Source organism: Mugil cephalus, chromosome 3 (assembly GCF_022458985.1).
Source record: "Mugil cephalus isolate CIBA_MC_2020 chromosome 3, CIBA_Mcephalus_1.1, whole genome shotgun sequence".
Classification (NCBI taxonomy): Eukaryota; Metazoa; Chordata; class Actinopteri; order Mugiliformes; family Mugilidae; genus Mugil; species Mugil cephalus.
The window spans coordinates 4,183,359-4,327,537 of NC_061772.1; the positions used below are offsets into that span (position 1 = coordinate 4,183,359).

Genomic DNA, 144,179 nt, shown 5'->3' on the forward strand with positions numbered 1-144,179 from the left:
TTTACAAAAAACAATAGCTTGTAGATAATTATGAAATGTCCGGTAAATAATCTGAACATTGATTTTATTGCTAATTATTATTATTATTAAAAAAAAGTAATTTTTATGATGAATATACAGTTTGTGTATTTTTTTTTGGATGCCTTAAAACTCACCACAGAGGGTTTGTAAGACAAAATAAAGTTTGCGCAGCTCCTCTTGGACACCACCCTTTTTGTTAAGAATGTTGGTTTCCTCTGAGTTTGAAAATAGCCCGCATTTAATGTTCGTCCATGTCCTAAACCACATACCAAACCCTGTAAAGGCCTCACCTCCCATCATAGCCTGTCTAAAGCAAACTGAGTTCAACCAGAAATGGTTCCCGGCATCCACAGCTTCCACCAAAAATCAGCCCGGATTTGAATGTTTGCTACCCACCACTGAGCCAGACAGAAAACTAGGGTCACACACACATGCACTCAGATGAGGAGTGTGTATTTCTATGTAAACTAGAGTGGGCCACAGAGGCTCTATTCATCCTCTGCAGCACACAGTATGTACCCTGTGGGCGCACACACACACACACACACACACACATGCTCGCAGAGCCTTGTAAAAGACTACAACCAGTGTGTGACGCAAAGTAGGTGTGAGGTCAGGCCCAGCTAACTGCGGTGTGTTTTCCTCTCTGGAGCGGGCTCACAGGAAAGGGGCAGTAATTTTGGGGAGCCATGCCTTTCTGAGACACACTGTTGTGTTCTCCAGGCAGGAGGGGAGGCAAAAAGTGGGAGGAGGAGGAGGAGGAAGGCAGAGGAGGAGAAGAGGTACAGGCGCATTACCCCAGATGAATCACAGCAAGAAAGCCATGCTCTGAATGATACGTCGGCTTCTGACCGGATGTTCTGTCTGAACATCTGCCTTTCTGTCTGGAGTGAAACCCTTTTTGACTGCCTGTTTGCACCTTCGGTAGAAGCAGTGGACGCCTCCTGAGACAACATGATCGACTACGGTGAGTAGGAACTTCCACTGCCAGTGCTGAAGTGCTTTTAGCGGTATAAGTCCTAAAGTAAATATCAGAACCATGTGTCTCTGAGAATGGAATCCAAAGTCACGTGCTTGCAGGAGAATATATGACAGGAGAGCAAGAGAAGGAGACTCTGAGTATTGTGTAACTATCAAAATTAGTTGCAGAGCAGGGAAGTCAGATGCTGCACTTGTTGTTGTGGGGGCTGTGGAATAACCTAATAAAGTGTGTGTGGATTCATGGACCAGTGTAGACACACAGATAGGAAAACAAATTACATAACATTGTGTATGTCCATTCCAAGGCGACTTTTAGAGCACAGGCCGGTGGGGCCAGTTTCCTTCTCCTTTCTACTCTCTTCACCGCCACACAAAATCTGACATACAAACATATGGCCATACACAGCACGCAGTTGTCATTCGACACTAATACAGCAGAGGCCAGACTAGCACCTCAGCACCTCCCCTGAGAAAGTGACATCATTTGCCGAACAAGAATTAGATCAGCTGTGTTCTTTTCAGACCCATATTTGGCACCTTGGAAAAGTGGTAGATTATTCATTTGCAGCTGAAGTTTTCCCTTCAGATGACTCTCTTGGCTGTACTCTGTAGGTCCTGCTCTGTCTCACGGACTGGAAAAATCCCCAGTGAAAACTCCAAACAGCACACACGTTGTTCCCCTGGACACCCCACCCACTTTCTCTCAATCAGGTTCTGTTAGAAGGGAGCCCCTGTGCTACTGGCAAAAAGAATACACATACACATACGCAGATACACACTGCTCAAAAAAATCAAAGGAACACTTGAAAACACATCAAATCTCAGAGGGAAAACCACTGATGCTGGATATCTATACTGATAATGTGTTAAGAACGAAAGAAGGCCATCTTTTTTGATGAAAATGGTCAACCTTTGAAAATGAAAGTGAATAAAAAATGCAGAAGGCTAGCCCATTCAGCTGAGATGTCATTGCAGCAACTCAGTACTCAGGAGTTTGTATGGACCCCACATGTGTGTGTCCATGCCTGACAACGTCCAGAGCATACTCCTAATGAAATGATGGATGGTGTCCTAGGGTATCTCCTACGATCTGAGGTGCAAACTGGTGGTGTCGGATGAACCGAAACATAATGTCCCAGAGGTGTTCCATTGGATTCAGGTCAGGCGAGCGTGTTGGCCAGCCAGTGGTATCAATTGCTTCATCCTCCAGGAACTGCTCAATACTCTCATCACATGAGCCCGGCCATTGTCGTGCACCAGGAGAAAGCCAGTGTAGGGTCTGACAGTAGGTCCAAGGATTTCATCCAGTTACCTAATGACAGTCAGGATTCCTCCATGGATATGTATCCCCAGACCATCACCAAACCAGTCATGCTGAATGATATTACAGGCATCATAATGTTCTCTGGCTTCTCAAGACCCTTTCATGTCTGTCACATGTGCTCAGGGTGAACCTGCTTTCATCTGTGAACACCACTGGTTGGCCAGTGGTGTATCTAGTGTTCTATGGCAAATGCTGATAAAGCTCCACAGTGCCGGGCAGTGAGCACAGAGCCCACTAGAGGACATCAGGCCACCCTTGTGAAGTATGTGTTTCTGAGTATGTGGTCACAGACATTCACACCAGTGGCCTGCTGGAGGTCATTTTGTAGTCTGGCAGTTCTCATCCTGCACAAAGGGACAAATACAAGTCCTGCCGATGAGCTGAGGACATTCTACAGCCATGTCCAACCCTCTCAGATTAACTGTCTCCTGGAATCGTCTCCATGCTCTCGAGACTGTGCTTGGAGACACAGCAAACCTTCTGGCACTGACCCTAGCCAAATACAAAACTAGTGAAAAACATTCAAGAAATATGAGTAGGGAAACATGTCAGTGGTCGTCTCATTGTCGCCTCTATAGTTCACCTGTTTTTTGATTAAGACCAAAGCAACTGACACTGATTAGTGACCTCCTCTACTACTTAACTGACCAGATCAATATCCCACTTGATGCCATAACTGATTACAATGTGTCCCTTTAAGTTTTGATAGTGGTTGAAGTGTTGATAGACAAAGGCTACAAAACAGTTGTGACTCATCAGTGAATGGACATGGGTCTTCTGAGGGTGTCCTGTGGTGTCTGGTAACAGAATGTTGTTAGTGGGGGTCTTTGGGTCCTATGGATTGAGGGGATGCCTCTGTGGATCATCCCACAGATACTTGATCAGTTTGGGATCTAGTGAATTTGGAGGCCAGGTCAACACCTTGTGCTGTTCTTCATGTTTTTTGAGTTGTTCCTAAACTGTTTTTCTGCGTGTGTCTGTGTCAGGCTGCATCCTGCTGGGGATGACTGTTGCCATCAAGGAGTGTCATTGCTATGGGGTGGGGGTGTCTGGTCTGGTCTAGGTGGGTGCTACATGTCTAAGTAACATCCATGTGAATGCCAGGTCCTAACAGAACATTGTATTGTCACAAGATGGTAACTGTTATTCATTTCTTCTGTCAGTGGTAATAATGGTATACCTGATTGGTGTATGTCATCATTAAGTATGAAGAACGCACTATGAATAAAGTACCTTAAGGTGGAAGGGGGTGGTGGGCAGTCCAACTCCAGAGTTGCTGTGGGTGACTAAAGTTAATCTAAATGCTATTCTAGAGTTCACTGGACTTCACTAGTTGGTTTAGCATCTGCTTTTCAACACTAAACTACTGATTTCCAGCTGGATAGAAGCCTGTGAAGAGAGAATAACAGAGAGAGGGACAGATGAAGTATGTGAGGCTCACAAGACTGTAGCAGAGAGATCCATGTCTGTGCTTCCTGTCTATCTGGGCTACACAACAGCAGACTAATGTTCGATAATTGCTAACACACTTCCAGGGTCAGAGCCTCTGATACACCAGAAACGAAAGCTTTTTCTTCTACACGCATTCAGCCGAGCCTGGTTGTTATTAAGTTATTTATTTTTTAGCATTCCATTATTGTGTACTTAATTAATGTTACATATTGTTATGATACAATCCATTTTTACATGTAATTAAAAAAACGATCATTTAAGTGTTTTGGTGAGATTCCAGCTCCCTACACGTCTTAAACAGCATTTTTAGTTTGTAGAGGTCTGTTATATTCCACCTGCACGCTGTAGTATTCACAGCACAGAGAGGCATTTGTCAGTATATGGGCCTCCGCCACATCAGCCAGCTGCACAGAGTACTCAGATATTTACAACTCCTTCACCAAGATCAGGCCAAAGATATCGAGCCACAGCTTAAAGAGTTCTATACAGAGTGCTTTCCACTATTAACTTCATGAGATTTTAACATGAAGCACCTTCATTGCAAACTTCTAGACCAGGGATTGTCACACTTCTTTGTATAGTGTGTGTGGCTGACTGGGATCATTGCTGGGTTTATTCAACATGACTACAAGATGGGATATCACACAAATTAGGCTTTTATCTCGGCTTTAAACATCCCTACTTTTTGCAGTAACAGGAACACACCACTTGAGGTCTGTATTGACTTCAGAGGGAAATCTGAGCTAGGCCTTCATTAACTTTAGCAGTTGTAAGACTAAAAAGGGACTGATGGTATGTCACTTTTCTTGTTACATTGGTAGATTGCAAGTGCTGTAATGCAATTGCATTTTGATACTTATGACACTGTTGCTCTTGTTCCACTACCATGTCCACTCGTCCTCAAGGACTTGTGTCAGGACTGGAATAGTTCATTGCCGTCTGTGCAGCGTTCCACTGACCGCTAGTTTTATAATGAGTACTTAGAGCTTCATATCATGCCTTCTGGAATATATATGGTGGCCATGTTTCAAGTGTAGTCAACTTGATGCATGTAGGTCACATGTGAATCAGTAGCATAAGTTGCATAATACTATTATTTCTTCACAATATTATTACACAATATTACTATGATATAATAAGTCAGTAAGATTGCATTTGAAGAGAAAAATATTTTGTAACATCTGTTCTTTCTATGGTCAGATGACAGTGGACTTAATCTGGCATAAAGACTGAAAACAGCTACAACCACTAAGCATAGAGTAAAATTATGACCACCTACTGTGCAGTTCTCCCTTGTGCCCCCAAAACAGTTGTGACTCATCAGAGAATGGACATGGGTCTTCTGAGGGTGTCCTGTGGTGTCTGAAAACAGAATGTTGTTAGTGGGGGTCTTTGGGTCCTGTGGGTTGAGGGGAGGGGCCTCTGTGGATCATCCCACAGATACTTGATCAGTTTGGGATCTAGTGAATTTGGAGGCCAGGTCAACACCTTGTGCTTCATGTTCATGTTTTTTTTAGTTGTTCCTAAACTGTTTTTGTGTGTGTCTGTGTCAGGCTGCTGCCATCAAGGAGTGTCATTGCTATGGGGTGGGGGTGTCTGGTCTGGTCTAGGTGGGTGCTGCTTGTCTAAGTAACATCCACATGAATGCCAGGTCCAAATGTTTCCGAGCAGAACATTGTATTGATGGTCAGTGTTACTTCACCTGTGGTTTTAATGTTTTGGCTGTTCTGTGTAGTTTGTCATGTGAAAAATAAATGGATAAGAGATTTTAAACAGTGTAATTTTTTTGACATTTGGACAAGAAAGCATTGACAGGAATATTCAGTGTCTCAGTGTGGATCCAAAGTGTCTCAGTGTGTGGTTATATAAAGTGTCTTGTATGTCTGTGTGCAACAGTCAGTGCAATCAGTCGAGCCATTAACCATTAGACCACTAACAGTTAGTGTTGTGTATTCTGATGGCTGTGGGGATGAATGACCTCCTGAAGCGCTCTGTCCTGCAGCTCAGTGACAGGAGCCGTTGGCTCTGGCTGCTTTCCTGTCCAGCCAGGGTGGGGTGAAGGGGGTGGCTGTCACAGTCCAGGATGCCCTGTACCTTCGTACTTGGACGCCCCCCCAAGTACTTCTGGATGTGGCAAGACCCGGAGTGGTACTGGAAGTCAGATGTATACAGGGGGAAGAGGAACGGAGATGGTCCTCTAGAAATTCTCTCTAGAAATTCTGGACAACTGTCCACCCTTGAATGCAAAACTCCTATCTTAACATGAATCTTATCCTAAAAGCTGGAATTAGAGAAAAACTTACTGTCACCTGGATCCAAAGCTGTCACAACGGTTGAGCTAACTGCGCTAATTCAGTCAACGTGAAGCAATCCCAGCCTTTGGGTGCATCAGCATCATATTAGTCAGGCTCTGAGAGGGTGCTAGGAGAAAGTGCCAATATAATGATGTCAGACCAAAGACATTCTTGGTTTCGGTTAAAGAGCCCCAGCACATTGTTTACTAAGTGTTCAAGGCGTGTGAGAGGCCATCTACACTAGCATGTATAATGTATTTGAGGGTCATCCTGTAGTGCTCTCTGGAGTGTGAAGTGTGCGCAGACCATCATTCACCCCAGCCCATTAATGGGACCAGTAGGCCATGGCTAACATCATTATCTGTTCCCACACAGCACAGATGTACATGGAAAAAAAGACTGATTTCTGCTACTCTATGTTGTCGTTTTTGTATTTCTCTCAACAACAGTGTGATTAGGCTGCTGTCATGGGGACGACTGAGGAGAACTTTTCTTTTTTTTTTCAAAGCCGGCAAAGAAAAGCGCTTTTATTTCTGTTTAGCCTCCACCATTGCCTCAGCAGTTTCTCAGAACACTTACACACGGATGCGGTCTGACTGTCCTAACTGAATTTTCTAATTGCCCTCCAGAGCGTCCCACTCCATTAGGCTTCAGGCTGGAGGGGAGGAGTGTGTTGGTTCCTGAGCACCCGGAACACACACATACACACTCACTGGCAGCCATGCCTCAGAGATACTCTCACCAGAGGAGGAAAGCTTGCACAGCGGCTGCTAGGAGGATGGAGAGGAGAAGCAGGGACCAGAGGAAAAGCAACAACCACAACCCAACCAGCAGCTACAACCACCGCTCCAAGAAGCTGGCCATGCTCTCCAGGTACGAGTGTCGGTCAGAGGCTTACAGGCAGGGCTATGCAGGAGGCGCACAACACTTAAAAGTTAGGTTAGTTACATTTATGCAGGATAATGTAAGTATTGTCACAACCAGAGATACTGAAAGTACGTTTGAGGAAGTATTATTTCACTTGTGATATGCATGTACTTCCACATCCATGCATTACTCTAGTTTTATGTGCTGCTGTTCTAGTCATTTAATAAATGGATTTCACTTTCTGACTTTCCCTGACTGTCCAGGTCCCTGATCCTGTGTCACTCCAAGACTAATGATGACCTCCCAGAGGAGAAACATGCAGGCGAATTCTCAGACGGGTGCAGGACATGGGGTTCAAGCTGGACGTCAAACAGGATTTCTGGGGATCACACGGGGTGCAAGGATGCACAGAACGGACAATGGAAGATGACCCAACAGTCATCCACAGAGAAGAAAGGAGTCTCAGAGGCTGAAAACCAGCATCAAGCTGCCACACTCAGGGAAAACAAGAGGAGCTTAAGGAGGTCCTTCAGCATCAAGGTACAGCTGCGGTTTGTTCTAAAAAAATAAAAAAATATTGTAATATGAAACAGGGACCTCTTAATTACGAGGTGTTTAGACTCAAATACTGTAACTTTAATTCTAAATTTAGAAGTAAGAGGAACGATGCGTCATCCAGGAATTTATGTCTTCAAGATATGCGTGAGGTCTGACTAAGTGATTTGTTTCATCTGCCTCTGTGGATAAATATAGCAGCAGTGCTTCATGCAGTGTTTCCTAATAAAATTGCCTCTTAGTACTGAGTCACAAGGTGTTTGCGTTCAGCGTATGTCAAAGCCTTTGGCCATAGTCAGCTTCCTGAACCTGAGGTTTATATGCGGATGAATTCCTATATTCATATTACACTAACAGCAACATGTACAACACGTGTTTCAACACATGGACGTCTGCCTCCCGGTGAAGCGTGATTCGTTCTAGCCTTGTGACTGATTGAAACAATCAAACTCAATCAGACCAAATTCTTCTAGACAGATTCACTTAACCCAAAACTCACATAGGCTATTTTCATGCAGAAATGAGTGTTTCTTGTTTATATATCCCAAAATACGGTTTCCATACGCTGACACTGTGCTATGTTTGCTGTGGGGAATGTTGTCTTGTCTAAATGAAATGATAATCACATGCCCCGAGCCGCTGTGTTGGTAGATTGGCCAGCTTGAATGTCAGCCGTTCAGACAAAGACAGCATTTGTTACGATGTTCCATTTCTTCAGCTCAGCCTCAACACACATTCCACTAATGTCAAGTACGGATCGTCTGACAGCCACTTGTCACTCACCGCACATAAACGAGTGGATAGATAGATAGATAGATAGATAGATAGATAGATAGATAGATAGATAGATAGATAGATAGATAGATAGATACCATTGAAGCGTTAAATTGAATTATATGTCTGCATCTTGTGCTCTATAATATAATTTAGGCTAACCATAACCATGTTTACCTAATCACTACCTCAGATGAGCATGTTAGCACAAACCCAAAGTACAGTTGAGACTGATAGGAATGTTATTTATTTATCTATTTATATATTTGTAATTGACCTGATGATAGTGCTCCACAAAAATGAAATCTGATACAATCACTCTAATGAGGGAATCATTAATGAAAGGAATAAATATGTCGACAAATATGTCAACAGCCCATTGCACTGACAGACATATTTATTCCTTATATTAGTGTTGCATACTGTAGTTGTGGAGACATTTCTGCCTGGACCAGAGCAATAAAACACTGACATCCTTTCAGCCACGCAGCTCATGTATCACTGACAAGTAATTTGATGCGCTAAATCTGAAGCTACGGCAAAAAGCTGCTATTTCACTCGCAGTGATATCCATTATACCAGCAGTCGTAGTGAGGACTTTACAGATGACTATACTATTTTATGGACTCAAGCCCAGGCCGCTAAACAACCCTGACCAAAACTGAGCTCAAGAGTAATTTAATGGAGCAGGGGCTTTCCTCTGGGGCTAATTCATGCCACATTTGACATCAATCACTTTTAATCGCCTACCAGACAGCTAAAATGTCACACCTATACCCCCCTGGCTTTTGAATCGAGACTAAATCCTTTACTGTCAAAGGGGAGATTTATGAGTGATGTTGTAAATAAAGAGACATGAGCCCTGTTGTCTCAAAGGACTGATCGTAGCTACTGAATACTGGATCCTTTAATTCACATGATCACATGTGCCTTTGTTGTGATGTCTTTCTAAAAGTTCTGTTTCATATATTGTAGTATTTGACGTAAATAGAATCCCTTGAGCCCCATTTGAAGACACAGTCTTATATGATGTAATAACCTGATCACATAATGTTGTTTTAAAAGCCACTGAGGGGTACATGACTCTACCTCACAAACATATGACCTGGTTCATGCACCTATAAAAACATACTGTTGTTTTCCTAGTCCTTGGCTTAGTAATGCTCACTCAGTTTGTTTAATGTTCATAAAGTATGCTTTCTTCAGCGTCATACAGAGGTCCACTTATGCCTGTTGTTGTCTGCGTGTATGTCTCTGGTCGTGTATAGGAGAGCAGCATCTGGAGGATGTGTGTAGCCACAGGGCCCGCTGAGGAGGTGCGTGGTCCACAAATGGCTGATAACAGCGTGCAGACAGACGACAAAGACACTAATGTGGAGCCGGGGAGGAACGGAGGAGCCCTGCACAGGTAATAGCAGACACTCTTTATCTAATGTGATGTCCTTGAAAGAGTAAAAGGTGACAGCTAGAATGTGTTAAATACATAAAAAGACACTCATCTGTACTAAATGTGCAAAAGAAAATCATAGTGTCACTCATCTAATCCCTAATGAAAAATTGACTGTTTCATTCAAAATGAAGCGCTGGTGGACCCAGTGATCGCCTGGTATCTGTCACATGAGTGTTGTCATCATGTCAAGAGCTAAAGAGCTCTCTAAGACCTTCAGACGGGAAAATCATTGTATGGAATAATGAGAGGAATCATCCATCTATGTGGATGTGTAGATTTCAGATGAAATCCACTTTTGCACAGCCAGTCAGTCCAGAAAATACTCGCCAGGAAAAGGCTGCTGAGGCTTGAAGAACCCCGGAATCTCATTTCAGGAGCTGCAGCAACCTCTTGCAACTGTTTATGTGAAAGTGGATGTGTCTAAATTGTCTTTGCTCTGGCTCTGGAATGTTAATGTAGGAATAGACAGCCATTGTCACTGCTGACTCTGAGGACCCTTGAGCTTCAGAATTCAGTGCTGAAGATTCTTTTGTCTGTGTACTACTGAAGACCTCTGGTGTACATTTTAAATATTGTATTAGATTTATAAGTGACTTCCTGCTACTTTCAAGAGTGTAGTGTTTGCTGTGCACTTTAATGGTTTGGCTTCTGCCCCCTAGATCTGCTCTGGAGTCATTTTTATAGAGCAGTGATAATAATGTAGAGCAAATCTTTTGATCAAATTAGCCAGATAATCAATTGGTGTTGGTGGCGTCAAAATTGCGCTGTCACACTGAATCTCTTGTGATGACAACATTCATGAGTATTTTTTTATGAGCACAAAAATGCCTTTTAATATCTTATTTGGAAGGAAGATGGTATTAGGTCATGTGGCAGGAAAGCACCAAGAACAGTGACATGCTACTGGCCAAGACTGAGTATGAGTCCAAATAGTGTGGTATATACTAAACATGCACAACATTTATGGTAAATACACACAATAAAAAAAGCAATTTTGCCCATTTTGTTGGTGCCACACATTTCAATGCCACCGCTCCAGGGCAACACAGCACAGTAGATACAGCTGTTCAGCTTAGTACACATGATCTGAGTGTCCTCAACCAGATCAGCCTGCTCTGTCCTTTCTGTCTTAAGAGGGACTCAGTGTTGCTGATGATATGCATCTTTATTGAATACACAGTTTTCTTCTGTACTTTATTTTTTGATGTCTGGCTGAATTTCTTGAGGATTATTGCCATCTGCTGTCAGTCAATGGAACAACATATATATGGCAGCAAGAATGTGTCTTTGAGAGCAGACCCACTAACAGAAATACTGTTCCCTAGTCCAGTCCTGGGTCACGGTCTCTTCAGGATACCTTTAGTCTTCTAACTCAAAAGTACCTACAGTGAGTTTCGCAATCGACCAAAAGTGGAAGTGCGTAGTACACAGCTTTTAGTTTCAAAGGAAAAGAGACCTCACAGGTGCATTTGTGTCCTCTTTGTTTTCAGCTGCTTCTGTGCATTTTCTCTCCTCAGACACTACAGCTTCCCGAGCCCAGACAAGCTGGCACCCTTTAACGGACAGTTTCTGAAAAGCAGTACTTGGATGGGTGGGGAGAGAATAAAGAGCATTCACATTAAAGCCTTTACTGAGGTAACACTAACATCATATGCTCAGGCATTGTGTTTCTCTGTCCATTATTCTTTAAGAACAAAATACCATAATGTCTTGAGTCCAGTAAAGCAAAATGCTAGTATTTACTGTATGTCTACTTTCTTATCTATAAGTAGCTGGAACATATATTGATCAATAGTTTCCATGATTTCTGAACTTTGTTCACAAATGGTATTGATCTGCTAATGCGAGCACATCATTTCTACTATGGTGAATTTGTTACATATTGACTGACATATTCAGATTCATTATGTCATGATCAAGCCATGTGGACCCTATAAATAGTTAAATGCATGCATAGCTTTCAGTTCGCCAAGTTCTAATATATGTGAGCATTGCTAGACAGAGCATCCGGGCGCTGGCAGTAGAATAATAAAAAATGACAGTAACTATTCAAGTGTAGGCATGGCATTCTTATCGACATGCAGGCACATTTCCAGTCTCCCCACACACTCAGACGCCCAGCTCTGTGGGGCACAGTCAGAAAATGTCACCATTCGAAGAGATTTGCTTAACTTAACAAACGTAAATTTGGTTGTAATTCTTCAAAGACACTAAGTCTATAAATGGTAGCTAAGTCAGACTGGGACAGAAAGAGAATTTAACAAACTCTGACCTCACTGACAGTTTGATAAACTCTCTGGGTATTTAGAGAAATCCACAGAAATGTTAAGAAATTCAAGTCTTCTGTGAAATGCAAAATATTAAATTTTCAGTGTATTATTTCTGGAATAAATCGAGGTGATTTGTGAGTTACTCTTAATTCTCTTAAATAAGTTACTCCTAATTGAATCATTTTTAAAGGTGACCTATTTAAGGGAATGTTCATTAGGTTATAATTATATCTGATATCTGTAAACTGCTCATACTCTACAGTACATGCACCTTCTTCATGAGTTTGTCCTGACCACTGGGCAGTACAAAACAGTAACTAGTCCTCCACTATTCTAACAAGTTGCACTTTTGTGTTCCCTAACTAAAGTTAAAGATCATGTATCAGAGCAGCACATGCATGTCATTTTGGATCAGAGGTACGCTGAGCTCTGCATGGTGTGTTTCAATGCTCCTGAGAAGCCAGACTTTTCTTCTTTTAGATTTTAGGATTTTAGTTGCTAGGAGATCTTTCCTGCTGGGCCTGCCAAGTCTATTTAAGTCACTTCTGGAAGGTTGTGGAAAGCTGGACATCAAAACGAAGGGAAAAACTGAGAAAAAAAAAGTAGCAGTGGAAAAAATGTTTAACATGTGACGACAAGGCTTGGCCAACTTCTCTCGACACTGTGACTGTTTTATTTCCGATAATGGCTCTCTTCAGGAATTAAACGGCTCCTTTCATGTAGTTCTGACTGTCCTGTCATATTATAGAGGACATATAGACTGAATGATTCCAGTGGTTCCAGTCCCAGACACTCCTCTTCATTCCAGCACACTATACTTCAGTGGTTCCTTTACTGCATAGTTCCATAAATATAATTCAAATGTTCTGGTCAAATACATCTATGGTGTAGTCTAATACAGTCAAATATAACACATACTGTAATTTATTATTGTTATGGGCTTTAGGACACATGTGAGGACACTCACCAGCCACACAGTCTGACTGTGAGCCCACAGCATCCAGCTCTGGTTTCTCCTCCTGATCCTTTATTACCTGGATACACAGAGGAAGAACTTATGGCCAACAACAATCACCTCAAGGTAAACAATTATCACAACTGAACTCGTTCAGTTCTAGGTTAAAACTGTTAGGGTAGGTTTAGTTTCAAGCAAGTCCTTGTGGCAATCATTGTGCTTAGGGTAGCGTGTCTCTGTTTGTGTGTAGTTACCCATCCCAGAGGTGAATGAGGAAAGACGCTGGGAGATGGAGAAGGCTGAGGAGATCCCATCAGGGCCGATAGCCAACAACAGGACAAGGTCCAACTCAACAAGTGTGTAAACAATTTTCTTTCTACAGTAAAATTACCTGTCACCTCCCAAGTCTGTCATTTAACTCCCAAACTGGAAGACAACCACTACTCTGCTGTAGTTGACTTGTGGTGGATTCAGATTTGTGGGCATAGGTTGGAGGAAAGATTAAGAAGAATGAAGAAAAAGATTATAGCAGAATCTTAAATTGCATACCCAGCTGTGTTATCCCAGCGAATATGGGAGAGGCTGTGAAATAAACTGTTTGGTTCCACGAGACAAGGTGAAAATGTTTTACCCAGCTCTATTAGAATCACGCTCTAACTGAGCTGGCCTTATCACCTTGCTCATGGCATTTGGCATCCAAGTGCTAAGTAGCCATTCTGTGTCACATTTGGTGATGAGATAATATTTCACCACGTTTGAGTAAAAAGGGAAAGGTGTCAGAAGGAAGCTATTGATCTAATTTGCGGTAACCATTTTCCATTGCATTAGTACAAAGCTGCTGCTCTAGTCTGGTTTTATATGTTTTAGATGAATGTAGGGTAAAGTGGTCTTGTGTTTATGTAGCACTTTTCTGCCTATTGCTACTCACAGACACACATACAGTCACAATAACACATCTACCCAGTGCTTCACACAAACACACACATATTCACATGCTAGTACCAAGCTTAGGGAGCAACTTGGAGTTCAGTGTTCAGTGCTCAGGGACACTTCTGTGATCTTGGTCCATGTGCGTGGAGCAGGAAAAAGTTAACTCTCACATAGATTAGGAGCAATGAACGTTGATGTCAACAAAATGAATGTATTGTATGACAAAAACTGTGTTGAACCTCCATGATGAGAAACAAGTAGACTAACCAGAGGAGGAAGGGTATGATATAACGGACGTATAATGGGTGGTCATGAAGTCTAGACATAAGTGCATCATCAAAGACTTACTTGTTCAAGATAAACGAAGAAAATTATATATTTGCAAAATGAAATATCCCTTCATTTGTGGATAGAATCTCCATGGATTGTTATAACCCTTTTAAAATGAATCAGAAATGATGATCTTGTTATTAACAAATATTTTGACGAGTTATTAGTGCTTATTGGGTTTAGGGATGACAGTGTTGGGGTGATCTCAATATTAGAACGAACAGCCTTAATATTTTTTGTGTTAAGTATTTATTAGTTGACCCTTTGTCTCTGGGTTCGTTACATTTGATTTCACCCTGCACCTTTCTCTGTGGAGTTTTCCTGTTCTCCAAGTCCTCTAGCTTCCACAGTTTAACAACTCGATTGTAATACAATCATAGCTGTGCATATGGCTGTTTCTTTCCCTCTGTGGTATACTGGCAACCTGGGCAGCTGGAATGGAGCCCATACCTCTGAATGATGATTAATCACTGTCTCTGAATCTTTTACTCTCTACAAATATTGAAATAAATGAATTTCATCGTTCATCGTTATCATCGCTCTGATAATACTCTGCATAATCAGGTGTTCATCCTTATTGGATTGGGGATCTGGACACCATCATCATGAAGACCCCAGAGCTGTATACCAGTCATCCCCATGGGAACGGAGGCTTATATGGAAACAGGAAGTTTCTGTCCCAGCAGCTGGAGTTTGCTCACACTGCTACACAGGTATGTGATCCAGCTGACAGTACAAGCACAATACATTAAAGATCACATATGATGGCCACACGTGATCACTGCTGGGAGTATCATGTCACTTGGAAAGGCAGAGGAAAGGTAAAGGCAGCAAATGAAGTTTGAATCTGTTCATAAACTACAGAAACACAGAAATATATTATACTATATTACCAGCAACACACATGGTGACTGTGACTGGTGAATGTGAGCAGGACAGTGCAACCTACTTTTCACTGAAGCTGATTCTGCACTACCAACATAGGACAATAAGCAACCACTTCAAAACCCCAAGGATACAGTCAAGCCTGCTTTAATCTGTATGCAATGATCTATATTATTTAGAAAATGGCAAAAAGCCTTCTTTTTATTTAACTCTTCTCTGTCTATTGGTACTCAGCGTGTTTTATAAGTCTGTTGTCTCATCTAAGCGTTTATTCGCACAAGAACACACATATTTGCACGCCACCCGGGATCCAACAGCAAAACCTCAAACTACTGAACCTCACCCCCCCCCCCCCCAACTAGAGCACCTTAAATCAAATGATCAGGATACTGTTTTCTAACATTTCCCTTTTGCGTGTAATCTCGTTAATCAATTGCAGTACTGATGAAAAAGAACAGAAAAGACAGCAGCTGAAAGTCATCAGGGAAGATCAGTTTTTATCAGATCAGATTCTCATTGTGTGGTAAAACAAGGACAAACAATGAACCCTTTAAAGTTGAATGAGGCAGCTCATGATGGGACAATCTGCCAAAAGCACTGTTAAACAATAACATTTCTAGGTTTTCTGAAACTGCCTCCGTCTACGTCAGGCAACTGCATGATATAAATGATGTAATGGTAATGAGGTAAAGAAATGCTGATATAAATAGCAACACATGCTTACCACTTACTGGTATTAAAGAGAAGAATGAAACTGTGGCATAATTCTCTACATACTGCTCCTTCTCCAGCCAGTGCACCGACCTTCCCGCTCTGTCAGCTCTGCCCAGCTGGTCCACTCCTGCAGCAATTTGCAAGCCTTCATCATTTGTAATATTGTGCTGATGAAGGGTCATGGCAAGGTAGGAACCATACACCACCGCTACCAAAGCAGCCCAAGCCTCATTAGCACCATTAGCACAGTGTAATTTAAGGTTACCACAGGTCTTCTACCCCTACAGCTTTTCACTCACCACTGTTACAAGTGAACAGGAAGTCAAGTCCACTTCAAACTTGACTTGACTTGTCGGGCTACAAGCTTCAGATCTTTGCTTCACACAGACTGCACACAGAAGACATTTCCATCCCTCAAGATATTTGCATGTGTTTGTTTTGTATTACAATTATTGTACTGTAGTACAAAATGTTCCATACTTTATACGTTATATAAATCAGAATTACTTAGTCTTTCAAAATATTATGAATCAAAATTTCAGTTGTCAGCTTTTTTCTGCATATTTCAGTGGCATTCCTCTGTGATAAGATCAAATATTTGCATTGTTTTATAACCCATGATTGCATGACTATTATTGTTTAAATCTGTCCAATGGTTATCAATATTAATTCTCCCGTGTTCCCCAGGGCCTGGGCTTCAGTATAGTGGGTGGGAGGGACAGCTTGTATGGACCAATGGGAATCTATGTCAAGACCATTTTTCCAGCGGGAGCGGCAGCAGCTGATGGAAGACTGCAGGAAGGTGAGAACATATGACACGAACATACAAAGAACAGCAGGAAAACTTGTGACTGATATAATGTTCTATTCACTATCCACAATAAATACACATTTTTAAAAGAGAATCCCCTCTCTTCATGATGGCCACTTCTTCTGGCAGCAATGATAACAGTGCAGGTTGGCAAATATCCAGTCAATTTCCGTGTTATAGCTGGAAGTCGGGCCATCTTGAAACAATTTGGTGGCATCAAATTTAATTACCAAAGACTGTGTTCATTCACATTACTGCTCTATGATGTAACTAGGTCTTTCTCCCAGAAATAAAGAACAGGACCGAGTGAGGATAAGATGTCTTGAACTCATCAGGAATTATATTAACTTCTAAGTCACTCAGCTCCACCACATCCACACCATCCATCAAATGACCTGACGCCTCTACACACCTTTTGCTTTCACTTTCACCTTTTGCTGTAAAGATATATACTAAAGATATATATACTAAAGATATATACTGGTTATACTGGTAGAGAAAACTGAGTTTGTTTTTTCTACCAAATGTGTTCAGTGTGTTGACAGTGTATTCACAATGAATTTTTTAAAGCCATATACTTTATGGTCCTGTGCATGTGTTTAAAATACACACATACACACTTTCCATGAACTTCATCCATAATAGATAACTTGACACAGACTTTAAGACTTTCTGTTGTATGCATAGGTGATGAAATCCTGGAGCTGAATGGAGAGTCACTTCACGGTCTGACTCATGATGAAGCTCTGCACAAGTTCAAGGTGAGGACAGCTGCATTCAGTCAGACACTATAAATCAGATGTGATAACAAATGTGATAAAACATGTATTTCTCAAGTGTTTTTTGTGACTTAACATTGCGTGTTTGTGATTGTGATTGTTTCTTTATGGATTCATTGATTGTTTGAATTGCATACAGACTGAAGCACTGAATCACACTATTTTAAACAGAACTGCTTAACCCCATATGCTCATGTCCACAGCACAAACCCCATCCTACTACAGACCTGTAAATCAGTGTCCACATATTATCCAAAACCATCTCCTAGAAGTAACACGTCCACGCAGAAATCTAACCCCATAGACACATAATGCTGACCAGGAAAGCTTTTTTAGTTTTTAGCTGGTTGCAAAAATGTTTATATTAAAGAATTAATAAAATACAATCGATGGCAGTCTTTCTTACTGTATGGAGGGGAAAAAATCCACATGCTGAATCATAAACAAAAAAAAAACATTCCCAGATTAGCAAATACAGTAGGAACCTGAGGAATGGGTTTGTTATTTTACAGCATAGCGATAGGTAAGTGAATGTACCCGTGTGAGTGGACTATGGGGGTGATTTTATGATTATATGTGGTATTGTAGGATATTTATAAAATATGATGAATTACATTAACAGTAAAACAAGAACTCTGCATTTGAAAGCCCTGACTTTAGGTATTCAGCTAGTATCAACCTGCCTGTAACATGCTGAATTTAGTCAGTCGAAGCAGAAAAGCCCTTGTTGTGCAGCTGATAGACAAGCTGTGACAACACTTGACAGTTATTCAACGCATCTGTACTTTAAGGAATGTGAGTTATGAGTTAAGTGGCCATGTCGCAAATTAAAAGCAACAGCATGTGAGGTCATATGATGTTGAAGTTTAACTTGAAGCCTAGGTATCTGTGAGTTGGGTAGAGGTCATATTGTATTCTGTACTACAGAGTAGTACAGAACACCATTCAGTGGAAAAACGATGTACTTTTGTAATCAAAGAGGTTTTGTTTTCTGAGATTTACTGTATGTCAGAAAGGAATGTGCCTTTTTCAGAATGTATTGTGACGTGTTCCTCTTGACGGTCTCTGTATTACTGAGGTTAAATTGAGTTAACAGCTTTATCATGTCAGTATTACTTGTGCTTACATGGTGTATATGCCTAAATAAATCTGTGCTTACATACACAATTCAGAGAGAAAGAAAAAAATATGCTTTGTTAGGACCCATGGCTCATTTTTGCTCTGGAGTTTAGCTCTGGGTTTAGCCATTTGTTGGAAATGGAAGCAGGCCTAGAGTAAATACTCTAGGCCTGCTTCCATTTCCAACAAATGGCTAAACCCATTTAAAACTAATCCACTAAGTCCAAACAAAAATACCAGACTGAGCAGCTAATATTTCTACGGCTGATTTCCATTTCTATTTATTCATGTTTGTTATTTTTAATGTGCAGCAAATCAAAAAGGGCCTCCTGACTCTGGTGGTGAGGACCAGTCTGCGCGTTGGGGCCGTGTGTGGTCAGGCACAGGTCGCTCAGCTATGCAGGTCACGCTCCCTCAGCTCCACCGCCGGCATGGCCAGGATCAGTGCTGACATGGGAGACTACAACTACCTGAACATGTGCAGTAACGCGGAGAACATCCAGGGTCAGCCTGCTAAGCCCAGAGACCGCGTCATGATGGAGATCGTCCTGCAGAAAGGTCAGCCTCAGGACACGTACGCAAGCATTGTGTTGAAAAAATAGAATTTCAGTTGTTTGTGCTGTTGCAAGCCAATCACTGGGTGAAATGCTTTTGCATCAGTAGTTGAATGGTGTAACGTCTTTTAGTTATTCCCTCCCTGTCTGTTAAATGCCCACTCCGTGTGTAATGCGGGGTTTAATGCACAGTCTGTGGGCCAAGAGGAGCTTATTTTTATGAGGATTACAAACTCCTCACAACTAGTGAAACTGGCGCAGGCTCTACAAATTTGCAGAAATCAAGATATCATTTCAGGCTCCGCTAGTTTTATTTCCAGGAATAATTTATTTATTTATTTATAACCAATAAAGAAATATTTTTCAGTATCTGCTCTGAAATGGTACTGTAGCTGTTACCTGACTTTGGAGCTTTATTAAGGTTTAAATACTAAATGTCTCTTGAAATATAAAGGACAAGTCTAACCATAGTATAGCAACAAAATTCATTTTCATGTGTGATGTCCTAGAGCTTGGTGTTGGTCTGGGTATTGGACTGTGCTGTGTTCCATCTGCTGATGGGTGCCCTGGGATCTACATTCACACCCTCTCCCCTGGATCTGTAGCACACATGGACAGTAGACTCCGGTAAGGAGGCATGCAACTGCAGAATGACTATGGAATCGAGATACCCCAGATACTAAAAAGGAAAAAAAAACAAAGCCAAAACAAAGGCAATTTAACTTCTTATTAAGTCTTGGTTTAACTAATTATTGTATATTGATATTGTATCAGTGTGCTTCACAATAAAATACAACAATTAAGTAAGCCCTGGTCCTTACATGCATAAACTCCTGTACCAACCATTGACTTCATATTGCAGTTACAAATGTAATGATTAAGTATTTTGAGGCTATATGTTTTAGAGTTAATGAAATATATCGGATGGACTGGATGTTACCGTTGTGATGGATTCTTTGCCACCCTCCTGCCTTTAGGTGTGGGGATGAGATCATGGAGATCAATGACACTGTGGTTTACAACATGGCACTGAATGACGTCTACACAGTGCTGAGCCAGTGCACACCCGGTCCAGTCCACATCATCATCAGTCGACACCCCGACCCCAAAGTATGCAGTGCCTCTACTTTATTTATTCTGAACAGTTCAAACAGGACACTCACGTTCACAGGTAGATTTAAAGGCCTACGAGGCTAAACCTCTGCTGGCCCCCAGTTAATGCTGCTTTAAGGGTTCAGCTGTAGGCCTCTGTACTGTTAGCATGGACTGCCTCTGGCTTTCAACTTGGCATTGTGGCTTCTTCCCCTTTCCAAACAGCAACTGGTTGAACTAGACTAACATGTCTGTGCATAAATGGAAGCCTGGTTATGTGTGTATTGATTCTTCCCAGATACTAATGGAAGTTGCAGAAGGCCTTGACCTGATAATGAGATCAAAACAGATGAGTTTTGTGCTGTAATGTTGACAATCCCATTTCCACTCTTATGTTTGACAGGTGTCCGAGCAGCAGCTGAATGATGCTATCGCCGAGGCAGTGAAAAACACCAAGCTGAGAAAGGAGAAGAGTCAATGGAGCATTGATGGTAGAAACTTTATTCCATTAATTATTAATTTTACTTCCAACATGTTCCTGTCTAGGCTCATTATTAGCCTGTAATCATTGACTCTTTTTGCCCAGCTGCAATTAAATGTTCATGACCACACATTTCAAACACCCCAGTTCTAAAATGTATAAATCTGGCCAGTCCAGTTCAAGTGTGAACTCGATGGCATCATTCGTGCTATTTTCTTAAACTTCAGAAAACTGCAGAGACAGGCAAGTCTCAACATCTCATAATACGTGTATGAGATGCATAGTTTTAAATTTTTTTTTTTTAGCAGTATTTCTTCATTCCTTTTCCTCACCCAGGACTGCGTAGACTAGACGCATGCTCTCACAGCCGGCAGAGATGTGAACGTTGCCTGGAGAGGAGTTTCAGTCAGATGACAGTTCGTCAAGCACAGAAGAGCATGACGCGCTCCTGTAGCGACAACACCAGCAGCCACCATCACAACCGCTACCTAACAATCCACAGCCATCACAATGCACACCATAACCCCTCAGTCCGTGTCCACAGCCTTGACACGCCCAAGGTAAACAACATGGCAACATGTTGCATGGAGAGAGGAGTTGGGTCATTTCTAAATGTACAGTTCTGGGATCAGTGTTCAAAGAACTAGCTGCTGATGCTGTTCCTGCTACTATGATTTTCTTTCATGGATATTCAGTGTATTGATCACTGTATATGTGTTTGAAGTGTGTTTAAACAAATATTGTTGTGGTATTTTCTTCTGTCTCCTGTAGTGTATGGGAGAGCCGTGGTCTGACAACAGACTGTCAGTGCCTGTGTATCCTGATGAAGACTATAATGTCCCATACAACTCTCCTGCTGCTAACTTGTCCAGTCAGCAGGCCCTGAATCAGGCCCACAGGGGCAACAAGGTACCTTCCTTCCCTCTGTAATTGGCAGACTTTGTGAATGGAGGCATGGCAGACGTGTTCATACAGCAACAAAATGTAGTACAATTTTACTTTGTATTCACATGATATATGATATTCCAAATGTTCGCGCAAGCTTTAGGTAGTACAAAAGAGAATACACAGATCAGGCACAGCATTAAAACCATTGACAGGAGAAGTGACCATCTTGTGACAATTTTTGCTGGAAACCTTTGGACCTGTCATTCATGTGGATGTTACTTAGACATGTACCACCCACCTAGACCAGATCAGACCCCACCCCGCAGCAATGACACTCTTTGATGGCAGCAGTCTTCCTCAGCAGGATGCAGCCTGACACAGACACACACAAAATGGTTTAGGAACAACAACAACACACACACACACACACACACACACACACACACACACACACACACACACACACACACACACACACACACAAACAAACAAACAAAACATGAAGAACAGCACAGGGTGTTGACTTGGCCTCCAAATTCACTAGATCGCAAACTGATCAAGAATCTGTAGGATGATCCACAGAGGCCCCTCCCCTCAACCCATAGGACCCAAAGACCCCCACTACCAACATTCTGTTTCCAGACACCACAGGATACTCTCAGAAGACCCATGTCCATTCTCTGATGAGTCACAACTGTTTTGTAGGAACAAGGGAGACCTATACAATATTAGGAAGGGTCATAATGTTCTGTCTGATGTGTGTAAATCTCATTCTTAATTATAACCCTCAACCAGTCCCATGAGATGTGGACTTTATCATTTCCTAGCCTCTTGAGCTGTGGTTTCTGTAAACTGTAGTGATACCATCTCTGAGGAAGAATGTTCACAAGATGTTGGAATCAGTGCCTCAGGCAGAAAACTGCCACGCCATCTTTCTTCTTACTTTTAGTACCTGTAGTATAGCTGTATGTGTGTGTGTGCGTGTGTGTAGTCCACATGCAGACTGCGTGCTGGTCTTCGTCGGCAGTGCTGGCCTCAGGATGTGAACAGTGAGGAGGGTTATAATGGTGACTCCAGCGGCTCCAGCAGAGGATCTCCGGTTAGAGAAGGACTGGAGGCCTCACCACAAACCAGCTGCCAGGTACCCACACTCAAAACAATAAAAAACACAGTTCATATAAAGCAGCTGTTGCTTCAATTGTGTTGAGTAACATTAAGAAAAATGAATTTTCTGGCCCTTAACTGTTGACCTTCACTGTCATGAACCTTTGGTTATATACACATAGACTTGACGGTACACCATTGTAATTTAATAGAAACAAATCTTCTGTCTGCATTTCATGTTGATCACACACCCACTGCAATGCAGGCCAGAATGAAATACAGAGAAAACAGTGACCTGCTGACAAACGCATTTCTCCACAAAGCACAGAGTAGTTCACAGAGTAGTTCTAAAACGTATTACTGTAAATGTAAAAGGTGTGTCAAAAGTATGAATGAGGTTAAAAGCATCCAGTGATGGCTGTCTCAAAGCTAAAAGAGAGGGAGAGAAAAGAAAAGAACTAACTTACAGACGTCAATTTACTTACAACATTATGCTTCCTGTTTGTAACACGTGATGAAGAAAGTGGTTCCCAAATTAAATCAAGAGGAGTGACCCAAATTTAAACGGTCACATCAGTGTGGTTCTTACATGCCTGGGAATGCTACCACTTACCAGTTACATTTATATGATAACTCATATACAGATTAGCTTACCGGCTAAGCTATAAACATGACCACACCGGGACCCATCACATGTGTGTCAGATGCGACAAGCTGATCTAGCATTTCTTCACGTGTCCTACATTGACCTGTTCACTGTGAGAAATGTCAATAATACAACTCATTTGGTTTCTTGAGGAGGGACAAAGTGTCCATGTAAGGAATCTGAAAGTATGCATGAGGCAGAATAAATAGTCAACTCTGTCTGCTGCCTGTTTTCACTTCCACTCTTAAGTTCCTTCTCTGATACACTGCTAAAGCGGTGGCTGTGCTAATGTTATCTACTAACTTCACTGTCTTTTTCACTATGCCTATTCTGCTTGTACTAATCATGTCTCCTTCAGTGTACTAGTCATGCCTCTTCTGTAAAGACTCCCATGTAACATGGTCCACTCCCACTCCCTGCAGCTCTTCAGCAGCATATACAAGGCCTTGCAAAAACTCCTGAGGTTACTCTTAAGAAACGTATGTGATGCGAAGCGACTTTGGCTGTTTTGCTACCGAAAGCAATGTTGTTTTGTGCTTGGCTTTTCTATCTTTTAACAAAACAACTTCTTCCCAGGCATTGCAGTGAATGGGCCTTTTTAGTAATTATCATCATATAATGGGATTTTAAGTTGCAACTAATGGACTCTTTATGCTTTATTGGTCTATTATAATCATTCCAAACACATCATGCACGGTTTATCTATAAATCATGCAGTAAATGATTTATTGACATTAATAAAATCAACTGTTACATCGTACAAACCTTTAGCAAAGAAAGGCGTTCACGTGAAGCTGGACTGAAATGTGCAGACTGCTGCATGCATCAGTTGTGTAGCCACAATTCTCATGTAGTTTTGTACTTTTATGTAAAGGTCAAAAGTATGTGAGCACAATGGAAAATTTTAACAGTTACTTATTCTTATACTCTGTTTAACAATGACTGTGAATTTAACCTTTGGCAGTGCTCTGTTCTTAGCACACAACATAACTAATTGGTTGGAGTGTAATGTTCAGGTGTACACATACTTGAGGCCCTGTAGGGTAGATGACTGTGCTTCTCCTTGTGTGAAAACGGTCTTGATAAATGCATGAATAATTCAATAAGAATAATTACAGCACAAAAAGCATAATATAGTTGGTGGTGGTTTATGTTGCTTACCGCTGCATGTTTTTCCAACATACGTGTCTTTGTGTGTATTTTATGCATGCCTCAGGATAATGTGCACCCATACTGAGTATCACAAGCAGAATGAATGATGTGGCTGAATGTCTGAGCGGAAGCAGGGCACATTACTGCACCTCTCTGTGGTTACTGCTAGAGAAGTTGATGTGATACAATACTTCCTGTTTTGTTGCAGGAAGGAGTGCGAACAAGAGAACAGGCAGAAAGGAGCCAAGAAGATTCCTCTCAAACCGCTGCCGTGTGCACCAGCAACCGAATACACACAGGTAAGGGTGTTCTTACCTTACATTTAAGCACCTGACAGTAACTTCAGAATGAATTGATCATTCATGGTTCTAGCAGTGTGACAGCAAACTGGAGCATTTCTGCGGAAGCTAACTGTGACTCCATTTCCCGTTTGGGGCAGTGTGTTTTCTGTGTCAGAAATTCAGATGTAGTATGATGGCCTTTATCTGGGGAGGCAAAAATGCTGCTGATCACCAGCTGTAGATGCATCAAAGTTCCTCGAGGAATAGAACAAAGTGCAAAGTTACTTCATGATTTGATTTGCAGCGGAATGATGTGTTTGATTTAACTGTCCACACCTCATTTACCCACCATTCAAGTTTTTCTCTTGTGCAACCATTCACAAGGTTTAAATTGTATTCTTTATGCGGAATATCTCAACAGCAAATTAACGTAAAGTGCATTAAAGTTTTGCAGATACATAAAGAATATCTTTGTTATCCCTAATGTGCTTCAGTTTGTGTCCCTCACTTCACTGGGCCACCCCATGATGACATGTCTACCCTATTCACAGTGTGAATACACAGCAAAATCTATGAGTCTTTGACTCATCTCTTGTGCTCTCTCCTGTATTGTGTCTACAGGCGATTCATCAGCTCTGCTCTGCTCACAGCCAAAGAAAGGAGCTCTGAGGAGACAGGCTTGTATCGAACAACATCCCCAAGAACAACTTCAGGATCCTTGGGTTCGCCTTTCGAACAGCTCTCCCGAAAAGCAGCCCGAGATCCACCCCCATCACCACCAACACGCTACAGACAGCGCAGAGCCTGTCAACATCCACAGCATCTCTGCTACCATGAGTGACGAAAATAACACCCATGAGCTGAATGGGGCAGCCAGTGAATTGACTTCTGATCCTCCATCCAGCTCAGCTCCTGAAAACACTCCTGAATCTCTTTCAGAATCAAAGACGGGGCCCCCAGTGGCACCCAAACCTACCTGGTTTCGCCAGAGTCTGAGAAAAATCCGGGATGAGCAGGACCACAAGAAGCAAGCTAAAGCTTCAGAGCCGAGGTCTGCTGTGGGCTCCAGCAGAAGCTTTGGAGTCAGACCTGCTTCATCTTCATCCAACCAGTCAATCAGACAAAAAATTAGCTCGTTTGAGACATTTTCCAGTCCAGATGGTCCAGAGAAGGGGGTCAACAGGAGACCGGTGGCCCCTTCCACATCCCTTCCTCTGTTGGAGAAGGAGTGTAAAAGTTCCTCCCCTGCCTCACATAGAGATCATGAGAAGAGCAAAAATGAATTCCACAAAGAGATAGAATCAGAGCCACCTGCATCTAAAAGGGAAGCAAACATTCCATCTGCTATCACCTCAGACACCTCAGACGAAGCTTCAACCATCAAGACTCCTGTAGATGAACCTCCCTTCATCCAGTCCCCCTCTGATCTCCTACCTGCAGACACCAGCAGCACTGATCTGAACTCAGGGTTCAATGAGTCTCATTCAGCAGCCCATGATGATGATGATGAGACCGTCTTACCATCCAAGCAGGAGTCTGAGCATGAAAAAGAAGATCTCATTGGGTCCACAGAGTCTACGGTCCTTTCCCCTGCAACATCCATGAGGTGCGGTCAAGCAGAAGAGGAAAATACTTCAGACCAAAAAGACGAGGATGGAGAAGATGGCCACGAAAAGCTGCCGAGGACGACCCTCAGTGCTGCTCCACCCACAGAGACTGACCCCATGACAAGCCCAGAGGGGGAAGGTTTAGGGAAGATCATTGCCTTCAGTAACCAGGTAAACTGTCACAGATCTAAATAACTCTAAAGAGCCTTCAGAGCAAAAAGAAAAAAAAAAAAAAGAAAAAAAAGTTTTTCTGTCCTGGGGGTTTGTTTCAACCTGACTATTATTCTGACTGATACTTTAAACCGCTGGTTATCATTTCCTGAGAATCAGCATTTGCGTGTGCTGATAAGCTAAACTAAAAGCAACACATGTTTACCTTAAAATATTTGTTTCTTATAATGACTTGCCTGGATGCATTAAATGTTCTCAAATTGTATTTTTCTGTCTTCTGTGTACATCTATATTATTATTTTATCACACTTTATTTTACACCCGCTGATTTAATCTCATTCATTCTATTATGTCTTGTTTTTGTTTCAGGTTTCACAAGCTCTGATGCGATCTCTGCCCACCTCCTGCCATGATAACCCTCACTTTGAAGAAGATTCTAGTAACCCCAATGCAAGCTTGGACAGCACTGAAAAAGGATTTTCTGTGAGGTAAGACTGGTATTTAGATGTATGGGTGCACATTAAGCAATGTTTTGAAGTGATGGTGAGATGTCAAAAGCAGCACAGATACGCGCTTCTGACGTGCATAGTGCTCAGAAGTGTGAAACTAACATGACACCTCATCTGCAACATCATTCCTTTTTCTTTTAAACCCAGTTTGGCCACACTCAGAGACTGTACCATTGAGCGAGGAGAGGGGGGATCTCACGACGAGGCAGCATTCACTTCTGCTTCGGCTCACTCTGTCATCTCAGCCATCCCTTCACAGGAAATACAAGAGATGATCCAGGAAGTCAAAGATCTAGACGAAGAGACACTTAAGGTAAAGAAAGACATGATACAATTTGTGGTCACACCATGGATACAAGCTTGAAAGGTTGCAGCTGTTTTGATTTGACCAAGATTGTACTGAAAATTTGATTAAAAGGTTATAAGTCAAACACTTATGTACATAGAAAAATGAGAAAATGTCAGAAGTCAATTTGGCTCTGCACAAACCAGGCATGTAAAGCTGTCCTCACTATGCCCAGAATACATCTATTGTAATGTAGAGCTGTAGAAACTTCACCTGGTTGCTAAATTCTGGCTCAGGCTGAAACTAAAACAACCAAGTGTCTCTAAATTAACACAGTCACATGCAGTGGTCGAGACTTTTGGTAAAAGCAGTAGTTTGTTCCCAACCTGATGTGTGTACATATATAAAAATCAGTAATCAGACTGAGGTAATGAGCAAACAGATACACTTGATGGTGAAGAAATATCACCAGACTGTAACTTCCACCAAAATGTGGGATAACTTTTTGCTAATCTAAGGTGGACTGTTCATGTTTTGACTGCTGCAGTGCACAAGCATACGTTTGATACCTCCATCTAGGATATACACTGATCAGGCATAACATTATGACCTAATGTTGTGTAGGTCTCCCTTGTGCCCCCAAAACAGTTGTGAGTCATCAGAGAGTGGACATGGGTCTTCTGAGGGTGTCCTGTTGTGTCTGGAAACAGAATGTTGTTAGTGGGGGTCTTTGGGTCCTATGGGTTGAGGGGAGGGGCCTCTGTGGATCATCCCACAGACACTTGATCAATTCAAGATCTAGTGAATTTGGAAGCCAGGTCAACACTGTGTGCTGTTCTAAGCTTTTGTGATAGATTTGAATAATGTGGTTTGTCTTGTTTGTTTTGTTTTGTAATTTGTGTGTCTTGTGCCTGTGTGTACAATGATAATTAGAAGGTGTGTCCAAACGTTTGCCTGGTAGTGTATGTGTATGTGTATGTGTATGTGTATGTGTATGTGTATGTGTATGTGTATGTGTATGTGTGCATGACTTGAGGGAAATGAAACATTGAACTCTCAGTTCAACTCAAATGTCCAGCCCCCTGGAGGCCATCATGTGCTACACATTTGCCATGTATTGACCACTGAGATCCTTCTGTGGATACAGTGGATCTGATTATTCAATGTGTTCTACTGTATGTATAGGAGACCCCCCTCTCAACTCAGTTTAGTTAAACTCAAAACAATAGCAATAAAACTAAAGACTTTATATACAGTATTAACAATGAGGATGACACTGACACTTGGACAGACCATATATGGTCATTTGGTCATGTTCAAGGAAAGCACACCGACAGAATGAAACTGCAGTCTTCTTGGTAAATTAGTTCTCATTTCATCTGAGAAATATCTGAACGTTCAACAAACTTTCTGCCCAAAACTGCATTCATTGATAGTCTTCTAACAGAAGAGAAATCCAGGGTCCTGAGCATGGCTTTAGTCAACGGAACAGAGATTTACTGTATTTTCCTTTAATGCCACCATAAGGTTTGTGTTCTTGTTTTTGCTGGGTTGCCATGAAACTATGCACATTAACATTTCCCAAAATGTCCTTCGACCTAAATACCATCATTAGGTTAAGTGCATTTCACCTGGCAGTTTGGTTTATGAAAACATACCTGCAAGTTAAACGGTAAACAGTTTATGGTCATAACAACACAAGTCCATTAAGCTTTCTTTAACATTTTAGGATAAACCACAACCTGGGTGACTGAGAACCTTTGTAGACTTATGACAACACAATAAACACAGACAATGAAGATAATGAACATAAGGCTACTTAGCAGCCAGCGACATATTTAACCGTGCCATTGCATCAGTGTTAGCATGCTAATATTAGCATAGTACTCAACAACTACACCTCCACAGAGGAATAGCATGGCCATAGAGCCAGTCTTATTTTTCTTGCCCACTTATTATTATTCCAGTCAGTTTTTGTTGCCTCTGGGCTTGTTTGTGTCTAATCATACTTCTACTGTTGGCACTACTCTTTGGAAAAACACAGTTTGATCTTTGATGTTCTGTGCATGTGAATGTGCTCCCTCCATAGTAATAAACCAGTTAATGTAATGTACTTAGTCTGATTTATGGGATTGAAAAAAATGCCAATGTAATTGTGCCTTCTTTTTTCCACAGCAACTGGTGGACATCCATGTTGTGATTCTGCATAAAGAGGAGGGGGCTGGGCTAGGATTCACCATCGCTGGAGGGTGTGACCTGGAGAGCAAGGCTGTTACAGTAAGTTGCACTCACTACAGATTTATAGTGATCACTCTGACTGGTCTGCTTTGAGGAAGAAAGGGCAGACACACAGCATGCTTGGAGCTTTTCATGTGTGAAAGCTCATAAGGAACTTGCTGAACACACAGTCGAGACATGCAAAGTATTTAAAACCACTGAAAGAAAAAAACAAAACAGTTAAGAGCATGAAAGGACCTTTAAATTTATCACTATCACTATAACACTATCAAGTCAGCTGTGAGATAAGGAAATACAAAGCCAGTCTCACATTAAGGATGGCTACTCTGATTAGGCACATGCTGAACCATGGTGGAAAGTATTAGTCTATTCTTATATTATTTGCAGTGTTACATTTTTAAAGATCCCCCAGGTATTTTAAGAGGTACTGTATATCAAACTGTTCTGCACTGTATATTAATCAGAGTCTAAGGTGACTAGTGAAAAATGTTAAATCGACATCTACACCTCTTCCCTTATGAAAAATTGTCGGTCTGTGAATACTCTTAACTTCCCAAACTACTTGTGATGTCACATATCCTGCTTGCAGACTTGCAGGTCCACACCCAAAAACAAAAAAAGATTTTGGGTGTGTAAAATGTTCCACTTTAAGCTTAAAGGTAAAAACAATGTTCTAGTGTCGAACCTGTACATCATTCTCTGTAGAGAAGGTCAAAAGAAAAAAAAATGGCCAAGTGACTAGGAGGGGACTTTTGTACCTTCCCATGGTACTCTTAATTTTGTACCATAGTGACAAACATCCATTTTATTTGTTGGTCATATGGAATATGTCTTCTGTCTAGGTCCACAAAGTGTTTCCTAGTGGCTTGGCAGCTCAGGAGGGGACCATTCAGAAGGGGGATGAGGTGTTGTCTATAAACGGACAAACCCTGCGAGGCGTCACTCACATTGAAGCCACTGCTGCTCTGCGTCAGCTTCGCAGCCTCAAACTGGCTGTGGTAGTCATCTGCAAGAGAGCCGGGGAGGAGGCAAGCGAGGCAGGAGGCTGTGGGAGCGAGGAGCCCAACCCTGCAGGTGAGTCATAGAAAATAAGCTCTGTGTTTTATGTAGGTAGGTAGGTCTAAAGGTTTCACATTTAACAAGCTGAGACGAGGCCAACCGTGACTTTCGGGGTTTCATTGTTTTGGCACTGATCCAAGTAGGTTCTTTGGCGAACAGATTCCTTTAATTACAGGTAAGCATGTGCTTGTTAACAGACCCTAGATACTCGAGTTCAAGGTGGGCAATGTCCACAGATGTTCCAATTAAAAGTCCAACTCCCCAGCAGTCTGAGAAACTAAGTGAAACATCCAGTTGTTCTTGTTTCAGCGTCAAGAGTGCACCATCTATATTTACTGGTATTTCTGTCGTGTTGCAGTGGAGGAGCAGGGAGCTCCACTGAGTGTTCAGCTAGAGAAAGGTGCTGGAGGGGTCGGCTTTACTCTGGAGGGAGGGAAAGGATCGATCCATGGAGACAAACCTTTAGTCATCAACAGGCTCTTCGCAGGTATACCCATGATGATATGAGACGATTTACAGTTGAACTACTTCCAAATAACTCTTAAATAAAAATCTAAATGTGCTTCATTTGTTTCAGGTGGAGCAGCAGAGCAGAGTGGTCTACAGAGTGGAGATGAAGTGCTGCAGGTCCAGGGAGTCAGTGTACAGGACATGACTCGATTTGAGGCATGGAACATGATCAAGGCCTTACCTGAAGGACCGGTTACAGTGGTCATCAGGAGGAGGCAGGGGGGTGTGGAGTAATAGACGTAGCTGCTTGAAGCTGCCTAAGAACAAAAAGGCCTAAAAAAAAACAAAAAAAAAAAAAAAAAAAAACATGGCAACAGACAAAGCAACTCCATAGTGCTTAAGGCACACAAATGTTTGACTAAATCAGGTATCAGCCAATCACTGTGGTCCACCTTCAACATTGTGATTCAGAGAACACCTTTTTAATATATTTATATCCCATTTATGACCAGATGTAAATGTTTATTAAATGGTCAGTTCACCAAAATCCCTCACAGGACCTTTGCCTTACTGGCATCAAGTTTATATGTAGCTTTGTATCTAGGGATGATACTAGAAATAGTGAAATGTGACCTGTGTTATTGACATTGTATTCAAAACTGAATCAATCATGCTGTCAAAGGAATGAACAAATATCCACCAATCAGCCACAACATTAAAACCACAGTGAGTAACACTGACCATCTAGTGACAATTCAATGTTGTGCTGGGAAACAAGGGAGACCTACACAATATTAGAAAAGTGGTCATGATGTTATGCCTGACTGGTGTATAATTGCTGTCTTTAAATTACTAAACTTTTGCTTTCAAATTCAAGGATTAAACACAACACACTGGTGCTGAACAAGAAAAGGGGCTATAATCCATGAACACACATGTTTGAAATCCAGGTAGCTCATTTAAACCATTCTGTTATCAGCCACAAAACTACAAGTGCTACGAGCTAGCAGTGATTAGATTTGGGTATAGGAAATTACTGGCAAAATCTGGTACATGAGACACGAGTATTTAAGCTTTGCAAGTTAATTATAGATCATTCTAGGTGTGCCCGGTGTGATCCCATTTCAAGTTTCCTAGTCTGGTTTTGTTTGCAGTTTGACAACTGCCATGTTCATTTACATTGCGATACTCAATGATGCGTTTGATGTTTCTTTTGTGTTTTTCTTCTTCAACAACTCCACAGCACACGTGACACACATCGATATCTACTGAATATTTGAAAATACTTTGAAACCCTTTTCAAATGATGTTGACAGCATACAGTATGGCTCCATTAGTGGTTCAATGGTAAGACTATGCAACCATTTCTTTCTCCATGACACCCTCACAAAACACAGAAGACCATTGACACATCTGCAGTATCACTGGAAAGCTGTTGCTTCATTATCTCAGGAATGATACGATGAGTAAAAGTGTCTTACATGAAAGTTATAGTGCCTTGGAGCATACTCAAGTATCATTTCATGTGGCAGTGGTGATGTGGAATGAGCAGTCTTAATCCCTCTAGCCATGACAGAACGAAGCCACCAGTCAGAACATGTAAGCAGCTCCATACATCATGAATGACTGATTGTAGCTAATGCGAGGCAGGTGATGTGACATATTTTCTCCCCCCTTTGCTTCACAAATCAGTTGAAACGGGCAGCAGTAAAAAGCCATAAGAAAACAGCCCCGCAACAAATCTGTGCTGCTGTTAACTGAAATGTTCAATCAGTGTTATTTTTAATGTTCATGTACTGTATGTCTACTATGTAATGGTATGAAAAACAAAAATATGCAGTAACATATGATAGGAGAGTATTATATATAAATATATACATATATATCAGAGTAAAAGTCTATTTTTCTCAGCAGTGGTACTGTATGTATTTAGAAGCAAATGATGAATCACTGTTAGGCACTTTTGTTGACGTCCTCATTAATTTATCCATCAAACCTCAACTGCAGTGTGTCTGAATCTTGAGTGCTCAATGGGGCCTTTAAGCATGGAGCAAGAAAATTTGGTAGACTACTGCTCACCCAGTCTCTCCTGTGCCTCAATAAATGTATTTGCATGTTGAATATTCACACAAGCACACGAAAAAACAGCTGTCAAAGGGGTTCACACAATGCAAGAAAATTTTAATATTCTGTGCATTGCCATCGTTTTCCTTTAAAATAAAACTTGTGTGCATCCATTTTTTTATTGGACTCAAAATGTCCCACTGCGTACTCGGTTACGACACACATAAAATGTTCCAGAATGCCTTGCAACCCACAAATGCAGAAACATAAATTTACCAAACATGTTTATAGAGTCGGTTACATCTGCTGTAAGATCTTAATAAAATGCTCAGAGCAGAGTAAACCTGTGTGTGATGTTCCATTTCAGAGTTTGTTTTAAACAGAAAACCAGAGTCTGACAACAGGTTGTTCCTTTCAGTCGTTTTAATGCTGGTGAAATACAAAACTAATCGGATGCAGAACAGTACAAGAGAAACGGTTTCATGTCTTCTGACTCAACATGTAAAACTCAGTAACCGGAGTAGACTAGACACATTTGACAAATATCATTTTACATATATTCAGTGTCATTAAAATACAACAAGTTGCACGTGTACTCAGGATACCCTGCAACTGGTGGTAGGACCACTAGTTGCCATGACAATTTACATAAGGAAAGTTTAAATTGAATCTCAGTCACAGAACACAAACTTACTGTGGGTATTTGGTCTCAGTGGTGGTCAAAAAGCCTGTCGTAGGTACAATCTAATACTTGGAAGAGTTCAAGTAGGACTAGGTCTGCCATAGTTCACATGCTATTTGATCACAGTGTCATTCTGGATACTGTAGGACTGAAAGACTTGAACAAATACTCAAATACTGACGTGCATGCTGTTGCACTGCTCCACATGATTCAAAATTCTGAAGCAAGTTTAGTGGGACTCCTTGTGCTTTTACAAAATAAAACAAATAACATCAGATTATCAGCAATGTTTGTTCGAAAAAATAAAAAGTGGCTGACCTCTGACCTCTTTTTGTCAGAGGGAGTACACAGTTAAAATCAGGCTGGAGTGAACCAGGTCCTCTACTGGTGAACAAATACAGTGCTCACAACTTACAGGGAAACCAAACAGATTAAAAAAAACAACAACAATAACAACAACAGTGCTTATTGTAAGCCAGACAAGGACCTAATTGCCATATAGTATAAACTTATCATGTGATGTATGTCCATCATATCATTAGGTTCGACCTTTAGTCTTCGACTGTGTGCGTCATGTCACTCAGTTAACCTAAGACACCATTGCTTGTTGACAGGTTCGCCAACTCCACTCATCAAAACATTAATATCTGATCACCAGGATCAGTTCTTAACAGCAAGTGTAAATGCAAAAGACTACAATCAAATCATCCGTGTAATGTTGTCAGATACAGTTAATACCAGTTGATGACGGAGAAATTATGTCACAAGGGTAATTCAGCAGTGATTAAATGCCCTACAATGTGCTTTGCTGATTGTGTGATTTACTGTATCTATTTGTAGCAACGCTGGTTGCATTTAAATATTAAACACAGGAATACATCTTTAGATCCATGTGTAAGCGGAAGCATCACGAGCTAACATTTGAGCTTGGTGGAATGCGATTAAGAAGATTTGTCGTTTCAATTATTGGCTACATTGTGAGGTAAAAGGTGCTACAGGTACAGCAGCAGGACCTTTTCTAAAGGAACTTAAAACATGACAATGTATATGGCTTATCATACACGTGAAGGCTCTCCGTCTCCTTAAATATGCTTACACAGGGAGCGCTTAATAAAGTGCTGATATTGTTCAAGCAATATACAGTATTTCATCTGATTAATGCTGGGAGGAAATTCCACACATCCCACCCCACCCCGGATAAGGAAGGAATGAGGGGACCCCTATAAATCACCAGGAGTAAAATGAGTTCAGTACAGTACATTTGTGTGCCCACTTCTTTGCTGAATACCTGAAGAGGATTCTGGCAGTTGTGAAATAAGTTACATCAGTATATTCTCTAAATAATGTAAATATTGATATTCAGAGTTCAAGCAGTATTTTACAATAGCAACTTTTATACAGTTAAGTGTGGTAACTATATAAATATATGGTCCTAGAGTTTTCCTGTCCTAAGCTTTAGTTTGCATAAAGGAAGGTTTTTCTGTTAAGCCTGAAAATGAGTTTTTACATTTTTTTTTAAAAAAAAAAGCAGAAAAAAAACAAGAACACATGCCGTAAATAAAGCCACTGATTAGTGAAGGTGGACTTCTGTCCATTTCTTACTGCACTTCAAATAATGAGTATTAAGAATTAAAAATATACCAAGTACCACACCCCAATTTCCAAGTACACTTCCCATTACTAGTGCCCATACAGAACTACAATGTACTGCATATGTAAGACTACTACAATACTACTAGCAACACTAATACAATAGTTTAAAGTGGATCTTTGAGTATTTTTTTTAACATGTAATATTAAAAAATAAAATAAAAAAAATCTTTCGCCTAGTCCATATGGATGCTCTTATTGAAATCTGAACAAGTTGAACGTGGTAAGTGATACAATGAAGTAACAATTTGTTGGTAACTGTGTAATAATAAGAAACTATTAAGGTAGCGCATGTTTCAGTTGGAGAGAAGAACACAAATGACAGTGAACTATCTCTTTCTAGTGGCCACTTTATAGCCCTAGTTACTACAATTGTTGGAAGCCTTGAAAATATAGTGCATTTAGTAATATATTTAAACCCTAAATCATGTTACCATACATTTACTGTCACTTCAGGTCACCAATGGCTTTATCCACTTATTCTATCAGAAATATATGGGCTTATTTATTGTGGCGTTTATTTTTACTTCTTGTTACATGGGATGCATCTCTACATCAAATCCCTTTGATTGTAGGTGGACTGGAAAATTAGTCAGCTGTTGACCTCTTTCATGGGCAGAGGAGCCACTGTTCTTTCAGTGAATGTATACAGAGAAAAAGAAAGGGAAATGTACTAGAATCCAATGCTCGACTAAAAGGAAGACACATTTCTGCTCAGTAGAGCAGCACAATGTCCTTTGAACACATCCTATTCAAAAGGCATTCTTTTGGAAAGAAAAAAAAAGCTGCCTTCGTTTAAAAAGGCCACACGTGCCATCCCACCTGCTCTAGTGTTTCGGTGTAACTGGCAAAAGAGGCAGATATCCATTTCTTTTTTTTTTTTTAACATGTCAGCAGAAATGAGGAAAACTATGGCATTTCAATTACAACACAAACAAGTAAATATGAGGTATGAATCAGTTTAAACCAACAATCTGATACCAGCACAGGGTAAATCATTTTCATGCAACATGCATGTTACCTGTAAACACTTAAGTATGCAGTTAGAAGAAAAAATGTTATTTGCCACGTTAGTCTGGTAAAAAAAGAAACATATTCTATCATTTGATCACATGTATGAATTTTAGGTCTATTTCCATTCTTAAGTTTGAGGAAATAAATTGATCCCACATATGGTGACAGCACGGGAGTTGAAGTCAAACCCAAGTCCCTTTTTCCATTCTAGGACTTTTCAAATATTGCTATTGTGCAGTGAAGATTTATGCGATTCCTCCTGCAGAAACACAGGGCTTAAGGAATGCACATTAAACATAAAACATGATCCAGCTTTATGTGGATTTGATTTTTAGATTCAGAATCTCAGAGCAAAATGTTGTGAACATCTGGCCTGACTGCTCAGTGAGCATCAGGGCTTGAGGGAGATTTTCTTACTCTTTGTGTCAAAAATCTTTGAGGGATTTAACAGACTTGGCCAAGTTGCTGTAGAACTCAGTCATGCTGGATGGGAAGAATGAGTCCACCACAGAGCGAGGGAGGAAGCCACCCAGGTCTGTGTGGAAGAAACTGAACACCTGGGTTTTGTTGGGTTCTCTGTAATAATTGGGGAAAAAAAGAAAATATATGAAATGAAATCAGAACAGTCATCCTCGGATGCTGCTTGTTTAGTGTTTGTTTTGGTGCACTCACCCTGAAATGGGGACACAGATGCAACCACATGAATGGTTGAATCCTCTCACGTAGCCAGGCTGGGGAGGACAGCTCGGGTGACTCACATTGGTGGCTGTTTGACAAAAGACACAAGCATTCATATTTGTCTGGATTAAAATGCTCTTCTATGGAGCTGAGCTGTGCTTCTCAACCATGTGAGCTCACACACTAAACCAACGAAGTGGCGGTTTTTGTTCCAAGACGGGGGAGAAAACTTCATTGCATGGTGTTTTTGGTGAACGATGGATGCAAAGAAAATCCAAATTGATCTCATATCTGTCCATTGAATTAGAAGCTACAGCCACAAGTTAACCACCTTTTACTTATAAAACCAAACTGAATCAATAGAAAACCAAATGGTCTCTGGTTTTACTTGCAAGGAAGTGACAAAGAACAAAGATCTAACTCAAGTGTTTCATTTCATTTTCTTTACAATTCCACAAGAATGTCTGAGGGCAGAAAAGTAGATGACTAACTTCAAACACACATGGTTGAGATTACACTTCAATATTTCAGCTAGCTCAATCTTTCACTCAGGACTGAATCTCCAGTTTGAGCAACCATTTCCTTTACTTGCTCTAGCCAGCAAATGGATTGCTAAGAGGAAGGAAAGTCCAATGAGGCAAGAAACCCAAGCAGACACACACTACATCGAGCCAACTGTTGATTCAGTTTATCTAAACCTATGAGAAACTATTACAGAAGAATAGATTCTTCCAGAAAAAAAGTCCTTCATCAATATTATTGATACAGTTATGAAGTGTTTAAAATAACACTCAGCTCCCAGTTTGAAAGTTTGAAGTTCAGTTCCCACTCTACAGAGAATTTGTAGAATATACTACGCTACTGTGACATAAGTATAAAATATGGGTATTACTATATTCAGTCAACAGACCGCAAAATCTGATTCCATGGTTAATAATTAACAACCATTCTGGGAACCATAGAACTGGGTGAACTTATATAAACATAACACATCACTCAATGCTTTCTTGATCAAGTGACAATGCTAGTATAAATGCTAGCTAATAAAACTGCTGGTAAATAACAGTTGTCATAAACCAGACCAGTCTTGAAAGTATCCTACGATAACAGGTCAGGAGACTGCCTATAAATCCAGAGGATACAAGGATTACGTCATCCTTGATAACGCTTTCACTAAACACTGAACACTTCAGTTCTGTGCCAGTTCCAGTTAAACCCAGAAAAGAACACCATGGTAACTTACAGCACGTGTGTACCAGCAGACTTCTCATTTGCTCAAAAGTACAGAGGACCAAAACTGATTGTTGAAGAAAGTAAAACTTCTACAAGGTGTCTAAACTGAACCTGAGGGTTCTGCTCTTCTGACATTTTTAGACATATGTGACTGAAGGCAAAGAAAAAGGAAAAGGGAAAGAAGATATTTTATTGTGCAGTAATAAACCACACAAATGAGAAAGTGAAAATGTGTCATTAATATGTGCCATTTGATCTATTTAGTCTGTAGACCAGTCCAGGCCTGTAGTGCATCATCATCATAATACAATCTCAAACACTCTTGTACCTAGAGCAGAGCTAGAAAACCTTTCCAAGTCACAAAGAATCTTAGAAAGAGAATGAAAAGAGACAAACACCAGAAGTAGACGAAACAAGAATCAGTCATTACGCACCATTTGATGAAATGGTGCCATCTTCGTATTGCTTAACTAAAATAACATCTACAAAGTCTCGTGGGGCTATGATACCCATAGCTGCCGAGGGCGTGACTGTTCGGCAGATAGAGGTGTCCTGTACAAGAGTGGGAGACAAGGGTATGGAATCAAAGAGTGAGCTGGACAAATAAAGTGCAAAAATGGCATCATATGTTTACATTTAAAGCTGCACCAGGAAAAGTCATTGTAAAAAAACGTATTCTGTTGTCCTAACCGATCAATTCAGTGTTTTAAAAATGGTAACTGACAAAAAAAGCCAACAAGACAAGAGACAATTCTTTTATAGTTTGTTTTCTGTAAATGGAATTTTGGCTCTCTGGTCTACCCAGTATCCTTGGGTATAAAAATAAAATCCAACAAATATATGCTGTAACATATGTAGTGTTCTGTGATAACAATCCATCTCTCTCAAAATCATCACCCAGAGAATGAACCCCCCCAGAGGTAGCACTGAGGGACTTCTTAATGATACCTTTCTTAACTGTAAAAACACCTGGTGCAGCTTCAAGTTTAATTTAGGCAATATTTGATGGAAATCAAAAGAGTGGCATAAAAACTGCATGGAGACCATATGGAGTGAGTACTTTACACATAAACATCATGACAAAACATCATTTAACCAGAAGAGAGCCACATAACAACACACCTCTGCAATTTGCTCCAGAAGTTCAAACTTTTTGACATTGTTGTCCCACTTGACCCTGAGCCCGTTGGGAACTGGTTTCAGGCACTCCCACACTTTCTCGGGACTGCCGTTGACGATCCCCTCCCCCTTGTAACTACCAAATCAATCAGATGACAGTATGCACAAGAGCAGATTATTTCGGCGTGACTGCAGTAAATTAGATTTATACATTATTGGAAAAGAAAACGATTTAACCCATGCACACAGATGAACAGTCCATCCACTCTGCACACTCTGTTTCAAGGCAGTCGATTACTAAACCACACGTTCACCCAGACTTAGCGATAATTACATGCATTTTACATAAAACAAATATATAAAGTGGAGGAAGTCCAAGTCTTTTACAGCCAAGTACTGTTGGTTTCTTGTGATGACCTAATCTAATAAAAAGAAACCGAAGTGTCCTCTTCAAGTTTCCACCCAAACCAAATGAACAGCTACACGCCACAAAGAGAATTAGTGAGCCAAGGAGTGGCAATAGAAATTTAAACAAGGGTTAAGCCTTTGCTAGGCACAACAAAGAGAAATATCATAGGTCTGCTACCCCCCTCATATGCATTGGGACACAATCCAAGAGTGGGTAATGAGATTAACCATCTCTTCTGTATTGGATTTATGGACTGAACACTATTGAACCCTAATGAGGCATGATTTGAGTTAATTCCTGTGAAGCGAAACCAGTGACTTTTATCTCTCTCCACAGGTGACTTGGGTACTTAGAGAGAGATTGACCATTAGGCATTCCAGTATTCACGCTTTCCATTTGATGGTGCACAGAGACAGCTGTATAGCAGGTATATGCATGCCACATGGCAATTATTATTTATATAATTCTGACTATTACTATGATTAATATGTCATGATATGATAATTAGTCATGTGACTCATGTGTATTTATTGAGCACCTGAGCGAGCATGCACGTAATTTTGCTTTGACCAACTCAAATTCTGAGGTCATCGTGATCACATCACAGCTAAACTAGATAATTGTTGGTCCATGGTCTGGCATGAAACTTCACAGATTTCCAGATGTGGCCATATTATGACAGCATAATGCAATTCTGGACTTCAGACATACTAGTGTCTAGAAGAGGGGAATAACAATAAGCGCTGGTGGTAGCTAACACACCATGTTATAACAAGCAAGATATAAGGAAGCATCTGTGTGAGTAAGTAGCTAGGAGCTCATCTTCTTTGCTGTTCAGAAATATAATGTTGGGACTGTTGCTTTAAAAAAAAAGTTGAGGTTCCTCACACATTCCCAGGGAACTCGGAGGAGGGACGCCAAGACACAACCACATCGTTCTGCCAAAGGAAAAGAAACACAGCATAATTATTTGCAGTGAGCAATATTTATATAATATTTCCCTCGTATGACCAATGCTCCTGGTACATCCTGCAATCTCTGGCACACTACACGTGTCAAAGTAGGTCCGTACGGTTAATTACTACTGGATCCAGCTAGAAAGAACTGATAAATATCGTACATTTTCATAGCATTGATAACAGGAAACTTTTACCGATTTCTTGGTGACTTTCCACCCGGACTCGTCCCTCCTGTAGCTCTGCAAGCAGTCAGCCACTGACTTCGCTTTAAGTTCATAATCCATAACAGCTGACATTAATGAAAAGATAACGATACGTTTATACTTTACAGGCTACGCGAGTGGTTGACATGGGAGAGTCACTCCCTTGTTCAGCAGAAAGAAAAAAAATAAACAAAAACCAAAGTGAGGCGCAGCAGTGAACGGCAACGTACTGCACAGGTAAGCACAAGTCGCCGCTTACAAGCTAGCGTTGGCCAAAGTGAATGGAGGATGCCGGGGACTATGAGGAAGCTAGCTCACTGCTACGAGGTAGCGCTATGTTCGTTAAAAAACAGCACCCGCTACACGCGTACGGTAAATTCTGTATTGCGTAAAAACCGCGTCACGGCCCACATCAGTCTCATTTAAAATATTACATTAAAAGAAAATAGGACAATTAATTCCCTTCAGTATGACCCGAATCGTTTCCCGATCTACACGTCACGAAGACCAAAAAAATAACTTCCGGTAATAGCTTTTCAAAAGAAAAGATGTGTTTATAAACTTGGATGATTATGGAAAAACCATGCACGACCAAAACTGGTTCTTTCTCTTTTTTATTATGTTTTGTGTTGGGTGTTTTCACAAGGCGGCCTTCGAGCACACAACATGGCGGGAGATTAAGCGCAATATCCCGAATGTTTTATTTTGAATGCCAGTAAAGGCTGGCTTCAAGCATTTGCGGCTGGAATCCTGGAATCGTGGCTTGTTGCAGCAAAGCAATCTGGGAATTGCAGTGTCCTCAGGCAAAACCTTATTCATTCATTCTACGCCATCGTACAAAAGTAGCCCAATTACTCCCAATAATCCCGCATGACCCACTAGAAATGTGTTTGGGCGCTATGCAAATACTGCTGTCTTCTCCTACTTGATGCCATGGGGATGGATGGAGAGATGCAGGTCTGTTTGTCGTTTAACTCGGGGAATCCTTACGGGTGATGTCACACATAACTGACTGGCTATGGGTCTGTGCCAGAAAGTGTAGGTAAACCACATACGCAGCAGAATGTCATTTATTTCAAAAGCCAATATACCAAACATCAGCTTAAACTGATATTTTAATTTTAATGGAAGTCCGCAATGCTTTCCAATAATGTGTAACATCGTCTCTAAAGGCAGGACCCCGGCCACATCTATTACTAACCTCCACATTTAAATGTAATGCACTCATTTTCTCACCAGTGTTGTTCCCTTCTTACTTTCATGACCCGCTCTGCCTTCTCTTTCTCTGTCTCTCCCTCTTAGATGCTGAGTCAGTGAATCGGAACTGACAAGTGACAAATCTGACATAGAATACCTTTAACTATATTATTAATTATAATTCTACATTTTTAGTGTCAAATTTTATATAATGAATATCGTCAATATATTTTTATGGTTGATGAAGTGAAGAGACAGAAGTCTGGTTTTATTATTATACACTTTGCTACAGTCACGGCTCTTATTAGTTGAAATTCCTGTTTCAAAATAACAACCCATTTCAAAATGATCCATGGTCATGCAAACAGGAGAAAGAAAATCTAATTTATTACAATACCATGTGTGCTTTCCATGCAATGTATTAATCCATACTATATACTATGAATGATAATTTGAGAACTGCCTTAACAGGATACAGTAAAAAATGTCAAACATTGGAGCAGACCAAGTCATTTGACTCAGTGGGATTCAAATCAAAGCTAGTCTTAGATTTCTTTTTGGCCATCTTTCCTTGCCTCGTGTCAGACTTGAGATAGCGCTCCTTGTTGTGGATGACTTGAATGTACTGGTCAGTGCTGCTGTTTTGCTGGTCACTGCTGGAAGCCAGGGATGCTGAGTCTGACTCAGTCAGTGGGGTCTCCAGCTTCGGTCTCGTCTTGGGCTTCACGTGAGACTCCATGTGCCTGGTCCTGGCCGGAGAATGACATTGTCTTCCTGGGGAATGAAGGTGACGCCTGGTTCTTACAAGTACAGGTTCAGCTGCTCTCACATTGACCTGTGGCTGTGAGAGTAACTCCAAATCACCCCAGTCCATTTCTCCGTCACCATCCTCCTCCTCATCCTCTTCTTGCACTCCATATTTTTTCCGATCAGTGTGGTTGTTTTTGGCCTTGCTCTTGTGGCTCTCCACACAGTCACCAATGTAGAAGTGTGCTGGCTGGTGGAGATCAGACAGGGAATGCGGCCGGTGAGTTTTCCCCAGAGACATTCTTCTTCTGCCCTTTCCTTGTTCTTCCTCCTCTTCCTCCTCGCTCAGATGCTGCTGTGATGGGTGGGACCTGTGAGAATGTGGTTGATGGTGAGCTGCGCGGGGTGTGTATCGTCTAATGTTGCGTGGGTACAGCTCCAGGATCTCTGCAGGTTGAGGCATAAGGTAATGGCGTGGGATACGTGTGGCTGAGCGCAGCAGCTTCTTCCTGGGCTCATGCTCATTGACAATCACATAGCGGGTGGCGTGACCACACTGTCCTCCATAACTCTGTGCAGTGATGATGCCAGCGGCCTCAACAGGATGTATGGAGCGTATGGTCTTCCTGTACAAGGGGTCAGAGTGGATGCTGTCAGAACATGGAGATGGAGGATTGTATGCCATTTGGTGGTAGGACTTGGACCTGCAGGCATGACTAGGGCCACCAAGAAATGGTGGGTGCCTGTTACAAGAAAGCAGAACAATAATGATCAGGTTATGTGATTATGGTATGGAATATTTTTGATGGCAAGTTATAACTGCTTAATGCTATGTAGAAGCATGGACAAATTTGAAATGTCTCCATGCCTTGCATCATAGAAACTAATAATTCTGACAGAGTGAAAGCAAACATGATGGAAAGATAACTGTGATGGGAAACTGAACAGCTGTACAATTAATGCACTTGTGAAAATCAGTGACTTAATGGGAGGTTGTAACACTTTAAACCCTATAACTTAGTCAAAATGTCTATATTGGTCAGCAATGATGGGATGTGTGAGCCATTTTTACAAAACTGAATCAATTTATTTGACCCATTTCATGCCAGAAGACATTCCTATAACTTACAGGTAGTCACTTTTTTTCCACAGAATATTATTCTTGGAAAGAATAATTGAAAGGGAAAAATGAGACAGCATTTAGAAAACTCTCCGCTGATGAAACCCAAGGTAATGCTAATTCAGTACCAATTACTGCAGAACAAGTGATGTTTTTAAGTTAAAAATACTATTTTAAATGAACATACTGAAAAAAGCTATGCCAGAGATATCTGTGTACTGTGTTTTAAAATCATTATCATAATCATTTCAAATTACAGGGTAAGGTCAAGTCCACCCACAGATCTAGGTAGACCTAGTTTACCCTAGAAATAATGCATGAAGCAGAATTTATTTCTTTATTATTTTTTTTATCATGACTCTGCATGACTCTCAACACTTGTACTGTATGTTGGCTATTACACTGATTGGTCTTAACATTATGACCACCTTCCTAATATTGTGTAGGTCTCCCTTGTGCTTCCAAAAGAGTTCCATCAGAAAATGGATATGGGCCTTCAGAGGGTGTCTTGTGGTGTCTGGCAACACAATGTGTCCTTTGATTTGGTCTGTGGATCATCCTATAGGTACTTGAACAATTTGGGATCTAGTGAATTTGGAGGCCAGATCAACACCTTATACTGTTCTTCATGTCTTTTTTTAGTTGTTGCTAGCTGTTTGTGTGTGTGTGGGTGGGTGTCTGGTCTGTTCAAGGTGGGTGCTACATGTCTAAGTAACATCCACATGAATGACAGGTCCAAAAGGTTCCAGCAGAACATTGAATTGTCACCACATGGTCAATGTTATTGACTTTGCCTGTCAGTGGTCACAATGTTATGTCTTATCAGTGTACGTTCACTATTTTGTTCCTTCCTGATCAGTCCCCCAATACATTAATTTTGATGCAATATCACTAAATCCATCATGTAAGAGGTTGCCTAACACTGTCAGCATGATTGGCTAAAGAATTTCCCAGTGTGTAAGACCTGTTGGGTATGTGTTCCAGACGGTGTTTGGGCAGCACTGTCACTGCTGGATTTTTGACAGATCCAGCCATGCTGCCTCTGTTCAGGTCTGCTCTAGATGCCGACTGGGTGATGGTGCGGATGCTATTGCCACGATGAACAGGAGACTGAAAGCTTGTGACACTGCCGTTTCGCCTGGGAGATGGGGTGTTAATAGAGGCCTCTTGGCTTGTGACATCACTCTCCTGCTGATCTGGCTTTGCGTCTGCAGCAGCCTCTGGAGCCTGCAGTCTGGCTGTGACATGGGTTTAAAGACACAGGGTCAAGATCGCTAATTATCAAGGAATAATAGAACACACAGGAGACCTGACCAAACCCAGACCTACCTGCAGCCATCTGGAAGACTTTCTTCTTGTCTTCAGTTCGCTCCTAGGGAAAATTCCACATTTAGACACACTTTTAATGTGATATATCATTCTGTAATTGGGCAGTTAAGGGCTGTGTCCTTATTTTCATTTTTAAATTTGGTCATGTTTTCCTAGGATTCATTTTCTTTCCTACTTCCAACAAAAAAGCATGACAATGTCTTTTCAATGAGTCATATAAACTATGCTTAATCCATCCAGGCAGTGATTCATCAGGAACTCACAGTCTGGAGCTGCATCCTGAGCTGGTTGTTGGTGAATTTGAGGGATCTGGCAATCGCCTGGAGATAATATATCAGCATGCTGAAACATACAGGGACAACTGAAATGTCACAATGGCATGGTTATATGTACATGTGTCAATACACTGTCTAGATGTATGTGTGTGGGCAGTGTGTGCAGTCTTACAACAACAGCAGCAGAGCTGGCAGCACTACAATAGGGCTGGTGATGTAACTCATCACTTTACTGAACCACAGTGGGAAGTCACTGGCCACGGTCTCAGAGATGATGTCATAAATCTTCTCCTGACCACTGAAAGCCACATTTAAGAATTTTAAGTGGTGTTAACATTTTCAAACAGTTCCATCGCTACAACACCTAAGAGGGTACAAGAAGCAGCTCCTTATTTAAATATGAACAGTGCACAGAGGTGACAGGACACAAAGCATTTAAAATCATTTGCCAACTGCCTTGAGGATGGAAAACACCTCAAGTCAACCCAATAAATGATGAAGCTCTTTATAAGTAATCAGTAATGCATACAGTGTTAGCAGTGTCTTTGCTAAGCCTACATAAAGTAGTTTGAACTCTTTGTTGTTTGATGCTTTCTGAACCATGTTGTTACCTGAATGGCCCACAGTGCTGTGACGGTCTGTATCTCACTATGGCAAAGATGGTGGGCAGCATACACAGAAACAGCATGAAAAGTAACATGGCCAGGTAGAAATTGTTTGATCTAAAGAAGGGAAAGTAAGAAAATGTATTAAATAGACAACTGACACCGTTTTCCTGGTTTCAGACGCTAATGCTGCCTCTATCTGGTGGCAAATCGTTGTGGTAAATGACAGAACTGTAAGCTGATGTGGAACAATTTACATACACCTCCATACACTGTGATCACCATGTACTGTCATAGAAAGGTAAAACCTCTCTAATGCAGAATTCAGGTTACACAGCAGCATTCATAATGCTGATATCCCATTTACATGTAGTGAAGCTGTCCTGGTCAAATTCATATAGTTCTTAACAAGACACACTAAAAATGACAAGTTCTAATTTATTTATTCGAAATGCTGCGCTTCAAGGCCTGCTCCTGCCTATGGTAGCGCCACAGCTGTTCATTCAGGACATCAGCAGTGCCTCTTTTTTGATTAAAATGCTGCTTAACAAAGAGGGGATTTTTGTATTTTTGAGGTTGAAAGATGTTTTACAACTGATTAAACTGTGAATTATTGTGATTATGGTTACCATTATTATTATTATTGCAATATGAAATTGTAGTTATTAATCAACTGCATGGATTTTAAGATATTCTACCACTGACAAAGTAGAAATACCAACCACATAGACTAACTATTTTCTTTGCAAAGTGCAATGTTATCAAAACATATCCTCTGAAGTTTAAATAGAAGCGCTGTTGTATTCCCATGGAGTCTTTGTCACCAATGCAAAATGCAAAAAATCATTCTCTTTTGAAAGCATGTTCTCACTCATGAAAGTCCATTTAATAAAGTCCCAGCACCAGTGTGCAGATATAACCACACCAGTCCACAAACCACCAGTCAGAGACAAACCATTCTTCCATTGTAGTTGCAGTAATACTGAGGCCAATAAAACAAGTTCTACGTTAAGTCTACTTTAATGATCCTGAAACAAATATCCAAATTATCAGCTACAGAAATATTGCCAGTGCTTTGCATCATAATTATCATAATTATGGAGTAGCTCAGCACTCCATAATTATGACTACAGGCATAAAAATGTAAAATTCTTACTTATTATTGCATTAGTAACATATATCAGTATCAACCCCTGTCTCGAATTTAATGACTCTCACATGAAATGTCCTCTCAGATATATAGTGCACTGCCTGCATAGTGGACTGCCTCTCTGTGTGTGTGTGTGTGTGGGTGGATGGGTGCTTGGATTTTCCACCACATCTGGGACTGGCTGATAAGGACTGAACGAGGCAATCACTGCCTTGTTACATAAATCTGAGTGGGCTGAGCGCCATAGACCTATTATCGAGAGAATGTAGAGGAAGACATATATCCTGTACTGCAGGAATATACACAGATTTTTCCACATCACATAAAAAGGCTGAAATAAAGTAGCCAGAATTGGTGACGATGTGTTATAAGAGTAGTGTCTTTATCAAAGCACAGACAATCATGTGCACAAATTTTGCACAACATGAGAAATTCTGAACATAAAATGACTCTGAGCATGAGTGAGATCATGTGCTTTCATACATCTTCCTCTGTGTCTATAATTTTGTTCGTCTGATCTTTTTCTTTGAAGCTACAGGTTTTATATAATAATATGGACTGTGCAAAAAAAAGAACTACATGCAAGGCATTGAAGAAACTGAAGCCAAAACAAGTAGAGCTCCTCCTGGTGTCCGGCTGCAGTATAGATCATAAGCTTGATCCCCCCTCTATGGTAATAGATGAGAATTGGGCCAAATTAAAACACTAAAATACATATCTTTTTTTTTTGTCAAAGAAGGTTTGTGTCATTTTAGTTGCAGTATTAATCGATACCATGACTCCATGAGGCTCCACTCTCGGTCCATACTGCGCAGAATATGGCTACAAAGTCGCGAGGTGGCACCGTATCCCTGGAAAACAAGCGTCTGTTTGGCCAGCGCAAGGAAGCGGGGAAATGTTGCACATATTTATATGCAGCCTATGGTAGGGCCCCACAAGTTTCACTCTTTAAGGTGGAGGTGACGTCAAGCGGTGACATGGTTTCATGGTGTTAGATTTACAATGGATCAGGTTTAGGAAAAAGACATTGCATTTAGTTAGGTAGTGGTAAAGCAAAGGGTCAGAGGAGGCACTGTGGAAATGGAATCAGGTCCTACAAGTATAGTGATACATGATACATTGTGTGTATATGTGTGCATGCATCAGACCTTGAAGCTCGGAAGACTTGCTGATGGGGAACATTACAGGTGAGGACTGCCCAGCTCCTCAGATACATCAGACCGATCAGCTTCAACACGTTGAAAGCAGGAAGACAGGGAGAGAAGAATGCTCCCATCCTGGAGGACAGAAAGAGAAATGACAGTAAAACACACACATTATCACTGGCGTCTCTACCCATAGAAAAGGCATTATATCCAGTGGTCCATGGTTTCACTTCATTATCTTTATAGCTTCAAGGCGACGTTTCTGAAATTAGTTGAGGAAATACAGTCATATCAGCCACTGAGGTGTAATGGAGTGATTAGAGTGTGCCACAGGCCTTTAAATGGGGTCAGGGAGATGGGTCAGCACAAGTCAGAGTATTAGCCCTGAATCAGGTCGTATGTCATTGGAATTATAAATAGATTTTCAGACTTACCAGATCATTCCTTGGTTATAAATTAGATGCAAGACATTCTCTGCTATTTTGAATTCTCCATATTCAGGCTGGAAAAAGACAGAAAAAATAAAAACATTAATGTTGTACTGATTGTGTGGTGCCATTAAGTATGTGACACAAATGATAATTTCAAATAATTTTATACAACTTACATGTAATCTAGGAAATTTTAAAACATGCTCATACCAAAATCGCCCGTACAGATCAGTAGAAAAATAGCGTAAACCACACATCTCTAAAAGCTTCATTACCTAATAGACTCAAGCAAAAAATGTCTTCTAGATGCAGAATTAAACTCCCACAGCGGGTTCTTGTCTGCCTGTCTGGTCTTGTTTGCTGTTATGTTTTGTGTACATTTTAATTGTCTGACAAGTCTCTTCTATAGATTAAAAGAGTGTTAACTCTGGGGTTAGCTGAGGATTTAAGCTGCTTAGTGGTGGGTATAATTGATTTTAGTGAAATTACAACACTCTTCAACTTGATTTATTGACAGATTGATTGAACTTCCTGCTACTTAAAATAAACAGAAATTAGTGATAATGTGACACATTGTTACACATTTATTGCTCATTACAAAAGCTGACTTCTGAAAGTATACACCTGCTGGCCGTGAGCACGACTGCAGCTGAAATGGATAATTGGATGAACAAGTTTGTTGTCTCGACTTAGGATGCTGATGTGGGGCTATGTCTTCGTCCATTACTGCACACACTCAACCATCGAATGTAACCGTTTTTACTGTATGTACCATTATTCACAGCCATAATTGTAACGAGCAAATGCCGCCATGTCCACAGCCACAGTCACAGTGGCAACTAAGTTTGCCCCAGGGTGCAGCCCTAACCACAGCTACAGTCACGAACACAGACCACTTCTTAAACAAATGGGATTCATCAAGCTGAAAGGAGTGCTTTGCCAAGACATGATAAGTTAGTGTATTATAAGAATACGCAGTGTAATCATGTTATTTTGGAGAAATACTGTAACTAACAAACAATGTACTGCATGGGATGAATGTTTTATTATACACATGGGATATTGATTGATCTATGTTTAAAACGAGTTAAGACAGAATTGATAGAGTGAGAACTGTCACACGGCTAACACAGAGGCAGACAACTTTTCACACTCACTCCTGCGGTCAATTTAGAATCACCAATGAACCTAACGAGCATGTCTTTGGACAGTTAGAGGAAGCCGGAGTAATCAAAGAGAACCCACACAGACACAGGGAGAACATGCCAACTCCCCCCAGAAAGGCCCCAGTCGGCTGATGGATATTGAAGCCAGAATCTTTTTGCTGTGAGGCATCAGTGTTAGCCAACACACCACTGTGTCACCCTATTTTATATTATATATAGTACATTAGAGAGCAAGCTAATAAAACCTCCTATAATTGCTCTATCTGCATGACTGCATATAAGAGCCGAGTTAAAGTAGCTGTTTCACACCCCTGATGTGATGTGGTGCATTCTAGACTATTTTTTGTCATAAACCTCCTGGGGTCTTCACTGTTTGCACTAGTCGCCAGGCAACAAGTTTTAAAAGACAAACACTTGCGGACAACTCACAAACTTGCTCTCTAAATCCCAACAGCAGCAGTCACTCAGGTAGCGAACCACCAGACCTCTGATGAAGTCAATCAGCAGGATGCTGGCCACTGTAAAGATCATGTCGATGATGGACAGCTTCAGCATCTCCTGGAGACACAACATACACATGGACAAACCACCCCCATGTCAGGGACTCTTTTGGGTCTTTTGTGGAAAAGACAATGGAGCCTGACAAAGATGAGCATGTGAGAAATGTCTTTATCTGTGACATTAGCCACAATAAAAACAGATGACATAGACAGTAATAATGCGTAACAGTACAATGATGTGAAAAAGTGATGGCCCCATTTTTAAATTAAGGTTTTTATTATTAAGGGAAAACAAAATCCAAACCTACATGGTCCTGTGTGAAAAAAGTGATTGCCTCCTAAACCTAATAACTGGTTGTTTCATCCTTCGCAGCAACAACTGTAATCATGCATTTGCAATAACTTTCAATGAGTCTTTTCCTGCACTGTAGAGGAATTATTTCCCACTCATCTTTACAGAATTGTTGTAATTCAGGCTCATTGGAGGGGTTTCCAGCATGAACAAACTTTTTAAGGTCATGCCACAGGATCTCAACAGGATCCAGGTCAGGACTTTGACTAGGCCACTCCAAAGGCTTCATTTAGTCTTTCTTCAGCCATTCAGAGGTGGACTTGCTGGTGTGTTTTGGATCAATGTCCTGGTACAGAACCCAAGTTCACTTCAGCTTGAGTTGATGAACAGACATTCTCCTGATTTTTTTGGTAGACATGGTTCCATTTATCACTGCAGATCTTCCAGGTCCTGAAGCAGCAAAACCATCACACTGCCACCACCAGATTTTACTGCTGCTATGATGTTCTTTTTCTGAAACTTTGCTTTTACACCAGATGTAATGGGACACACACCTTCCAAAATCTTTTGTCTCATCAGTCCACAGAGCATTTTACCAAAAAGATCAGCAAGATGTTTTCTGGTCAAACTAAGATGAGGCTTTATGTTCTTTTTGCTCACCAGTGATTTTGGCCGTGGACTCTACCATGAAGCCGTTTTAGCCCAGTCCCTTTCTTATGGTGGAGTCATGAAAACTGACCTTAACTCAGACAAGTGAGGCCTGCAGTTCTTTGGATGTTGTTGTAGGGTCTTTTGTGACCTCTTGGATGAGTCATCATGAACATCATCCATTTGTGGATAATGGCTCTCACTGTGGTTCACTTAGTCCCAAAGCTTTAGAAATGGATTTCTAACCTTTTCCAGACTGATAGATCTCAATTACTTTTCTCAGTTACTGTTCCTGAATTTCTTTGGATCTCGGCAAGATTTCTAGTTTTTGAGGATCTTTTGGTCTATGTCACTTTAACAAGGAGGTCCTATTTATTTGATTTCTTGATGAGAACAAATGTGGCAGTAATCAGGCCTAGGCCTGGGTGTGGCTATAGAAATTGAACAGAGGTCTGATAAACCAGTTTGTTGTTGTTGTTTGTTTGTTTGTTTGTTTTTTTAACAGGAAGGGCAAACACTTTTTCACACAGGGCTATGTAGGCTTGGATTTTGTGTTTACTTATGTTATCTTCATCTTTAGTTGATGATCTGAAACATGCACAAACACACACAGACACACACAGAGTCAAGAATAAAATAAGCTATATACAATTTTAGGTGGATTTCTGCTTGATGAAGGACAATAAAGGGTGTACAAATCAGAAGAGAAAACCTGGCCAACGTAAGTCTCCCAGCATTGGTCCTGCTGTGAGCGGGTGTTCTTCTCAAACAAAGCTGTCTGGTTGGAGAAGGTCCCTGAGCTCCTCCTGCTGCTATTAACATCCAGCACTGTGGCAATAGTTGCTATGGTGGTGTTGTGATGCCCTGAGGCAGAGATCTCTGACACCAGGGTGGAGAGGCTGTCCACCTCAGGCTGAGATATGGTGGCCAAGAAAGAGCTGGAATCGGTCCAGTTACTTGGACTCACTTGGATCTAGAAGACAAATATAGTTCTGTCCATCAACCCATGTGCCAAGATATTTTGCATGTGTGTGGACGACCCATATTGTAATAGTTACACATTTTGTCACACTATGGTTCAAGAGATTACATGGCTGACCTAACTATAAAGAAGCAGCTAGCCGTGCTTACTACAGCCTCATTTAGTCACATTTTTGGCAAACTAAACCAATACCAATAAGTTCATAGGTTGAATCTCATATGAGAGTTGAGATGTGCATGGCTGACTTCTGATCGTTGCTTTTTTTATTCAGCTTTACCATGTCCTGACTCACAGATTATGTACTCAGTGTACAAATGTACAAAGATTCCAAAACAAACTGAGAGCACTTTAAATACAATTTTCCCCCCACTGTCATCATGTTAGCTACAAGTACTTCTTTGTGTTAGCAGTATCTGTGCCTTGGTCTGCAATTGGATCAGTTCACCCTAATTACAAAAACGAACATGTTTCCTCTTGCCAGTGCTAAGTTAGAAGGCTTGGATACTCTCTACTCTAATGTGGATGTCTAGATAAATAAATATATACAGGTAGAGGCCTCAAAATCTTGTTAGGTCCATCTGTACAGTCAAACATCACTTGAGCTAAGTGAAAAAGTCTTGTGTTTTTTATTTGGGTGAATTAACTCTAAACTAATAAGTGACTGTGACAACATGTGACTGGTCATGTTGCTACCATACAGTAGTACAGAGTAAGTTTCTATGGCAAAGGCACACAGTAGCTTTCTATACTCACAGCAGAGCTCATGCTGTTGACCTTATCGAGGAGGGCAATAATGAGGCTGTAGAGATTCCCCAGGTATAAAACAAGCACTCTGTAAACACATAATCATATAACAGTGTCAGTGTGCAGTAAGGCCTGGGATGTCTTATATATGGCACAGTAGTGTGTCATTTATGCTGCACTAGGCGGTTCTTGCTGAATTGAAGGAATACCTCGCCAGCTGGAATCGCAGCGAGGTTCGCGGATGGTACATCTCCAACTGGGCCACCAGCTCAAAGGCAGACGGGGCAATCATGGTGATGAGAGAAACCACCACACTCACCTTGAGGACACAAAAGTCACTGACAAAGTGTATAGGGAATTTCTTTCTTTCTTTCTTTCTTTTGCAACTGAAAATAAAAAATGCTAAATTAATTTTGCCATGTATTGTAAAGTCTTAGGTATTTGGTTACTTAGACTGAATGTAATGTGTTTTTAATGCTCAGTTTTACACATTGTTCATCTCCGTATCTAAATTAGTTTAGAACAACAACAGAACAGTCTGTACAGTATGACCGGCCCTAAAAATAAATATAAATTACCGGTGGTAGCGTTAAATATTTCCTTTTACGCAATTATAAGAGTTCAATATATTGAAATGAGCAGAAAAATAATATTTTATACTGTTGTGTTTATTCAGGTACAAATAATCATTCTCTCTTTTATATTTAATCTAATCTAAATGTGATCTGATTCCAAAGCCCTTTCTGCCATCATGGTTATGTTATATGATGTACTGACTGTATTTTGATCCAGAAATAATAACTGGTCATGGATTGATCAAGCTACTCCAGTGGCCTCTATGCTGATAGAACAGCAGAGAAGCTTTAGTGTGACTAATGCCCTCTGCAGTGAATGAAACGATAAGCTGTCACTCACAGATGGATGTGGACACTCAATACACTCAATAGTTGTCTTCAATTGGATCTTTCTCAGATGTCCACCTTCATCATCTGTTGCACATATGCGTAATAATTTAATCAAACTAATGATGGAGAGGCGGATGATGTCTGCATCGCTCCTCTACCTCATTCTTCTCCCACAGCGTCAGCTCCGGCTTCTCCTGCTCAAGTTTCTGAGACCGGTCGACCACAAAGTAGATGATGTAGATGCTGCCTGCCAGGGACAGCAGCACCAGGATGTTGGCTAAGATGCGCAGACTGATGAGAACCGCCCTGTAGAAACACACATTGATTGTCATTGACACTGACCACGAAAGGATGATTTCAGAGAGTAAAGAGGAGTTTGTTGATTCACTCAATCTGCCACAGTGGATTACAGCATACAGTATATCTAACAAGCTCTCAATACCTGCCGCCTTCTTTAGTTGTGACTCCTGACTTTCAAACACCCAGCCTACTCCCCAACATCCACTTGTCTGTTTCAAGTCTCCCTTCACCTTGGAGGAATACCACTGTCCCTCCAAACTCCCTGCTGTCTTGAGCTTACCGTTTCCTTTTTGCTTATGTGAACTGACTGAACTAATGTGAAAAAATGAACATTTCGACTATTAATACCAAATATATACGTAAAACAAAAACTTATAACTCTAACAAAACTAATAAAATGAGTTTGAAATATATGAAACTATTTTTGGTTCTTTGAGGCAAACATCCTGTATCTCAGAGTACTGCATTTTGTGTTTACTTATGTCATCTTGACCTTTAGAATAATTCAAAGGCCAAATCAGGCAGAGCGCTCATGGTTTTACTGTCTGTTGCAGGAGACTTAACTTGATGAATCCTTAATAAGGCTGTGAACATGTAACACCCTTAAACAAGACACACAGATAACAGACACCTACAGACTGGTATCCTTCTTCTTTTCCTGCTCCTCAACAATGGCTTCCTGTGCAAAAAAAACAAACACAAAAAGAACATTCATTCATTCATTTTTTTGTTTCATTCATAATTTATTACCTATAATATCCTGTGCATGCATAAGAGATATATCACTACAACAACAACTGCCTCATGGTTTTATGTCTCAAGTACACATCCATGTCTGTCCATATGATAAAGAGAGTGAAAGGGACTAAAGTTTAAAATCTGGCAAAACTGAATTTGTCACTATATGAACATATATGACACAATATACAGTCATTAAGACTAATAAATTGCTGTCATCAGTTGGTGTGCAGATTGACCCTCATACAGACCGAGATCATCATGGGTTTAAGCAAGTCAGTTCAAACTATGTTATGATGATATGATAAAGCAGCATTCTGAATAGGTGATAAACAACTTACAGTAACATAGTGTCTGTGCAGCTGAAAATACACCCCACACAAAGCCATCTTTATAGCTAAGCAGGTGACGTCATTGTGCTCAGTCAGCTGCTACAGTTAGGCTTTAGCCTACTTCCATAATATGAGAAAAGGTAATTTATTTACTTCATAATTTTGTCCCTCTTAGTTATTCTTGAGTTTGTGTCAATAAGACGTGAGGAGACATGAAGTCACTGTGACCTGGATCCTTGATTTTTTATTACAAAAATCTTATCCATTCATCTTTAGCCAAAGTGAAAATAGACTTTTTAACCAGGTCGTCCTTGAGTCTAAGTAAATGTATTTATCTAATTTGGAGGTAGAACCCCTCTAGACATTCTTTGAGATAATGTGATCACAATAATGGGATGACAACCTAAAAAACACGAACATGTAAAGGTCACTGCATGTGTCGTTTGTGTGTTGATGAGCGTCTCTGACCCTGATGTTGTTGACAATGGCAGCTCCTTTACTCTCTGCAGCCTCTGGGTTTCCTATCAGGTAGTCCCAGGCACAGAAGACTCTCCAGCAGAACGTGAAGTTCTCATCAGAGGCACTGGCCAGGCTCAGACGGGAGTTCTTGGCCATTCTGCAGGACATTGTTCATTGTTCATTACAGCACGTTTCGAATGATGAGCTGAACAGGTCAACATTTTTAGAGGCAGGCTGCTATTTTCTGCTATTTTCAATAGCATGGCTGAGTTGACCTCTTAACCTTTCTTCTAGCACCACCATGAGGACAAAATCTTAATAGCACCACACAAAAGGTCAACCTTTTTTATGTCTCTATGTACTGTAAAACAAAAAAAAATAAAATTGTGCATTCCATATGTCTGTTTTTTTTTTTTTTTTAAGAAATACGAGTGCATTTTGAGAAGTCTTTAAGGAACAAGTTCTCAGATATTCTTCCCTCTAACCCGCTGTAGCTTTGTAACACTACTACTGAATGCATGTGGGCGAGGAATTCCTCTAGTTTTATTTTTAGTGAGTCTGTACAAGGTGGTCAGCATCTAAAACAGAACTCCATGAGATCAGTGTAAGATCAGTATAACCTGAGGAAAATGATTACTTTCGCAACAAAATGATGAAACTGTAGGCAAAGACAGCCATTCCAACCAGGAAGTAGGCAAGGGGCAATCGGTATCCTGCACTGCCTATTTTCCTCACCCTGCCATAGTAACCGTAGAATAATACAGAGTACTGCAGGTAGCCCTGTGGAGAGTCAAACACAAAAGAAAACTGAGTACATGATATAAAGGATGACAAAGAAATCAACTCAATATTTATTCTTACCCTTAAATGAAGTATGCTGTACATGTAGGAATTTAAGACTGACCAACAGAGTATTTTATTGTAGATATGGGTTAAATTGGCCCTGCGGCAGAGGTCAGCGAGGCACTAATGTTTATATAATGCCTCATTGTGTCTGTAAGTAAAGTAGTATTGACAGAAAAGTAAAAAGAAGAAGAGGCTTGCCCCAAGAGACCAGATGGTGTCCAAGTCCTGGGCTGAAGCCAGATGCTCCTTGGGGATGGTTTTACTCCTCGTTGTTCCAAACGGAGCTCCAGCCAGCAACTAGTACACACAAACAGACCAGTTCAGTGCACTGTGGTTATAGTACAGGAAATTCTTCGTCCATGCTTCACTGGTATGATTAAGTTTTTCATTACCACCACAAATTGGTGAGTTTCTGGTAAAGTTAGGGGCTTGATTGTAGGGGTTATACTGTATGTTACAGTGGTTACAGTAATAATCGTTTGACACAGGAAAACACATCAGTCATGGTTCAAGAATCCACTGAAGATGATAGGGATCATGAAAAATAATAGCTTTTTGGACAACACTATTAAATGGTCATGAAGATTTGCTAGAGGTAAATGTTGGAAAATGCATGTTTGAGGACATCAACTGATGCAGGTTTACTTTGAGAAAATCACAGTAATTCCAGACATATGAACGCCATTAGACTTAGACTAGATGTGATTAGGCCCAAGCATGTTTTGTTCAATGCAATGAACAGACACAATAAGAGAACATAGTGCATCTTCGGGATTATCCTAAAAAGGAGGGAAACCTGCTTTAGTGACTGGGAGTGAAGAAGTAAGAATCCGTTTGGTGAAATGCCCTCACATTTTAATCTTTGGTCAAATGATTTACAGCCTGAAACGAACACACATAAAATCTAACACCGCATCCATGTGATTTGATGGTGGGTGATACTGCTCACTAAGCAGAGGTGAGATAAAGGTGGTTCTGTATGAGAGGCTACGGTGGAAGGTTAGATCCAATGCAACACAAAGGGAGAGAGAGGTGTACAAGGAATAAATGGAAGAAACGTCTGGAGAAATTGCTTGTGTCTGCAATTCATTGAAATGCATAAATCCAGCCGCATTTCTTCCTCTGTTGTCTGCAGTTTGTACGTGATAGTAAAGAACCCTCTGATGTGTGGTGATGAAAGCATGAATAAAACATCTGCTAAGATAAGGACGTGAAGAACAGTCATTTCAAATATAATAACATAAATATATCATAGTAAAGCCTACTACACAACTTTTATGTGGCAGAAGTGATGTTTTATTTTATTTCCAGAGTCAATAATTAGAAAATGATATATAACTTAATTAAAAGGGATAAAGTAAGCAGCAGCACGTTTTCTTTAAAAGTCCAAGTGAAATAAGTTAAGTTGTGTGGTTAACAGAATTGCAGATTTTTATTTTTTTATTTATTTTTTTTCCTGTAGAGTTGAAAAACGCCTCCTAAGTCGCCTCAGGACTCTGTTCTGTTTCAGCCTCCCCTTGTCCATTATTGTACACAGTTAAAAATGATGGTCTTACTGTATAAAAATCTTCATAAATGTTTGCCCTGCACATACATATGAAGAATACAACAATCCTTTCTCAGTAAATGATTTTTAATGAACAGGGACAATATGTCAGTTTTCACAAACAAAACTTATGTGTACTGATAAAATCCCTTCCACCTGAGGCAACAGCTAATGTACGTACAGTACATAGTGACAGGTAAAAAAAAAAAAGAACTTTCTCCTGCACATCTGGACATGTGAGGGCATAGCCTGGCATCTCATCGATAGGTATCTGATAATATTCTGATTTCTTTTCAGTGGTATCACAGGCTCCGGTGTTTCCCTCTGTTGGTCAGGAGTGGTAAAGACTGTTTAAATCGTGTGTTCTCTTCAGGTGAATCTGTGGTAATCAGGTCCAATAAATAAGAGGAGGAACCATGTCACTCTCTCTTACCTCATATTCTCCCAGCCAGAGCAGCATTTGTTTTACGTATTTATCCTGTTTGATGGGTTCGGTCATCTCTTTTTTTGGTCTAATTTCTAATTATTGTTCAGTTTGGTGTGTTTAGGGTCAAGGGAAAAACACCGAGTCCTACGGCCTTTTGTGGACTGGCCTGAGTGTCTTCTTTGTTTAGGTTATTTGACTTACCCTTGTTCCTTTGAATGTTTTTGAGTGTTTGAGCTGTTTTATTCATAATACATTACAGTTTAAATAACTTACGTTCGATCACTTTGTTGAAAACCATTCAAGGTGGTGGCTATTAATAGTGGGGTGTAAACACATCAGCGCATGACCCCCGTTTATTGGTGCACTAAAACAGTTTAAAACCAACATTACACTATCAATTACTATTGATAAAATATTCACATATACTGTACAAGTAGTATGACAAATGGCAGACACTAGTTTACCTCTGGCAAGACAATGAAGGCTCCTGTCATGATGGTGAGGACAATGTTGATCCCAAACAACCAGCGGAGGAAGATAAAGTAGGAAGCCACGCCCGAGCCAAAGTGACCTGAACAGGTAACAGGATACATTTGACTGAGACAGATGGGCATCACCAACATTTACACATCATATCATATAGTATAGTATATCAGAGAAGACCATAGCATAGCATAATATAATGCATTACGCTGATTGATTAAGCAAAGTGACAACTCACTTTCGATTTTCTTGATTCTCACTTCCCAGGGAACAAACAAAACCACAATGTTGTAAAGCACACGAGACAGTTTCTTCAGCAGCTGCAGACAGGAAAAAAAGCATGGAGATACTAAACATAAAGACAGCACACAAACACTGACAGTTCTAGATGTTTTCCAGTGAATGAATAATGGATTAAAATTCACTCCTGCCTCTGCTTTCCGAACAGTAATTAGCATATTCACAACAGTAGGTGTTTGAAGCTGAACCAGGTTCCATGTAGTCCACTCAAGAACTGTTACACTGTGACTGATACAACAGCAATTATTAAACAAGATAAGGTCAGCTGGACTAATGGTTCTGATTTTCAATTACCAGGGAGCCAAGCTGTAGAATTAATAACTCATCATCAGACTGCTCACTAAAAGTCAATCTATTCTAATGGAGCTGAAGCAGCCTGAACATTTTAATTAAACTCAGCTATAACAACAGGCTATAAATTCACTCATGCAGCTGTGCTAGAGCGGTGGCGCTATCTTTCACCCTGTCTTACTCCTTGTGTACTCTGTCCGTATATGTAACAAAAAGACAAATGAAGAAGAGGAAGGTGTACATGTGCGTTCAGCACAGAGGAACAGGTTTGAGTCTGTACAAAGGAAATCGGACAGGTTTCCGCTCTGAACCCCAGGCCACCGCAGTGCAGTGCAATAACACAGAAAATCTCATGTCAGCATACACTCAGACAGAATAAATGGAGCTGTGACAGTGCACCATGGTAAACACATTTCACTGAAGTTCCACGGTGACACGCTGGATGATAAAGGATTTGAAGTCAGCAGTGGAGGCGTTTTATATTTCTGTTGGGGCACTGCTGCAAGCATGGATGTGCTTTGTGCTGTGGATATGATCTATGTGTACATGATCTATGAAGAAATCTGTTCTCTGTTTTGGTGCAGTTATCTGGGTGCTGGGTTCATCTTGGGACATGTTGTGCCTTGGACAGAGAATGATGGGTGTAAGGGCTTTGTTCACTTCCCAGGGAACAAGAATGTACAAGAATATCCTTTAAGAATACCAGATATTTAGTCACTGTATCTGTGAGTCTTCCTCTCAACTGCTTGTATTCGTATTTTGTAGTGCTCACTCTTTTGCTTTCACTTTCACAACCTTTGGACATTAACATATTTAACATTAGAAATATTGCATAAATTAAATGGCATTCTTACTATAGCTGCAACAACACATGCATAAAAAATATAAATAAAATGGCGTCAGATACACAATCCAACCTTATAAGATAGAGGCAGAATATAGTAAACCGAAACTTTCATAAATACATCTGCACTGCATAAATGTGAACATCTGTGATGAACAGTATCACTTACACTTTTAAATTTATTAATTTATTAATGTCCTCTTAAGATGTGTCATTATTGGAATTAATAAAAGCTTTAAACACAACCACAGACACTATGGTCATTACGCAGTTGTAGGTACAGAATTATACTAACACTAATTCTAATACTACACAACCAGCTGGATTTTAAGGTGGGATTACAGCATGTTGAAAAAATCGTCTGTGTGCGTAAATAAGGGTTTTTTTGTGAACATACATCAGCGCCTGCAGTTTGGTAACCTCTGGTTCTGGTCAGTCGGCCCTCGTACTTCAGAACTATCTCTCTGGCTTGCCTGTAAGACAAACACACACGTGGAAGACCACTTATTACATCTACTCACACAAAACAATGTGAAGAATGTCATTATTTTAGTTTTAAGGTGTTTTTATTGCAACACTTTTTGGTAAAGTTAAGGTTCATAATTTCTTTCAAGTCAAATTTCTTATTTCTCAAATAAATGTGTTCCTGACAGAAAATTTTACAAAATGCTAAAAGATACAATGGTTCCAGATAATGTGTACTGGTTTGCAAGTGGAGGGCAACCCATGGTAGGGTCACCATGACCAGAGAGGATGTGGTTGCTAGCAGGCATCCCAAGGGTGTTGGTAGTGTCAAATATCAAGGTAGAAGGCAAGTAGCTTCCAATCTAAGGTGCATTCAACATCCGCCAACTGCTCCTCACCACACAATCAGTGTGCAGGTCACTCTCTATGGACCAATGTCGCTTATGTTTGGGCATCTTGCCTTATACAGTAGCCACATGGTCATAGCTCAGAGGCTAAGCCTTGGTAAAAGTTCACCAGGGGTGGTAGTGGTTTAGTAGGTGCAAACCCACTGTTCGACTGCGGCAGTTGATTGGTGATCTAAATTGGCTGTAGGTGTAAGTGTGAATGGTGGTCTGTCTTTCTTACCTCTTTCCTCCCACCGTCCAAAGACATGCTCTCTGTGTTTGCCCTGTGACAGGCCAGAAACGTGTATACCTGGATAGGTTCCCCTGCCCCCACCCACCCGCCAACTCTCCAGAGGAGAAGCGGTCACAAATAAAGAGGGATGCATGAAAGGCGTATCATGCTGAGGAACGCCTGATGGGTGTCAATTTTCAATGGGGGTGGGGGTCCACTTCTGTCTCTGATAACTCTGTATCTGAGGAAATCTATTGGGTTAAGCCCATAACTATATCTACCCTTTTTAAATCACAATTCTTGAAATAACTCTCTGGTGGTAGTATTTACAAAAACTGACAAAAGAATTTCTTTTTTGTCTCAACTCTAGTGTGTGATCGCTATACTTTTACCAAATTATTTTGTTCATTGTGTTGCTGTCTTTGTAGTTTTTCATTGTTTTCTTGCTTTATCCATTATGTGAATGCATGAATCACTTAGCATTTATCACTCTTAGTGGTTGACATCTTGGCTACGGTTTTCATGTGCTGTGTGTCAGACGAGGAAGCTGCAGCTGTAGCAGTTAAAATACTGCCAGTTTTAAATTATAGATGAATGCGCAATGTTCATGCCACTATAATGTCAGTAATTAGTATGTTTATTGGGTTAATTTAGTAGTCTTCAATGAACCATTTTCACTTTTAGTCAGCACTTTGCTTTGCAATGCTTCTCATTTGCTTATTCACACACACTCAGACTCCTATGGATTTGGATTCAATATTGTGACTGAAGATGGGCCCTTAAAAACGGACCAGGAATTACACTCACATCCTGCTCTCCCGTCTGAGCCACTGCCACCCCACCATTTCTGTATATTTCCTGTCAAAATGTGACCCACTGCCATTGTTGCTACTCTTTATTCTTGTACTAATTAGTATAATAAACAATTTTATATGATGACTGAGATTCTGTTTTTCAGTGTGTGATCTGTACTTACTGTCATTATGCTCAAACAATATGGTCAATACAGCATGGGAAATTTGATAAATCATATTGCAAACTATTAGTATTACTTCTAAAAGCAGCCACATCAGACTGGTGCCATCAAAATAAATTGTCCAATGATTTTAAAGCTTTACAGTCCATAGCATAGTAAGACGAAACCAGCTCATCCAGCAACAGTACCAGGAAAAATTAAGAGGAGTATGAGCCATCGATTAATAGGAGAAACACACTCATCATGCACTTTACACACACTTTACACAAAAAAAGACAAGTGTGGCTTTTATAATTGTGGAATTCACACTGGTTCATTTAAAGGGCTGAGGTTAGTCAAAATCCGATTAATCACACCTGTCAGAAAAAAATGTAGGTAAAAATTACTGATTTGTGACATGAAATACAAGCTGTTGTTGCAGAGAGAGTAATCGCAGACATTCAGCCTGAGATTAAAGAGGGCGTAAAAACGCAGACTTGCTTCCCACCTCTGATGATGGTAATAAAACCTCTGCGGTAATAACAAACTGCCCATATAAAACCTGTTATCCATGGCACATACTCAGCACATCTTAGAAGCTCTCTATCTTCTCTAGCTCTCTGTGGTTCAGGTTGTTCTCTGTCCGCAACTCTAATTACACTTAGACAAAGGTTGCTCACAGCCTTCACCGTTTTGCACTATAATCGCAACACTTGAAAAAACATCATTAGAAAGGAACTCAGACAAGTTCGATGTGGACCTCAAACAACTAAGTTTACATTTAAAATATATATGAGATACATTGGTGTTAAATGTTAAACAACAACAAAGAAAATGATAAGCTTGTGGTAAATGCACATAAAAGACCTTAAGGGTTTGTTATGCCTTCAGTTAAATTTATTTACAAAAAAAATGTTGCATCAAATATTGCAAAACTTATAAATTCATACGATTTAAGTTCAAAGTCTTCAAATGTATGAATTTATGTAGCATGCGTGTTTGTGTGTGTGTGTGTGTGTGTGCAGAAAGGTACTTTAGGACTTTCAGCTTGCGTCTCATTGGCCATGGCCTGGTCCGAATATTGGCAATGATCTCCTTCTGGTACTGAATGTTCTGGAACATCTCTTCTGGGTCGTTGCTGTCCACCCGCTCATCTTCTTTATCTTCATCATCCGACAAACTACAGAATAAAACACAAGAGGAAAACGGGGACTGCTCTATAAATGTACTTGATCAAATAAATTATTACAGACAAATGATCACTGTGTGTGCTGCGTGTCAGCCCTGTCTCTGTTTTGATTCTAACCGAGGACTTGAGTTGCAAGTCGTAACCGTCTCTGTGTAAAATCTGCGGGGATCTGCACGACTTCTAGGACAGACATGAGGAGCATGACTGCTTCATACAGCCTTCACAGGATCACAATCAGAATCAGAATTCTCTTAGCCACGTATGTTAACACGTATTAGGAATTTGTTGTGGTGGTTAGAACAATATACAAAAATTATAAATAGAGGATAAACTGTACTGAACATATTGTGCATCAAGAGGGTGAGTATTATTAATAAGGGTGTGTTATTGTATTGCATTAGACTTAAAAAGTTCAATAATCACCTAATAATCTTAACAAGATGTTACAAACAAATTCAGGTGAGCCCGGTCAGTCAGTTACGTTGTGATCATTTAATTCAATTTAATTTATATAGTGCCAAAAACAAAATACCTACATAATAGATGCTTCACTAAAACCACATACTGAAAGCCCTGGAGCATGCTCACCATCCTTAATTATCCATTTAAAGTAAATGGTGTGGACAGGCTTTGTGCACTCTGCACTGTTAATAACAATAATGTTTTGAAAATGACAGGTGTTTGAGGGATTTCAGAGGTAAATCGATTTGTAAAATCTGCTACACATTTCTGCTATAGTTGTGTAAATGATAACATGAAAAGCTCATTGCAGCTTTTTATACATATCTCAATTAAGCCTGAATATTACAGCATGCCTAAAATGCACCACCCTGACAGAAACAACACATATACTCAAGGTTTTTAATATAAATATAAATTCAGATGAACTGGATGGGATGCAAATAATTTGGTCCGTGTTTAACCGTCTTCAGACAGATATAGTACATTTCTTTCTTCCAGTAGTTACATTTCTAAACATGTCTATCTAGTGGAATAACTGAGCTCTGACTAAATAAATGACTGGTTCAACAAACATGATCCCGGATGGAAGTGTAGTAAAACAGAACACAGAGTCTTTGTAGTTTCCCCCAATGATTAGATTTAGTAAATGACTAATTGTGTAACCCACAGGATGTCAATTAAGGCTCGGAAAAATGACAGCCATTAAGAGTAGGAGAAGAGAGATTGAGAGAGAAAAGAACAAACGTTTCCCAGAAATCGTGATCAAAGAAAGATTTGTCAAATAAAACAAGAGTGAGTGGACTCACCCCTGCTGGTGGTCCTGGTAGGCTGAATAAATCCTCCTGGAGTTCTTCCTGATACTCTTGTGTCTCTTGGCTGTGGACAGGGACCTACTGCTCCCAACCAGAGGATCAGATGCTGTACTCATGCTGTCTGAGCGTGTGTGCGACTGGACTCTACTGGAGCGTCTGTTCTGGAGCTACCTGCTGCTTTGGAGCAACACTACAGCAGAACAGACTGAAACACATTTACTCACCAGTCCAATCACAGCCTGTCCTGACTGCTTAAAGGGACAAGCACCAAACGCACGCACACATGCACACCTATACAATATATGAAGAGGATACAGTTTCTAATTGTCAGTAGTGCAAATAATGTCTCTGCCTTGTTAAAAAGCTACAGGGTTTACTCAGAGATCTTGTGAATGATGTATACCAGGGACGTGGTGGGGGGTGGGGGGGGCCTAAAGTGGACCAAACCAGTAATATGAGAGCATAATAACCTGTAAGTAATGACAACTCCATTTGTTTTAGTGGAAAGAAGAACAAGTACATTGGGGGATGTTTGCATTATATAACCTTTTTTAAAATAAGCAGGGCCTCTGGTGGGCCGCTTTTGACACCAGTGGTGTATGCAACTAAATACTATTTTTTGTACTATTTAAGATGTTCTATTCCACTGTAGCTAAACTTTAACGAAATGCCTCAAATTAAGGCTAAATATGTTTTCTTCTAAATATGCTATTCTTTGTTCCAGGCAGTTGTTATGTGAGATCATTTGACTTGCTGCAAGTGTTTTGTTCCTAAATTATCTCAATATGCTATTGTAACTTGTTTTGGACATTTTCTTACTGGTTGTTTTAGCTGAACACAGACAAGTATAAAACTACTTTGTCACTGTAAGGATTTCTTCATTCAAGTATCTTCTCTTTTTCATGTCTTAACATATTAAAAATAGATGAATAAATGTAATTCGTTATTTTCTTGTCAGTCTTACAATACAGTACAGCAACTACATATACAGTACCCATAGATAAAATACAGTACAGAGTAATGACAGTAAGTTAATCAAGCTGTTCTGTTCAACCTGTTGTTTACATCTTCCTACATAAAAAGTACATGATTCTTAAATCTTTCCACTAGACAAATATACTTCATTTATGATGAGGATGTCAGCATATGCAGAATTTAAGCACATTTGGACATAAGTAATAATAAGTAATAATTCTTAAATATTGTCCTTGTTTCCCTAATACTTGTTTATAGTCTAAAACCCCTAATTGTGTGTGGGTGTATATATTACACACACACACACACGCACACACACACACACACTATTAGGGGTTTTAAAAAACAGCAAAAAGCAAGTCTAGCTACACATCTATAGTTAGTACTAGCTAGCTTGTTTTCAGGAAGGCTCAACTAATTTATCTTAAAGAAAAACACATTGCAAATCGGTATAAAACATAATTCAGAATCAGTCAGGCGTCTCTGCGTGTTTATGTAGTCCTATGATAATACCAAATATTTAGAGGAGGCTGAGTCAGCGTGTAAATGCTAAAATTGTTTTGTTGCTTCAGGTTTTCTCCCAGTTTGAGGGCTAAATTTGTATTGTACATGTCTCTCATATATGCAGTGATGCCACAATTTCCCTGTTGATTAACTGTATAAGTGAATTAACAAACACGCATCTCGTGTCATTCAGATCATGCAACCAAACAGGAAGTTGACTGATCTGACTCTGGTTAAAGATTTTAATCAAAAAACAAGGTTATTCAAAAAACTGTAAGACACTGTTAAAAATTATGTTAAAATTTGTTATGCATAATATAATCCATATTTATTACACCCCATCATTCAGGAACTTGTTAGTCAGAAGTAACAAGAGGTGTATTGGTAGCAGTAGAAGAAACAATTGATTAAAATGGTTCATATTAAACTGCAGTGTATTATCAGAAATAGATCATTTCTATACAGTACTTTTATTCAACCATTATAAGTCTGTGTCTTATTTTGGGATTTGCCTTATGTTCATTTGGCTCCAGCTATGTTCAGTTGTCACTAAAGCTGAGGAGCAGAAGGATCATCAGAAGGTGCATAGAGCTGAACAAGACCTTGAAGGCCGGACAGATGTCTGCTGTTTAATTGGTGACTCTTTAACTCGACTCTGTGGGATACTTACACAAAAATGTTCTGATTGATTACAAGTCAGCTGCTAGTCTTTAAATCAGAACTCAAAGCTCTGACCACATTACTCTTGTTCAAACCTTGATTATATTTTAGCACTTGTTTTTGGCGCTGTGTCCTCTCTGTTGCAGTCAGGACAGCTGTTTCTGACGTTAGAGATCCCGTAACAGGCTGGACCCAGTTTGGACTGAACGAATCCCTTGACAGGCTTGGTGATACAGTGTTGTGCCATGTCTGGGGTGTAGTATGTGACAATACAGATGTCCCCATAACCCACCAGTACACACACATCACAGACAATACTACAGGGAGCAATAGAGTTCTACTGCAACCTGACAAAGCTACCTCCATCCTGATTAGGTTCACATCAAACCAGATGGAAAGAACAAAAGAAAAATGGCACTGATGACAAATAGAAAAGGGGTAAAAGAAGTAAAAACAAAAGATGAAATAAGTGATCAAGAACTCTGGAATTCTGATAGGACGAATGACCAGTGGTGTTAGGAGGTAAGTATCAGATATGAGTTTTGATTTGGTGTGAGGCTTTGGTTTCCTTTGTATTTTCATTTGATGGCTACAGTAAGATTACAGAAAACATTCACTCAGTCACCTAACATTTAACATATACAATGTCACTTTTTCTCAAGGTGATGAGACAAAAGAAATCCTTTTTTCACTCTTGGGGGATGCAATTTTGTAATGTACAGAACTTCACAGATGAGATAGTTGATAAATGTAAGTACATGTTTGTTCTGTTATCTTGTCTACTTCTATTACACAGTAAATAGGAGAAGTAAATAACATTGACCATCTTTTAACAATACAGTTTCCTGCTGGGAAACCTTCGGACCTGGCATTCATGTGGATGTTAGAGATGGACCACGCACCTAACTCATAGTTTTAGTCAGATCCGCATCTGGACTAAAAGTGAATGGACATTCCAGAAAATTAACATGGCTCTGAAATATTTATGCTTAGACCAGAAGGGGACCGCTGCTTGATTTGTCCCAGCTTATTCAACTTTGCTTTGCTTGAAGGTGTCTGAGAGTTATTGACCTGGACCACCAATGTAAGGTGAGCCTTCCTGTACAAATGACCACATTTGTCTTTGTGCAGCTCCATGCACCAACCTAAAAAGACTAACAACTCTGACCTTGACTAGAATTAGAGGTTGTCCAAGTAACACACTCTGCAGTTCGTAAACCACAGTGACACAACATGTTCCTATTGTTTGCTGTTCTACAGATATATTTGTATCCGCTTCTGGAGAGATCATCAGCCTTTACAGTCAAAATGGATTATTAACCACTACAGTGAATCATAGGACAATACAACCTGTGCCCTGTTCCCTTGAGACATAAACAATCATTTTAAAGTGCACTTTCCCTGTGAAAATGATACGATGAGTGCTTTGCTCATGGTGCTGTTTGAGGCCGTTAGTCCTCTCTAAATTTCCAAAATAGCACTGCAGCATAATATTGACCAGTGGAAATGGAAGCTGAGTCTGCTGTCATTCTTTTTGTCCTTTGTTGTGTGAGCTGAATGTCCATACGCACATGTACATAATTGCAATTTAGTTCCCTCACTGTGACATGAGTATAATTTTCAACTTCAATTTACCATGTACATAATCATGTTATTTTCCCTACTGGTTTTTTATTTGGTCTCCACCAAAGACCAGATGGAGGAGTTAAAAACATCAGGATCTTAAGGCTGCGATGGTAGCATACATATACTTTACAGCTGCGTGCTTTATTCATTTTTGGCAATTACAAATGTCATGAATCTCTAATCCCTTTTACACATCTGCACTGTACAACACACAACTTCCTTATTTATATCCGATATGCATGTCCATGCAGTGATGTTAAATATGTGCTCAGTAAGTGATTGGATGGCAACACCATTGAAATTTCAAAAATGGGTTTATGGTTAGAGTACACTTTAATCATGAAATAGTTCTGATAACTCCATCTCTGGATAGAAACTGTCTTTCTAACAAGCAGGAAGGCATTTGGCTGCATCTCAACACATTCCTCATTCCTCAGACCTATAAAACCAGGAAAAACGCACTGACAAAAACCTTGCAGTGGCATCATCAAATACAACAGCCTCTTGTATTCTGATGACACAGACTGACACTGGAAAGTTAAGAGTTAATATTCATTAGTTTGACACTAATGCAGATGCATCATTTATACAGAGGGCGGACATGGTGCATTTAAGCAGAGGACCTCAATCTAAATAAAACCGAGCTGAGGAATGATCAAGCACACATTATTGTTATCGAACTGTGCAAAGGCATCTGGTTGTAAAAACAAATCAATAAAATCTACCAGTGAGCATTCTTATGTGTGCATATTATTTTGCAGGGCCTATTAATCAGCGAACCTTTAAAGCATTATGGTGCTGCCTCCTGTCCATGATACCAGGCACTAAATTTCATCTGCCTCTATATGAACGGTGGTAATGCAGCTTTATGGCGCTCTCTAGTGGCTCACTGACGGTTAAACCGTCACATGAATCATTATTTACTCTTGCGGGTCAGATTACTTGAAAGTCCAGTAAATTAAACGTGTAGATTTAGTTTAGGTTGATGGTATAATTTACATTAAAATTTTAATTAAAATATTGTATATTATATCCAAATCTGGTTACCAATATCAAGCTACTGGTTACAAAATTTCCCTTGATATTAGATAGATAGATAGATAGATAGATAGATAGATAGATAGATAGATAGATAGATAGATAGATAGATAGATAGATAGATAGATAGATAGATAGATAATCAGTTTGGATCTAGTGAATTTGGAGACCAGGTCAACACCTTGTGCTGGTCTTCATGTTTTTTGTTGTGTTTGTGTGTGTGTGTGTGTGTGTGTGTGTGTGTGTGTGTGTGTGTGTGTGTGTGTGTGTGTGTGTGTGTGTGTGAGGCTGTGCCATGTCATTGCAATGGGGTGGGGGTGTCTGGTCTGGTCTAGGTGGGTGGTACATGACTAAGTAACATCCACATGAATGCCAGGTGCAAAAGTTTCCCAGCTGAACCTTGAATTGTTACAAGATGCTCAATATTGTTTACTTCTCCTGTCAGTGGTTTTAATGTTGTGGCTGATCAGTGTATATACTGTACATAAGCCAAAACTCAAACACCATGAAGGGGTCATATTCCTGGATTCAGTACAGACAGCCATCACTGCAAGATTAAAATGAGCCAAAAAGCACACAAACGTAAATAAATAAAAAGCCCGATGAATAGTGGTGCCATATTATCTGGTCAGATGAATCATGAGAAATATACTAAAGATGCCTGGACGATGTTGATCTGTGTGCATTGTACACGTAATGTATTTGTTTTCTGTACTAGCTGGGATATTAGCTCTTCAGTATCACTGCGTTCTGTGGAGCTCCGGGAGCTGACGTCACGCTGCGCCGTTAATCACATCACCGCTATATTGACAGGAAAGCGGGCTTCTCTAATGACTATTAGGTTGTCAACTGTTAGCAACTAACTAATTAAGCTGGGGCTGTTGAGACTAGAATAGAAGGACAAGCAAAATGGAAATCGTTTTATAGGAATCCCACAGATCCCGCAAGACGGCAGATGATGTAATAAAACGAGAAGAGGGAGCGGTGAGATTCCTCGAGAAACTGACAGACCTCACTTTCTATCAGGGAAAGCGTCTTCCAAATGTAATGTCATGTTTATTTAGCATATTTTTAACATGATGTCCAACAGATTTCTTATCTTAAAGGCAACTTAGGCTAATGTTTATAACGCGGATTAAGGGATGTTTCTCATCGAGCACTATAGCTACTCACAGTGAGAACAATTGTACACAGGACAACGCGTGTATAATAAATAAAAATAAAAGAATAATTTCGTGTATGTTGTGGTGCATTTAGACATTCATTTAAACTATATAAACGTCATAAAAGATTGGCATATAACAGAGTATTTAGCACAGTGATTAGCTCGTTACATTATGCTGCCGTTATGACAGCGTATCAGTAACCTGATCCTGATACTGCAGGGCAGTAATATATTGCTCAGAAAGCACACGTGCGGGGCATGGTAAGATGTGTGAAATAAGTGTTTCCCTGTACTGGTCATTTTTTATCTGTTTAAAGTGCATTTTCCTCAGTTTTCGTGCCAATATGGCGGCGTCAACAAAAAAGTTTAAAGATTAAAGATTAAAGGAATTCTTGTTATGATGTCACTACTAGAGACTAGTGCTAGAACTTTGCTCTGCAAAAAAACACAAACACTGATCAAGGTCCTACACACTGCTCCTGCTACCCTGCAACGTACCAAGGACGACAGAAGTCTACAGAAATATTTGTACTTCATACTTGACTCTTGTACGTGATTGTAACTGATCACCCACGACTGTGTAACTGATAGACCTGTTCCCAAAAACTAAGTTAAGTCTTGCCACTCAAAATAGTAGTAGTAGGTTCTGCGTAGGGATCCAAATAATTAATACCCTTGGATAACTCCATAATTTTTATGGTTTGTTGTCTGCATTGTCATTGTTTGGTGAAATTGTACTACAATGCGCGGAATGAAGATGTAAATATTTTAAATGTAAATGTATAAATATTGTTATTAATATTGTTGTATTGAATTATTGTAGTCTGAGACACAATGGACGGAAGAGGAGATAGAACCCCCAATCGTCATAATAACATTTCACAAACCCCTGACATACATTTTTTACAGTACATTGTGAATTCAGATCAAAACATTACATATATAAATAATAATAAATAATAATATACATATAAATAATATAATATATAAATAATCCTACAGGGCAACAGTTTCACCCACAACCTAGGGGAGATCAGCCACAAGCAAATGAACTTCAGAATAGAATCCTAGAATGGTTGGAATTTTTCATGGATCTTGGAGTTTTGGATGGTGGCTTTGGTATGGAGTGGGAAATACTGAATGAACTGAATCACCCGCATGAAGCTGACAATATTGGCAACAACAATGCTGACATTGACAACAATGCAAACATTGGCAATCATAATGCCGCTGGCATTGTAAATGATAATGCTAATGATGGATTTGAAGATGATATGGACGTCAACCAAGACATCCCAGAAGAGGACCCCATTCCTGGTGTGTCCAGGAGAGGGTCTACAGAGGAGGCCAGAGAAGATGTTGAAGGAGGAAGATTCCGATGGTGGGATGAATTTGCTGATATTGATTCCAACCACTCCTCTGATAGTGACAGTTCCTATTATGTTGATGCTGATAATGGTGCAGAATTATATATGGGTGTCAACCAGGCAGTCACGGAAGAATATCTTCAGTGTGGAGGATCTAAAAAAAGATCCAGGGAGAATGATGAGGAAGAAGATGAACACATTTGCAAAAAAGCCAGAAGCCTTGCAAACACCGACCTAGTTAGTGTTCAGACTGTGTATAATCATAGTGATAGTAGTAGCAGCAATGAGCATTTTGAAGATGCAGTTACTGGAGAAGAGCCTGACAACAATCAAAAAGAAAGAAAACTATCTGGAAGATCAAGGAAGAGGTCCAGAGAAGATAATGAAGATGAAGACTTGAGGCCTGGGAAATTACCCAAGCGAGTTTGAAGACTCCAGTGATGATGACTGTCACAGACAGTTGCTGATTCCCCACTCCTGGTAGGGGATACATTCCAAGAGATATATATATATATAAAAAGAAAGAAAATAAAATAAAAGGAGAATTTAGGCTGGAGCACGGGCCAGGCGAGACTTGAAAGGGTCAAAAAAGGATGCCAGGCTGAAGATGAGGTCCTCCTCAGGGCCGTAGCCTTCCCAGTCCACCAAGGTAATGTAGGCTGCCCCTCTGCCCCAGCAGCAGAAGTTAATCGGGTGGTGTACAGAGTAGACAGGGACCATGAGACAGGGAGAAGCATTTCGGAGGTCCAGTTTAGTGAAGATGGTGACTCTCTGCCATAGTTCATGAAAGGCAAGGGGTATTTGTTTCTTATGGTTATGCTGTTCATGCCACGAAAATCAGTGGCAAAGAGTCGTATGAGTGCAGCTTTGGAGATGGGAGGAGTGTGCTGGCCGCATTCTTGCTGCCGCTCTCAGAGTCAGTGAGTCAGTGATCTATACGAATGACAAGGGTAACCAGGGACTGGAGACCTGAAAATGTTCCAGCTGTTTACTCTAAACCACTTGGCACCCATTGGCTTATTGTCCTGGACGGGGATCCCTCTTTGAGCAGGCCCTCCCAAGGGTTCTTCCTTTTTCTTTTACCTTCTAACAGTTTTTTTTTTTTTTTTTTTTTTTTTTAGAGAGTTTTACCTTGCTCTCATTGAGGGTCTAATATCCAAATGGGTGCCATCTTTGAGAAGGGTTACAGACTCAAGAGACTCAGGTGTCATTTAGTGCTTGGTGTTGCTTCAAAATTAAGGTTTGGTCACAGCATGATGTGGCATGTTTGTGAAATTGTATCACAGCATGAAAAAAGCAGCTTTCTCCAACATTCTATCCAGTTGGAGTATGATTTCTTTTGATATAGAGTGCAGATATAGTGCGTGATATTTTTCCATGAAAATTCTCTCCAAGATGGAGAATTTGTTGTTTTCCCACTGTTGTTTAAATATTTTGTTCCAGTTTCCTGTGTGATTATGACCTCACCTTCAGTTTCCCATCTTGATTTTACATTAGTTGTATTTTCTTTATTGAAAGACTGAAGATTTGTGTATAATTTTGAAATTATCTTCTTAAATGGTTCAGCTTTTACAAATATCTGTAGAATTCTGTTTTCACGTTCACAATTTTTCATGGTTTTATGTCCAATATAATCTCTTATACCTGAAGTGGTCCTGGTTCTGTAGACCAAATTTATCCTTGAGCTCCTGGAAACTCCTAACCGTACCTTTACTTAATGAATAGTATGTTGTAAGCCCTAAAGAGGTCCATTCCTTGAATCTGTGGTCATGTTGACTTGGTGTAAATTAGGGGTTGTATGCGAACCATTTCAAGATTTTAAATGTCTTTTTTTAAAGTGGGCTGTTTTAATACATCACTCCAAAGCTGTAGTGGATTCGTGATCAATGGATTATCTTGATCTGTAAGGTGTTCGTAGTACTGGATTACCAATCAACGCAGAGATTGGAAATCCTTTTCCCATTGTCTGTTCAATATTTTTCCATCTGGCCTTTTAGCTAGGAGTACAGCAGGCTATTAAAGGCCTAAGTTGCTGCCTTGTAATAGTCTTTTAGTATAGTCTACCATTTTTATCCCCTTAATTGCTTCATTTTGTCTTATTCCTTGAGCCAAGGGCTCCATAGAAATAGCAAAGAGGACTCAATGGACATCCTTGTCTCGTTGATCGTTCAATATAAATGATTCTGTGAGTTCTCCATTAATCTTCAGACGTGCTGATGGGCTTTTGTATAGTGCTTCTATTATTTGTATTATTGTCTCGTCGAAGCCAAATTTTTCCATTATCTTAAATAGGAAGGTCCATCTCACCGAATCAAAGGTTTTTCCGTATCTAAACTCGCTATCATAGCCCGGAGATAGTTTTGAGTGATATGTCTGGTAAACTGTAGTGTACGTCTTATATTGTCTTGGGTGCCTTGCCTATTTTGGATGAACCCTGTTTGATCCAGATGTTTGATTTATCCTTTCCTGGTTTAGGAATCACTGATATTATCGCTTCCTTCCAGGAAATAGGAAGCTCTTTTGTCTGCAAAACCCAGTTAAATGTCTTCACTAAAATAGGTATCAAAACATCTCTTAGGGTTTTGAAGCATTGCGCTGTCAGGGCCTGGGGATTTATGTGTTTTCAGTCTTATAATGGCAGCTTTGACTTCTTCTGTTGTTATCACTGACTTTAATGTATTGTTTTGAGTTTCAGAAAGGACTAGCAGATTAGTTGACCTCAAAAAATCGTCCATTTTGCTGTCACTATCTACCTGTGGTTGAGTGTATAAATGTTCCTAGAAAATTTTAACACATCTTTTAATATCGTTAATATCATGATGTCTTTGTTTAGTTGCAGGGTCCTTTATGGAGTAAACTGTATTATCTGCTTGTTGTTTATGCAATTTTAAAGGCAAGGAGTCAAGCATGTTTACTGCCTCCTTCATAGTATTTTTACCTGGTGTACATTGTTTTGTTTTTTTTTTGTTTTTTTTCTGAATTTCCTTTGTAAATATTTCGTCTATTTCATTTCTTTTTTCATTTCTTTTTTTTCATTTTTACCTCTATTTTTATATTTGAATTTAATGAGTTTTTATGTTGTTGTTCTAGTAGTTTTTCCAGTTTTTCCTTCCTGCGTTTCTTAAGCAAAGATGTCATAGCAATTGATTTGCCTCTCATTACGGCCTTGCATGCGTCCCAGAACACTGATGGTGACACCTCAACGTTATCACTGAATTTTAAATATTCCTTTATTTTGTTTAAGTGTTTAGCTGTGTCTTTATTTAGAATTCTGCAATTCAGTTTCCAGAGTGCTTCTTTGCATCTAGCTCCTATGTTTACTGATGTAGACTGGGCAGTGGTCTGACACATCCATTCATCCTATGAGACATTTTGAGACCAAACCCTGATCTTAATCCATTGGGAATGTTCTGGAAGCAAATAGTATATCTGAGAAACCTACCAATATCTCAGAACTTAATAATTGATATTTCATTCATTCATTTCATGATGAATCGAGTCGACTACCTGGCTAGTGTGTGATTCAGGACTTTACCACTTGAGCAGAAGTGGAGATAAAAGGTTTGAGAGCACATCAACCAGAGCCATTTAATTGTTTCTCAAGAAGGAAAAGACAAAATTAGGTCATTCAACCAGGAGTGGTGTAAGCAGAAAATGTGGTTAACAGGGAGCTGTCAAAAAGCGCTGGTGAGTCTAATTTATTTTTAATCTAAATGTAATTTTACATGTTGTTTGATTTATAGCGGAATATGTGTAATACGTAACTGGCAATATCTGTGTGGATGTGTGTGGGGGACATAACCTCATGGAGCTGTCCACCTGTCTGTGGAGGTGAAATGTCTGTTTATGTCTGACTGTGGTATATTGTGGGTGGTGACTTTGTATATTGATTGTTGTGTACTGGGTGTGCGTTACATTTTGTTCTTGAGTATTTGATATAGTGTGATTTTCAACACTGGCGTTTGGTGGCGCTATTGATATGACAATATATGTCGTCAGAGTGGCATTGCTTGGGTTTTCTCCGGGTACTCCGGTTTCCTCCCACCTCCAAAGACATGCTAGGTTAGGCTAATTGGTGAATCTAAATTGACCCAAGGTGTGAGTGTGAATGTGAAATGTAAATGGCTGTTTGTTTCTGTGATGGACAAGGGTGTAGCTCCAGCAACCCCCGCGACCCTAATGAGGATAAAGTAGAAGTAGTAGAAGAGAAGATGAGATGAATATTAATATATTATATCAATATATTTTATTTTATTATATATCAATACATTGTTATATGTTATAAATGGCATTCATGATTATGGCTTAGATAATTTTTAGGCCAAAGTACATATTTGCATGAGTCATGTCTGATATCACCATAAAAATAAATCATATTTTAAAAATAAAAGTAATTACACAAAACTATGCCTGTGTCAAACTCTTGTTTCTTTGTGTACACGTTTTAGCATTTAATTGTGGGTTACTACTCACACTGTTATTCAGAGGTGAAGGACACTCTTGTTAGTTTTAAGTGAGTGTTTTAAGTATGAAGATGTATAATATTAAAGTCAAGATTATGTGTAATTGTTGATTGATCAATTGTTTAACTTTTGTTTATGTCAAAATCTTAGCATGATCAGACATTGTTTTAATCTTGGCAACATCCTTCTATAGAGATATGTTTTTCAGTTAGTTGACAATTAAGATCATATTGCACCATGGGAAATATAGGCTTCTATTTCTAATTCTAAGGACTCTGTTGATCTGGACAATTCTTAAAATTATTCCTTCACCATCACTGTGGTTCTATCTCTTCACTGATGTTATTCTACACAGCACCACTAAATGGCAGTACAGATCTGAATATGGTTCATATCATGTACAAGGCTTTCTGAACAGTTTTGTGTATTCTATACATCTAAATAGCATATTCTATGCATTCTGCACACACACAAAAAATAATAATAATTTTACGGGTATTGAATGAATGTTGTGTGGGTTTGTTATCAAGAAGTGAGTGGAGTTTGCTTGTGCACCATTGTCAAAATGACTAAATGTCTATGAAGATCCTCAGTCATCCAGGTCCTAGTATACCCCCCAAAAAAGCCTAAACAAGGGTAACTGTACTTAGAATAGTTTCTTGCAGATGTTTCAGAAGCTGAACTGATCTCTACAAGTCTGTCAGCCTGCTTTTGGATAATATTGTCTGGTAAAGAGAAATTGACTGGATGCACAGTTTTAAGACATATCAATCATCCTCACAGATTTTTTTGTGTGGATGTTTATTGAAAGTAGAATGTGAAGTCAGCGTAAAAACCTCATTATGCAGACAGAGCAGCCAGGCATGTTCAAACAGACTGCATTTACTGCAGCCTTCTCGCTGTGAAGACATGAAAGAGTTGAGGGAGTCAGGGGCGAGTGCCAATGAACTTGCTGTGAACTCTCTCATCTTTCCACAGCCTTCTGATGGAACAGCAGAGCGCCGAGGGTGGAAGGAGGAAGTCTGAGGTAACAGACATCTGAACTCTACACAGGGATTGATATGCTCATCTTCATCATCAGCAATCTCGGAGAGAACAAACACAACATTGAAGACATGTAACAACACATATATTAGTATAATAAAAGACTAAATAGATGAAATATAATGGAAGTAAGGATGAGCTGCGCAATTAAGCAAGAGAAAAGACAATCATTGCATTTTCTGTTCTCCAGACTGGTAAGACATAAACAAATTAAAGGTGGTACTGATGAGAGTGAAAATACTTTTTATAATACTTGTCTGTCAGAAATACTGTACATAAGTTTGCAGTGACATGTTTTTTTTTCTTTATACAAGTATTACTTGATACAACTTTCTAGTTCTAATTAGGAAGAAAAGATCCTTATACCAGCAGACAAGGTTAAGTTTAATGTGTCTAACTGTAGGATTAGCATATTGATTTGACTACAGGCAGTTTTTTTCTTGATTAATCACTATGCCTACAAATCAACAAGCAAATTCAACAACTTTCAAAAAGGTGACAGATAACTACAGACATAGGGAGTTCAAGAAGAAGAAGAAAAAGACAGACCTGTCTTCTCAGAGATGTCCATTCTACTCACAAATGAAGTCAACACACTACATTTCTTTTTGGACCAATATCCATGCGATATTGTCCAAATCAAGGCAAAAGGGGTTACAGTATGCAGTAGAGGGATATATCCAAAATATTAAAATATGCATCAAAGGAGAAAATACGATTTCCATATCAGTCAATGGCAAAATCTGAGAAGCAGTGGTGGTTCTAGATCATTATTACCAGGGGGGCTGAGGTGGGGCCAGTATTTTGTCAGGGCGGCACATATAAGGACAAAACAGGGCAATATTTAAAATGTAAAGTTTATTTAAAACCAAAACAAAATACATTAAGTATTAATACGGTAAGACAAACATTCTTTGTCTCAATAAACATAAAATAAAATGTGCTCAATAAACATTGAAACCATGTCTGTCTTTTTTGTAAAATAAGATTTCTGTTTTTGCATAAAATGAAACTTTTATCTGCACAATGACACTTTTTTAATCTAAGCATTTAGCTACACACAGTTCTTTTTCACAGCATGAGACTTAAATGTACAAACACATTAATCACACTATCTAAATCACTCATCATCTCACCCTTTATGTACAGTCAGGAGGAAAAATAGAAAGAAAAAGTAAAAAAGGACATAATGTCCTTCTTGCTCCGTTTCATGATGATAGCCTACTAAAAAGAAAATGGAGAGGTTTGTAGCATCTACATCTTACAAGGTCAGTTTTTCATTAAACAAGTAGGCTACGTGCTGATGGTTATTTCACCCATTTCCCATGCATGACATCATGTTTACTGACTTCAATAACTTTGCTTATTTGCAAACATAACGAGACCAAACCATGATTAAGCCCAATAAAAACGGAACACTGACATTACTAAATTGAATCGTTTTCCAACCTTGGCCTCTTTGCAGTAGTCCATGCAGGGCTGTTGACTGTTCGCTTTCACATCCAAAGTTCCAAATTCATGCTGCCGGTCTTCCAGAAGCGGGTAACACTGTGTGTGTGTAGCATTTCAAGGAATCTGTGTAGAACGCTCCGTTGATTTAGTTCGGATCTTTGAGCCACCGCATGTCGCTGTAAGAAATTAATAAATCTATTATCCATTCAGCACAGGAGCCACAACAGGGGCCAGGAGAAATTTTACAGGGGCACTGGCCCCTGTTGGCCCCTGTGGAAAACCAGCAATGCTGAGAAGCACCGTGACCTCTACCTTAAATGCAACAAGCACACACTTGTGGACCAGTCATGCTCTTACAATGCCTTGGCCTGAAAAACGCTCCACCACTTTGCTTGCAGCTTGATTTTATATGGTAATGGTTGCTAGGATGTATGATTTTACCATATGACCATATGGGGGTAGGGTAGAAATATGTTGGTGTTCTCAATAGCTAAGAGAGTTTTTTTTTGTTGTTGTTTTTGTTTTGTTTTTGTTGTTTTTTCAAATATATCAAAAAATATATATAGAAATGCACAGATATATACATAACAATTATCATCTTTTTGTGTCTGTAAACCACAACAATGGATTTGAAATGAGATGTGCTTTAACTTCAGACTTTCAGCTTTAATTTGAGAGTATTTACATCCAAATCAGGTGAACGGTGTAGGAATTACAACGCTTTGTATATGTGCCTCCCTCCCTTTTAAGGGATTAGTATTAATGGGACAACTAACTGCTCAGCTGTTGCATGGCTAGGTGTGTGTTATTCACTCATTATCCCATTTACAAGGAGCAGATAAAAGGTCTAGAGTACATTTCAAGTGTTCCATTTGCATTTGCAATCTGTTGTCAACTCTCAATATGTGATCCAATAGCTGTCACTGATAGTGACAGCTATTGGTGTGGCCAAATCAACTGTTTGGAACTTTCTTAAAAAGAAAGGATGCATATATGAGCTCAGCAACACCAAAAGACCCGGAACACTACGGAAAACTACTGTGGTGGATGACCAAAGAATTATTTTCCTGGTGAATAAAAACCATTTCACAACAGTTGGCCACATCAAGAAGGTAGGGTAGGGTAGGTGCATGTGTGTCACAGTCAACAATCAAGAGAACACTACACCAGAGTGAATACAGAGTTCTCATCACAAGATGACCATTGGTGAGCCTCCAAAACAAGAAGGCCAGGTTAGAGTTTGCCAGACAAGTACGGTTCTGGAACAACATCCTATGGACAGATGAGACACATGTCAACTTGTACCAAAGTGATGTGAAGAGAAGAGTATGGAGAAGCAAAGGAACTGCGCATGACCCAAAACGTACCCCTTCATGAGGGAAGCATTGTCATGGTAGTGTCATGGCGTGGGCATGTATGGCTGAATAGAACTGGTTCCCTTGTATTTATTCCTGATGTGACTGCTGACAAAGGCGGCAGGATGAATTTGGAAGTGCAATATTACCTGCTTATATTCAGGAAAATGCTTCAGAACTCACTGGACAGTGCTTCGCAGTGCAGATGGACCTGAAGCATACTGTGAAAGCAACTAAAGAGTTTTTGAAGGCACATAAGTGGAATGTTATGCAATGGTCAGGTCAGTCACCTGATCTGAATCTGATTGAGCATGTATTTCACTTCACAAAAGTAAAGGGAAAATGCCTCAAGAACAAGCAGCAACTGAAGACAGTTGGAGTAGATGCCTGACAGAGCATCTCCAGTGATGAAACCGAGCGTCTGGTGATGTCTGTGTGTCACACACGTCCTGCTGTAATTGACTGCAAAGGATTTGCAAACAGGTATTAAAAGGTGAAAGTGATTTATGATTGTTAATTTGTCCCTTTACTTTTGGTCTCTCAAAAAGTGTGAGGGACATATACAAACTCTTGTAATTCCTTCACCGTTCACCTGATTTGGATATAAATATCGTCAAATTAAAGCTGAAAGTCTGAAGTTAAAGCACATCATGTTCGTTCCATTTCAAATCCATTGTGATGGAGTATAGAACCAATAAGATGATTATTGTGTTTCGATGTCTCAATATTTATGGACCTGACTGTAAAAGTAAGTCAGCATGGCGATTATGCTAAATAGATTTTTTCATGAAAATGAATGCAAGTGATTTAGCTGCTCTGTGGGCGGCTCTCCATTGAACAACCCTGAAATCTAACAACAATCTTCAATATGCTGTTGTGTGTAGTGACTTCGTCCTAATGCAGCAGTGTTACTCATTCAGTAGTCTTACATAGTCAGACCTATCTCCAAAGCATTGTGTCAGAGTTAGAGAATGGTCTGGCTCAACTCGATATTATTCAGGGAAAAGTGGTCTGATTCATTTCTTTAAAGCAGTGATGATGTACCTTCAGATGGTGTTGAGGGAAAAAATAGTTTTGCTTGAACATTTAGCTTGAGCTGTATACTGACTGTCTGATACATTTCCAGATAAAAACAAACATACTTTGATATCACATGAGGTTGTGGCTCAGCAGGTAGAGCCAGCCTGATGGACCTGGGACATGGGTCACATGCCGAGCAAGGCACTGAACCACGAGTTGCATGGCACTGATGTGTGAATGCGTGTGCATTTGTGCAGATGTGCGTGGATGCATCACTGTGACTGTAAAGTGCTTTGATTAACAATGACCCTTTAGGTGTTCAAGAGGGCGAGCTTGCCAATTCAGTCTGAAGTGACTTTTCCAGAAATGTATGAAACCAAAATCAAAGCTTAAGTAAAGAGGAATGGATTGATGCACTGGTCAATTTGACATGACTGATGCAAGCGACTGCCATCGAAGAAACATGGGACAAATCAACTCAGATTGACAATAGCACAACCTGCCCCAGTTAGACAGCAAACACTGCAGACTTGTCTTTCTCTTACGCATTCACCAAAAGAACCCGGCAGCCCAGGCTTTTTGAATGAAGCTCTCCGCATTTTAATTTTTAGTTAAGGGGATTTTGAAAGCAGTAATATGCTGACAGCATCCATCCTCACAAACAGACAGACATACAAAGGGATGATGGAAGGGCTCTTCACCTTATCGCTGCGTTTCTGTTTGCCATGCGGTCTGATCATGTAGCAGAAGATGCGTGGAGGGAAGGAGAGCACAAGTGAACTGTAATGTGGATTACGGTCCTGAAAGCATGCTCGCCAGTCACCAAGGCCGTACTGTTCCAGCATGACAAGCTTAGAGTCAAAGCCGGGCAGCAAAAATATATCTGTTTGAACAGAAGGTTCGTCCTTTCATAATGATCATCATCCTAAATTAGGGTGATGAGTGAAGCACTGGCTCAATGATTAATGCCACCTAATCTCATTAAACACCTAAAAGCTAACACTGAATATTATCAAGACCCTCCAGATTTGCTTTCTTTTTTCTTTTCCTTTTTTTTTTTTTTTTTTTTACAGTGTGTGTCTGTCAGGATCTGATGAAAGGGAAAGGATAGGATTTTTTTCAGCTCTTACCACAGAAACCTAGTTCTGGCCAAAAGAGCTCAGTTCAATTCCTCTGTAAGATGTTCGATTCTTGAAGGCTTGACAAAGCTTATTCTACTGGGTTATTGTAAAGGTGTGGCATGCAAACAGTAGATTAAGTTTTGCAATCATTCCCATTCCCAAATTCATATAATAATAATAACAACAACAACAATAATAATAATTTTGCCAGTACTGATCCCACATGGATGAATTCTTCTCTGTATTCGACTCATTCATTCACAGAGAGTTTGCTCAAGGCACCTCAGCCATAGGTGTTGGGGAAGGAAACACTTGACCCTTCAGTCCCAAAGATCCACGTATATAATACATAGGCATAACATTATGACAATTTTCCTAATATTGTGTAGGTCTCCCTTGTGCCTCCAAGAGTTGTGAATCATCAGAGAATGGACATGGTCCTTCTGAGGGCGTCCTGCGGTGTCTGATAACTGAATGTCGTTAGTGGGGGCAATAAAATACATTCACGAGTATATTAACTAAAAGAAAAACAACCAGAAAGAAATGGCCTGGTCTTTGCCTCTGGGGCTTCTCTCCTATTTTGTGCAGGTGCACTCTATCACCTGATGCAGAATGAGAGAGGAGAGACACCTGGAGACACACTGAAGACTCAAATGCAGGACATTCAGAACTACATGTCCAGAACCAATGATTCTTTCTTTATCTTTTCCATTTTTTATGTTTTCATTATATCAAACAATGGCCATCAACATACATTAATCATAGCATTGAAAGTTTCTTTGTTTCTTCTGGCACAACACTGTGCGGCGTTATAAAAAATAGTGTTGGATATGTGCTTGTAATATGTGTTAACGGGAACTTTTTCCTCTTTTTATTTTTTACCTTACAGCAAGGACTCCTGTCTTCTATTTGACAAAACAATTGCACATAGGTACATTTATGCACACCCACTGGCCTCTAGTGGTGTCTGGGGTGACGCATGGGCTTGATTGCAGCAATCAGCCACACAAAGGTTGTGGCTGACAGATATTATTGTGGATTTTTGGTTTGGGGGCATTTTAAGTGATATAACTAAACCACGTTATTTTTTTTAGCAAACTCTAGTGGCTTGCATCCAATTAATGCAAACCTGTTCTAAGGTCATGTGGCTTTGTCAGAGAACGTACATACAATGAGAAGCACTTACTGTGAGTATTAAGTAAAGAGTAGCTATTAATTATGTGAAAGTGGTGATCCTCAAAGCATGGACCAATGTGATTTTACATTAAGTAAATACTTACATTAAGTAGGGATATATGTAGGGACATACTTTATTAAATATATGTTTTTCTTTGGCTGTTGCTGTTATGGTGTCATGACCCAAACATATTACTGTATAACACAAACTGTGATTGGGCAATTAGGGTTGTCAGTCATTACTATTTAATTGCAATTGTGTAGTATGGTACTGCTCCAACATCGCTTCTGATTACTCATACTACAGGAAATCTCAGAAAATGTTAAAAGTGACATGATTTTGCATTAATGCTTTAATAATGTATAAATGTATATCAAGTTTAATTTAGATGTGTCTACATACCTTGAAAGGAAATCAAAATATAACAATTTAAATTGTAATTTTAATGGCATTATAAAACCTTTAAAAAGATTTCACCAGCTCTGTAAAGAGAGATCAAAACACTTCTCACGTCTCAGGGCTTTAAGTTGTGTTAAAGACTTAAGTTATTATTTAGGACCCTCAAGTCTGTTCCCTTTAACTTTTATCCTAGTCATATTTGCTACAGAAGATTAACAACATGGAATCCTCCCCCTGGAGAAAGTGAACATATTTATAGCTCATAACCTTTGTGAGAAACTATTCACGATTTGAAAAGTTTCAATCCCTTTTTTAATTCACCATAATGCAAAAAGTGCACTTCTATCAGTGTTAATAGAAAATATGAAAATATAATAATGGGATTCCACACTGATGTGGTTGATCATGGCATTTTAATTGACTGAGAAAACTGAGTACAGTAGGTGTGGTTGTGATTGCTCTAGAATGGTGTAATTCTTAACTGAGTGACAGAACCTTGTTTATCTACGTATGCAAATAGTGGCTGTGGCATTCCTCTAGGTTCTATTCTTGGTCCTTTACTGTTCCCCATAATTAGTACCATGGGGTTAAGTTATCACTCATCATTTGATTTTTTTTCTATTTTTCTATTTTTCTATTGTACAGCCGATCCACAAATGTGTGTTCATTCATTTTCTAGTGGACGACATCCAAGTTACCTCACTTACAGCTTGTCTTCCTAACAGTCCTGGATGTCTAGCAATTATTTAATTCTGAGCAATGACAAAACATACGTGATGGTGGTCCCAAAACACATAGGAGGTGTAAACCAGCTTTAGTTTCCTGAGTCTTATAGTCCACCTATGACACTTTTTAAGCAAATCTCCAAATCAGCTACTGCTCAAATCTTTAGTACTGTATTCTCAAGATTAGATCATTTTTTTTCATCGGGTGATGCACAAACTCTCATTCATGTTTTGCCTCTAGATCATAGTAAGTCATTATTTACTGAGCTGATCCAGAAATCTCTCAACCACTATGTCAGTGCTTGGATCCTTACAAGAAAATGCAAGCACATATTCCCCATTCTTGCACATTGTACTGATTACCAGTAGTGTTTAGAATTGATTAAAAAATACATTGTTTTGTTTTTAAATCAGTGTGTGTCCTTGCCTCATCGTATGCGATTGAACTTTTCAACCGTTGTACCCCTGCTGGTACTCTCAGATCTGTAGGCACTCTGTTGCTCTCAATCACAAGTACAGGGCTTGAGGCAGAGTTTAATTGCTTGTTCTCCAGGTTGTTCTTCAGATTTTCATTTCATTGTTTTTTATCTTGTGTTAATCCATCATTTGGCATACTATATTATACTATATTTCTCGTGTTTAAATCACATTGTAAACTTTGAAAATGCTGTACAAGGTTATTATTATTATGATTATTATTATTTTTTATATACTACAATTCCAACACAAAATATGTGTTAATGTCACAACAGCTTAGACAGTGATATGAATATACATAATACTGTCTAAGCTACTCTTTATGTACATTTTTGCTCTTTGTTTTCATCATAATGATCCACTCAAATATCTAAATAATGAGATGATACATCAATCAAATATAACATTATGACCACAATTGTGACTCATCAGAGAATGGACGTGGGTCTTCTGAGGGTGCCCTGTGGTGTCCGGTAACAGGATGCTCTTAGTGGGGGTCTTTGGGTCCTATGGGTTGAGGGGAGGGGCCTCTGTGGATCATCCCACAGATACTTGATCAGTTTGGATCTAGTGAATTTGGAGGCCAGGTCAACACCTTGTGCTGTTCTTCATGTTTTTTGGAGTTGGGCCTAGTATTTTGTCTGTATTGTCACAAGATGGTCAATGCTATTTACTTTACCTGTCCGTGGTTTTAATGTTGTGGCTGACAAGTGTACGTAGCCTGTTGTCGTCAGCGGCGCTCTGAACCACTCTGATGTTGGGCCACTAGGGGTTGCTGTAACTCAGGCTGCCATGTTGTTATGAAACCTTTCTCCCCTTTTGTCTGACTGCAGCAGTGCTGCAATGTAGACAGACAGGGGTGGGGACCCTCTCCCACTCTCACTTCTCTCTGTTTCCTCTATGAGTACGTTTGTGTATGTGTGTGCATGGATATGTGTGAGAGTGACTCTTTGTGTGTTTTTGTCTTGCTGCAGCAGTCTTGTGCCGTAGACTTTTCTGGGGTGGGGTCTCTCTTTCTGTCTGCTTTCTCTGCTACTTCAATCCTCTACAGTTATTGTTGTGACATTTACTGATACAGAGGGAAACTAGTAGTGCGAGGGGGATACACTTTACTAATGCACAGACGCAGACAAGCTGTTAATGTCATGTCTGTCTCATGTGATTGCCCTCTGGCAGCTACATTAAACAGATATCTGATGCTCACCGGGAAAGAAAGACAGTCACTCAGGAGGAGCAGCTATACAGCGCAGGAATGAAGCACTCATCCCAGAAGAGAAGAACAATGGGAGACAGGTGTGGTTCAAACATTTTGAACACAAACTCTTCTAAGAAACAGAATGATGTGTATACAATCATTCCCCCTGTTTATAATCAGAAAAACATTGACAGTGCACTCAGCTGTCCTCCCTGTGACCTCAGTTCACCCTGCTCGGCTCTGTCTGGCTGCACAGCGCAGGATGCTGCTCAATACAGTGCAGCACTGACGACATTCACATCCGTTCACACACTTTTGCGCTACTGGAGGGAAGAAAGAAACGAGGAAAAGGAGAGGAAGACAGAGCAGAACAGGTAAACACTGCAGCACCCAGCCACTCTGTCAGGGTGTGTTAGAGCGCAGACCTATTCACATGGAGCTGACAGAGACTGCTCCGCTAATTGGCGATCATTATTTTTCCCTCATTTGCTATAGTAACTTTACTGATGAGTGTACTGGACCTACTGACCCACATAGAACAGGAGAAATGCACCCATGGGGCCGAGATGCAAGGTAGTGGAAGAAACTGCCAAATTAGTGGTTAACTGCCAGCTGTCTCCACCAGCGGCATATTTAGTTCCATCTTGTTGCTGATGCTAACATGACTATCCAAACAGAGCACAACAACATGGAATGGCTTTTACTCAAACCTCAATTAATCATTATTTTATATGAGCAGTGAGTGAGTGAATGGCTAGGTGTAATGTAAAAGGCGATCAGCTGTCTGTTTACACTATACATCAGAAGTGTTGTCGCGGTTGTTGATACAGCATGTGACACTGCCCTGGAAGTAAAAGTTTATTAAATCTGCTTTTGGTCGAACGTGCATCTGTTGAGGTTTAAATGTCTCCAAACAACACTGACAAACAGCAGAGATTAGGTGACGGCTAGAAGAATAGATATCAGGGGGAAAATGAGGCAGTTACTGGGAAATATGATACAAAGCCTGCGACGCCATGCAGGGAACAATAAATATTTAGGGTCTTGTTTTTCCCTATGATTCTTCTTTGTGTTCTTTGTGCTTTTTATGCAGTTCTGATAATTGTCAGCAAAATAAGGAGACCAGTTTAAGGGACATTTAATATTTAAGAGAGAATGTCTAAGTAACCAAGACTTGTGTTTGTGGGAACAAAATAACAGACTTGAGGCAGTCTCCAGTTAAAGTGTTGTGTGTCTTTGAACAGAACGTGGCGGGGTAGTGTTGATAAGGCATGTTTCCTTCTAGCTTGAACTTTGTTGTAGTTGACATAAATTAGCTTAATTAGGAACTAGAGGCCTGTTAAAGATGTAAAACCAGAATTCACTCAGCATTGATTAAACATAAGGATCACAGACTGTGTCTCTGCCACTGTTGCTCAACGAGCAGGAAGCTTAAAGTACCTCAAGTGTATTCATTATTCAAAAGTTATCGACATTTCATTTATGGGAAACCGGTGGTTATAGTATAGAGTTACTCCTTCCACTCCTCAATTTAAGCTTTAAGCAGCAGAGAATTACAGCTACAGAATACAAGCTGAAATAAAAAAAAAAAATAATAAAACAGGACAAAAATGAAACCACCTTGCATTAAAGTGCAGTATGTGGTTGCTCGTAGTGGGAAGCCAACAAGGCAAGAGCCGGCTATGCCGCAACACCACACTCACAAGAGTGACACTCACAACAAGACCAAAAAAAGAAAAAAACTGTCAACTTTATCTTCATGAAAAAGAAAGAAAGAAAAAAGGTGAATTAAGTTAATATATTACGGAGAATAAATACGGGTAACAGATTCTCAAGTGGATTAAGATAACAAGATTGTTTTTTGTTTGTTTGTTTATTTGTTTTTGACATGTTTTAGATAATTAATACATAGATAGAATTCAATAAGGAACTAACCGAGTAAAGGTGCCAGCTTCATCTATTTGGCCCTCAGAGTTTTTCTCATAAAATAAAGACACTGATGATAAAGCACACATTTTCATCATTACACTCGAAGAAGTGAGGAGCTTACATTCCCTGATTGTGCTTATGCAACACTTTGTATCACACATTTTCTAAACTAACTAGTTTTACAATCGTTGCCATAAAATCAATCATTTGTGACATGATTATAATAAACTCATGTGAACTCTTAGGGCTCGGAATTATGCTCCCATTTCTTTTAAACTTACCCGTTCCTTCACAATATTGTGTTTTTAATTAATTTTTTTATGAACCTTTTTGGTTTTCTTTTTTATGGTTTGTAAATGACTCTTACCGTGTCTGTCTTTTTTCCCTCCATCATGATTGCTCTCACCTGTCTGGTGTGTGTGCTCCTTCCCTCATTAGTTCCGCTTGCGTCTTGTTTTCCAATTAGTTCTGCGTGCATACCTGTATATAGTCCTCCCCCTACTGCTGTTCCTGTCAGTTTGCCTGTTTACCTGTCTACCATGGCTTGTTGTATTTTTTTTGATAGCTTTGTCTCTTCTACTTAATAATTTTTGTGTTTTTTTCAGTTTTTGTTCAGTTGTTTTTGGACTTCCCGCCATGTCACTGCAGCACCGTCTGCTCTCATTTATGGAAAGTTCTTTTACTTCCTCCTCCTGTGTCCTGCATGTGAGGTCATGTGACCTACAGTTAAAACTCAAACCCGTAGTGATTTTAATTGCTGTCAAATGATGAACTTCAAATGGCAGATTGATATGACAGGCAAACAAGTTCAAATCAACTTGAGAGACTGTTGGACAAACTTAACCAACTGTGAGCACAGCGGCAGCTGGTTACATCCTTATAGTGTGAGTGAAAATAAGATCAGAAGTAATTAATTGCTACATTGTCAACTGCACGTGACAAGGACGAATACTGATCTGCCTTGTCTAGTGGATTGTGATGCTAAAACATTTACTGTAGCAGCCTTACCAGTTGTTTATCAGTCTCTGCGCCCCCTAGTGGATAAAAGTGCTTAATTTATCTTTAGGGTTTTTGCTTAACTACATGTTTGCTACAGAATGGACTATTCACTAGGCCAGTCTGCCTCAGGCTAGCTTTATGCAAGTATGTCACCCCACACCATCCACAGAAATACAAACCAGCCTTTGTGCCCTCCATCCTTTAGCCCTGACATAGCAAAATAAAATAAAAAAATGGCCTGGATGTTGGCAAAGCATCAGAACCGTCTTTAACTTTGAAAGTAGGGTCTAGACGGACCTGCCATCCAGCCTCAGAAACATAAACAGTGGATTTGTGCGAGAACCGGGGTGGGAGTGGAGAATCTAGTCTTGATCTAGGAGTCAGGTAGCCTTACGTGGTCAGTCTCACTTGGTAGCAAGTGGATTTTCAAGGTCCATCAATGATGGGTCCCATTTTGCCTGTGAACATTGCTGTTTGTAAACTCTGCTTCTAAAAATTGTTGTATTTTTTTTAGGCCATCACATTTTTAACAGTTTTGAAACCAGTTTTATTAATGGATTAATTTTCCATACCCAACAATCCTTTGTGCCAGTAAAGGGGAATGGTATAATGTAAGCAGTAGTCTGCAGCATCTATAGCCAATATGTCTCAGAAAATACATTTGATAATTGGACTTGGCTGTTGGACAGTTTACAATCCAATATGTTCAAGATAACTTTAGCAACATAAGGCATTTAGCAACTGAAAAAACACTAGTTTCTTTCAGGACAGTGTTGAGCTGAGACATTTTCTGAGATTGTAGAGTTAATGTTAGACCACAGCGAAAAAGCAACTTTGACATTTGAGAACGGGAGAGAAATCACTGTTAAAGCAAGGTCATGTTGGTTCGTGTTCACTCTATCAAATAAATTGCATGGAAAAGGTGCACTTTGTGCACCAACACCTACCCCCACTAGCAGTTGGAGAAGGCCATACCACTTTAATTTTGCCCCTAAGGATAAACGAGCATAAACATTTGTTCACTTCAAATTTACCAAAGATGACTTCAAGTGGTACCTGGGACTATCTCCAAGTTCTCCTCCTAACAAAAGCAAGATCATGTCAAGTATTTTATAGTGTGCGGAGAAAGACTCAAAGATCACATGCTGGCTGAACATTTCTCGTGTCTGTCCTCTTTTATCATTTCTCAATGGGTGTCATGTCCATTGTTGCTTCTTTCTTTTCTGTGACTATTTTTTTCCTTGTAAAAAGGTCCTTTCCACAGCCATTCCCGCGCATGTGAACAGATGTAAGTAATACTGTAGCAACAGCTATGAGTGTTATCCCCTTATTTCTGGACATTTAACTAAACGCTTTGGCAGGTTTCTATACAATTATCAATGGACCAGTACAATAATAAACTCTTGAAACTAATATAAAGAAGTTGAAAACCTCGGAAATTAATTTACCCCTCTGGTTTGCTCCTGTGTTAATTTGAATCTAAATTCAATTTTAAGAGTTAGTAAAACAAAAATGACCTGATTAGCAGCTTTTACTGAGAGCGCCAGGTGTTATTGCGGTCTGTTCTCTTCGACTGTGCAAAGAAGTCCCAGTGGATGTGTAGTCTGTGTCAGAAAGTAGTATTGATGCCTCTACATGAGCTGCTGTCTAGTCTGGTGGTTAATGAGGCTGGCAAATCCCCAATTTGACAGTGCTGGCTTCTCAGTGTGGTCTGCACCTATAGAGGTGTCCTCCCCTGACCTCTGATACGCAGGGGTTGAGAGAGAAAATGGTACTTTGCCTTCTTGGATGAATAATAAAGAAGACAAAATCAAACTCTTGTGTCTTCAAACGGATTAGAATAATATGCATTTGATTAAGGGCCCAGCTGAGCTACAGAGCTGTGATAAATGACCTTCCTGTCCATGAGAAGTGCAGTGAGATGAAGTCTACCTGACAGCTGCTGCAGAGCCACTGTTGAACCTGACAGTGGGGGAATTAACTTTGACTCTGGACATGTCCATGCAGCACACAGTTATTCACTCTGACTTTCAAAGGGCGCAACATATACAAGCCAAGTAGAACACTTGATGATTCCACAAAACTGTTGATGATTCAGCTTTCCCTTTATTTGGAAGTGATTTGGATGATCACTGTTTTTAATTATTTGTACAATTTTGAAATTTGGTTCTAAAAAGATAGCTGTTTATCACTGGGCTACTCATATTACATGTTAAATACTTTGGTGACCATTGTTGAAAGTTGTCATTAAATGTGGTGGTAAATTCACAGCACACATTTACACTCTGTGAACACATCGTCACTGCTGATACTGCACTGGTTGGTGCTCAGTATTTTATTCCGTGTTACCCTGACTCATGCCCTGTGGGAAAAGTCTGAGATGGTTCCATAAAAAAAAATCTTCCGGAAGTGTCCGTTCGCTGCCTTTTATCAGAAGGTGGGATGTTAACCATATGTGCGTTTGACAAGCCAAACATGTGGTTTTCATCCTCGAAGCCCTTTCTCTTGTTAACGTTGTATGAAAATAGTTCTGATAAAGGATAAACTAAAGCTTTTATGTTTATGGTTGAAAATTGTTTCCAAACCTGGATTTGGCTCGTCGTTGCCCTTTGTGAATGGTAGAGGAACAAACTGTGGTTCTGCCAAGTACCAGCTGGTGATTTTGGCCCTCCACCCCCTGTAATGGCAGTAAGCAACCTATTGCTGCTTGATACAACAGGAAAAAGCAAGGAAGGACCTGACCTTAAAAACTGACTAGAACAAATCCCACAAAGGGAAATGTATGCTTTATTGAATGTATAGTTCTTTCTCTAATGATGGAACGACAGAACCAAAATAAGAGAAATGTTTGAACAATTGCACGGTTGGTAAGTTCATTTGTCCATACATACAGTATGTGCGTGTGTATGTTGAGGCTTGAGCTGTTATTCCCTAGTAAAGCTTAATTATTATGTATTTTTTATTATTTAATAGTTTATTGAATTGGGACAATGCATATAAATCGACATTGCTCCATTACCACTAGTGTAAATGCTCCAGGCTTAGCAAACATGCTAAAGTACATATTATTATTTAAGAACAATCCTGATCTCAGCAAAAGTGATCAGAAATGACAACAAGCAGCAAGGAGCCACATGTGGCATGGTAGAAACCATAGAGGTACATGGCACACGGCGTCTTAAAACGACCTCACTGCTGGTACTCTCTGAACTCAGTGGTTTCTGACAGCTGACTGTTGGCTAGTGTGGGAGTGCAGGCGTGTTCATATAATATTTTCTGCCTTTAAGTAAGTTTTTATCTGAGGTCTGTTCATTGTTGCTTAGTTTTACCCCAGCTGGTGTTATGTACTGCAAGTCCTTTGCTGGTCTCCACTGGTCTGGTTTCATAATACATAGGCTACGCACATTTCATTCCAGGTCATTCACTAAGTAGGGCATACACACTTTAGTTTTACTTAGGTTTACTTTGACTTGTGAAACTCTAAAAACACAAGGTTATCTCTGTTATACTCTTTTACACCTACTTAGTAAATGATTTGGAAAGGTTGGCACATACATATATTGTTTATGACATTTTAATTTACAATGGCTGTAACAGTAGAATTGTTAATTGCAACCTGTAACCTCATCCCTAGATGCCACTGAATCTTGCACAGTGGTCCTTTATGGTAGATTCAATTTTGACAACAGATACTTTGGCTGCAACTTGCATTCAGGGATGTGCTGTCATGACACGAAGGTGCTGGCGAAACAGACACAGAACTGTCTGAAAGACAGCTTTAGGTGGCAATAGGGACTGTGGATGGAAATTACCGTAGCTTCTAGCTAAGTGTTCATTAATTTGCACTGTTCTCACCAAATAAACAAAAACAAAAATCAGCAATGAGTGATCACAAGGTAATGGTGATGTAAGTTACTTTGATGATCCACTGTAGGGAGGCACCGTGACTCATTATCCATCCTTTTTCTACTACCTCTTATCCTTAGAGTAGTGTTCAAGCAAGACACTGAACCCAGAGCTGCTGCTAACCTCAGTTAAAGTATGCACTTCAGGATATGACATCAGCTGCTTCGAAACATGCTACGTTAAACAGCATAAAAGGGAGGCAGCAAGAGAGTGAGTACTGTATACCAATGAAGTGCAGCTCGAGTAAACCTTAGTTAAATTTACAGTGTATCATGTTTGTTCACCATGAAAAAGGATACATCTTCTATGCCAATTCTGTCTGGTACCAAACACTATGAGGTGAAAAAATAATACAAATACAAATTGGCCTCAATGAAAACTGGTCTCCCTCTGTATTTACTCCCAAAAGCCAGGGCTTCTGTACAGCTAACGAGCAGGTATAAAACATGTCACTAACAAGCAGAAAATCTCACCAGAAACAGCTTGAAACACACGCGGATACTCAATTTGATGTTGCTGTCCCTGGCTGTGGAGGTTTCAGCATGCAGGAGGAGGAGCAGCAGTAATGAGGTCTAATGATAGAAACTAGTTAGACCTCCAGATGTGGGTCCCAGAGTGCACGCCAGCCAGACATCCATCTCTGGATCTTGTGTTTATTTTAAGACTTATTCGTCCTATATGTTACTCTAGCCCTCTGCAGCTGGCCTGACTGACTTCCTTTGTTCACAGTCACCCACCACCACCATTCCCCCCAACCTTAACCCCTCTCGTCTCCTCCTCCTCCTCCTTCTCAGCCTCCACTCCCGAACATGCTGCCTCTACTTTTATTTTTCCTGGCAGTGCTCACCTCCTGCAGCTCTTTCAGTCTGTCGGAGGAAAGCACAATACTGTGGGAGAGAGGCAGAGGAGATGCCTCTCCATGCAATCACAACCAGATGCTTTTCTTTCCTTCCAAATTTCTTCATTTTTCCTCTTCCCATATATTTTCTTTCTTGTCCTCAGCTCTTCTCACCTTACTTTCTCCTACAGAGGGGTTAGCAGAATTAAGCTTACTTGCACAAAATCTATTTCCAAAGTCTCATCATTTTAACATCTGTCATATGTCTACGTCCAAGAGTGGTTTTCATTTTAGCGTTGCTATCCTGGTATTCTGGACGTGTAAAGAGCAGTGAAAGAGAGTCATTTAACTCACTTTCTAGGTTTTTTTTCCTGCCTCTTGACAATTCCACACTCTGTTTGGTCCATTCTTCGCTGCTAAGCTCAGTCTCCCTCCTTTTCCTCCATCAGAACTTAAAGGCTCTCAGTATTTGCCCAAGGAAGTAAAGCAAATATAGAAAAAGTATTTCTTGGCTCAGTATGGTAGGGCCAGCATGTCTCCCCCCTCTACGGTCAAATCATATCCAGATGGAGCATAAAAAAAGGAAGGAGTCATGGATTAGCTGGAGGTAGCTGCCATGTAAATGGATGTTTCCTGTTTGTGTTGGTCTGTTAAGTGCAGTTCTATTTGTGAAGGCTAAGGTGCAGTTCTTTATTATGGCAACCAATGACACACAATAACATCCCAAATAGCAACAGTGTTTCAGGGATCCCCAGTAAATGTGCTGTCATCTGTGGATCACTGGAATTGTTGGGGCGTGGTGTTTTATCTTGTTGTGATTATGATTTGTGGTAAACACTACTAAAGCAGGACAGTTTTGCATGTAGTGGGTAGAAACGTCCATTAATTACTTAGGTGATGTTCAGAGGGCCAAAGCTCCCATAAGTGAGCCAATGGATATCTCATCTCACCTTCCATACCGCTTAATCCTTCACTAGGGTCGTGGGGGGTTACTGGAGCCTATCCCAGCTGGCATCGGGCAAGAGGCGGGGTACACCCTGGACAGGTTGCCAGCCTATTACAGGGCTAACAGAGAGACAAACAACCATTCGCACTCAATTTAGAGCCACCAGTCGGCCTAACGGGCAAACTGAACACAAATTTTAAATATTGGTCATGACAGTGGGGTGTATTTCATCTACTGAATATACAAAACGCAGAAACAAAATGAACGGTTGGTAGTTTTGCTTACAGTCAGTTGTGTAGAATCAAAGAACCAGTGGAGAATAGAGTGGGGGAGCTGTGGGGTAGTGGTTAGAGAAGCCGCCTTGGGACCAAAGCGTCACAGAATCACATTCTCCTGCATCCAGAACTTTAGTCTAGCAAGCAAAAGGCTGCCTCCACATCAGAAAGTTGGAACCCACTTCAGCAGTCAAAGTGAAACCATAGCGAATTGACAGGACATGGTGTGTAGGGTAATAGAGGGTTTTCACGGCGCATCATCAGCGCGCGATCAATCTGGAAGTTGCCGTGGGCCCAATTGGCACAGCCAAAAACACCAAGTGCCTCCAAAATGGCAACTTCTGGTTTGATGATGTACTGATGACGCGCCGTAAAAAGTCTATATAGAACCCGATCACATTTATTTGATGTTTTTTAGAATTCTAAATATGGGTGGCCGAGGTCAACGTATTGTCAGGGGCCCAAATCTGCCTCTGGGTCAACAGCTGTGATAGTGCATGTCAAGACACTGTAAGTGTGCAAGCTTGAATGGAAAACATTGAACAATTGTGTTTAAAAAATGAGTCTGAGTGGAACATCACTTACCATTCGTCTCAGTAATTGATGGTTGACCAAGTACAGTGTAAATATGTATAAGGAGACAGATTGTACTTTTTATCCAAATGAAAATAAAAATAAATGTGGTTGTGACACTGGCGCTCGTCTCTGCTTTTGTCCTGGTGTGTTTCATTCGGAAACCTTTTCATTCTTTCCTACTGCAGCTTTAAACAAAGATTCTGCATGCTGTCTTTTTCAGTCATATTATGTTTCCCTCTATAAATATGCAAGTGCATAAACATCTACAGTTGCTCAATGAACTGGCTTTGTGTGTTTGTGTCAGTGGTGACTCACCCAGCCCACTGCCAGACTCACTTAATAAACTGACCTGAATTTCAGCTTCGAAAGGAGAAAGGAGCAGTGCACCGAGGAAGACCACATCTCAGACACATCACTGGTCCGGCCCCAGTGCTGGCATCCCTGACTTTACGCACACAAATACACATGCACGCACAAATAAACACAAGAATGTACCCACATGATCACACACACACACTCTCCTGTCATAATGAAAACCTCATTTTAAAGAGGAGCAGACAGACCTGGCAGAGGCTCATTTATTATGCCAGTGGTAGTCAGTCATGATTGCTCAAGTATTTGGATACACAGAGAGTGAAAGCACTCAATGACGTTATATTAATTTATATTATTCCTATTACAAGAATCTTATGTGACAACTAACTAAACACTGCACAACAGGATTTTGTGGAAAGGTGTGCTTCGCGTGGTGGATCCTGATAATTTAAGACACAAACTGCTGCTTTGTCTTATCACACTCTCTCCATATCCTCAAGAAAGAAAGACATTGTAAGCTGGATGTGGGCTGACTGAGGGAGATTATTTTTTCGGTTCTTTCCATATAAGAATGAAACCTACCAAGAAAAAGCATAAAAGTTCCAGAAAATTAGTTTTGTGCTAATGCACTGGCAGCATTTAATTGTTGTCTTAAAACTACATCTGTTAGACTAATTACTGTTGCCATTATTTCAGCGACGCAAAACAAATCCAAAATCCACCATAGATTCTGTCATATGATCCCAGGTGTTATGCCTGATTATAAGTAGAATCTAGGATTTTCCTTTACATCAGAGGCTAGATGTTTGTGTATGTGTGTGTGTGTATATATATTTTAATTTCAGCTCATTCAGTAATATTCCAAACTGGTACTTTTGAAACGGTGCTGGTGCTTAGACAGTGACTGAACCGGTGCTTAATGAATTAAAAAAATTTGTCCAAAAATGGTGTCTTTTATTTTTAAGGTAGGCTATTTTTTGATGTGCAAGAACAGAATACTAATTTAAATAATATCAATACAACTAAGACTAAAATAAATTAACCAAAATAAAAGTAAAATAAAATTCACAACAAACTGTCGTAATTATCATAATAAAAACAGCAATGTATCAAAACCGGCAGCGATACAGAACATAGAACATGGAGATTTTACAGTAATTTCAATAAACTTCCAGTTTTTAAGTGTTTCAAAAACACCTGGAAACGTTTAACTTTCAGCAGTTTTTCTGCAAAAAGATGAACATGTTAGCTTTTTCTGGTGATATTCAGTATCGCTTTTCATTGAAGCCACCGTTGAAAATGGAGGCCTTTCACCAAATGCCCTGTGAATTTCCTCCTCTTTTTCTTTTCAGTGCCATCAAACAAAAAAAGACTGCAAATGGTGTTTGCTAGTTCATCCTACATGCACAAATTTAGTGCATTAATTTAACAACAATATGTTACTTACTCTTGTTAACAACATGGAGTTAGTCACCCAAAGAAGAATGGCTGCTGTCATCATCATGGGATTGACGCTCTCCTCTCAGGGATGCTTCTGTCTCCACGGGCGTGGGGTCTCGCAGGCTGTCAAAGACAGTAGATATCTCTGCTTTTAAAAAATACTACGTGTCATCAGGTGTTTACTCACACTTGAGGTGTTACCTCCCTTGCACAATATTGCCTTCGAGCACTTTTTACAGGTTGCAGAGTCTGCATCTTTTGGGGTGAAGTACAGACAAACTTTGGACTGTTTTGCGTTCGGCATTTTGAAGTTTTGGTTCCATCCATGCAGGTGAAATTAAAAATTCAGTGGCAGTCAAATGAAGCAACACAATCTGCATTTTTGTGTTTAGGTCTGGTTACTACCGTTGGCGTCAGCACTGGTGCCAATTTGAGGTGATTCTGTAATTTACACCAGGACAAGTGTGAAAATACTTTAACCAAAGACAGTCAATGTACATTATCTGTCTATTGAGCTGAAGACTACAGCTTCTGGAGATGACTTGAATCAATCAAAAGAGAATCAAAAGAGTACATAAGTAATGAGGCAAATCACACAGGATGGCTTATGAAGAAGACTCTACCAGTGTTCCAGTATACTAGTAGGCCAACCAAGTAGGCCTCATATAAGCTGAAACTGGAAAATGTTATAAATCTTAATGCTGCATGATACACTGAATCTAGCATTTTCAGAGAGGAAAGATTTGCATGCATGTATAAAATATCACCATAGTCAAGCATTGATGTATCAGTCTTTTCTTTGCACTGAAGGAGAAACCTTCAGGAGAAATCCTTTGTTTCTGTTGTAGAAAACCAGCTTGAGCCTGAGTTTCTTTGTAAGGACCTCAATATGGTACTTAAAAGACAGATTTTCATCAGTAAAATCCCAAGTATTTATAGACTGAGACTTATTGAAAAACTTTCTCAGTTTGACAAGTATCGTCTGTGTTCCTTGATTTTGAAAAACACATCATTTTAGTTTAGTCAGAATTGAGTACAAGTTTTAATTGATAAATTGATTGATTCTGAAAAATATTAAAGGTAAATTGCAGCTTTTCTGTGGCACTTGCTAATGATGAAGCAGACTGGGGTGCAGTGGGAGAAATTTAGATTTCAAATCCATTTTTAAAGCATTTGTTTAACTTGATAAAATATTTGAAGGATTATTTGCAGTGTGATATAGGCCCAGAATCTAAAAGTATCAGCCTAACAATGTTGTTCTGTGTAATGCAAGTGTTTCTGAAGTCTTGATCTATTCCAGTACATATTTATTTTCCCCCTCCACGCACCTTGCAGGAAGGTGCTATTGCTACAGAAATACCATTTCTTTACCACTACCAGTCTAGTGTAACGCCACAAGGGGGAATTCCTTCCCTCATGGCCACCGCTGTTTTCTTCAATAAGTGTCCAGTCAAGCACAAAGCTGTGGCAATTCATAGGGATAGCGGTGGGTGGGGGCTTGGGTCGAATGTCACCAGAGGTGGGGAACCCCCTGCCCTATTTCTATGTGCTCTGACCCAGCAGATCGCCTCTCTAAGGTCTTATTGTGAAAGCAGTAGAGATACAATCAATCTTCTGCCTCACTATGTTGAAGAAAACCATTATTGTGCAGAGGATGTGAGATGTCAAAGTTAAATACATCTGGCATTCCTCATGCAAGCATAGGTGCAAGCAATTACTTACTTGTCTGGGCACACATACGACCATACCGGCCGCAATGGGTGTGGAAACCTCTGAAAATAAAATACATGTAACTTGTACAACATTTTATTAAATTTGTAATAATTACATTACTTTTTACTATTACTTTTATTATTGTTCATGCACCACTTTAAACTGCTTTGCCAACATGGGAATACATTTACTGAAGTTAGAAGAAGTTCCCAAAAAATATATATTTTAGTGATTGATTTATCACCACTCAAATATTACAAAGGAAAACTCATAAGACCGACTGAAATTTTGATGCCGTGTTTTACTAATCTGAAAAAAAAAGGTTTGTTTAGATTTAAGTTTAAAGTTACATAGAAATCCACGAGTCACAGGTAAACCACAATTCATTTGACAAATTCTGTAGTGTATATTCAGCTTTAGTGAGCATAATAAACATGGCCACCACTCCTTCCTCACTACTTTTATTTTCTGTGCTCAACGGTCATCAATTCAACTCACTTCATCCTACTCCTAAAATTCTGAAGGAGTTTCTGAGTTTCAAGAATAGCGGTAAAACTTGATATGGGTTGAAAGGTAAGGTGGGATGCTAGATGTGAAACCTGCAGAACTGTTTGATGGGTTGACATTAAACTGAATGAATCAAGTCAACAGTTAAACATAGAGGTTTTGAGAATGTGTCAATCAGTGCATTTACATGCACAGCTTAATGGAGGTATGTTCGAAATTCGACTTTCTGAATGAGGTCCTTGCCCCAGTTTACATGCAATGGAGAAAATCGAATAACTGTCAAGAACATGTCCTCTTCCTCCACACTAGGTGGTGATATGTGTCTTGTCAGCAGGTTAATATGGCCCCCTTTCTGGTTGACCTACTACATCATATAACAAACAGGAGTCGTTCATGCAGTAGACCGGCATTTCAAACGACAAGATGGATAATAATACAACTTTTTTCATCTTGTATGTAATGTCTGCACTTCTTCTTAAGATGCGTGCTAACCCTCAAGTTGTTCTTCCACTGGCACTGTTTACCTTCTTCTTTTGCGACCGACTTTCTTTGATGTTTTTGTTCCGGGGTCATACGCCAGCACAGCGGTTACGTGCCTGAGAAAAACGATTTCCAATTGCATTATCCGGGTGTCCTAGTCAGATAAGAAGAACTACTCGGACTAATGTGATTACATGCGCTTAAGTTGTCCAGTTAAAGTCGGATTAAGGCAATAATTAGTTTTTTTCACATGCATCTAAACGTACTGAATGCAAAGGATGATGAGGAAGAGAGAGCATCAGAAGTAAGCTGATGAGAGAGAGAAAGGGACAACTTAAGAGCTGGTCACTAGCCATAGAAGCACATGGATGCATAGATGGTGAAAGATAGGAGGGAAGATGACGTAGTGCTCAATGCATGAGGAAATCCCCCAGATGACTTGGACCTATAGCTGTTTGCTTGATGGAACAAGCTGTTATATTTGCTAAGAACCCCCAGGAGACGAGCTAAAACTGAACCACACAGATTTTGCTTCTGCACTGCCAAAAGTCGCACCACAGCTACCAAGGGCCAAGAGTCCCAATGGGCAGGCGACAACCATCGCACACCTGGGAACTGTTAACAGCTCCCTTCATAGTGCAAGCTTCAATTATAATCTTTATCAGAAAGATAAGTCTTAAGCCTAACCTTAAAATTGGTGAAGGCTTCCAAGCCCAAATATGAGTGCTGGTCTGTCTGTCTGTGCTTTGAGAGCAAAGCGTTCTATGACAGTAAAATGGTGTATCAAATCTAGATAAGAGAGCTTTACCACTAAAGGGCAAACTAATAAGGAGTAGGGGTTTTTAATCCTGTTCTGGATTTTACAGGAAACCAGTGAAGAAAATTCTAAACTGGTATAATAAGATCTCTTGTGCCTATTCACATCAAAGTTGCAGCATTTTGAATCAATCGGGTATTTTTAAGAGAGCTGTTTGGACAACATGGCAATAATCAATTACTCTAATGCTGCCTGGAAGTAATAAATGCATGTACTAGTTTGTCAGCATCACTTTGAAACAGGATGGTCCTAATTTTAACAATATTGCAGAAGTAAAAGGCAGTCTAGGTTATGTGTTGCTAATTAAAGGACATAAGATGGCCAAACATAAGCCCAAACTTCCTCACAGTTGTGCTGGAGTCCACAGTAATGCCTGAAAAAAAAGCTATGTTATTAAATAGTAAGTCTCTGAGTTGTTTCAGGCCAAATACAATGACTTGTCTGAGTTTAGAAGAAGAAAGTTCCACATCTTTCGAGCCTTTATGTCTCTAAGGCACGATTGGAGTTTGAGAACTGATTTGTTCCTTCTGGCTTCATGCATGCATACAGCTGGTTGTCATCGACATAGGAATGGAAATTTATGCAGTGTTTTTTAACAATATTTCCTAAGGGAAGCATGTGTCATGTGAAAGGCATTAGTCCTAGCAGAGAACCCTGTGGATCTCCATGACTAATTATTGTTAGGACTCATCACTGACACAGATTTATCTGAATCTGTGTGATCAATAGGACTCAAATCGTGGTTCCTTTAATCTTAATTACACTCTCCAGTCTCTGAGATAAGTCCATTGTCTGAAGGTACGAGGAGACACTTAAACTAGTACTGTTTCTGTTTTAAAATGTGTTCTAATACAGCACTGAAACCCCTCAAATTAACCATTTCTACTTAAATGGTAACGTGACTGATTTTTCTTCAACTGGAGAATAGAGATTTGGGTATCAATATGTGGTTCTCATCTCGGTCTAAGTTCGTTTTCTGAGTAAAGTCTTAATTACTGCAAACTTAAAAGGCTGCAAAATGCCACCTGTTACTAAGGATTAATTAGTGTGTTTCTATATGGCTGTGCTAATTAAGGCTAAAACATCTGAGGTTGCTCTTGTTTTGCTCTATTAATGATGAATAATACTATCGTAAAGACACTACCATAAAGACAAAACACCCAAGCAAAACACAGTAATGTAGTGTATGCTGTTCAGTGCAGTGAAGAATGTACAGTAGTCTACAATGTGTACAGTAGAGAAACCAAACAACCCATCAACAAATGCATGTACCAACAGGAGAGCCAGCTCATCAGGGAATGCTTTAGCGGTCCACTCAGACTTCCCAGCAGTCCCTTACAACTGAAGAAGCTACTCAGATGTGTGTTGAAATGTCTTTTTAAAACTCTACCAGTCCAGTTGCCTTTTTGGATATACCATGACCTGGATGACTGAGAACCTTCACAGACAATACTATGTGTTTTTAATGTTGTTGACTTGTCTTTACAGGATTAGAATTACAAATTACTCCAATAGAGATGGTGCTTCCCAGAAATAAATATTGTAAGCATTTTACTTTGAAAATGTTCTTGTCAGCACTGGAATTATTTTTATGGGAAAATCATGCTATATTGTAGACCCTCAGTCCCACTGCAGAGCTGACTAGGGTTTCTCCAGATTACTGACTGATTTTGATTAACTTTAGAAGTGTTTAATAGGTTGATGGGTTTCAGGTACTTGTTCAAGGCACCTCAGATGGACAGAGAGGAGATCGAACCAGTGCTGATCTGAGAAGGCTATTGAAAATCAATGCATCCAGCTCCCAGTATGTGCACTGTACTGTTTGTGTTTGTTGCGTGCGAATGAACATTATTGTTGTGGTTTGTTACACTGTAGTCTAAGTCTAGTCTTCATATAAAAGCCAAACATCAGCAACACTTCTAGTAGTAGAATGTAATCTGTACATTTTTATCTATAAATCTTGTGGATTCTTTCTGCTGTCTGTGTTGCATTAATACAAATTGATTCTAAAACATTTTATCTCAAGACAGTGCCTCATTTAGCTGTCACTGTCTACTGGATATGCACATGAATGGAGTGCCAGCAGTCCTGCTAGAAAGAACAGATGGTGGAGGGTTGATGCTGGTTGGTGAATGACAGTCAGTCTTTCCTGATTTTGGTGGCGGCAAGCCAGTCGCATTATTCATCCGTCTGCAGGTCTGATGATGTTTATGAGTGCAGCTATTAAGTCATGTGAGATTTATTAATGGCAGCGCTGCCATACATTTATTTTTATATATATATAATTTTAATATCATATGCAACATCTTTTTTTTCAGCAGTCATCTCTCATGCATTTTACTGTACAGTAATTCACAACATTCAAGTTTCAAATAACCTTGTTAATTGTCCTCTCTGAATAGTTTTAATTAACAAATAGATGACCTGGAGTGTTGCCACTTACTGACTGCAGGAGGCCTATGCACCCTACTGCCACCAGGACTTGTCTGAATTGTAGCCAAGAAAATGTAAGAATCTTGTTTTAAAGGAGAAAGTTGTAAAGTGTGTTTAAATTTATGAAAGTGTGTCTTTTAATCCAAACTGTGATCTTTTTCTAAACCTAATCGGCAATCAGGTAATGGTTCAACACAGGACACAAAGTTCAGACCATCCCTTTGCGTGTAGTATGTGTATAAGAAGATGATTCTTTATCTTTATGAACACAAATTGCGTACGCTTATAAATTCAAATATTCATGATGCCAGTCACCTCCTGCTACATTTGATGGAAGCAGTCGGGGTGTGATCTACACCTCAGCTGGTAGACCATGACCATGATCTCATTCTCAAAGTCAGTTACTAATCTCATCATCCCTGGCCAATGTTGAAGGACAATATTTATCACAACAAGTTCACCCAAATGTGAACATATATCTAGTGGTTCCATAAAAAACTGTTAATGCGTCACATCAGTATATTCAGACCTCATGTATGCTGCTGATGCTATGGATAACTCTAATGGATGCATCTCAAAATACTGTCAACATCATAACCATAGACTAATGCTGCCCTGTTTATCCACACAAACTGGAGATAACAGGTAGTGACCCTTATTGCGCAAGAGATCTGACTAACATTTGTTTAGTCATGAAAACAAGCTAATTTGGATATACTGGGAGTTGAATTATTGTCTAAAACAGCACTGGGACTGAACTGGGTGTTTCAGAACCAATACTGGCTGTTTATTTTTCAAGATTTTAAAACCTAATTTGATGCATTCGTCATTTCATTATTATAAAATATATAAAAAATATAAATATAAGCCTTTTCTCGCGTGACACCCCCACATCATACTTTTGTGTGTCCAACTGGTTTCTGCACGTTCCAGCAGTTAGCTTTTAGATGAGAGAGGAGATAAGGGGTTACTGCAGGCGGTCACACTCCAGCACACTGATAGATAAATGCGAGGACGTGCACTCCTCACTCTAACTCTGCACTCGCCACATTTCATTTCATTTTTCACACCACACGGCACGTTATCCATTCCAAAAGGTTACCTTGTTCAATAAATGGGCCACTGCTGCCTGAAGATGTCAATCACTGGAGATCTCAAACGCAGTATTTTATTGTTATTTTTCGTTCTGTATACATGTGTGTGTTTGCATACATTTGTTAAAGCATGTGAAAGAGAAGCAACAAACGTTTTTACAGCCAAACGCACACCTCGTACCTGATTGCCCTGGTGAAAATGGCAGTCACTTAAGAAAGAAGCTGCTCTTACAGAGACGTGCTTCATTCAGCCTCTTATGGATTATGGAGAACAAAATGAATAAATAAAAAAGCTAAAGAAGGCATTTTAGCATGTCAGTGTTGCATTTTTAAATCCACAGAAGAAAACAGAAAGAAATGTCCTTTAGCAGGGCTGTAATTAGTACAGAGGACACCAGTACACCTCACATGTTGTGTTTGCATACTGTTGTTAAATTATAAGTTAAGTTGTAAAATTAGCTTCGAGTTTTGAATTTCAATAAAATGTTGCTTTTAAGCGCCTTTCCTCCAAACCTCTCACTAGCTTCTAGCTTCAAGTGAGAACATTAGAGTAAATTTCTAATATCTCATAAATCTCATAAGGTCAATTTCAAAAACATTTTCTGAGTTGAACGTCACAATTGTTTGCTAAATATATAGTTTTTGTGTAATATTCTGCGTTGTTTTAGTCTGTGTTTTGCTTATTGTATCAATTAAATTAAAAATGAATACATGAATTACCGTATTTCCGCACTATAAAGCGCACCGGATTATAAGGCGCACCTTCAATGAATGGCCTATTTTAAAACTTTGTTCATATATAAGGCGCACCGCATTATAAGGCGCATAGAATAGACGCTACAGTAGAGGCTGGGGTTAAGTTATGCATCCATTAGAGCTGCGCTAAAGGGAATGTCAACAAAACAGTCAGATAGGCCAGTCAAACTTTATTAATAGATTACAAACCAGCGTTCTGACAACTCCGTTCACTCATCTCGCTTTGTTCCCTCGGAAACTCTGTTTAGTCTTCTTTACTTGGCGCAGGTCATCTTGTTGCTTCCTCCACTTCCGCACCATTGATTCGTTAATGTTAAATTAACCCGTGTTCTACTGCGTGACTGATCGCCTTGAGTTTAAACTCTGCGTCGTAAGCGTATCTCTTTATAGGAGCCATTTTGGAGTCTGTACACAAACACACAAATGGAAAGGAAACGGCACGCCTCGCGCAGTCATATATCCCAGCATGCACCGCGCCCTTCTTCTTCTACGGGGGAAAATGAAGTCGGCAGCTGCTTACCGTAGTTGCGAGACCTGTTGTGGCTCAATATTGGTCCATATATAAGGCGCACCGGATTATAAGGAGCACTGTCAGCTTTTGAGAAAATTGGATTTTTAGGTGCGCCTTATAGTGCGGAAAATACGGTAGTTGCAAATTAAACCGTTGAACTACACCAATCAGGCATAACATTATGACCACCTTCCAAAAGAGTTGTGACTCATCAGAGAATGGACATGGGTCTTCTGATGGAGTCATGTGTTGTCTGGTAACAGAATGTTGTTAGCAGGAACTTTTGGGTTGGGAACCTTTGGCTTAGCTAAAGGGATAATTTTGATACTGCAGGCATTCATTCATCATTCATGAAGAAGAATCGACTGTGTGTGAAGAAATACTGATTAAGTAGTCAGCTCAAAACAACAAAAACTCCTTCTGAAGAAGAGGCACCCCTTAATTAAATTTTCTCTACGAGTCAGAAGCTTTGCCAGGAAAGCCAGGCCAGGTGGACCAAATGTCATTGCCATCCTAGAACCACACCACTAGTATTTACTGCACATCTTCTGGGTCTTTTGTTTCACTGCAATTTTAAATAAAGGTGAAGTTCAGCCTAATTTTTGCAAACAGCTTCAATTATCAGGTCCCACACGTAGATCAGTATCTGATAAAGACATTTATCTGAGCAGTTGCAGGCAATTCAGGAATGTCAGTCGTGATGATAAGTCTTGTTCCTCCTCCATAAAATGTGCTGGTATCAAAAGTCAGGTTGTTTTATTACAGCAGTGAATATTATTTTTATAGGTACAGTGGAATCCTCCTTGTTATCCTCATCTGTGAAGTGAATTCAAACACAGCCCTGAGGGGGAATACTTTCTATGCTGCTCACGTTGGCAAAGAGATCTATAATTCCCTCCAGTCCCCTGTCTCCCACACACAACATCTCTACCTCCCCAGCTTCATCAGCTCCACATTCTGACTCCATTTTTTCTCTTTTGTCTCATCCACCTTTCATCTACGCTCCATGGGATTTGTGTTTTGTGTGATCAACATTTTTTTTTTTTTGGTATAAGAAAAGTCTGTGAATATGCAGGAAAAAAACAATCCTAAAGCAAAGTGTTTGTGTTTGTAATAAAACTGGTAAATACAGATGCAGGTTTCTACTTGAGAAATTTTCCTGTGGGCCTTTTTTTCAATTCCCCCACTTTCAATTCCCTGCCCAATATGCAAAGCCAGTCTAAAGAGCATGTGTGCATAATCAATTCCAATTGCTGTTGAAGCCCCGTCAAAATAAATGCATCTCTTTTTGCATTTTCTTCTAGTCTAATTTGCAACATAGTCCCTAGCATTCCATAACTAGATGAAATGACTCAGTTGGTCTAGGGGTGGTTATCAATACTCTTGAGCCCCTTGTTTCATCAGTGATGCATCAGGAGGTGATTTAGTAAAAGGTATGCCAGAATAATCATCAAGTACGCTGCTGCTCCAGTTACAGAGTGGCCGTCTCCCAGGCTCAGTGTCTCAGTGTTAAGAAGCAGCCCACAAGTTTGTTACTAAAGCCATTAATTCAGCTGCCATGTTAGGATGAAGTCATATGGCTGGAAAGAAAAAAAACTTAAAATAACATGTAGCGTTTGTTGACTGGCAGCTGTGACCACAAGGAACAATCACAGGATAGTAAAAGTTCATCTTGTGAGACACAAACACATTTCCCTTTAGTGATCATAACATGTCTGTTGCTCATCGTTTGTAATTCAATTATTAAAGCGTCTTTTCACCGGTAGCCAGCTCCATTTAAGAAATGACACGTGGTTGAAGGCACTGGAAGCTGATAAATGAACACATTACAGTAAGGTACACAAAAGCCGTTTTAGAAAAACCCATTGAAAATAAAGTGAGACGAGCACACTCACACACCAGTTGCAGGGATGCCATGCTAGGTGTCCACCTACCACAGAGAGCATCTTCTGCCTCAGTGCTCCGCTGTGTTTTTGCTGAACCCGTACTAAAATGAAAGGTCAGGATTTCTCAGTCTCTGCTGGACCAGTTTGTGACTCTTTTATGTCCTCCTCTTGTGAGTCCTGCTTGTCTGCAGCTCACCTATCCATCTTAATAATCAATATTTTCTTAGTACCCCCACCCCGCCCTATCATCTCTTCTCTGCGTTCCTTCACCTCCCCTTTTCCGCCCTGTCTCCCTGCCTCCCTCTCTCCTAACTCCAGCGCCATCTGCCTGGTAGAGGGAGCAGCTTGTCTGCTCTGCTGCCTCCTTTTCCCCAGAGTCCGTGGATAGTGCAGGGCCAAACAAACAGTTCAGCTACCAGCATCCTCAAGAATACTCCAATAGAAAGGTGGAGATATGAACACATATTTGCACCGGAACAGTAATGGTCACAGGAGTCCTTTACAGTAAGGTACAACATTATTAAAGTAAGACTGATAACCCTCGCAGCTCTGCAGGAAAATAATCTGGAGAATACCTGCACGAGAAAAAAAAAAAACAATAAAACAGCTCATTAACATAACATTGAATTAAATAAAGTTCTGGAGTGTCAGCTGCCCATCATTTAAGCACTTCAGGACACCAGGGTCTGGAAAAGGGCAGGAAGGATTGTCTTGGACCCTGCAGACCAAGCCAGCCATCTGTTCCAAGAACTTTACACTAGAGAAAATGAGAAAATGAACACCTACAGCCATGAACAGGAAACAGTGACCAGACAGGATGCCTGTACTGCACTCTTGATTTGATTGTTCCTCATACGTTGAAGGTTTGTGTTTTTTTGTTTTTATTTTTTTTGCAAAATTGGAACCAAACTTATAACTATTTGCATGTCAGAACATTGTCTCAACTGACCTATCAGCACGAACCGAACCAAGGTTAAGTGCAACACCTGGCAAGAATCTGGGCTTCAACTCGAAAGTAATGGTTTCATCAAGTTTCCTTTTCTTTTCTTTATAATTTACTTGAGATAGCAAAATAGTGGAAACAGTTACATCCAAGCTGTTGTTTTCTGTGGTCAAGCACCCAAAGTTGTTTGAAGCATCTCATGGTGTAGAAATTAAAACCAAATAAAAGAGGATTTCAGTTGAAAAGGTCTAATAAATAATTGTGTCTCCACAGCCTCCAGATTTGTTCTCAACACTGGACAAGGATTTTAGTGTCAAGTCGAAACTTATTCAGAGTTTTACCTTGGAAAATAAATACAGTATAACCACCACTGTCGTGTTTAACCATAGGATCCTTGGAGTGTGGTCTGGTTGGATTTTACTCAGTAGCATAAAAAGGTGGATTTCCAAGTTCCATTAAATAGAATAAACCAACACGCTGACAACTAACCAATCCTTTCAGCTTTCCCAGAGCTATCACCAACCCTCCAGTATGTATTGTATTGCACATTCTTGGCGCGGTTTGACAAAATGATCACAGCCTTGATACTGGCTTATTCACTTAATTTTACTGATAATTCTCATCAGAACCAGAGCCCTATTGGAGTGTTTTAGTGCCCTCTAAGCCTGGACATCAGTGATGATATAAAATGATACAGTCGCATGTTCCTGTTTGCCATGCCTCTAAATCCAGTCTTGTTTTTATTTTACACTGTCCTTGGTTGTCTTTTGAGCTCAACCACCCATCTGTCTGACTTTTAGATCCATCCGTCTCTTTCGCTCCCCCTCCCTCCCTCTCTCACACTCTCTCTCAGTTTTTCCCTCTCACCCAGGCTCTCTCTGGTAGCCTGGAGGCTGGCCAGCTTTGTGTTTGTCAGGGCTCCTCTGGCCTCCCTCAACACCATAAAACCTTAATAAGATAGATAGATAGATAGATAGATAGATAGATAGATAGATAGATAGATAGATAGATAGATAGATAGATAGATAGATAGATAGATAGATAGATGCTGGTGCATTCAGTGGTTTTGTTTAAGAGGTCCATGTCACTGCTTAATCCCCACTTTTCCTCTTTCCTCACTGATGAACTCAACACAGTGTGAGCTGGGTCTGGGGGTGGTATTGAGTGTTGTAACTAAATCTGGAGGTAATAAAAGGATAGACAAATGGAAACGTCTAGAAACCTTTTATCTGTACTTTCCTTGAAGAACTGAAGTATGAACATATCCCTTGATATTCAGAGTCGACTTTCGTCTAACAATCGAAGCACTGGCTTATTGTGTTTCTGAGACCAAGAATACTGTATGTTCAACAATTTTTCCTCTCCATCTGCAATCTTAGTTGCACTCGCAGTCTTCTTCAGATTCCCTGAGTACCCAGAGGTACTGAAGCATTTTGTTCAGGACCACCCACACGCTCCAACTATTTCCCCTAAATTAGACACAGAGGTACAATTTAATTGGTCCGTACTGTATAACTGTATATGTATTAAGCATTTAGCAACAGCTTGTAGTGCTGCTCAGAGCGGCACTGCACTGAAAGTGAGAGGAGGGTTTTTATAATTAGTGCTTGGAGATGCAAATTACGGCCTATGGTGATTTGATCTGACCTATTTAGGAGGAAGTAGGGCAGTGAACTGTTTCTTTATAGAGGTAGGTGCCCTTCTTCGGTGCAGTATATCTGGTGAGAAGTGTAAAGTTGGTCACGCTCTCCAGCAACAGCACGGTCCGTCAGGATTAGACTGTGTTCAAGAAAACAGTCTGTTTATATAGCTGACCAAATGCAATTTCTCAGGTCTAGCTCTCTCCTCAGTGTTTTAGTTGCACATCTTCAACAGTATTGTTACTATAGTGTCCCTATTCACAATATCAACCAGAGGAGAATCCGGCACAAATGAAGCTCTTGTCATTAATGTGCACTGTGACTGTAAAGTGTTAGAATTACATGTAGTTTGCAGTCTTAAAAAAAAGAAGAAAGAAGTACACCTGTTCATTTTCAGATAACGTCTAGGACCTTTACAGGCTGTGAGGATAAGGGAAGCACTGGTTCATCATTAGATGCAGCCAAATGTATTTTCAGACTTCACACATACCCACGCACGTACTGTATAAACAACAGATGAGAGCAGCAATAAGATCTTCCACACAGTCTCCGGAACCTGCCTCATATCTGAGAGGAGACAGGATGGACACGGGCTGCGTGTGCCGACGCCACGGACCATTTTCTCCCTTTAACACAGGTTTTCTTACTCACTAAGTATTTTTAGAAGCACACTTTGACATCGCTGAGGTGAAGGATTGCGATTGCTCTCAGTCACAAGAAATTGAGCAGTCACTTGATGTTCATGCTAAGCCACAAGTTTGGTTGCTTTTGAAGCATCCTGGTCACATGCTTCTTTCCATTACTACTAGAGAAACTAAATCCAGCACTGCATTAAATATGCTCATCCTTAATTGCTGTAGTAAATTATTAAACAAAGTATTGTCTTGGAGGGCCAGAAAATCTTTGTTTGACTCATGTATTAATGGTTATATGAAGATAATAATATGCATGTAAAAGTACTCACTATGTGCATGTGCCCTGCCCCTTCTGACTGAAGGCACAAAAACTGAAAGGACGTGCACACTCATATTGCTCAAAATCATATATAAATATAGACAATAGGAATATTGCTGCAAACATCTGCAGACCACCTTCACATACATTTACTAAGGTGTAGCCCGGAGAGTTACAATTATTAACGATCCCTGACACAGTCAGGATTAGGGTCTGAGGGTAGATGACAATGTTTTTTTTGCTTCACAGTTAAGGCAGCTGAATAGTCACACAGACTCACATTTTATAAGCTACAGTCTAGTAGTTACACAGCCTACAACCATGCACACTTGCCTTACTACTTAAATGAGACATTTTTATTAACCTCTGCTGATGCATTTGGGTTTTTTTTATACTCACGTTTTATAGAATTTAACTTACTGTACTTATAAAGGAACAACAGAGCAACAGCGGTTAAAACTCAGTAATTCAACACCAAACACAAATATAGTAAATTCATATAGCAACAGTGAATTCCTGAAACATTAGGGCCAAAGCATAGACCAGAAATTCCATTATTTTCTATTCAATACTTATACCATTGAAGTTATTTCTGTGGGGGAGAAAACATTGTCTGAACTCTTGTCAAAAAGGGTTAAAGTAAGGCAAAAGTCATCCCACTCTCATTTTCAATGCTTAGCCTGGGTTTCATAATAACATCAGCATAAGTGCAGATAAGCCAGCTTCCTGTGCTGAAAAATTTAGTCGGTGCAGATTTGATAAGAACTGCCACTCATGATAACGGCATGGGAGGGAATATTCGTTTAATAATATAATTTTTATGTCAACCATTCAAAGTGAAGCCTTAAAGTTAAGTGATGGAGTGTCCTCACAGGCTGCTAGCTTTAAGGCTTTCTTTAGCACATTTCATCTGGATACTCTCTAAGTGTATGTGACAAAAACCTGTTTAACATATCTGGCACAATATCGCTGAATGTGGCCTGGAGCAGATGCATTTGTTAAATTCAAGATACTCAAAATGACATAGAGCCATCTTCCACTCATCCCTCTCCTTGGTCCTGACTCGGCATTACAGAGGTCCATAGTACACATGGGGGTTTGATAGAGGGGGCCAACTGGGCGGACTAAGTGAGTGAGTGGAAGAGGACACTTCTTAACAGTGATGTCAATTGGACCTGATTCTAAATTGGCAGTAGGTGTGAGTGTGAATGCTTGTTTGTCTCTCTGTGTTAGCCCTGTGATAGACCGGAGGATGTACCCCGCCTCTCACCCAGTGTCAGCTGGGATAGGCTCCAGCCCCCCCACCACCACCTCCCAGAGGACAAGTGGTTACAGAAAATGAATGAATAAATGAAGTGGAGTGGAATGAAGAAAAATAATCTAGTCGGTGTAATTTGCTTTAAGATCCCATCTGCCATGTTGGAGCTGATTTAGAATTGTAAGCCATTAATGAAGTTAGTGCCTTTGCTCTACATGCGCCAATGGGCTCAACTCTTATTTGTTGCTGCAGGACAGAACAGGTATCTAATGGTCTCTGAAGAAAAAGGCCCCTTTAACTTAGTAATGGTTTTTCAAAATCTGCACCGTATATTACATTTAGTGTTAGTCAGCCTGCTATATTCAGTCACTGAGAAACCTATTCGAACTCTTACTGCCATGTATGATCAGCAGACTGTGAAATCAGCCCACAGGATTTTACAGGGACCCCCGTATACTGTTTCTAGAGTCTGAGTGGCTGGATGGAGACTTGACTATCCAGGATGCAAGACACAGAGAACCAAGATGATCGGTCCAGCTATTAAATGCACACTGAGGATTTTTTGAATTTCGAAATTTTAAAAGGTTTTTAAAATGTTTTTTTTCTTTTTTTTATGTACAAATGCACACTATATTGAAGCATTTTATTTGCTGTGCGCTCGACTGTGTGTGTACTGCTTTTGTGTCTTTGAGGGTCTGTTGATGGTGATTGTGTCTACGTTACAAATAAAATGATCTGAATTCAACTGAATTCAATATAACAAAGTTAATTAAAAGTAGAAGAGCTGGAAACTCTTCCCTATAACCTGTGAGGTCTCTCTTTTGAACTGCAAGCCAAGCTTCCCATCCCAAACAGTGTGAGGTAGGTATATTTGAATGATAGAGGAGCCAAAACATACTTGTTTTTGTGTTTGTTTGTTTTTGTTTTTTATCAACAGTAAGGAAGCATGGAGAGAGGGCGCTCAGTTTCAGGGAGTTTCATGAACGGACATATTCTGAGGTACGTTCTGTTACTGTTGGTTGACCTCTAGTTCTGTGCCGAATGTAGTTTTCTCAAATTGTTCCAGCACCCCGTTTCTTTTCCTCTTCACATCTCTAGTGTTTGCCTCCGAAGCTGATTCTATATTCAGCTTTAGTTGGCACATGCTGCTTGAGCTGGGCCCACTTCAGCCCGCCTTAGACCTGGCACTTCCTGCCATGCTGGTCTTAGAGGTTGTGAGTCTCCCTCTTGAGGTTGATTATTTTACGCTTTTGGAAGCCGTTGCAACTTGTGATTATGATTAAGTGGTCAAGTAAGGGTGCAGAGTCGCAGACTATGAGGTGAGTCAAACTCCACTCAAAATGAAGAGATGAAAATTGCAAATAATAAAAATATGAAAAAACAAATCCATTACATTACATACATTACAAATTCCTACAGATTTGTAATGTGTCAGAATTAGCTTTACCAACATTAAAAACCATTTATCCTCTATACATACTTAAAAAATATCTTAACAAATCATAGAAAGTCTATTAACTTCTAAATAGATCATTTAATTCAATTTACAGCTTGCAACGTGTCTTCTGTGCAGATGGGAATAAACATTAGCAGCAAATGTCACATGTGGCTTTTTCTGGCTCTAACAGGAAGTCATGTGTTTCATAACAGTGCCTCCTAAGGGTCTAGACTTTTGAGCACATACACTGTCAATCCAGGGCACCGTATTCATGCTCCTCGTATGTGACTAGCAACTGTGCTGTGAGAGGAAATGGCCACAAAGAGCGATGGCTTTCCCTATACCTCTATAGTACAGCACATGCAGTCATTAAAATTCAGAGTACTGAAGAGACAGCTTGAAATAAAATGACTTCTCTCGCTTAGAGCTCCTCATACTCAATTTACACCAAGAATGAGTTCTCTGGGCAGAGGGAAAATGCCAGCAGCATTCAATTGCTGTTATTGGACTGGCTTTGATTCCATTCATAGTGGATTGAGGACATCATTTGGTGCCTTAGAGTTCTCTAACCAAGATATCTCAGCACGGTAATGAGTGGGATTCTGTAAGACCTCTATCTAGGTAAATGTGTCAGTAGTGGGAGACATCCTTTATGTTTTTCCTCTTGTCCCCAGACCAGAGGAGAGGTTTATTATGCAGCAGGGAAATGTAGCTTCGCTCTTGGTTGCCGACTCCTACGCGCTCAGTCAATCTGAAAATAAAGGTACACATGTACACACACACACACACACACACACACGCCGGCATACAGACACATGGACATTTATGAAAGCATCTGTACAGAGTGTAGGCGTAGAGCAGATTTGCAGGTGCAGATAAAAAGCTTCTGCTGTTGTTATTGTCTCTCTGCTGACTAGATAGGCAGACAGTGTGGGAGCAGAGTGAACCCAAATGCTGCCATACTTCCTCATTTGACATTATAATTATTATATGTACTCATCATGCATGCAAGAATATTAATACATTTTACCATTCTGCACATACAATTATTGGGAGCAACTTTGAAAGCATTAAAGTGTTTTTCAGAATGTCGCCACAGCTCTTTAGCATTACCTTCTTCATTACTAAACTGCTCACCATAAAAATACAAAACAGTCCAGTGGGCCAGGAAGAAAATTAGCAACGAAGCGGTACAAAAGTCAACCTTTCATGCTATGAGTTTTCTGTTTGAGTAAAGAGGATAGTTCAGGCCTTGCACCTAAAGGATAACAACACTGGATGTTATTTGTCAGAAATATTCAAGAATTTCAACAATGAAAGGCAGCTGCATGGGGGCGCAGATGCAATGACCAGCATCTTTTATGTATTCACAATAAAAATGGTTTAGTTTAAGCAGTGTGAGTTGAGTAGGATTCTTCTTTCAGTCAAAATGGGAATTCAAAGATAAAAAGGCTGTTTCATAAAGGATACTGGCTTCAGTACAATGACAGTTACAATGACAGAAAATGACTTAGCTTGGTTTCTAAATGAACAATACACAGACACATTTATTCACAAGTGCTGCAATATTTGTATTTATTTCTACAATATATATACAATATATACATAAAATATATAAATATATTTATAACTGTCTGGAAACTAATCCACTTACTGTATGTGGTGCATTTCATTCTTTCACAAAGCAGGGTTATTTACTAGGTGATGGTGCAGGACAACTTTAAGTTCTCTCGCTTTTAAAATTTTCACTGCTACTTTCTCTTAAAGGCCTTGTTATTTTGCCCTGAAAGGGGTTCTGTTGATGGAATAGATTTTACTGAGAATTGTCTGTTTTCTCAATACACGTTTCATTCAGCTAAAGTTGTAAGTTGAATTGTTGGGTTGCTTCACAAGAAAAATATCTGCATTTGTAGTTGCTGGATTTCAGAACATTCAAAGCTAAATAGTTTCATGCAGTTTGCGTTTGATGATCAGAGCATAGTATAAACTTTAGGATTATCGAAGCTTATTGCTTAATATAAAGTATGTGCAAAACCTCCTTCGTATCTGAGAGGAGACAGGCTGCCCTAGCTACTTGATCAAGTGTTGGTATGGCAAATTTGGACTATTGTGTTCTCTTGGCATTATATAGAACTTATCATACGAGTCTCTCATAGACGGCTGTGTCAGTGCTGGAGAATGTACTGCACTCATAATTCTGGTATAGGAATTAATCAGTTTTATCTTGGTATTTCTTTAAACCAATCACAACTGTGGTTACATTTAAAAATCAAGGCTATAGCTGCAGAATACAACGCTGTTCCAAATTGAATGAGAATCTGTCAGTTTAATATCCAGACAAGCAGTGGCCCTCCTAGACCCAAACACAACTTTTTTAATATCCTTTAAAAGCTGACATTGACACCAAAAACTTACTGCCCTAACTGTATGCACCAGGGTACACAATACAGCTCCATATCAGAGCTACAGATTTTCTCTCAGTGTTTACTGTCAGTACCACTTGTCATTTATGTCCACACAAAAATCCTCCACTTTCCTTGCACCTAATCGCTCGCTTCTGTCAGCACAAACGATTGAGAACCTCTATATTTCAAGACAGTCAGAGACCTCAGTTGCTCTAGACAGACGGCAGTGATGGTCCATAATGATTCATATGCCTCCTCTTTGGACACGTTTCTGCCTTCGCTGCCAATAGCTGTTACAGTTTTTCTCAAAATAAAAGTGATATTTCTGAAATTTCCATAAAGTATTTGTACATGTCTCCACTGAAAGGTGTTCTGCGAATGAGCTGTAACTCTCGTAAAGTCTCAACTCACGATATTCCATAATTCTGTAAAATTCATGTCATGCTGGTCTTCACTTTAAGGAAGATGGACTCCACCTCATCTCATCTCTGGTGACACCAGTGATGGGGAAATGCAAAAAACTTGCAGTTTTGTGCTACACTTTTATATCGATATGCCTGAAAGTGCAAAATTTTATTTTTTTCTAAATGTAGTCATTTCTATTACCAGTTTTTTTATTGCGATATTTAGGCTTTGCGCATTTCTAGAAGTAATGGAAACGCAGCGACTGTCCTCCAGTGGATGCTGTGAAGTTGAAGTTGAATGATCTGCTGCACCTCTGTGGTGGCGTAGAGACAGAAGAGCTTCCTTTAGCTAGTTTATGACTAACCCAGGGCAACACTGCACATGTGAATTAACACCAACAAGAGAAGTTCAAACATGAATGCCATGCGTTACTGAATCTAGCTGCAATAAACAAATGTGTGTTGGTATTGCTGCTCAGTGTGTAGACTTGAATCCACACAGTCGATACGTACATCAAAACAATAGTTAGTTAATTAATCTATATTTGTTAAAGTTCAGTATTTACTTGTTGACAGAATATTTATATATATATATATATATATATATATATTTTTATATATTTCATTCTTCAAATTCTTCAAATTCTTTGTGGATTTGCTTTTGAAAAATGTGTCCTGAACTTTGTCCTTTTCTCGTTTACAACCTATGATCTTCTAGATCAATATTCTCAATGGTCTTTCTCAGGTTTTCTAGCATGAGAACAAGAAGACTTTGAGATGAAGACTGAATACTTGTCAACAATTACTCTCCAGTGTGTTCAATCAGATGTGCATAGAAGCCACGGCGTGAGTGGCATTGAAGAGACATGTCTCTAGATTCCTTCCCCCTCATCCTAAACTCTTTGTTTCAACCCCTTTCTCTTTCATAATGTGCGTTTCTATTTATATTGGCATTTCCTTTGTTGTGTCAGTGTTCTCAGCCGCTGACCTCTCTTGACCTCTTTAAGTTGCCATGATGTCACACTATAGGCTTAAATGACCTTTGACCCACCAGGACTGAGAACCTGAGGCCCTGACCAGTGGGAAAGTGGAACCTTCCCATACACACACAGAGTTGTAGGAGGTGGCTCTCCACCATTACTGACACTCCCCAGAGGAGAACTTTTGGAGGCCCTTCTCTAACCGTAGTTTGACTCTTGGTTCAGACCACAAACTAAATGAAGTGACAGTAGAAGGAAAAACCAAACTGGTATCCGTCAGCATCAAACCCACAAATGTCAATTGTGCAACAGTGAGTCTATCTATCTATATAAATACACAGTATGCAGTTTGTAGCTTAGTATTAAGACATTCATTTTTCAAAATTATAGGGTTATGGTTAGGGAAAGCATTATAAATAAAAATAACTGTATTAATGCAATTGACAAAATGCATAACTGTGTGGTAACCAAGCATGTGTTATATATTTTTGGGCTCTGATACAATTTTTGCAGCTAAAGCTGATTCGCAAAATTTATTGAGGTTGTAGTTAGGGGTTAGGGATGTTGTATATAGTAAGTGTGGCCATAAAGTCCAGATTCTCAGCTTAAGTTTGACGTACTGAACAAAAGAAGCATAAGAAACATTTAGGAAAAGCAGCTGTTTTTACACAAAGTCCTGTATGCTCAGGGACGCAAATCTAACCGGCGAAACTGAACTTTATTATTATTATTATTATTATTTTTCACATTTAATTCATTTAGAGACATTTGCAGACAATGCCTACCTAAAGTCCATTCTGGACAAGAATGTGTTTTCTCGTTTGTGATGCTTTGCCAGGCATTTTGTTGTAATCTGTAGTTATTCAGCAAGAGGTGAGGTGACTGACTCAGCCATTGCAGAATATTCCACATCTCTATATTCAAAAAGTCTTTGATTTCATGTACAATAACTCATTGTGTCATTGTCCATCTGCACTGTGCAGCACCATCCAGCCACTTTGCTTCATTAGGTTGAATCTGAGCAGCATATCCCTTCCACACTTCACAATCCAACTGGGTGCTTCTGCCTTCTGTTACATTCTCAGTAGCTGTGGCGGAGTGTGTAGAGCAGTTGCCCATGAACCAGGGGAGCTATCTTAGATGAGACACTAAACCCTGAGACACTCCTAGGACTTGTTACTGGTGTGTAAATGTGTGTGCATTGCTGTGAAAAAGTGGGTAGATGTTGGTAGATTGTAGCTATAAAGGGCTCAATAGGTATAAATGCACTATATAAATACAGGAGAATAAGCATAATACAGAGCCTCCATAGCGTTTACCTGATGATTTCCTATACTAAGGATTCATCTTTCTTTTGTTGTTGTCAATCTGGTACAAGTTGACCTTAGTACAGTTTCAGAACTGTCTGCCTTCTTCTAACAGCCTAAGGATAGTATTATTAATTTGTTGAGGGTTGACGGTTCCTTTGAACAACACATGTTACATGTTTACAATAACAGTTTCCAAATGCAAATGCTACATCTGAAACCATTTCCAGATGTTTGTACTTTTGCAAGTCAATGAATAATTTATAGAAGAATATCCCGTCCCTTCCCCAAGACTCGGGAAATAAAATAAATTAAATAAAAACAACAACGATAATCTATGTGAGTTTATTTTGACAGCAGGAGTGCTGTTTCCTGCTGGCTAAACTAATTACCTGCCATCAGGACTGAATACTGTATCACGGGTTTCGCTGCCGGCTATTGATCAAGTGGTCTCTTGATGACTGAGGGAGTCTGAGATTACAAATAGAATGTAAACAATGTTGTTGTTGTGTGATTTGTGCATATGATCAGGCTCACAGTTATAAAATGGTGGGTTTGTATCAGGGTTTGGGTGATTTATTTCAAGACACATAACTGAGTTTACTTTAAAAAAAAAAAAGTATGCAAACCCATTGTAAGTAATGTAAAATGGTGAATTAGAGCTAAACTGATCAGTTTAAGTACTACTTAATTACTACTACTTGAATACATAGTACAACTAACGTTATATTTTAGAGTTTGTGTAATTCATTTCATGTTGTGCCCATTACTTGACACAAATTGCATCATTCTCAAATCAACTATTAACTTCAGAGTAAACAATAAACCAGTAAGATATTGGAATTAAATATATAGACGACTCCAATATCAGTGGAGATGAACTAGAGGTGCAACCACCCTGTACGGTGATTAAGATCATCTTCAGTGACAACAATTACCACCAGTTGTGACACAGGACTGAAATTTAAACCAATGAGTTGGTCCAATTGTTCAGTCCCAAATCTCTGCAAACTTATTATTAGTAAGTGTACATAACAACCAAAACTATGCTGCATAGGTAATTGTTGTCTATGTCAAAACTATTCACTCACCCATCCAAATAAGTGAAGGTGTTCCAATCACTTCCATGACCACAGGTATATAAAATCAAGTACCTATGCAGACTGCTTCTACAAACATCTGTGAAAGAATGGGTTGCTGTCAGGAACTCCAGAATGGTACTGTGATAGGATGTCACCTGTGCAACAAGTTGAAGTGTCAGGCCATGTAAAATGACAGAACAGGGTCAGGGGATGCTGAGGAGCATAGTGAGCAGAGGTCGTCAACTTTCTGCAGACTCAATCGCTACAGATCTCCAAACTTCACGTGGCCTTCACATTAGGTTAAGAATAGTGTGTAGAGAGCTTCATGTGTATGGGGAATGGGTTTCCGTTCTCTGGAGTGGCCAATCACGCTTCTCGTTCACGTCAGACCAAGGCAAGAGAAGTTAATCAGTTAATTAGTTAACCAAGTTAATGTCAAAACCGGTGCAAGTCCACAGTACATCAGCTATCCTCAACAGGAGCCCCAGTCTCATAAAAACACTCATGAAATCCAATGAAGACGTCCATTTATTCCTCATATTTTATGCTACATACATCGTCTCTGTCAGTATGCTTACAATGAGAAAGATTCTTTTTTATTTAAAAAGGCCTTGCAGAGGTAAATTCTATCAGTTAGAAACTTCATTTCGAGCAAACACATTTTATTCAACACTGGTCCTACCTGATTGGGTGCACAAGTTGAAAGTGGTTTAGGCTTCTATTTCTGGCACTCAGTTTCTTCTAATTTCTTACTTTCTTTTAGACCTGGGTAAGACACAGATTTGTCTTAATTTGTTACATGTCATGTCCTCTTCATTTTTTCCATTTTATTTTTGTCTTCCAGAGATAATTATTTCTCCCTTTTCCTTGCTCAGTTTTGGGAGCAAGGTGTATGTCATCAGAGCCTTTTGTAGTGAGAGCTTAACCATATATGATAGCATGTGTATACAAGCACAGCCATATAGAATGCTTGGAATTTATCACACTTCTGTGTGTACTGTACTGTACATGTGCCTCTGGTCGTCATCTATTATTCTATGTCACTGTCTCACTGTTGCATTGCAGCATACACTGAAATCGTTGTTTTGCCCTGGAGATTTATCAGCCTTGCTAGCAGGGAGATGTGGATGGATATGCCGGAGGTAATGCAGATGATTGAATTTATGCAGAGTTCAGTATTGTCATGTCAGACAACACTATCGACTGTTTTCTCAATTAAAACACAGTTTCTGTTGCATTGTGAACACAGGCACTATTTGTTCTTCTGCAAGCACACAGTGCGATACAGCAAATTTTCACTATTTTAAATTCTAAATTAGCTAAAATAAAATTTTAAGAATGAAAATGAATATTCATGTTTCTCAGTGTTTCTGTCAGCTACCCATGCTTCCTTATTTTCTGACTTCTGCCTGCTTTTTGGTTTTTGGATCTTTAGTTCTGTCACACTCTGCAGCATCTCTTGTTGCCTTAACCATAAGTCTTCATTAAACAAAATGATTGCATCCAATCTTGTCCTCGGTCACTGTGGGCGTGTTCTGCATTTGGGTCCTACCTCCTTGCTACACACGTAACAGGTATCTGTCATTGATGGATGGTCAGCAGTAGCCTAACATTACTGCTGCTTCTAAATAAAAATTTTAGTTTAACATTGTCGTCATTTTTATCCAGTAACTGATCACTTGTTTGGTTTGTAAGACTTCTGAAAATAGTGAGAAATGCGGTTGCAGTTACCCATGAACACATTAACAGTGTTGTTCAAGCAACAGTTTCAATAGCAAATGTATTCAAAATGCATTTACTTTATAATTGTGTTGGCCATAAGATTACTTTGTTCCATGTTAAATCGACGTGCTTTGGGCACTGTGAAAAAATCCACAGCTAGTGTGGCTAACAGAGCACATCTGGGAAGGAACTTATTAAAATTCTGGCCACAGTGACTTCACTGTGCTCTGTAGAAGGTCAGACTGTGTGGATCAGCGTAGGCGGGCCACCGTTTCACCGGACGTGTTAAGTAAAGTTAATCTACTGAGCATGTTTTTACGAAACCTTTATTTCCTACATATACATGGAACTGGCAGACTCATATTTGTCTAGCCTGTAGGCAGTATACACCACCAAGTCAGTTTGGTTGTCATATGATACATGAATATTTAATTCTTATTATGTAACACTAATGTCACATATGATCGATTAACGAGGCCACCATGAGCCTTTTATAAATGATTGATTATACTGAGCCTGTAGCTCTGCTTGTACTATAATTGCATCCTCTCATAAAATAATAAGGAACACATTCAGTCACAATTCCAATTCACAAATTTCTTGAGACTTTGACGGTATCAAGCACCCGCAATGAAGATACAACCGATCCACCACGACATTAAAACCACTGACAGGAGAAGTCAATGACATTGACCATCTTGTGACAATTCAGTGTTCTGCTGGGAAACGATCCACAAAGGCCCCACCCCTCAACCCATAGGATTCATGTCCAGCTATTTTGGAGGCACAAAAGAGACCTACACAATATTAGGCAATTGGTCATAATATTATGTCTGATCTGTGTATGTTAGTCACTCCTTTTTCCTTGTGTTTTCATTATGTCAAACATTATATCCACAGACAATGTTCCTAACATTTTCAGCACCAGTCAAACATTCGTGCACACCTTTCTTGACCACATCCAACACTGTATAACAAAGACATCAAACTAGTTTGAGGGTTCAGCGACCCATCTGGTTTGTGCTTAATTCAGATTTATTTATACAGCAGCAATAACAGTACAAATTATCTGAAGAAGTCAGCCAACAAGGATAACATGACATCTACAGCAACCAAACTGAGATGGTTTGGGAGACGTTGGACCACAAAACTGAAGGATAAACAGGAAAGGGATCAGCATAGTGGATTTTCTGAAATAGTGATCAGGGTTGTTTTTTACTTCCAGAATAGAGAGCAAGAAGCCTTTATTCAAAGCAGATTTTCTAAGAGACTTGCATTTCTAATACTCTGTCTTTGACATACAACTGGTCATATTTTAGCATAAAGCTTCATTTTGATCCATCCTTTCTTTCCATGAAATTCAGGCTTTACACCGGCAATGCATATTTAACATATTTAACTTGTAACATTTTCAAATGCAGCATGATCACGACTGGAGCACAACAAGTTAAATAAAGTCTTACTATTCTCACTTCCCCAGTCTCTGGAGCACACACATTGTAGCAAAGGGCCAGAGAGAAAGCATGAACATGGCCTAAATGACCACAGGACACCCTCAGAAGTCCATTCTCTGAAGAGTCACAACTGTTTTAGAGGCGCAAGGGAGACCTGTATCATATTAGGATGGTGGCCATAATGTCATGCCCGACTGCTGTACAGCAAAGTGTGCTGAAATGTTCAGTGGAATCATTTAGACACGCCGTTGATCTTGGCCTCATTAGTCGTGAATGTGTGGGTGGGTCACACAAGGCAAACAAACCACCCCTGTCGCCCCATGGCAACAGCAGCAGCCCCAGTGCCTGTTGGTCTGGAATTCATTAACACATCCTAATGACATCCGCACCTCTACTAAGATACATGGAGGTCCCAGACCTGGAACATCTGCCCAGGCTGATGTCAGGGAGGAGCAGGCAGGGCAGCTGTCAGTTTGGGTTAATGCTGAGGCGAAGCAGAGGGACATTTACACTCTGACACACACTCAGCTGTTCTGACCAGTGATGAAGAACAGAAAGTAAATTGGTGGGTAGCACAGTAACCTGTGTCTGTATGTAATGTATTTAAGAAAGTCTTTATGTAAATTCAGCATATGTTAACCATATCTCAGCATACTGTGATAAACTATGAAGCTTTCACCTTGAGTTTGTGTAAACATCAGACGACATCATTTTTGTCACATAACTTAAGGCTCCATTATTAAACAATAAACAATAGAAGGTAATCTTACTCTATGCTGCTGTTCTAGTTGCTCTAAAAGGAGTAAAACTGCACTGCATGATAAAAGACTAGCAAGCAGGACTGGAATATTCTGTTGTAATGGAAGCAGCATACCATACATTTACTAATTCATCTACATTTACAATCTATATATAACATGAACAAAAAAGGTAGTTTTAAAACTGGAGGCACCCACTGTGCTTCTGTACTGACTGATGCCGCTGAAGGTTTAGCTGTGTCAGAATCTTTGCAAGCACAAATGTAAAACTGATAAAAAGTCACTCAAGCAAACATGTGACTCGCTCTCCTCACATGAGTAACTGCCTGAAACAACTAATTGTGCTGTATGAGTTCTACTCGTTTGACATCCTGAGTAATATGATATGAATGACGGCCCTGCAGCTTAATCACTCCCTAGAATGCACTGAATATATGAGCAAGTCATTAGTCAAATACCCATGTGATAAGTTAAAAATGTTAAAAATTAAAAATGTTAATGTGAAAAGTTATAAGAGTAGAAAGTATGTTCATGCATAACAGTGTTAAATCCAATGGAAATATATCCACAAAACCAAATCAGGTCAGAGCTTCTCACAGACGTCCATGGGAGTATTGATTGGCTCTGCAACAAACAGGAACTTCCTCATGTTCATCACATCATCTGGACAATTCCTAACTGGTGTCAGTTTAGAACTGTCCAATAATTTTCCAATCAGAGTTTTTTTTTCCCCCATCAGGGGGATTTCTCCAACGCACCAGATGTTTTACCGCTTTCCTGAGAATTCCTGCTTACAAATTCTGTTGCTTCAGCCTAGAAATGACTGTTGCAATTGGAAAGCAAATATTTCATTTGGCCAAATACCCACACACATACAAGCCTGTCTGAGCACTGACACGAGAGTGCTCAACAGCTTTGGAAGCAGGCACTCTCAGTTGGCTATTGATGGTTAACAGGGCCTATTGAGATAAATGGTGTATATGCACTGGAGGTGGGTGGAGGCTTCACCAGTTTCAGTTACACTGTAAATACCAGCTTTTGTCAGAGAGTATATTGTTTGTGGTGCTTTGAGTGTTGAGTCAAAATTGATTATGGTTGTTTGTTCTGCTCAGACTAAGCACGCTGCAGACTGGCCATCTATGAAATGCTATTAATGTTGTTTACAGTAAAAAAAATATGTCCATCAGTGAACTAAAAACTATTACCTCGGTGCTTGACAGATGGAGAATAAATATCACAATGAGTTTCATTGCACTTAAAGCACGCATACGCTTGAGACATTTTTAGGTCTCATGTCTTGATTGTTGTTAATACCACGTTAATGCCAGTTAAGCTATTCATGGTGTGGGGCTCAAGCACTCAAAAGTAAAAGTAAAAGAGAGATCTTCAGAGGGTAGTGTGGATGGAGCAGGTGTTTAATTATTTCATTTAAATAGCCCACCAGAAAGTCATCTAACCTGGTTACAAAATACCATTTACTGTTGGAGGATATCTACGTTGGGGTTAGTTTAGAAGTAATTGTGAAGTTACCATTGTACCACATGTGTAAATGGGCTATCTATCTTAGGCAAAGCCCATGGGTATCCTGCTGCTATATTTGAAGCTACAGGTATTTAATAATCACAGAAGAAAGAGTCCAACAAACACCTGGAAACAAACTAAACTCTAGCTCCTGTTGATGTTTTGTCAAAACCAAGATTCCATTCATTGCTCATGAGCCTTGGTAATCTGCTCTGCACCAAAACGTCTTTATTGCAGGGAAGCTGTATTTGCTCTGTATGATACACCAAACTATAGAGGAAAGAGAGTAACACAAAAGTCATACATAAAAGATGTTTGGAGAGGTCTGTATACACGATTCCTATGTTATGTTACATACCACACCGGTTTTATGTTGTGGTCCATGTTTAAGTGTCACTGTACTCTACTTATTAACATGCTGATGGTAGGTGCAGGTAACATTAAGAAACAACATATGTACAAACTATCTTTGTACATACAACCATCATGCAATCACGAGGCAGTATTTCAAACTGCCGTTTAGGCCTCATGTTTAATTAATTTAAATTTTATTAAATGATTAATTGATCACATAACACGTTGATCTTGCGGCAATTTCTGATACAGATTTCCCTGCGTGTTGCAATATGTTGCAATATGGATTTGGCCATATATATCTATCTGTTTTTCCATGTTACATATCTAGTATATAGGCCACAATTATACTTGGAGGAATAAAATGCCCAGTGAAAGCTGCAGTGAGATTTAGTTTTAGTTTTAGTTCCAAGAAAGAAAAATGCACACATAATGGCTCTCACAGGTAAAATGCAATGATCAACAACAGACCAGCCAACCAACAGACTGGAGTAGAAATGTGCTCAATGAAAAAATATTAAGCAATGTTGATGACAAGGCTGCTTGATTGAAATGATCATGGCAGACTCAGTGCTGATGTGGTGCCTAGAGACCTGTAATTAGTTAGGGGGTTACTGAAAGCTGCAGTAGCATTTGCTTCACTTGACGCAACATAAGAAGCCCAGTTACAAATTCCATAAGCTCCTGTACTGCAGAAAATGAATGTCATACATACTTAATGTGTTAAAGTGACCCAGTTATTTCAAAGACACCACATGTCAAACTCTTAACATCAGCGTCACCTCACATTCACCCTGATATACTCACGACAAGGGAGGGATTTACTTTTTTTTATTCATGATTTTTTTTTTTTTAAATTTATCTCAACCACAAATAAAAAACAACACAGTTACGGTTTGTAACTGCCAAGGCCCAGAGAAGCAGGATGAAAGTTGAGACACAGTTGGTGACCCCTTGTGCAGGAAAATGCTTTTTCATTGTATATTTCCCCACTGGGATGTCCCTACAGTCCAGTGAACATAAACTGAAATATGTTGACAGCTATCCTAAGAGGATCAGTATTAAAATTTGTCATCCACAAGGTCAAAGTGTTTCAACATACTGTATAGATTGGCACAGATTTTATTTGAACTTTAACACTAATGGTTTCCACATGCTGCATCCTTGGCTCAATTTAGCTGTGTTTTCAAATTAAAATCCAAAATTATTCCAGTCCAGCACGGGGGTGGTAACATAATGATTTGCACTTAAGAGTTTAGTGATATCAGGACCAGTTCACTATCTGTAAACTGCAGAGTTCATGTAATGTTCAAAGCGATTTAAAAAAAAAAAAAAAATTACAGTTAATTACTTAAATATTATATTAAAAGTTAAAAACACTTAAGTCTATATATTAATGTTTGAGTCCTTAAATAGTGATTAAATATCAGTTAACTCTACCTATTAACATCCTGCTGTGATACTCAAAGACCCTGCTAGTAGGTACAGGTAACATTAGACAAGATTATTCCTTCTACATAGACTTTTGCGTAGAAACCACATGAGCTATATTCTACTCAGTGTATTTTCAATGTCGACTCACAGACACACTTACTGATGTTGTTGTCGAATTCTATTAGCTAATGCACACAAAGCACTTAAAATTTAAAGGGGATATTCATGATTTGGTAACACCAGCTACAGATTTATATTAATAATTCATGTGAAATGTCTTGACAACTACTAGACAGACATGCATTTGCCATGAAGTTTGTCACCGGCTCAGCTATTGCACACTGACCTACAGCGTATCTGCCTATGAGTTCTCCAGTGCTTTATGTGCAATCAAGAGAGATGGCTAAAGTGCTGTTGCTGGACCATTAGCTTTGCACCACAGGCTTTTACACTGCCACCAACCCCCCTCAAATTGGAAGCTGGTTGCTCCTTGTTCCCTGTCATTACTTCATGTTTGACGTACCAATGTAGAATTGCCGTACTAAAGAACAATGGTTACATTTAGATCATACAAGTCTGACCCATGTAGAAAGGTTTCTTTTTTTTATTTTATTTTTTTTTATTCAGAGTTACTCACACATGGTAATCCATTAAGTGTGTGTTACACTAATAACATGCACTCTGCTTACCTCAGCTAACTGAAGATCATGAAGTCAGGTCAATATTATTAATAATGCATAACTCATGCATCAGCTTGCACCTACAGAAACCTTTTCCTTTTGGATCAGGAATTGGTTTGTCTGTGCAAATGCCAATGTTGCAATCACAGTCTGGGTGTATGAAGTGAAAAATCAACAGGTGGATTAAGTTCATCATAAAGCAACGTCATTTTCAACACCAGTAATTCAAATGAGTAATAATTATTTTAAGCTATTTGGGGTCTGACTAAAGGGCATTACGAGCCCTGTTTGGGAACAGCAGAACACAAACCATGTGTGAATTTTGTTTTTGTTTTTATTACTAACAATAAAACAGTAATTATATTTTAGCACTGCAATCACACCAAACCATTCACTGAAGAACTACCAGTTTCCTGGGAAGATTGGAGAAGCCTCTTGCAAAATCAGGCCAGGGATTTTTGAGGCTTTCAGACAATTTAAACACTGCGGCGTAAAAATTATAAATGTCACTGCCTTGATGATATTACTTCTGTAAAAAAACAGAGTACACTTAATGAATAGATAAATAGCTACTTCACTCCTACTGCGCTGGACTGAACTTCCCCTGAGCTGATAAATGCCACTTCAATCAGAAGAGAGCTGAGGGGGAGCATATTGTGTGCTGGTGCAAAGCAGTCATACAGTTCACTTGTATTTTTGTTTCTACAGTAAATATTGGAAATGTTGAGTAGAGCAGAGATGGTGCCATCATCAGGATGCTTAGACTGGAGCTACGTTGGTCCTATGTTTAAAAGTCTAATGAAATAAGATTTATTTGCCATGTGTATATATATATATATATATGTGAGTGTACACACACACAAGGAACTTGTTCTCTGGTTTCCATTTGTAAATAGAGTAGCAAGCACAGCTGGAGAATGTGTAGTCATTCAAGGCACCCGGGGAGCATTTTGTATCTCTTCGTACCACTCAGCTTTTGATCACAACAGTGATCTCCTCCAGATGTTCTGGACCGTATTCAATAGCAGGTCTCTTCAGTGTCTGCTGATACCACGTTAACTATAAACACACTGGTAACCAAGATGAAACCCTCAGCTGTGAACCAAAGTCTACTGACTGACCAGACAGTCCAGGCACGAGGTGTTGTGTGCAAACTGACATTACATAGGTTTGTAAGAGCCTAGGAACTTGTAATTCAACAAAGGAGATGGTCGCCCAAGAGCAGACACTGGAACAAAGTGGTAAAAGGAAACCATTTATTTCAGTTTTTCAGTGGCTACACAATCTAAGGCTATCACAAAATGTAAGAAAATTTGTTTTGGTAGATTACTTCTTTGTTGTAACAGTGCTTCTTGGCAAGTAATCTTATACCATTGGAGAGCCTGATTATGGCTCTTTTAAATGGTGCCACATTTGTAAGGAACATGTATTTATGGGATGAGCTGCAGAGCTCAGTATGTGGGCTGAGAACATGCAAGATTTGTCAAATCTTCTCCCCTAATGCCAAACAGCTTTTTTTTTAGCTGTTGCTTTTGACTGGTTTTGAGCTTCTGGTAAACCAGGTGCTGACAATCAGTTTTGAACATGGGCCCTGCTACAGTGGTCAGCCGGTGTCTGCTCCAAGAATCAGCATGCCACGTTTGACTTACCTGTGTGAGGCACATGCGATAGGGCAACTTGAAGCTGAAGGTCAAGTTTCAGCTGGGGATGTCAGAGACAGGCCGCAACTAATATCAATCCCACCTCCCACAGAGCAAGGTTCATCAGACACTACCTTCAGAATTTGGTAGTGGAGGGGATGCCCTCCAGCAGTCCTGACCTCAACCCTACTGAGCACTTCCTTGTGGTGTGCTGTTTGTGCGAGAGTGCCAGAGTCTGACTTGCAACACATGCTGGTTGAAGAATACGATGCCATCCCACGGCAATGTGTGACCAGCCTGGTGACCTGCATCATTGTTCTTAAATTTCCACTGTGTCTTGTTTCTTAAGACTTCAATCATCCAATCCACCAAACTACAGTCAACAGCAACAGAAAGCTGTTTGGCATCGACAGAGAAGATTTGGCAAATCTTTATGGGTACAACCCACATACTGAGCTCTGCTGCTCATCCCACAAACGCATGTTCCTTACAAATGCGGCACCATTTAAAAGGGAAACAATTAGGCTTTCCAACGGTATAAGATGTACTGCCACAAAGCATTGCTACAACAAAGAAATAATCTACCAAAGACAAATGTCCTTACACTTTGTGCTAAATTTGCTTACAAATACAACAGCTTAGAAACTCTGTGATTTAAGCTGAAAAGGATCCCAGCATAAAGCCTTTGCGGCTCCTATGGCTACACACTACGACAAAAAGACAACTACAGCACACAGCAGTTCTATTCTAAAACAGTTCAAAGCAATCACAAAAGCCAATGAGCCAAATAATCATAATATTCAGTTAAAATGCTCACACGGAGGCAGCACAAAGTGAAACATTCTTTCTGCTGCACACCCAACATGCTCACACGGTAACCCTCACACATACCCACACACTATTTTGTTATTTAGTTAGAGTAGATTGTATGTTGTGTTATTTACATTTAGATTTTCTTTAATAAATGCTTTTAAAAATGAAGCTGGTCTGTTAAATGTTGTGAATGTTGCAAACCTCTGCTATGTAGAATTCCAAAACCCTTTAACCTTTACAAGCTATTCATATGGTAGTTTTGAATGTAGCTATTAATTTAATTAGTAATTCGAGTTCCAAGTTGGCAGTATTGTATTTTTAATGTGACATTTTTATGAGAGTGACATTCAGATTTTATGAGGCTGATCTGACAGCCTATATAATTGGTGCCAATGTGCGGCATAGAAATCCCAACAATAGCATGGCCGAGACCTTACAGTTTTATAGAGAATAACCCAATAATCCCTAATGCTACGGTTCATTTGTTGGAAAGTTATGGCCAAATCATAAATTTGTCAGGGGAAACAGCACAAAAGTAGGCCATGATATCAAAACTGCACTTTCCAACACAAAAAAACTGTGAAGAAACGTTTGCAATCAGCAATACAATGGGCAACATTTTAAAGGATACAATGTAAATCCAATATATTCCTCTGTTCTATGTGTCGGTTTGAACGCCTCTATCCCTTTCATCTAAATGGCATAAACCTTGATCTCTGAAAGCAAGCTTTTTAGTATGGACAAACTGTTCAAAAATCTCCCTTCATTTACAGATAGTCTGTTGTATCTAACTATTTTCCCCCTTTTTTCCATTCTCTCCATTTTCTTTAGCTCACCCTCTCTGCCTCTTTCCGTCCTTCCCTTTCCACAGTCTGTCTCCCCTCCCTTCCCCCTCCCTGGTTTATCTCCAGTACAGTGTGCCATTGAGTTGACTTTAATCCATGCCTTCTGCCTCTCTGCTGTCATCTCTCAGCGCTTCAGCAGCTCCCCTCCACCTCATTACTGATAGTGAATGACAATGCAGGGCTATTCTCCCAAGAGGAGGAGGAGGAAGGTAGAAGGGCTGGAATAAGGAGGCTGGTAAGGTTTACAGTGAAGCGGAGCCGTCTACGTATCACACTCTCAGTCTGCACCCTCAACCTGTGTTTGTGTTCATCTGAGTCTGAAGGGCTGTGGAGGGGAACTTTTTGTCTCATTTTCTGGTACTCTAGATTAGTACATGGGACAGAACAGATACATGTGGCAAATTCTTTTTTTTTTTTTCACTTTCGCTGCTCATTAACTTGAAAACAGTAAGCAGTACACACATATATACTGTATATGTACATGTCCGTCTCACTGCCATTCTAAGAACATTTATAGACATCCGTAGCCCCTTACTCTGATCCTAACAATCACAACTAAGTGCCAAACATTAACCTAAACACTAACTTAAAGCTTAACCTGACCTTAAAACCAAATCTAAAACCCTCAAACACACACAAAGCTAGCTAAAGAAATATACAGAGACATAGAAAAAAAATATATATAAATAAAAATAGCTCATTTACACTGCTCAACACACTGTAAATGAGCTATTTTTAGCCTCCAAAAAGATGCCTTCAAGTTTTAGTCCTGCTTGTCTATAGCCTTCTTGTCGACAACATGAAATTACACAGAACCCACTGACTCATGGTCTTATGTACATTCTTATATACAATAAGACAAAACATTATGTCCCATTTATTTCTATGCATGCCACATTTGCTTCCAGTGCTGAATTTACTGGCCTACTTTGAGAGAGTTCACACAGTGAGTTCACAGTGAAGCAATACTAGCAAGATAAGAATAACAGATGCATTATATTGCACTTGTTGCGGTATGTAAAGAAAAGTGCCAAAGGAAATTATTTGAAGAAGTGGTTTAATCTAAAACAGGCAGTGAAACTAAAACAGGCTGAATATTTAAGTCTGGAGTGAGAGTGCATGTGTATGTTGGTGTGACAGAGTACAGATCTTTTTTCTAAGTGGACCAGAAGAAACTCTGGAAGTGGGGGGCAACCTGTCCCAGCCCCTCTCAGATCTAGAACCACAATTAAGTAGTAGCAGCTTTGGTATAATTTCATCAAAAGTAACCAACCACTGACTTTGGTACACACTATTGGTCAACTACTAGCCAGTGATCTACACAACATTGAAGCCGCTGTCAGACATCACATTCATTAAGAAATGCATTGATAAGAGCACTCAAGGTTGAAAAACACTGCTGCTGGCAGATAAAGCAGTTACTTGAGACTGTAAGACCAAACTGACCATCCTTTACACTGTCTAGACAGCAAGAAATCAGGTCAACTTTAAGCCAAGTCACTATCAAGTGTGGGATGCATTCCAGTAAATTCTCTGTACCCACTGCTGTTCTGCATAGGCCTAAACCCCTCAGCCAGACCATTACCAAAAGTGGGCATGGATTCCAGCATATATCACTAATTCACACCACCAGGATCTAGAGCAACAACACTGTAATATTTGTGACTGTGTATTTGTGGTCAGACAGAGTGTGGAGTCAAGGTCTAAAGGTTAATGAGGAATACACTTCTGAAGGCAGTGGAGAAACCAAGAGCGAGGAGCTTCAAGTTACAGACTGAGAAACTGGTGACAGCCAACCAATCGCACATAGTGGCGATGGTGGACAAGCAGCAGAAGAAGACCTTAGTGATAGATGTAGCAGTCCCAAGTTATAGCAACATCAGGAAGAATCACGATGAGATTGAGAACTCGAAGGCCTGGAAAAGAGCTGGAAGACATGTAAGGTGAAGACAAAAGTGCTGGTGGCAGAGAGGGAGGGGAGATCCAGCAGATTCCAGGAACATCTGAGAAGCAGAAATAGCAACGGATAGAGTACTGTGCAGGAACCTTGCAGGAATATATATAAATAGTCGAACAAATTTACATTAACGTGTCATCAACTTTGACATGGGCATGTCTGAACTTGAGCTGCAAAACCGCACACGAAAAAGTGCAGTAGCAATTTTCTCCCCTGTATTTTTGTCAGAATTTTGACTTGCTACTGTAAAACATTTTTTTTTTTTTTAGTTACAAGCTACTATTGGTGGAGTTAATTAAAAACATTTGTGTTCCCAGTCAGACCCGTGTCACATAAATAAATGTGGTTTGAGGGACAGTCCAGTCATGGCCATAATGGCTGCAATAACAAAATACCATATTCCCACCAAGAGCTCTTCACAGGTTGCATGTGGAAACACACTGCCTCAAACCACTCAACAGGAGTAGCTCTGTAAATCTTCATGACTCTTATAATGAAGTTTCCAGGTGTGGATTAATGGGGGAGTGGAGATGTTGAAGGGGTCGTGCTAAAGGCTGCATTAATTAAACCGTATCTCACCAACACTCAGAAGTTATGATATGTTGATGAAACGTTTTTTTGCCCAAGACTTCAACAGCAAATGCAAAGCTGTTCATGAATAAAGTTCTTATCGTCTATTAAATGTGTTACAGTTTATTCTAAATTCTTCATGCTTTAACAAACAAGGCAGAGTAGACTGAATCATTAAAGTGGACCAGCATTCTCTCTGAGGGGTGTTATATTTTACAACCACGACACCGTTTGACTGAACAGGAGGCCAGTGTCTACGGCTGCTTTTTTATGGTGTCGTTCCAGCATTCACCCTCCAGTTTATGTGCTAATATTTGTTGAGTGAAGTGTTGGTTAGAGGGTAGGTAAGGATCTAGAAGCCGGGCTAAATTGAAAGCAACACATAATATTTCAGCATGGAGGGGAAAGTTGATGTGTTGTAGATGTGCTGGTCAGTCTCTTTACCCGCATCGTACCTGTTTTCATTTCATCCTATACATCTCTGCAAAGCCTATAACCAAGATTTTTATTTAAATGGTTTTTGATTCTGCAACAAAAACCATATCAATAGGGTGCTACAATTGGAGAAAACAACACATGTACCTCAGAGGACTTGGGTTGATGCCATGTAGACAGATTGTTGATAACTTCTTACAACTTAATCTTCCTTCATGCATTTTTCCATGGGAGATATGCCTAAAAGGCTGTGGTCCAAAGAATGTGTTACATTTTGTAAAAGTTACTGAACAGGTTAAATCAGATCCAACATTAAAAAAAAAAAAAAAAAAAAAAAAAAACGCACAAAGTGTCAATAAATAATAAAATACTGCATTGGGTTACTGCATTACGTAAGATGGTAGTCCATTTTGCTTTAGTTTTGGTAGTCTTTATCTTAAATCATTATGTTCTTTACATTTTAGCGATTGCATACAAATAAGACACACTATATTATTAAACAATAAAGTAAATACATGCTTTTACCCACCAAGAGGACCAGCATTGCACACATGATTATGACAGGGGAACACAATCTAAAACCCAACAAAGTGCACACCCATATGTTTATCTTGAGATACTTATACAAAGGCATCATGCATTACATTCCAAACAATGAGTTGAGGGGAGGGGCCTCTGTGGATCATCCCACAGATACTTGATCAGTTTGGATCTAGTGGATTTGAAGCCAGGTCAACACCTTGTGCTGTTTTTCATGTTTTTTTGAGTTGTTTCTAAAGCATTTTTGTGTGTGTGGGGTGGGGGTGTCTGGTCTGGTCTAGGTGGGTGCTTCATGTCTACATGAATGTGGTAGTAAATGTTTAAAGTGTATGACAAGTTTGGATTTCAGCAGTTGTGGAATGTACAGAATGACATATTAGACATATCCCAAGGGAATTAAAAGTTGTATCTTTTTATGCTGCTGCCTTCACACTTACTGCCAGGGATGAGCTCTGTGTGGATGTGTTGTCACTGAGGCCAGCCTTGCCTTTCATATTGCATAGTGTAACCTTGAATCCATAGCACAACCTCAGGCACAATGAAATCCTCAAGTGCTCTGCGCCCACTCTATAATTTACTTTATAGAGTTTCTTTTTGACAAGATGTGGATTGAAACCAATCAAACCAATCATCAGTCATTCTCATCGCTATTCTTGTATTCATATTTGAGCAATCAGTTAGATAAATCAGCCAGGAAATCTGGTGTATGTGTATAGTATTTCCCTAATGCAATATGAAGTTATTTGTCCAGGAACTAAAGCAAACTGAACAGTTACATTACATATAGCACAGACTGTTATCAGAGATCAGAGATACCTCCATTTGAATCAGCTGATAAACATGTAAGTCAAACTGTTTGCTTAGGTTTTTATTTGTGAAACAAAGACCGTATTAATCGTGCTTGAGTCAATATTGTTTTGTGAGAAAGAGACTGCCTCCACCTTTCCACCATTGTGGCTCTTGATAGTAACTGAAACAAGATATTGTTCATCCACCCTTGATTTCCTCCTTAAGCCCTAGGTACATATGGTGTTCTCTCATTAAGGGGCTAAAGCTTTGACACTTTGACCAGTGACTGGGTCTTGATGTTAATCAGGTCTCGCAGTTCTTCCCTTCCTGCCAGGTTTTATGAGTACCAGCAGCCAGACTACAAATAAGCTGTTACATCAACAGTGACTTACGCCAGTCACTTTATCCAAACCATATGTGACTGAATTCCCCACACACAGTGTCAATCAACACCTGTACCATTTTGGAAACATGCTCCGCAAGTAATGAATGCATTTTTTTTTTCTATTTGTGTATATCTATTTGTGCATCTGAACGTCAGTGTATGTGTCATGTAAATGTAGTATGTTCTGGGTGAGTGCGTGCCCATATAAGCTTTTTTTGAGCACGCACATGCACATGCACATGCACGTGTACTCCATTAACTTTGAGCAGGTCTATAATGATTCTGTGACCCAGAAGCCCACACCTCATCCCTCACTGATCACAGTCTGCTCTCTCAGGACAGCCGTGAGAGAGGGAGCTGGAATGAGGGGAGAGGGACAGGTCAAAGAGAGTGAGGACTACAGAAGGAAGTTTAGAGAATGATAAAGTGAGACATAAACAAAGAGTGAAGGTGATGTGAAACTAGATCATTGCAAACATGACTACACCGTGCCAGATATAGATTTTGTTTGAATCTGCACCTTTTGCTTGAAAAAAAAAAAAAAATGGAATTATCTCTTTGATATGCAGGAGTTATCATCAGACTGTCTCAGCACTTTCTGTATGTAGCCTGTAGATGTAATAAAAGAGGTAGATACAGATCTCTGTAGATAAAATACATTGTAAAATAAAAGGTCACTATGAACATGTCTTTTCTTTGCCTTTCATTTAATCAGGTTGTATTTTTAGGTTAATATCAGACTATCACATTGAATCCAGTAAATCGATTACTCTTGCTACTTCCATGTCTTTCATAATGCAGTGAAGCTTAAGTACAAATGATGAGAACAAATGAGTCAGGCAATTAATTCAAGGTAAGAATCTAATGGTAGGAGCATCTGTATCATGTGAATGGCTATGTTTGCACGTAACAACAAGCATGCCAGCATTTTCTGTGCTTCCCCTGTCCAGACTGGAGGTCACAGCAAAACAAGCATTTACCAAGGACTGCTCTCAGGGTTACTGTTTGACTGTGATGTAAGAAGAAAACATCAGGATGAAAAATGGAGCAGAAGCACAATGAGGTGTGTTCCCTATCTGTTTTATGGTTTCGTATCAACATGAACTCATGTGCACCCACTCTCGTCTGTCGAACATCCGCATCAATTCTGAATACTTCACAAGCAGCAGGATCCTCAAACATCAATAAGATGTTTAGAGGAGTTCAGTTATTCACACTGGTTTATTTACAGCACTGTTTATTTTCCTGAGAACCGGCACTATAATCCCTCTTACCAGCTCAATAGACACTGCTGCTTAGATTAAACAGAGCTGTAGCCTAGTACATGTGTGGACGTCGTGTGGCAGCAGTGGTCTCTGTCATGCATAAAAAATGACCTGCCAGGGAGTGCTCTGGGAAAGACTGGCCCAGTTGTGGTTGACTGCGTGAACAGTAGGGAAGATGAAGGAGGATACTGCTCATGGGACTCCTCTTACAACAGCCTACATTTTAAGTGAGTATGACGCATGGTGTTGCTAAATGTCCTAGGACTATTGACAACATAGCATTGTTTAGCTGCTGTGATCCAGGCCCCCACGACCCTCTAGAGGACAAGAAGAAGAAAAAGATGAGTTGTTGTGATCCATTGTTAGCCATGTTGTAGGCTCCAGCCATGTTTCCTCTGCTGTCTTTCTCACTGTGTGACTGCCTGAGTGAACGTATTAGGTCAGTTTAGGTCAACTCCACCCTATCCACAAAACTGGTGGCTTGCACACCTGTGTTTCATAAGCTCATTACCTCACAGCTTAAGAACACTGGTCTTCACTTATCACCTGATTGTAGCCTTCCTGGTAGTAAATCTCAGGCCAGTCTTAAGTTTTTCTTTTCCTGTGATTGTTTGCTTGTTAGCAGGTTTATTTGTCCCAAACTGCTGCAAAACTCTAGTAAGTTAAGTAGTCACCCTCCCAATTTATATCTCAAAGCCAAAAACATGACAGAAAGACAAGGGACCGTAAATGTAACACAATTTTATTCAACCTGGGAACCTGTAAGACCTTTGTGTGTAGTGGGGGGCCTTTGTTTGTCGTGTGGGTCTCTTCAAAACAGCAGCGATTGGCAGGCACAGCTCAAATAAGAGTGGCCACATCTAACAGGATCTACCAATAAGCCACTCGTCACTGTCTGCAACTAGCTCTGTGTGCTCCCTGAAAATGCACCATATGTGCTCCATTTGCTCAATCGTCCAACAAAGTAAGTTCAACTCTTGTTTTTGGCACTTTGTATGTGTGCCTTTTAAATTAATAATTCTTAAGCCTCTCTAATTGGTGAACTTCAGCTGGTAATACGTCTGACCTTCTCTTTTCTCTCTCTCTCTCTCTCTCTCTCACACACACACACACACACACACAATATTGTTCCAACTGCTTTTGGACTGTTCTGTGTGTTCAAGGTATGGATTAACTTAACCATGCTAGTTGTGAATCTGCAGCTGTACTGCAGAGCACTAAAACACAGCCTGGCAATACAAAGCAGAGAAGTGTGGTTGTAGGACAAAGAAAAATACTGCCATTTACTGTACAATAAAAAACAACCTAAAAACACAATAAAAAGACAGACACGCGCACTCGCTTTAAAGAATGCCACTTCTCGTGGGGAAACAGGAAATATCATTGCACGTCTGTGCAGAGCCAGCTGTCCTACCTACTATATATGTACAACAGTGTGTGATTGGACCCATGGGGTGAAATGTTCAACGCATTGTCAAAGGGGCAGAGGGGCTACAACAGCCAAAACAGACTACAAGGTTAACAGAGAGATGAGGCACGAAGCATTAATCACTTATTTCTACTTTAATCAATTTGATTTTCATTATAGATAAAGGAATCGGCATAGATCTCAGTTACATGTCAAACCTCACATTTTTTCCTCTTGTGGTCGTTTATGTGGCATTCAGACCATGGTATAAGCCTGGATTACTGACATTATCTACCAACTTTTGCCTATTTTTATGCTAATGTTACACTATGTTTTGTGGTGTCTCAAATTAGTTTTAGTAAAACATGAAATAAAGAAGCAGGAGAAGTTTGTGGTTTCCTGTCCTTTGTCCCATTTAGCTCTCTATCAATAAAATCACCTTATAATGACTTTAAAGCAAATGGATAAAGAGAGTGTAGGGAAAGGATCCAGAAATTCAATAGCTCTTTAGACTGCAAACAGATATTGTTGCCAGAGCGGCTGCTGCTCAGCAAGTCTTGCTGAAGCACGGGCCCGCATTAGGCAACCGCATGTGTGGTGGTCTGAAAGACTGTGAAAATAATATGAAACCAAATGTTTGATATGGTCGAAAGGTAGGGAATTAAGCTTGAAACTGAGGAATTGGTGTGAAAATTGCTTTGCTTTCCTTTCCCCACCAATGATGAAATGGAATTTTTAGAAAGCCAGAGGAGCTGTTAAAAACCTGGTGTGATGTGATCTATGGAGGGCATTGATGTAGATGATGCAAGCTGCTGAGTTTTGGAGTATTTTGGAAATGTCTTTTAAGCTTGCCTTTGACACTCTGTTGTTTGAATTAAATAATTCCTTCATGATGAAATTACTACAATTACTGAATTTCCATATTCAAAATGAGGACGTTCTGTTACATTAACATGGCACTGTGTGATTTGACTGCATATTACATGACTGCTTATTTTAGACAATGACAACAGCTTACTTTAGACAGACCTGCCGCGTGTTTTATGTGTATATGCACAGTTGTACTTTAATATTCTTGGCTCACATTGCAGTCGTTATCATGTTGATGTCATCGGCCAGCTGTGGTTGTGGTAGCTAGATATGCATCTTTGAGACCCAAAGGTCACAGGCTCACTGTGTGAAGAATTCTTCTCTACCATGTCATTGCTGAGTTGCAAGAGAGAGATGTCTCATTTCCATTCAGCTTCCATTCAGTTAGCAAATTCAGTTTTAAGTGTCACCTTATATCTAGGATGCTGCATTTACTTTACAGACAGTGATAACTTTAACTGAAACCATGTTATTGCAATGAATTGCATATTATTTGTCACCAGCTGTTGTCATAGCTGTGTTTAATAAATCCAACCTTTCATTTATTAGCGTGCAGAGATGAGTAGAATGAGGTGGGAAGTGTTTCCTTCCCTCATCATTAAAGGATCAAAATTGGGATGAGATCCAGTAAGATGCTCAGGTTGTACTAGTGCCCTAAGAAATTAATGACAGTCAAATATAAATCGTACTCCTGTCTTTCATTCCCCCAAGCTTGAACTTATTACAACTGGCCATCAACTGGTTCCTCATAAGACAAACCATTTAATTTTGATTACATACATCAACTGAAGTCACTGTGTTTTTTTCTGTGTTAAAACAAACTGTATGCATTAGTTGCCTCTGAGGTCAGGGCTTGCCTTATAGGGCAAGTAATGTGTTTTCATGACACTGATGGAAAAATTAGTTTGGTCACAGCTTTGGCCTTCAAAGTGTCCATATTTGCTTAAGTGTAAAGAAAAGTAATTTCAAGGAGACTGGGTTGCAAATGACCATTCAGTAAATGCACTGCAAATACTGTAACTTTAACATATTCAGATTATCCAGAATCAGTAAAGAGCCAAATAAACGTTAAAACCACTGAATTGTCTCTGATCCTCCTCCATTCTAACCAGTCAGTGGTTTATGATGTGCAGAGACCTAGAACAATGCAGAGTTATCCTGTTTCACTGTGTAGATCAGTGTCGGTCATCCTAGAAGTCTTAATCAGAGGTCACCTGCCGACTTCTTCTTCTTCATGCACCACCACCAGCGTCTAGGCTCAGGGGGGTCCTGTCCCTACCTACCTACATCGTCTGAGATTCAAAGACCATCACTCCCTGAGTCTAACTGCCAAACTACTACATTGCATGTTCATGTTCACGTTTCCTCAGTAAATGTCCATTCCTTACCTACTTGGTCTCTCCTTATTGAAATAGCACTTCTTTACTGCTACTCAAAGCTCTTTATAGCCACAATGACGCATCTACCCAGTTGTTCACACATGAACACACATTCACACACGAGTGGTAAGCACTAGGAACTACTTGGAGTTCAGTTTCTTGCTTCGGTATGTGGTTCATGTAGTGTCTGCTTCGTGGAAAGCCTTCTTGCTGAGCCAACCTGAAATCCAGTTCTTATTTTCCATGACTGTGTGAGATGCAAAAATGACTTAGTCACATTTAAACAAGTAACAAATGTGCAGTGGATTGTGGGAAACTCACCACATATATTTACTGATTGTGGGCAAGTAACAGGCTGAATCTCTTGGCCACATTTGAAGGAGCTTTTGGAATGTGATGGCCTCGCTGACCCTGGTTACTGAATCTACTGTCTGTAGACGGATCTGACAGTCTGAGTGAGGCTTGAATTTAAAGAGGTCATTAGAGGCGACAGGCAATGTGTCGGGCCGTAGGGCTGAGAGCTCAGGACGGCAACAGCAGCCAAACAATCCAAAATCACAGAGGTTGCTGGAAATTTTAGCCTTCTAATATTAGGATTCAAAGTTTCTCCAAGCTAATGCTGTAAAACAGACAAAACGTGGCTTTGATCAAGACTGCATGCTACAAAATGAAAACCAGATTTTTGGCTCTCCCAGCATGAGAACTCGATACTTTTCAAGTCAAAACTTGGAAAGACTATTGTCCCCATTATATTTATTGTTATACTTATTAAAGAGGAAGGATTATGAGCTTCAGTGAGACAACCTTATCAAGTAAAAAATAAAAACTAAATTACTCACTATGACAAGCAGTTCGGAGCGTATTTCAGAGAGAGGACGGAGAGCAAAAGGCATGAACTGCACGATAAGTAAGTCACATAATTAATGGCATGAAACAGTAGCAAATGTGCATCACGGAGTGATCAACAGGCCGGACCCAGAGCAGTGTGATTCAGGGTCATCTAAGCCAGACATGAATGTACGCTTATTGATAAAGTCATTCTACGCATTCATGCACAACACTAAGTTTGAAAAACTCACACATCAAATCAAATTGAATTACAAGGCTCCCACTTCAGGAGAATATACTGTCTGCAGCATGAAGCCCTGGACATGAAAAGGTCAGACTCCCCTGGTGTTGGTCATAGCGGGTTCAAGTTCAAGTTCATCCTCTGGAATCAAAGGAAGAAAATGTGTGGAATGACAGTAAAGCAAAACTCAAAGGTACAAGAGCCATCTGATGAAAAAGTCTTCTTGTTGTGTTTTTTCATTACATTATACACCTTCTTTATCCCCCCTCCAGCCCCCGCCTGGAACAGGATGGCATTGTGATCTCTGCACATGTCCAAAACACTTTTGCTAGTCTGTCATTATATTTTAAAGTGTGTTTCCCATATTTCTTTTGAAAAATGTGAGTTGACAGTTGTTGGCTGTAGAGCTTGTATACAACACACACACATACAGCGGACATGCATAGACATACTTATTCTCAATGTGGCGTAACATGACCCATTGTCCCACCGTCTGACTACTATCAGCATATTTCACTCGTCATGTACACATGGAAGTCCTGTTGGTGCGGTGAGGGGTCACTTCCTCCAGTGTCTGTTCCTTAACTGTTGTCATGTGTACTCATAATCAGCACACGACAGCGCATTCTCTTGTCACAGTGGAGCACGTTAAACTACTCCACCACTGAGGCTGTTGGAATTTCTTTATATAGACTGATGTCTGCCCACAATTCTCTCAAAAGCTGTTTTACAGCCTGCGGGTCATGACCGGTGAAAAGCTCGCTTTCCGCCTCATTTCACCACAGCCATTATTCCTCATGCCATCCTCTTGTGTCTGAAGCGAGCTGGTGTACGAGTATGCTGCAGTTGTGAGTGGATCAGATCAGCTCTACTTGCAGCACTAAATGGAAACCTGCGGAGGTGGCTCACAGCTGGATAAGAGAGACGGCCTTTCATTTTATTGGAAAGAAATAGAACATACGTTTAAAACTTCTTCGGGCTGTTTGTTTTAGTTTGGGACTTGCTATGAAAGAAAGCTAACAGTGCTGTTTTTTTCACATGGACTACAGGGCTGAATACAATTAAATATTACCAGGAGCTATCATGAGATGACTCAGAGGTCTGAATCAGCCGGACCAAACTGTGCCAGCTACCAAGTACCATTAATGCCATTAATGAGGGAGTACGCAGGGGGAAGGTGGGCTTGTTGATGATGTTTCCATCATGAAACTAGGAGAATACCAATATCTGAAGGTGGAGAAGGGTCATTTACATGTTGTTTCCTCCAAAAATGTCTATCTGGAGAAACAAAGAAATTTGGCAACTTTGAAATAGTCCAAATTGCCATCCAGAATAATTATGTTTATGTATAGA

At 39.9% G+C, this 144,179-nt stretch overlaps 3 protein-coding genes across 4 annotated transcripts; 1 reads left to right on the forward strand and 2 right to left on the reverse strand.

Annotated features, from left to right (window-relative positions):
• Window positions 1–777: 777 nt before the first annotated feature.
• On the forward strand, window positions 778–33,440 carry il16 (interleukin 16). The gene is made up of 26 exons (XM_047579946.1): window positions 778–988; window positions 6,702–6,945; window positions 7,203–7,479; window positions 9,537–9,676; window positions 11,236–11,353; window positions 12,935–13,069; window positions 13,194–13,299; window positions 14,768–14,916; window positions 15,880–15,990; window positions 16,490–16,604; window positions 17,301–17,374; window positions 18,823–19,069; window positions 19,575–19,692; window positions 20,043–20,175; window positions 20,561–20,648; window positions 20,975–21,198; window positions 21,410–21,547; window positions 22,518–22,667; window positions 24,637–24,727; window positions 25,331–26,487; window positions 26,857–26,975; window positions 27,144–27,309; window positions 29,458–29,559; window positions 30,363–30,594; window positions 30,938–31,066; window positions 31,157–33,440. The coding sequence occupies exons 1-26, from the start codon at window positions 976–978 to the stop codon at window positions 31,321–31,323; spliced, it is 4,743 nt and encodes a 1,580-aa protein (XP_047435902.1). The 5' UTR covers window positions 778–975; the 3' UTR covers window positions 31,324–33,440.
• A 61-nt stretch (window positions 33,441–33,501) lies between these two features.
• stard5 (StAR-related lipid transfer (START) domain containing 5) lies at window positions 33,502–41,559 on the reverse strand. The gene is made up of 6 exons (XM_047579949.1): window positions 41,032–41,559; window positions 40,767–40,816; window positions 39,473–39,605; window positions 38,785–38,902; window positions 37,112–37,205; window positions 33,502–37,015 (listed from the first exon to the last, which is right to left on the reverse strand). The coding sequence occupies exons 1-6, from the start codon at window positions 41,131–41,133 to the stop codon at window positions 36,865–36,867; spliced, it is 648 nt and encodes a 215-aa protein (XP_047435905.1). The 5' UTR covers window positions 41,134–41,559; the 3' UTR covers window positions 33,502–36,864.
• Window positions 41,560–42,586: 1,027 nt separating this feature from the next.
• LOC125005031 (transmembrane channel-like protein 3) lies at window positions 42,587–65,485 on the reverse strand. 2 transcript variants are annotated; one of them, XM_047579948.1, is made up of 22 exons: window positions 65,338–65,485; window positions 63,914–64,060; window positions 61,240–61,315; window positions 59,646–59,727; window positions 59,389–59,495; window positions 57,150–57,248; window positions 56,743–56,885; window positions 56,115–56,262; window positions 55,212–55,255; window positions 54,435–54,582; window positions 53,581–53,690; window positions 53,381–53,459; window positions 52,358–52,618; window positions 50,635–50,763; window positions 49,043–49,110; window positions 48,612–48,740; window positions 46,320–46,430; window positions 45,881–46,006; window positions 45,697–45,775; window positions 45,434–45,476; window positions 45,069–45,342; window positions 42,587–43,727 (listed from the first exon to the last, which is right to left on the reverse strand). In XM_047579948.1, exons 1-22 carry the CDS (start codon window positions 65,457–65,459, stop codon window positions 42,725–42,727), a joined length of 3,528 nt encoding a protein of 1,175 aa, XP_047435904.1. In that variant the 5' UTR covers window positions 65,460–65,485; the 3' UTR covers window positions 42,587–42,724. The 2 variants fall into 2 exon arrangements, with proteins under 2 accessions (XP_047435904.1, XP_047435903.1); XM_047579947.1 differs by lacking the exons at window positions 57,150–57,248; window positions 59,389–59,495; window positions 59,646–59,727; ... (1 more) ...; window positions 63,914–64,060; window positions 65,338–65,485 and having other exon boundaries at window positions 42,587–43,610; window positions 56,743–57,105.
• Window positions 65,486–144,179: the final 78,694 nt, after the last annotated feature.

Excerpts from the sequence above, each read along its gene's own strand:
- stard5 (XM_047579949.1), bottom strand. The coding sequence starts at position 41,133 with ATGTCAGCTGTTATGGATTATGAACTTAAAGCGAAGTCAGTGGCTGAC. Across the intron at positions 40,817-41,031 it reads GGAAAGTCACCAAGAAATCG|AACGATGTGGTTGTGTCTTG; the intron begins GTAAAAGTTTCC and ends TTCCTTTGGCAG. Across the intron at positions 37,206-38,784 it reads TGGCACCATTTCATCAAATG|CCACCAATGTGAGTCACCCG; the intron begins GTGCGTAATGAC and ends TTTGTCAAACAG.
- il16 (XM_047579946.1), top strand. Across the intron at positions 11,354-12,934 it reads ACATTAAAGCCTTTACTGAG|GACACATGTGAGGACACTCA; the intron begins GTAACACTAACA and ends TATGGGCTTTAG. Across the intron at positions 21,548-22,517 it reads AGGCCCACAGGGGCAACAAG|TCCACATGCAGACTGCGTGC; the intron begins GTACCTTCCTTC and ends GCGTGTGTGTAG.
- LOC125005031 (XM_047579948.1), bottom strand. The coding sequence starts at position 65,459 with ATGAGTACAGCATCTGATCCTCTGGTTGGGAGCAGTAGGTCCCTGTCC. Across the intron at positions 52,619-53,380 it reads TCAACAGCATGAGCTCTGCT|ATCCAAGTGAGTCCAAGTAA; the intron begins GTGAGTATAGAA and ends TTTGTCTTCTAG. Across the intron at positions 46,431-48,611 it reads CAAGTCTTCCGAGCTTCAAG|ATCAAACAATTTCTACCTGG; the intron begins GTCTGATGCATG and ends TCCCTTCTTTAG.